The 144,179-nt window shown below is 35.4% G+C and overlaps 7 protein-coding genes across 8 annotated transcripts; 4 read left to right on the forward strand and 3 right to left on the reverse strand.

Moving 5' to 3' along the window:
- The first annotated feature begins 1,616 nt into the window (after positions 1-1,616).
- On the forward strand, positions 1,617-28,275 carry LOC137400672 (serine-rich adhesin for platelets-like). Its single transcript, XM_068087004.1, is given in 18 exon segments — positions 1,617-1,739; positions 3,049-3,092; positions 3,767-4,172; positions 5,783-5,930; positions 7,800-7,876; positions 8,518-8,756; positions 10,110-10,478; positions 12,234-12,361; positions 16,696-17,172; positions 18,971-19,235; positions 21,318-21,527; positions 22,463-22,600; positions 22,923-23,092; positions 23,695-23,754; positions 24,152-24,334; positions 24,942-25,101; positions 25,898-26,083; positions 28,173-28,275. Coding segments are annotated over 18 exon segments (3,486 nt in total).
- Positions 28,276-33,028: 4,753 nt separating this feature from the next.
- LOC137400674 (kelch-like protein 41) lies at positions 33,029-41,964 on the forward strand. The gene is made up of 5 exons (XM_068087005.1): positions 33,029-33,291; positions 35,123-35,223; positions 35,946-36,132; positions 36,957-37,078; positions 41,870-41,964. Exons 1-5 carry the CDS (start codon positions 33,029-33,031, stop codon positions 41,962-41,964), a joined length of 768 nt encoding a protein of 255 aa, XP_067943106.1.
- A 1,110-nt stretch (positions 41,965-43,074) lies between these two features.
- On the reverse strand, positions 43,075-94,916 carry LOC137400163 (U3 small nucleolar RNA-associated protein 25 homolog). The gene is made up of 19 exons (XM_068086478.1): positions 94,799-94,916; positions 91,897-91,948; positions 90,010-90,127; positions 87,888-88,019; positions 86,586-86,743; positions 83,498-83,624; positions 80,595-80,686; positions 78,859-79,083; positions 72,617-72,702; positions 72,440-72,511; positions 72,068-72,182; positions 71,160-71,238; positions 68,578-68,734; positions 56,630-56,726; positions 55,084-55,252; positions 53,634-53,782; positions 51,316-51,440; positions 51,047-51,145; positions 43,075-43,413 (listed from the first exon to the last, which is right to left on the reverse strand). Exons 1-19 carry the CDS (start codon positions 94,888-94,890, stop codon positions 43,179-43,181), a joined length of 2,379 nt encoding a protein of 792 aa, XP_067942579.1. The 5' UTR covers positions 94,891-94,916; the 3' UTR covers positions 43,075-43,178.
- Positions 43,656-50,907, forward strand: LOC137399607 (mucin-22-like). Its single transcript, XM_068085784.1, has 3 exons — positions 43,656-43,687; positions 46,202-48,657; positions 50,903-50,907. Exons 1-3 carry the CDS (start codon positions 43,656-43,658, stop codon positions 50,905-50,907), a joined length of 2,493 nt encoding a protein of 830 aa, XP_067941885.1.
- LOC137399608 (uncharacterized) lies at positions 61,140-65,441 on the forward strand. The gene is made up of 4 exons (XM_068085785.1): positions 61,140-61,297; positions 62,691-62,849; positions 64,315-64,439; positions 65,353-65,441. The coding sequence occupies exons 1-4, from the start codon at positions 61,140-61,142 to the stop codon at positions 65,439-65,441; spliced, it is 531 nt and encodes a 176-aa protein (XP_067941886.1).
- A 7,360-nt stretch (positions 94,917-102,276) lies between the features above and the next one.
- LOC137400165 (rhodopsin-like) lies at positions 102,277-108,156 on the reverse strand. Of its 2 annotated transcripts, XM_068086481.1 has the most exons (4): positions 108,051-108,156; positions 107,416-107,624; positions 105,591-105,797; positions 102,277-103,199 (listed from the first exon to the last, which is right to left on the reverse strand). In XM_068086481.1, exons 1-4 carry the CDS (start codon positions 108,136-108,138, stop codon positions 102,990-102,992), a joined length of 714 nt encoding a protein of 237 aa, XP_067942582.1. In that variant the 5' UTR covers positions 108,139-108,156; the 3' UTR covers positions 102,277-102,989. The 2 variants fall into 2 exon arrangements, with proteins under 2 accessions (XP_067942582.1, XP_067942581.1); XM_068086480.1 differs by having other exon boundaries at positions 107,416-108,147.
- A 33,254-nt stretch (positions 108,157-141,410) lies between these two features.
- Positions 141,411-142,986, reverse strand: LOC137400675 (growth hormone secretagogue receptor type 1-like). The gene is made up of 2 exons (XM_068087006.1): positions 142,417-142,986; positions 141,411-141,641 (listed from the first exon to the last, which is right to left on the reverse strand). Exons 1-2 carry the CDS (start codon positions 142,984-142,986, stop codon positions 141,411-141,413), a joined length of 801 nt encoding a protein of 266 aa, XP_067943107.1.
- Positions 142,987-144,179: the final 1,193 nt, after the last annotated feature.

A 144,179-nucleotide genomic window follows, 5' to 3' on the forward strand; every position in this document is an offset into this window, starting at 1 on the left:
CGTTCTGTTTAACAATAGAAGTACTTCAGCTCATTTAAGCTAACTTTCTGATGAAAAATATTAAAAAGAGGTCAACATAGTCTGAGCTCCACAATGCATCCTTGACACTTAAATACTACTACTCAACTATTGCACTTCTTTATAAACATATTAGAACTAACAGGTTTAATGATGAAAACAACCGTAAAGCTAAAGGAAGTCGAACTATGTAATGCTAATGATGAAAGATCAGTCAAATGCATTCAAAGATATCTAGTAGTAGTACTATAGTAGTAGTATAGAACATTGCCTGGCATTTTTGTTCTTTTTTCTAGTAATTTTCAGACAAATACAACAATCAGCTAATTATTAAATAATGATATAAATAAGCCATTTTTATCTCAGGTTGGCGAAGTTATTCTGAGGTTTTAAAAGGCCGCCAATTAGTGTCAGTCTACTAAGCTGTATGGCAAAGGTTCAAGTCTTATATTAGCCAGCATTTTAGTTGTTTCATTATGAAATGACAATTAGTGTCATTTTCATTTGCAAAAAACCATTCTCTACTCTAACGTCCCTGGAAGGTAGTGAGCTGAAGTATTATTTGGGCTAAAGTTTGCATGAGTGTCAAGGCAATCTCATGCAAAACTGGAAACAGATTGCTTTTATAGAAGTTGGGTTTTATAGGGCACATATCCCTGGACAAATACAGCCAAATACATATAGATGAATTTGGATAATTGAATGAGAATTTAGTTCAATTGAATCATTATGTTTTTAAACTTTTAGCGAGTGAATGGCATCATTTTGCATATACTATATACACAATTTGCAGAAAATATTTTCAAGTGATTTAAAATTATAGCAGAGTTAAATATGAACCACCCAATGATTGAGCGCTTTTCCTTAGTAATTACAAAATCTATGTATTTTGTGCTCTAGTAGCAGTAGATCTTGGACATCATTAATTTATTTTTGATAGTCCATACCTGCGTTTATAAAAAAGATAAACAGTAAAATTCTCTCATAGTTAACTTCTGAAAATACCAAAATTTTTCGATAAAAAATTAGGAATATGATTTTCGAGCTATGTAGTATATGCTTTATCATATTGTTGTAATGTCTGCCGAACCATAACCATATCAAGATTTTTGGGTTTAAAATACTTGATCAAGGTTTTTTGTATCAACTTTTGCTGAATTTGGCAGAAAGATTCCTGGCTATAACTTTGTACTTATGAAATGATTAAAAAAATTTTTTAGCATAGAAAGCACTTGGTGAATAATCAGCTCATGTTGAGTTGTCATTATAAATTCATCAATTCAACTAGAGACAATTACAGTCGCTTGCATATTTAATTTATATCATATATTTATATTTGTGATGATACAGAGTGACTATTGCAAGAATTTCTCAACATGCGTAACACGTTTTTACTGAAATTACATTTGCTTTTTTCATGATATAATGGAGGTGCTAGGAATCACTATGAGGTTTTAGCTTTTAATGCACTTGGAAAAAAGATATTTTGCTGTTTTTTAGCTCAGGCTGTCTTTTAAGAAGGTTTCTTTATTAATTAATTCTTGATTACATAGCAGTTTTATTTGCATAGAGTATGCAGTCACGATGAGACAAAAGACATGGAGAACTTAAACTGTACGAGAGCTAGTAATTGCTCTACTGGGTGTTTAAACATCATCTACTATGTTGACTGCTTGACTCTGACTATAACAAGCAACATAACAGGTCAATTGGAGAGCTATGTGAGTAATGTTATAGTTACTAGTTAATTCGCTGTGTTATTACATACATAATCTGCAAAGTTACATGATAAATAATTCTTATGGTTTTCAATTTTTTTCCAACTAACTGTTGAAGAGTTATATAAACTTTGTGTTGCCTTATAAGACTTTGTTCTGGAATATTTTACATTTGGTGTACTCTACTAAAAAAACTTAAAATAGTAATTTATAAAAATACTCAATAGAAAGTGCTTCATGCCCTATTTTTAAATTATATACTAACTCATAGCTAATACCACCTAATAGCTATACACTAACTCCTAACTACATACTACCTCATAACTATATACTACCTCATAACTATATACTACCTTATAATTAATTATATACTACCTCATAACTATATACTAACTTATGACTGTATGTTATCTCACTAGTAATTTCCTAGTTTTATTCTTATTAATCAAGGTCTGTACACATCTCTAATAATATAATAACTTTGCATTTGCACATATTAATACTTACAACAAATGCATGTAGTTTATTGATATACCTATTGCTAAACTGAGTCTCTAAGTTGCATACTATGAAGTTCCCAGTCAGAAACAGATGTTTTCACTGATAATTTTTTAAAACCATTTGTGATTATTTAACAACAAATAACTTATTGATATAAATATTAGATAACTGTTTATACTGTGTTGCATATAAGACGAATTAGAAAAACTATCAGTTGATATAGTGTTTCTAATTCATCTTGTTGTTTTTTTATTTGGCAGCCATAAAAACAACAATTATGATGCTAAAGCACTATTCAAAATTATAAGCAGAGCAACTCCAACAACATTTGCAATCATAGCATAGATATGTTGATGGAACTAGTTGCCTACCAGCAGACATTTCTGACAGGCCACAAGTTATTTCTTTTTCAAACTAAAACTTTCTCATGTTTTAATTAATACTAATAGCAGTATTTAATACATAATATGTAATAATGTGTAATTAACATCGCGGGTAATTAACATATCGTGTAACTAGCATAGTGTGTAATTAACATATCGTGTAACTAGCATAGTGTGTAATTAACACATTGAGTAATTAACATACATGTAGGGTGTAATTAACATATGGTGTACTTAGCATAGGAGGTTGTTAACATTGGGTATTATTATTAGCATAGAGTGTAATCAATATAGGGTGTTATTAACACGGGGTGTCGATAAAATCGGGTGTTATTAACACAGCTATTAGCTGCAACTCAAAATATTTGTACACTTTTTGTTATCCAATATAAATAAGCTTTCATAATAAGTTATTCGTATTTTTCTAGACACCGAGAGATGAGGAACCTAGAGCGACTGACGTCTGTGAAAGGTATTTTCACATATCTTAAATACTTAAATAACCTGGCTTGTTATTGAAGTATTTAAGTTGCTTCAATTGTCTGTTAAGCAACTAGTTGTCTTTTATTGCTAGTTGTCTTTTATTGCATTTGAAAAAGTTACTATAGCACTAAAAACTAATTCTACTTAGACCAAACACGCAGTGTTTATTAGTTTTAACATGTTCAGTATGTAATTTTCAGATTATTGTAAGACTAATCTTTTTTCATAGCAAAATTTTTAAGCAGATTTGATCAAAATAATCAACTTCTAAAAATATTTCTACCTGGCAAACAAAAGCATTGATTCATCAATCAATACTGAGCTATGCAATAAAGTAGAATAGCTCATGTTTTTACAGACCAACAGTTTCTGCTAAGTACTGGCATCGTTTTTATCAATAAAAAGATTACCATTACCTTGATTCAAAAAGTCATTACAAATATTTTATAAAAATTATTACAATAGAAAATTTGAAGTCTGTCATCTACATTTTTTGATTATAAAAAAGATTCTGTACAATAAGGTTCCACTCTCAGTCATTTTGCTTAGCCTTTTTTTAAAATCATAGAGAAGGTTGCAACGGAAGGTTCAACAAAAATCTAAAGAAAGACATTTCAATCTCTACTTCACATAAGTTTGATTAGTTGGGGTGTAATTTTGCAGTTCATGTGAACAATACAGCAATTATCAGCGAAGTGGTTGTCCTGAGACTACTACCTCAACATCAACCTCGACACCGACCTTGACTTCAACCAGTGCTTCAACCTCTGCTACCATCCCTTCGATACCAACTACTTCCGCTGCATCATCAGCAATAACAACGACTATGAAGTTATCGTCTTCAACAAGTCAGACAGAAAGTACAACGATTCCACCATCTTCAGCGACTTCAAACCCTTTGACATCTTCAACTCCAGGAGCGGTTTCAACGACAACAACATCAAGTACGACCTTGACTAGCACCACACCTACGTCAACCTCTACTACTACTTTGCCACCTGAGTACTTCAGTTGCAACTGTGCTGATGGAACTGTATACAGCGTTAGTGAGCAGAGCCGAGAATTGCAGGTAAACTCTGGGTGTAAACTCTCTGTTAGTCATCAATGTACTAACTATTTGTCTCCAATTTTAAGCAGGTTTTGTAGCAATATTATATACAATATTATATATATACATGAGAGAATGTTATGTACACATGAGAGAATGTTATGTACACATGAGAGAATGTTAAGACTACTGAACCAACCATAGTTATATCCTCCCTAACAATACAAAAAGTTTGCTTGTTGTTATCATTGTATTCGTATTAAATATAGTATGTTGTCTGAATAGCCTTATAAAAACATAAACAAACTTGTGAGTTATTTAGCAATTTTTGTACGTGTGATTGCGTCTCGCTCCCCCAAGCCACTTTACTTTCACCAAATGTCTTTTTACCGAAATAATGAGCTCTCAGTTTTGATTCCTACCTTCAACATTTAACAACAGGGATTCAAATGATGTACCTTTTGTATGTAGGCAGTTAATTTTTATAGATTAGTTTTACTCAATTTGTCTCATAGTACACCAACATTAATTTTGGGGTATTTTTTGCTTAAAGATCTCCTCTCTATTGCGCAATATTTATGGTGCAGTAACTTACCAGCTGTTTCACGTGTAAACAATCTTTCTTGTAAGTAATACTTTCAGATTCTAATTATTTTTTGTTTTGTTGGTGTCGAAAATTAATGACTCATTAAAATTAAAATTAATGTTCTGCTAGAATTGAAGAATAAAGTTGATAGCAGCATAGTGTTTCCAATTGGCTGAGGAAATTAAAAAAAGTTTTATTACACATTTATGAGAAGCTAGCCAAACGCTCGATGTTGCACGGGTATTAGAATGATTACCTAATTGATGTGAGTAGCTAGTGGAAAGCTAGATTTTTACTAAAATCTTTACTAAAACAATGACCTCAACTTGGGCCGGCTCAACAATCGTTCAGGAAACAATCAGCAAGCGCTTTAGGCACGTGTATCTTAACTAATGTAATGACTATTTGCTCATATGAATCCATTGTATTCCGTGTAGCTTAATTTAATGGTTAAGTTCGCTGCTTCTAGATCTGAAGGTCTCGAGATCAAAACCGGTGCCATGCAAATTTTTTAATTGCTAGGTTTTAATTGCTATAACTGGACACAATTTTTAACAAAAAGACAAACACTGATATATATATATATATATATATATATATATATATATATATATATAGATTGGTTGAGAGAATCGGACTGCACTAAACATAAGTTTCAATAGAAAGAAACTGGTTTCCCAAAATCTGTCAGCTTCAGTTTCAGCTAATAGTAAGCCCAGTGATGTCCAGGATTATTTTGATTCCAATCAGATAGACTTTAGGCTGGTGTTTAAGAAACTGAGTCTTGGAAACCAGATGAAGTTTTAAAACTAAATAATTTTGGTAACCTACAAAAGGCAAGAAGCGTGTGTATGTAAAGTTTGAATATAATCTTACAAAATATGTGAAAAAGAGCAGCGTTTTCACCTGCACACACAATCACAAAGTGGAATTTGTTATCAGTTCTAATATATATAAAGAAAATTGGAAAAATAATGAAGTGATTCCTCTCACTGTTGTAGCACCATAATTTTGATGGCTACTTTGGTATCAATTTTCTGTTTAGGAAGGAGTTAACTGTGTGAGCTCTTGTCCTATGTGGTCAGAATGGACAGAATACTGCTTCTGTGGTGCGCAGCCAGTCCTTGAGTTTGCGAGAACTTGCATAGAGGGTAGGAATGATGAAGGATACATACTGGAGCTGCCATCTATTTGTGAGTAAAAATTCTGAAATTTTGTCTGCCAACACATCGGTGTTGTTTCTGGCATTTATGTGGCCATTTTTCTTTGTTTTATTCTGAATGATTCACATTTTTTTCTTGTCATCACTCAATTATCTGAGACTTCAATAAAAGTGGAGGATGAATGTTTGAATGCTTTGCAAGTTTTTTATCCTGAAAGTTTGGTTGCAATTGGCAATATGGTTTTTAAAAGACATTTATAACCTGAACATTGTACGTAAGAGCCTTTCGCAGGTGGACATACCACGGCACTTATTTATTAATACTAGTTGAATGCCCGACGGTGCACGGGCAATAAAAAAAGTCTTTGCATAAAAAATTTATTTTTAATTGGCTAAGATTTTTTACCCAATGAACTTTGAGTACCAACGTTAGCTAGTCTCAATTTTTACTACAATAAGAGCCGTTTTTATCCCTCTGAAGCCAGCAATATGACAAAAGACTGTGCCATGATCTCTCACGTAATCATGATCTTCAAGCGTCCTAGCTGAAGCTTTTTTAACCAATCAGCATTAAAGATTGGCAGGTGTAATAAGTATGTGCACAGCTAACCTATAGTATGACAAGTAGGCAATGTGGTGTAGTGAATGGACATGCCTATCTGCAGAACCAGAGTTCTAAGTTTAATAGCAGTACGAAGTACTGCTATTGAACTTAGAACATTATTTGTTCATTCCTAAAACATCATCGCTATAACTGGGCATATGAATGATGGACAGACAGACATGTGAGATTTCAGAAAAAAATAATTGAATTTAGTTTGACAATGCTAGTAAATAGAAGCAGCTTTCTATACACCTGGCTCGCGGTTGGTTGGCATAATTTACTCATTAAAAATGGAGAATTTAACACATTAACACCCGCTCTAAAACATAACAAGTTATTCATCTATGTTGTGATCTATGTTGTGATCTATGTTGTGATCTATGTTGTGATCTATGTTGTGATCTATGTTGTGATCTATGTTGTGATCTATGTTGTGATCTATGTTGTACAGGTATGAATATAAGTAGGCTGCTCGGGCTAGAATTGTTGAAACACTTAAAACTGAGTAATAACCGCTATCAGTTTATTATATTCATCAATATTGCAGCCTAAGATACTACAGTAGTCCCTCACTCTTCGGGTGAATTGGAACCAGCCCCTCAATCTTCGTGGTTAATTTGGACTAGCCTCTCACTCTTCGAGGTTAATTGGGACCAGCCCCTCACTCTCCGTGATTAATTGGGACCAGCCCCTCACTCTCCGTGATTAATTGGGACCAGCCCCTCGCTTTCTGTGATTAATTGGGACCAGCCCCTTGCTCTCCGTGATTAATTGGGACCAGTCCCTCGCTTTCTGTGATTAATTGGGACCAGCCCCTCACTCTTCAGAGTTAATTGGGACCAGCCCCTCACTCTTCGGAGGTAATTGGGACCAGCCCCTCACTCTTCGGAGGTAATTGGGACCAGCCCCTCACTCTTTGTGGTTAATTGGGATCAGCCCCTTACCCTTCGAGGTTAATTAGGACCAGCCCCTCACTCTTCAGAGTTAATTGGGATCAGTCCCTTACCCTTCGAGGTTAATTGGGATCAGCCGCCCCCACTCTCTTAGGTTAATTGGCACCAGCCCTTCACTCTTCGTGGTTAATTGGGACTAGCCTCCCACTCTTCAGAGTTAATTGGCACCAGCCCTTCACTCTTCGTGATTAATTGGGACCAACCTCTCACTCTTCTGAGTTAATTGGCACTAACGCCTCCGCGAAAAATGAACATCAGCAAAATAGAAACTGATGAACTCTTATCTAATGATGTCATTTTTTCATTAATCGTAGGCCATTCCCTTTTTTTCTAAAATCATCAGGCAATTTATACAATCATGGACATTCAAGAGGCATGATGAAGAGTGTCACAAGCACTCTACACATGGACATTCATGAGGCATGATGAAGGGTGTCACAAGCACTCTACAACTTTAAACTTTACAGAATGGAACAAGAAAAAAGCGAACCGCGGCATTCGCTAACACAATGATGCTCGCGGAAAGATCGCACTGAACCAGAGTATAAGAGAGATTTATGTATTTAATGTATTCTAGTTTTTTTTATTGAGTTGTAGTTTGTTTTAAAATTGTAATGAATAATTTTTACTCCCCGAGATACTGAAGCCACAAAAGCTTAAGCGTGAAGTAGTGAGGAATTGCTGCAATTATCAATATTATCAATAGCGAATTGGTAAAAATATCTCAAGTTTTAAAAGATTTTTTAAAATATTTAGACTGGCACTGATTCAGATCCTTAGTTTCTATCAATAAATAAATCAATACCTAATGTCCAAATCAATAAATATATTGATACATAATGTCGATATCGATAAATAAATTGATACCTCATGTCCATATTGACAATTAAATCGATACATAATCTCCAAATCAATAAATATATTAATACATCATGTTCATATCGATAATTAAATTGATACGTAATGTCGATATCGATAGAAATTTGAGGGATTTTTAGTAGCGTTATTCTCTTTATGCCAATACATAGCAGTTCCTACAAAGACCAGTTTGCTCATAACAGAACACTACTGCAACATTAAACTTTTGTCATGTTGTTGCAGGTGATTTAGAGCTTGTGGAGAATGACGTGACAAATGTGACTTGTGATTGCCCACACAAGAAGTATGTGGATGAGTGTGACTGCAACTACGAGTACGGAAGACGTGGATATGAGTGTATTCATGGTCACCCAAATCCACTCGAAGGAGTGTGCTCTGAGAATGACATTCAGCCTTACCAATGCAAAGAACAATGCAGCAGGTATTATTAATCCAACTGTTCTGGCGGGGTTTAAACATGAACGCGCACAAAATTTTAGTATATTTTATCAGAAAGTATCGGTATTTTTTATCCTTTGCAATAGTTTTTGATGTTTGAGGTGATCTGACGGCCAGATTATTTTAAGATTGAAATCAATACATTTTTATCGTGGTTTAAATGCTTGGGGATAAATACGGGCCGAAATGACGTTACTAGTTGCTCATCCGCCTGTGTCTCATTATTGATGTCAACAATCGCATTCCAGTTGCAGCGTTGTGTGTCTCTATTCTGTCGGTCTTCTTGCAGCAAAAGTGTGATCATATCTAAACTTTTTAATGGCAATCAAGTTTTATCAATTTAATTTTGAAACACCTTAAAAAACAAATCATCTCAACAACAAAAATAGTCACATATGATAAAAAAAAAACTGATACTCTCTGATAAAATCTACTAAAATTTTGTGTGCGTTCATCTTTAGACATGAAATGGCGCAGATAAAACATACCGTTACGTGGTATAGTACAAATGGTATCAAATGTTTTAATCTTATTTAACATTAATAGCTTACTCCTAGCTGAAAAATTAAAACTATTGCACACCGGTGCCCTTCAGCTTTGGTGACAGTAGTGCCCATTTAGGCAGACTGACCATTAATAACCCATAATAAAAAACTGGACTTTTGATCAACAAAATTAATGCTGAAAACACGACATTACATCATTGCATCAACAGCAGGCTAAAGTTTATAACTTGCAATGCAGCATTCCATAACAATAAGAACAGGTTGATAAATTCCCTAAAAACCCATGCGCACTATCGCTCAAAGGTTCAATAGTGGTTTGCATCATGTAATATTGTCCTTTTTACTAACATAGCTACTGATCTGCTAGTTTGAGTGACAGAACCTCTGGTTGGTTCAGGGCGCCACCCCTAAACCATGCAGCCACCTTGCCATGTTTCATAATAACTGTGTATATAATTAATACACATCATGATCTCCCACTGTGCACTCGACTTTTTAAGTGCTAGCCTGTGTATTTTAAAATTTGTAACCAATAACTGGATGTATGACGACATACAAACACTTGATTTTATATATATATAAATAGATTAATATAAATAGTTCAATACCACATTAAATATCACTTCCTAGACTCACATTACAGTTGCCATTAATAAATATTTATTGTTCATATTTTATAAAATATTTATTATTAGTTTTTAAAATGTTAGGTAATCAAGAATTTAACAAGTCACAAGAAGAGCTACTAATTCTTGTTCATGGCAACCATGAAAAACAGATTATAATTTGAGTTCATGTACAATTTCATATCATTTTTTATCTACGTTTAGCTATGGAAGCTGGGCGGAGTGGAGTGAGTGTGGACCGTGTGGTATCGGTAACCTCGAAGGTGTCCACAGCAGAAGCAGAAACTGCAGTTTAGCCAAATCGGCAGCCGACATAGACTTCGGAGGCACCCAAGAGTGTAATGACACGCAACATGTTGAAGAGTCATGTGACTGCGGTTACAGCTGGTCTGAATGGGGGCTTTGTGATTGCAGAACTGGAGAAAGAGAGAGAAATAGGTGAGTACACTACGTTACTGACCTAACTTGTATATTGTTGAATTTGAAATATACCTACCTATGTTCAACTAGTTATAGTAGAGAAGGTCATGCGAGCGATGTGAAATCATTCTGCTTTACTGCATATTGGGATCTGTAAGTTTCAAAAAAGCTTATCAGAAGTTAAGTACCCATGTGAGAAACCACAATATTTTAATCCAGAGTTGTGCCCTCATGGAATACTAATAATAATTCGGTGTATGCGTGCGTGACTTATCGCGCAGGTCAATTACTAAAGATAATGCTTGCGTGCCTAAAATATGTTGCAAAGTGACTACTGTGTTATATCAAATCTCTGGTTGTTAAATATGTTACAAAATGGCTTCAAATATCGATGGTTAACTGTTAATGACTTGTTATCAAACATATTATAATATTTAAAATGCCCTGCTAAAGTGAATCTTTCATCACTGTCTTTGACGATTAGTTATGTAAATGGAGAATATGATGTGTATTATTAACCTCTTTACTAAAAAAGGTATTCACTAAATTTATTATCTACATATATGGATTAAAGATAAACGTAATTAAATTACTCAGATTTAAGTTCATAAGGTATTTTTATATTATATATATATATATATATATATATATATTGTCGATATATCTATATATATAATTCTCAAGATTTGTCTGTCTGTCGTTTGTCTGTCCAGTTATAGCGATAAAGTTTCAGCAACAAAAAATCGCTTTTGTAGTGGATTAGAACTTAAGACATTAAAACTCGCAAGTCAACAAGCAAGCGGGCATAATCACAGGGCAGAACAGTTCTTATCATTTCCATTGTTCTTATCATATCCTGTATATCCTTTTCGCAATTGCACACTCCAAATGTGCAATTACTTATTCATTAATCTATTATCAATTTATTAATTAATATTACCTTTTGTGTTTGTTTTTTGTTAATTTTTTAAAGCTAGTTTTTACCATTACTTGTTTTTTTATTTTGTAATTTTTAAATGTGCCATTTCAGTTTCAAATTACAATCATGTTTTTGGTTTACATAAATCTGTAAAAGCTAAATACATGTCATGGGCAATTGTATTACCTAGAGTTGAAATAGCCTCTACATTCTTTTCCCGTTCGGTCAGAGAAAGTACATGTATCAGACAAAGTACGTTTGATTTTTTTTGTGTTTGTCTCCTTTTTACCTTTGTACCAATATCAAGAGGTACCAGTATTGTTCATCAAAAGTTTGAATACAACGAGCTTCTGCTGCAACAGTAACCTTTTTATATACACACTTTTCTAAGTAATAATTATTATTCTTAACTCAACATATTTATTACTTTTATTTTGTTATACCAGTTTTAAATATTTTTATTTGTCAAATCATTTTTCATTGCAATCATTGTAGACAAGCAGACTATCTAACCATTACTTGCTAATTATTTCACATTTAAACGCCTTTACTGTTGTTTTACTTTTCTCCTAATTTATTTGAATTGCACAAAACACTTTTCTCATGGTATGAAGTTTAAAATTTAAAGTGGTAAATTTTGTATATGTTAAATAAAAATAAACTTTCTGTTGAAAGACCTATGTATCACTCGAGCAACACTGGGCACTCATCTAGTTAGTCCCTTATATATACAGTATATACATGTACACTGTATATATACTGTATACACACAGTATATATATTGTGTATATTGGTACATATAAGGTATACATACAGTATATATACAGTGTATACATACAATATATGTGCAGTATAAATACAGTATATATACAGTATATAATATGCAGTATATAGATGCAGTATATATACTGTATGTATATACTGTATATGCATAGTTTATACATATATGTATATGTATGTATAACTAACTAACCCTTAATTTTGCACAGATGCTGGGATAACTATCCTCTAGATGATACTACAGTCACCGTGGCGACTGCTGAAACGCCAACTACCTTTTTAGCCCAAGACCCTGAAACAGCAAATCCAACAAACTCGGCAGATGCCACGCCTCCAGGTGAGCAGGTTTATTGTATCACTGTCTGGTGACTATGAGTTGAGTTATCTACTGCAGTGGAGGAGGTAACATGTACATGTAAGTCTTGAATCAATGAGTTTTTGTTTGGTCTCTATAATGGTACTTTTCAGCGAAGGTTTTGCCTATATCTGAGAATATCTTACTATTCTGCTCAGAGAAATTTAAAAAAACAGTTCAAGCTGTCCCATGATATTGAGACTATTCCTTATACTCTTTACTCATTTTCAAATACTCTAAAAATAATTAGTAACTGAAACACTGCCTTTTCCACAATCCATCATATATAATTCAACCCTTTATTTGAGATATTTAAATGAACAACTCTGTGGAGCTATAATACCAAACTACACTCGTAATATGTGGCACTCTCAGATTCGCCATGTGTATCCGAGAAGGCTACTTGGGACAAATGTCAAAGAGACATTTATGGTAGAACGTGACACAGTAGAGAAGCATTTGTTTAGTTCTAAGTACAACCATAAATTTGGCGTTGTCTTTCTTACATAGCGTTTAGTAATATGTGACCATAGATATAGTAAACCCTAGATATGCGAATAATCAAAACAAGTGAGGCCTATAATTAGCATGACACAACGTCATGGTGATGTGTAAAGCGAATCAGCTGATCTACGAACTCCTATTGATTTAACACTAAAAACTGCTCAATTTTTCCATAGTTTGTGCATGTGAGACTGCATATTTTATTGATAACATATAAAACTGACTTTGAATGAGAAAGGCAAGAATCTTACACACATGGTAATGGATAATACCAATGATTTAGAAGGTTCTATATCATTGATAATACAAAGAGTGACCAAATAGAAATTAAACTAATAACAAACTAATGAATCAAATGAGATATAAAGCAGTTATCTGCGGATGGCATTCTTCAAATTCTTCATGACATCTGTCAAAAAGCCAGGCTGGCACTCTACTGTTTCAAACCATGATCGGATAGCGCATGAATTGGCAATGTAAAGTGTCCGCAGGTATTCATAAGCCTTGGGAGATTAATAGAACAATGTTATGGCAAACTCTTTTACCTTTTTGCTGTAAGTCTTTTTAGTCTTACTAGCTTTGTTTATGGTTTCATTTGACAATAATTCTCCTAGACATCCATCCATCGGTGTAAGCTCTATATTGTCAAGTTTATTGCCCTTTTTCAGTATTGTAATCAAATTATTTTGAATCCTATTCCTCTGCTCTAATCGACGGACTCTCTGCTGTAGAGTTTTGATTCTTCTTTTTAATATTGAGAAACATACGCGTGACAGCAGGTTGTTTAGGTCTACCACCATGTCAGCAGCTCGTAGTCAAGGCTGTAGGTGTGTCCTGATTGTCAGAAGCTGCAGGTTGCTCATCATCATGAACAGTAGTATCACCAAGTATAGTATTTTCAGGGTCAGGTATTTTGGTGCTGGCTGCTGTCTGAGATGTTCTTCCACATTTCGGCAGGCTTTTTCTTCTTATGGCTGGTGTCCGTCTTTTTACAGCTTTGGCTGAAGGTAGGTTGGATAAGCTGTAAATATTGTAGGTATTGCATCAGATTTTAGAATTGGTTTTCTTCCAATACCTGGTGGAACCTTGTAGCAGTCTTTCTGAAAATGTCCACTGCATAATACAGAGATTGATGTTGAAGTCTAATCCTGTCTTCGCACCGCTTTTACCCAAGCATTACGGGTTTTAGCTCGTTTCTTGTTTGGAAAGCGGTGAAACGCCAGATCTGGGCATTTCTCAGGATAGCTTGAACATCCATAGGCACAGCACCAGCTGCGGCTTGACTTTTTCTTAGTCTAAACATTAACAATACATACAGGTAGTAGAATGAATATCATTACCTTACTTGGAATGAGACAAAAAAGGCATTTGATAAATCATGCCATGCTAGATTACAACCCTATCAGCTGAGAGACAAGTTTGTAATATGTGTTGTTGTAATCAGTCTAGACACTCTTTCTTTTGATAGTCCCAAGCAATCATTCACTTCACTTTCAATTCAGAATAATCATAGAAAGGTATGTTCGTTGTTATGAGACCATGATAAAACAAGTAAGTTCAGTTGAGTTGGTAGTTAGTTTGTTTCGTGTTGTAACTTACAATGTGAACCAATGATATTGTACATGTGCAAGTACCAAGTATTTAAATTTTTTATTGTGAGTTCCCATACCTGGGGTGTTGTAGTCTCCTCTGATGACATTTCACCAAGATTTTGGTCTTATTGTAACGTTTATGACTTACAAACTAGTAGGACAAGCATGCTTTCACTACTAAACTCATTGCTCAGCTGAAGGCTCAGTTGCCGCGATGCACATCACCTCGACGTAACGTCATGAGAACAACAGCCAATTATAGGCCTCACTTTTGCTCCATTGGAATGATAGCTATTCGCCAATCTAGGGTTTACTAGATCTATGTATGTGACCAACACATAGATATATATACCTATGGACATAGATATATATACCTAGGTATATATATCTATGGACCAACACAGTAGTTACTCTAGTCTAGTGAACGAATAAAATGAAAATATTAAAGCTTCTACAAAGCACATTTTTATTAAACACAAAATTAATTATCGTAGCTTCAAACATAAAGCACTTATGAAGGCCTCAAGCTAGAGCTTTTAATGATTTATAACCACACATGTGCTATCTACTTTCAATGTATTATACTAGGCTTGGTTATAGTGTCTTATCATGTACGCCATATCAAAAAAAATGAACCCTTTTTTTAAAACTCTAAGTGGTAAAAAATTAAAACGTGGATGCTTCATGTGTTCTCCAATACTGTACTAGTTACATGTCCTCCAATCATTTCTCGCTTACTCACATGTCCTCCAATCATATACCACTTACTCCCATGTCATCCAATCATGTTCCGTTTACTCACATGTCCTCCAATCATGTATCACCTACTCGCCTGTCCTCCAATCATATACTACCTCCTCACATGTCCTCCGATCATGTATCGCTCACTCACATGTCATCCAATCATGTACCACTTACTCACATGTCCTCCAATCATGTACCACCTACTCACATGTCCTCCAATCATGTACCGCTTACTCACATGACCTCCAATCATGTACCAATTACTCACCTGTTCTCCCATGGTGTACCACCTACTCGCCTGTCCTCCAATCATGTACCACCTACTCACCTGTTTTCCAACCATGTACCACTTACTCGCTTGTCCTCCAATCATGTACCACTTACTCACATGTCCTCCGATCATGTATCGCTTACTCACATGTCATCCAATCATGTACCACTTACTCACATGTCCTCCAATCATGTACCACCTACTCACATGTCCTCCAATCATGTACCGCTTACTCACATGACCTCCAATCATGTACCACTTACTCACGTATCTCCAATCATGTATCACTTACTTGACTCTTCCCCAATCATGAACCACTTACTTGAGTGTTCTCCAATTGTGTACCAGCTTGTCAAATGTCCTCCAATCATGTATCAGTTGTAAAATAACTTCTTTCACTACAAACTGAAAATGGATTAATCTAAGAAGCTCATCAACGCATTTGGCTATCAGATAAAAGTCAACTAAAAAAACAATAGCAGATTATAAAATACCTATTCCCACCCAAAAGACCTTAGAGTTGTCTTTTCATGAACCAGCTTACCTTGGTCAGCAAACGTCTGTTCATGCATTCCTACGAGTCTTATTCTTACATAATCTCAGTTTTTACAGTCTTATCAACATATATAACAATCGGAACAAACTTTAAATATATAACTTGTGGTGAGATAAATGTATAACTTGTTATTGACATTAGTGATCATCATCAAAAAGATGTTCTTTGCTATATGCCAAAGCAAAACTGAAAAGACAGCAAGACTAAAAGCTATTAAGTTAGTTGAACAAAAGTGTTTTAAAAGTTAACATTATGATAATATTACAGATTCATAGGGAGGGTGAATTGTAGGTTGTAGTGACAGAAAGTTCATAAACTGAAACATACAATAGTGGATGTAATATGTTGGTGTCATGAACAGAAAACAATGTCTATCATGTGTGTGAAAGGATAAATACAAATATTCTGGGCATAGTTTATGCAGGATTTTGAAACCTTTATCACAAAAAAGAATCATTGTACAAAAGGTGAGGCAATTAACAGAATCAAATAAGATATCATTGAGCTTTTGAATGCATTGATTCATAGAGTACTATTAGTGTCATAATAATACTACACTACTAGGTCTATGCTACATAAGAAATATAAATATAATATGACTTTTCTTTTCATTTCAGCTTTGCGTTACCACGGTTATTTGTTGTTGTAGAGGAAAGCACGTCTGCTGCAACAGAACCTACTAAGTTGAGCAGTCAAGCCACTAGTAGCATCAATTCAGGAGATACATTATCTTCTACAAGCACAGAGCAGAGTGTTACTACTACTACTTCTAGTACAACCACCAGTACCATTACTAGTACAACCAGCGGTGCCATTACTAGTACACCCACCAGTGCCATTACTAGCACAGTCGCTGGTACACCTACTACCTCTCGCCGTACCTCTACATCTAACACAGAAAGTGTTGCAGCTACTATGGCTGCTGAAACTACTACCACAACTCAAGGTTCAGTCAGTACCTCAGCAGCTGGAAGCGGGTCGACAACCTCTGCAGCGCTTGAAACAAACAATGTTGATACATCAAGCCCTTCTACTGGTATAACAACTACCGAACTGGCTCTTGAGGAAGTGGTAACAACATCTACTACTCTTAAAATACCAACAACCACTCACCCTTCCCAAAACTGTGAGTATGCAGTAGTTTACTCTTTGCTCATCAAATAAAATTGTTTATATTGTGACTAAGGGGCCGTATGATAAATGACAATATAGTTAGGAACACTAGTGACCCTATAACTATGAACACTATCAACCCTATAACTATACACACTAGCGACTGTATACCTAGCTATAAACACTAGTGACCATACAGCAAGGAACACTAGCGACCCTATAGCTATACACAATAGCGACTGTAAAGCTATAGACACTAGTGACCAGACCTGCCAACCCAAGAGTGGGGCAATGCGTGAGATTTGGTTTTGGAGTAATTGATGTATCAATGATACCATATATAAAATTTTTGAAATTGGGGCAAAAATCTCACGCATTGCTCACGCATTTTCCTTTTTTCTTTGGGGTGATTGTGTGAATCTCACGCCCAATGCGTGAGAGTTGGCAGGTATGCTAGTGACCATACAGCAAGGAACACTAGCGACCCTATAGCTATACACACTAGCGACTGTATACCTAGCTATAAACACTAGTGACCATACAGCAAGGAACACTAGCGACCCTATAGCTATACACCATAGCGACTGTAAAGCTATAGACACTAGTGACCATATAGCAAGGAACAGTGACCACATAGTTATGAACACTAGCGACCTTATAGATATGGGCACGAGTGCAATGAGCAGTATTCCTTCTTAGAAATTCATAAAAGGTGTAAAAAATGAAATTGACACATAGATGGAATCAAATATGGAACTTTAAAAAGTATCAATAAAGCGAAAGAAAGTGACCATGCCAAGGATTGTTAGAATAGAATGAGTTATTCACTCGCATGCAAATTGCTGAACATTAACAAGTTTTTTACTGTTTGAAACCTCGTCACTTTTGCGATGTTTTTGGCAAAGTTTGGGTTCATATTTAATGATGGATTTTATTAACGAATTTTTTTTTCGTATCAATGAATTTTCATTTTTTTTAAGTGCATTTAAGAATTTATAACCATTTTCATTATTGCGCCTTTTTAATAATGTCTTCGTTTAAATGTTTTGGCAACTTACTCGACCGATAGAACTAAAAGAATTAACCATTTGAGGAAGTGCAAGGGTGGTTCGACGAGTAAAGATGGTTTCCTTTAGGTTGACATGCATAATATTTTGGAGTTATGTTCCTTTAGGAATTGTCTTAACATTGTAAACTTTTGTAACTACTTGGAGACTATTAGAATTTAAGCTATAGAAAAAAATATAGAAAAAAATTTTTAAATGGCTGCCCCTCTTGAAATTTGCTTACATGTTGCACAGAGAGCTGTAATAAGACTTTTGTTAAGTTATGGAGTCACACCAAGTGACATTTGAGAATAAAAAGTCAATATTGTGAAAGTTGTCTAAACCAAAACAAAAGATTTTAAATGGGCTAACAGTTTTGGAGATTAGTGAACAAGCATGTCAGGATGGAGGGGGGGGGATAAAAGTTAAGGAAATTGCTGAATAATTGAGCATCTCATTTGGAACAATACATCCCATTTTCATTAAAATCTTGGGTACTATAAAGTGTGCTGCAGGTGGGTACCTAGAATGATCAATGATGCCAACAAAACTGAGCAATTAAAAATGTTTAAGAAGAATTTGGACAGGGTTAAAAAAGACGGAGATTCTTTTTAAACAGACTCAGAACTTGTCATGAGACCAAGTGAAACCATAATGAGACCACATAATGATGGCATATTATGTGCCAGAGTCAAACCAGCAGTCGTTGAGGGGGAAACATTCATCATTCCTTAAATGTTGATTATTGCAAAACAATCTTTTTAGCCTGGTGCAAAGGGTTTGAGAGCTGCTCCTATGTCTGCCCCTACTATGCAGCTGAGTGGGGTGAGTGGGAACCTTGCAATTGTTTCAAGAACAGGCGATTCCGGGATTGCGTGTACCCAGAAAACCCTTCTGCTATAGAGTTTGTGATCAACAGTACTGAATGTATTGACCCCCTACCAAACTACACAGCATGTGCAATTCCTGGCTGCTATTCAGATTGGACAACATGGAGTAAATGCTCTTGCTCTATGACACGCAGTAACAGGTGCTACATGTTCATGTCATTATGAAATCATTAGGAGTTATCGAAGATAAAAGGTGGTGCAAGCTTTACCTTCTGTTTTATTGTTTTGGTTTTATTTCTCAATACTTCAGGCTGGCACGTATAAGGGTCTCTAGGATTGCTTTGAAGGATGTTTTCTACTACTACATTTTGAGTGATCTGAATATCTACATGTATATGTACATGTACAGTAGGCTCTCTCATAGATAGCTTTAAAAATACCACTTTCTCTTTTGCCGCACTCAGGCGAGAATCTGATGTATAGGAGTAACTCTGTTATATATACGAAGACAGCCTAGTGTGTTTGATGTGAGAGACCGTCATGTGTGCTGATAAAGCGTAGAACATAGGTAGCTGCTCAATTATTCAGAAAAACGTTAAGGAAGTGGATTGGTGCAGGAGTTCGAGTGTCGGTCTACCAAGCTGAATGTCATGAGTTGGGGTCCCATTATAATCACTCTCTCATCTTAGCCTGTTATCCTGACTTTGGACAAATGAATGGACAAATAGGTACCACTCTTAATATAGTGAATATATATTTTGATTTTAGACCTGTAGTTTTTTCTATGCAGTATAGACCTTGCTGACTAAAAAAAGTTTAAAACAATTATTTAAATTGATGTTGAAGGTGTGCGCTTAACTTAACGTAAAGCTACCATAATCATGGACCCTAAACCAAGTGAAAGTAATAAGAAAACGAGAAAAGTTGTCAATACAAACCAATAATAATATAATAATAATAATATAGTTACCGTACAGTCATTGAATTAGAAAGTTAAGTTTTTTACTTTTTAAAGGGCCAAAGGGGTGAGTTCGTAACCATCTTATAACCGATTAGGCTATTTACAGGTATTTTATGGTTGGTATAACGTAAAATTTCTATAGCATAAAATTTATGCTATAGGGATTTTCGAGAAATATTTTCGAGAACATACCTGTATGTTCTCGAAATGGATTACTTTCATTGTGAGAGTGTCTACTAAATATATGCGTATATGAATACATTTTGATGTAGGCCTATACATCTACATGTTTATGTGTATGCACATACACACATATACACACACATGAGTATATGTATATTTTCTGGCGGCTGCACATACCAATTTGAGCTTAGATGCGTTTCCGTCCACCTAGTCTATTGTTCACATCTCTGGCCTTTTGAAGCACTGGCCACGCCTACTCCCAGATTAATTAATATTTTGATATAAAATTAACATTTGAACTATACTTAGCATTTTCTGTTAGGCACTTAAAAATGCCTTGATCGAACTTTGAGAACTGGTAAACATCGAAGTAGCCTCTGCTTTGAGGGAATTACTTATGTTCTATCGTTTCATTTATTTGAGTTTAAACGATTTGGCTAGACTATCTATTGCCACTGTTCAAGTGGCCTACTCAAGAGTGAGCCAGATTAGGGCTAGTCATTAGGTGTGCCATGTGAAGGGAATTTTCTGGAAAATTCCTAAAGCAAGCCTCATGGTGGCGCACCGTGAAGTGGTCACAACAATTGTAGGCTTGACATTCATGGACGATTTTACATGAGAAAAAGATTTACGCAGACTGCTGCTTTTTAGTTTATAAGGCAGTGTTGTTAGCAGTTCCATTTTTTACCAGTTATAATCATAGTTGATCACTAGACCAATATGCCGATTGCTGAAAGAAATTTTTGCTATAAGAGCTATTTTCATCCATCGGTTGATCTGAAACCCTGATTCGAGTTTGGGGAAAAGAAGGTAGCATCGTACGGCAATCTAACCAGCAACTAGCGTGTTGGCTGCCCGGCATGCTACAACCTGAACCAATCGAGCTCCTTCGGAATAATTGAACAGATACTTATTACAAATGACGATGTCTCACCGCGCACCAGACTACTAGGGTACTAGCAGTAATAAATAATGATGTGACATTACCGCGATGGAACACAAGCTAAGATCTATCGTCTCACCATGTCCAACTTTTACAATTAAACTAACTCTGTCCTTCATATAACCTAGCTGAAAACTATTAACAACCATAACTAGATGGCTTGAAGAGTTGTTTCAGGTTCTACTTCTGGTACAGGACAAGAGAATGCCTGGAAGACAGTTGCTCTGGTAGTACCTTACAGTACGAGCCATGTGAGCTGGAGAACCTAGAATGCTGGCTGTCATGGAGTGATTGGAGCACTTGTGCGAGGGAAGATGGAGAGTGCGGAACGGGAGGTTCAAGTAGTAGGACTAGATATGCCGACTGCTCTAATACACCTCATCTCAGTCAAACTTGCTCTCAGAGGTTTGTCCACTCATTTGGTATAGACAACATTGTTCGAAATGTAAATTGGTCGACTTTTATAAACCTCCAACTTAGCATCTCAGTCCTAAACAGTCCTGCTTCTAATTCCAACATTTTTTATTATATCTTGAAATAGTCAACAATTTGAAAGTTCTTTTAGCTTCTTCATTCCTGTGTTAGTACAAATATATACTTTTTGGTTAACTACCAAAATTAGTTGGTAATATTATTTCCAAAGCAGTTTACCCGACAAAATAACAAAAATCATTGATTGTCATTTCTATCTTTAACAGTAAAATGTTTGCATTGAATTTAATTGGTCACAAAAAAATTATACAACATCTACAACAAAATGCGATGTGTTTTAAATTGGATATTTTGAAACTTTTCTTGGCTATATTATAACGTTTTAGCCTATTATAGTCTTTTACCAACTTTCAGTATATTGGCTCCCATCTCACATGGTATTAGGCAGTTTGACCTCAGTTTTTCTATACAAATGATTTGAGAACCGAAACGTTCAAACTCTGAGGTTGGGATATATTTGCGTGTGAAGCACTCAACTGCATTCACCTTAAGAATAATTAAAATGCAAGTGACCTTAATATACTTATTCTAACCTTGTGCCAAGAAGTTTGCAGTCAATTTGAAATGCATCCTGGTCTGTTGTTTGAAGTTTTTAATTTGAAATCAAAGCTAGTAAATGAATAACTACATTTGAAATTTTACAGCAATAGAATTATGATAAATATCTTCATAATAGACCTTTATCCTTGGCTTTTCGATGGTCGGACTCTTAGAGTGTCTTCAAAATAAGAGCCAACTCACATCCACACTTTCATAGTCTACAATTAAATAGCAACACACAGTTCCTTATAATTCATAAGTCTAATCTAAAATAACTGTGCTTCTAGCTAATTTTAATGAAATTTTAGATTTGAAACAGACACTAACAATGAGTGTGTAGTTTTTACCTGCACAAAATTTGGGCTATGGGGAGAATGGGAAGAGTGGCAGAAGGTAAAAAGGTGTGGCTCGTCAAACCAGACAAGAATCAGAAACTGTGAGTATAGGTGAGTACCACGACACTCCGTTGCTCCATCTGAATTACGTGTGTTTAAAACGTTGAGTAATACAGTTTGATGTCAACAAGAAACTAAATAAAATATTAGTAACACTTCTACTAATACTACGATGTTAACAGGAAACTAACTATTTGTAAAATACTTTTTTGCAAACCAAATCAATTTACTTACAAAGCAGACAACTATTTATAAAGATGGTAGACATGGGTTGACTAGCATATGTGCTCTAAAGTTGTATTTAAACACATGAAATAATGGCAAGAGTTTATGCTCTAAAGTGAAGTTGACTTTGTGGCATCTCACCTTACAGCTACAGGACTATAGAATCTTGGAGCAACTCTACGTGTGACGTAGACTGCTGGCAGTGCATTGTAGATGAGTCTGAGAAGAAATGCTTTGAGAATATATGTGAACAGAACTGCAAGCTCGCTGAGATTACCCAAGCTCCGGCAGAATTTAACCTCACCTTCAAGTGTAAAGGTATGAATTATCCCTCTGTCTAACAACATGATCAACTTGATCATGGTAAAACACTCAGATCAAGCCAAGGTGTGATTATGACGTCTATAGTTGTACAGACAAACACAATAGAAAGACATAATGCTGCAACTAGAACGCAACAGCTGATATCAACTATAGCAATGATAACAACTAGTCATGTTATTTTGGCACATATTTTCTTCTGAGAGCTTAAACCCCTGATCAAGTTTTATCAATTTTAATTTTGAAACATCCTGGCTGTCAGATCACCTCAAACATTAGAAACAATCACAAATGATAGAAAAATATGGATAGTTTCTGATAAAATCTGCTAAAGGTTTGTGCAAGTTCATCTTCAAGCCCCAAATCCTAAACACCAACAGAAATAAAAGTGATGCAATTAAGTAAAATTAGTTTGAACTGTTTTTAGCAGAAAGTTTTAAGAAATTTTATAAAAATACCACACTTCTGTTTCCCAGTGAGCCAAAAAGGGGGTGTGATATTAATAAACTTAAAACCTTTTGTCTATGCGAACCTATTAAACCAATGATTTGATAACCCGTTGTATACTACTTACTTTCATTGTTGTTTTCTGATCACAGATCCTGCAAGTGGTCAGTACATCGACAATATTGAGAAGGATAAGAGAATTGTGACGTGTGGTAAGCTGACATCTGGTAGATAACATATATTACTGTACTTATTCAACACACAGATGTTTCATTTAGAAAGAAATGTATGGTTTATTTCCTTTTATCATGTGACGTGTGGTAAGCTGACCTCTGGTAGATAACGTATATTAATGCACTTAATCAACACACAAATGTTTCATTTAGAAAGAAATGTATGGTTTATCTCCTTTTATCTTTGAAATCACATAAACAAAAGTAGCTAATGCTAGATTTGTTTAGATATAGCGTTAGCTATTTTGTGGTTTACATGGTTTAATGGTATAGAGGTTTTACGTTATTTAGTAGAGTACCATTAATATTATACCTGCTATGTACTGTATCTAATGTACAGTAGATTGTGATTGGCTGTCTGTATCTCGTTTAAAAGGAAGTGGAACGATCTGGTCAGAGTGGACTACTTGCGGAATTAGCTGCGGTTTTCAGTGGGGCAAACAATACCGCTCACAGGTGTGTAACCTTGATGAGAATGAGCTAATCTCTGAGACATGCAAAAACGTCTTGTATCTGCAAGTGCAGCCCAAGTGGTGCTTTGTTAAAGAGAAATGTCCAGGTAAGAGCTGACATGCTATAACATGCGCTTGTTATACCGTAGTAATTAAAATATGCATCAATTCAACTCTAGCGGAATGATCACAAAGAATTATGCTTTTGAAAGAGCAGAAAAGGCTCTGCGTTTAGCTAAAGCTGTTAAGGAGCGGATAAAATTACTTTAATAGAGTAATTTTCAGTAGTAATAGCACAGATTAGTGACATGCCTGAAGTGCTGCCATTTATTTATGTTGCTGACTTTCAACTGTACTAACTGAGTTTACTAACTGTAGTAATTGCTAGCTGTACTAACAATGACCTTCCTAAACTACTACCATAGAAAAAATGCATTACCTCATCTATTTTGTGAAAAAAATTGTCAGGCCGCAAACACTGGGATAAAAGAAATAGATCCAGCCTTATCCCCCGTGGGATAAGTATGCAGGATTATGGGCTAAGCATGCAGGATTATGGGGTACATGCAAGATTATAGGCTACTTTTGCAGCAGTATGCTAAAGATAAATAGAGCTTGGAAAAATTTCAACTTATTTTCATTCTTTTTTCCTTCTTGTATCTTATACTGGTTTTTAGCTGCTAGCAGTTTAGACTATTTGCATTTTTAATGCAGAGGAAGAGATCGTTGCTACGCTGATACCGGAGGAGCAGAAGGCCATGAACCTACCAGCGGTTGAGTCGGAAGAAGGGGTGTACATAACGAGTGGAATAGGATTTGTTGTCATTGGTGTACTCGTGCTTATCGTCGTACTTGATGTGCCATCACTCCTCTTGTAAGTAGGAAAAATCACTCGAAAAGTTTCATAATTAATGGAATATTAATTAATTAATTAATGGCTGTTCTTGACACACTGCATTCTCAGTATATATCGTAAAACCTCTATTTAAATGCTGCCTTTATTTGAAAGCCACCTCTAATAGAACATCATTATAAGAAAGAGGTTGAAAAATGCAGCACCACCTTTAATTGAACGCCACTGCTATTTGACTACTACTTTGACATTATTTGCTCTGTGCGAAGCCATAATAGAAAGGGATCAGTAAAAAAGTGTCCAAAAATAATAAATATAATGAATTAATACTAAAGTATTAATAGTAAATTACTAATAAAGGTAGTATTAAATTAAAAATGACTCGGCTACATTAGTAATACTTAATTCTCTGGCTGTTCCTGTAGTGATTGCCATGGTGATGGCGTACCTGAGATGATCGATCGTTACAATCACCAAAGCTAGTCTGATTCAAACTCATTAAGATCTTAACCATATCCTTTGTTTTCAGAATCGTCCATAAAATGTCGTTTACAATTTTACCTGAGAACTTTAAAGTATCTTGATGAATTATGAGAATACTCTTGAAGAACGCCATACGATGTAATAGTACCCATTGTTACGGTGTATTCAAGTTTAATTTTTAACTTTAAAGCTGTAGGCCTACAGTTCTTTTTTACAACTTTGAAAGCGATACTATCGCAATATTTAAAAACTGCACCCAGCTAATATTTTTAGTCGATGTAGTTCCTTGTTTAACTTTGACTGATACATAAAACATGTACAAAAAATGGTTCAGCAAAAATGCTGAGAGTCATGGCACCAATGCTGAGGCTCATGGCACCAATGCTGAGGGTCATGGCACCAATGCTGAGGCTCATGGCACCAATGCTGAGGCTCATGGCACCAATGCTGAGGCTCATGGCACCAATGCTGAGGCTCATGGCACCAATGTCAGTCTGCCTAAAGAAGATGCAGAATATAGGTGACTTTACTATTGGTTCGTCTGTTTTTTGTTCGAAATTTATCTTCCGAAAATTCTGATGAGCTTGCTGAAAATTATAGTGCTACTTTCTATTCAAATGTCACTCTTGATAAAATGCCACTATTGGAAAAGGATTGAAAAATACAAAGCCATGGCGTACAAATAGAGGCTTTACGGTACATGCCCCTTGTTTATAAACTCTGACACAGTTAGCATAAACATTTTGATTCTATACCCTGAAGTTTCCAGTAATATGGAGCAAGACTACAACGTGACCGGATGACCAACTTTAAGCCACCTTCACATGCATATTTATAATAACCTACAACAGCAAATGATGAACATTGGGCTAAAACCTTCTGGAATCAAAAGTTATAACAGTAATTTACATTAAATACTAGTAGTGACAACCTTCTACCTGGTGCTGACTTAAGAATTTTGCTGCCTTTTAATTATAAAAGTACTAGTTTTAAGTTTTTCTCATACCAAGCTCAAATTAGGTAGTTCATTGCCTTTCAGAGTGTAATTGACTGCACAAGTTTATTTGGCGGAGAGCAAATTTGGTTGGTTGGAGGCACTTGCCACAACCAGTGGTCTTTTTGGGAATTGCACCTCAAGCTGATGTATTTTACAGGTCTAGTGTTCTAAACCAATAGACTGCAGCTACAAATGGAAATAAATAAAATAAAATAGCATAGAATAGCAGAAATATTCAAGTACTCATATGTGAGAATGGGGAGATGCACTGTGTGCTCATTATATATATATATATCATAACTAAATAGTCACAGAATAATGTATTTATTAGTAATTGACAATAAAGCTTTCAAGTTCAATAAACTTGAATTCTTGAAAATGCTTAGTGTAGGTTTTACCGGTCTGCCTATCAATTTACCCTTTTTTTTATAAAAAAAAAGTAAAAAAATTTTTTCTAAAACTGTCTAGAAAGAAACCCTGTTGCACTATTTTGTTTTAGCTCATAATCCTCAAAGAGGAGCAAGGTTTTAATGTTAGCTATTTATTCAAACCAAAAATATTGTGCAACAGTAAATGGAATGCAATTGTACAAGTAAATGTAAAGACAAAATAATCAGCATTCAAAATAAATATGGAAATTTTCTCTTTGCCGTGTTTTGCTAAGCTACCAACTTGATTATTAGGAGTTCAAATATTTAAAGGTAGTTCTTTCAGCAAGGCTGCTTCTACTGCCAGTCATCTCAGGTGATTTCTACAGGGCATTTATGTTTAGAGTAATTATTACATTTTTTATGACTATTCTTATATAAAATGCAACTATATTTATTTTAATATTTCTAATTGACTAACACCTATTTCTAGTTTACCTAATGCTTTATGAATCAAGTAATTAGCCTTCCGTTTCAACTCTGCCAATGGTACCGGCCGCTACATCAATCTGTGTCATATTTGGTCTTTATTGAAGGCTTATGCCTAAAAACATTCTAATGGAAAGAAAATCATGCCAGTTACAGAAAATATATGTTGGGTAGATTTTATTAAAAATCATTGTTTGTATGACAGAATTCATTGCATTTATTTGTCATCGCTCTCAACACTATTCTAGCTGGCTATCCATATCCTGTACACTCATATTTTTGTCAGCTTTAGAGGTTTACTCATACAAATATTTAGGTCGTATAACTTTTCATTTTTTCTGATTAGAATATATGTCAGCCATTTTAAGTTTGCGTGTTGTTTGTATAAAACAAAAGGCTAAACAGAAAAGTTGATGAAAACCACTGTCTCATGCGTGAAATTGAAATATTGTATATGTCTATGAATGGGAATTCTTTTGAAGATGGAAGTGCAGATACTTTTCATAGCTAACATATAACATTGCTTATATATTGTTTATATTAGGTGAAAATGTTTTTATGCAAATTTCCTCTCCGTTATTTACACGCACTGACTAAACACTGCAAAATGTTCCTTACCGCATTTTCTGCTATCGCTTGTACAACATTAACAATTAAGTGTTAATTTTTGCTACAACTAAAATGCTAGTGAGTGAAAATTCACATCAGCTCTGGAAGTATGCTTATGGGTTTCAAGGCATGTATGAAATTTACAGGGAGCTGAATGTACGATTCATTGGCAACATAAAGTCAGCATGTGGTATGAACAAAGCAGAGGATGCTGCCGATATCACATTGGATGCCAGTGGCCCTGACTAGCTATATACTGTCCATGCAACATTCTTTTGTACTTATGTGACAGGTGGCAACAAGTGGCTTTGAAATACGCAGGTATAACTGCCTGCTCACTTGTAATTTCATATTTCATATCTCTAAAAACTTTTATGCCTTTAAACTGGTGTTGTTTTGTATTAGCTGTTTTGTATTAGCTGTTATTGTAATGTTTTTATATATTAAACAAGTAGTCCACATGCCTGTGGGCTGCCTTCTGACTGTACACTAATCTCTCTGTGTGTTGGTATTGTGCTATATAAAAATATGGTATTTGATATCTCACTATAGTTCCATATTGCAGCTATACTTTTTGAAGATGTAAAGAAAAAAGAGGATAAGTCTATCAACCCAGTGTGTGTATCAAGACAGTTGTCAGAGTAAAATTAGGAGTTACCCACTCAATATACATTAGTAAATTCGTACTATGAGCGATCGATAACTGGCAAATTAATCAGATTGGTGACTATTTCTCCATTACTTTGTCATGCTACTTTCTCACTAAAATCTCCCTGGCCTATTTCATCAAAGTTCTGTTAAACTCCTGTTTTGAATGGCTAAAGCAAATATCCCTATCACTTGAAATCACATACCCAGCAAACAGGAATATATACAAAACAAATAAGCAAGATTATACCTTTGCAGAAGAAGTGTATTAACTGAATTATAAATTAATTAAAGTTTTGGTGATGTTCGTGTAAATCTATAGGTTTGGTTTACCATTTGTACCACTTTTAGCATGTGTTCGTTGAACACTCTTTGAACTCACTGAATTTTTGAAGCACCCTATAGTAGGTATTTCAATAAACAAATAAATCTTTCCCAATCGAAACTACAAAATACAGGTTTAAACTAGTGATATGTTTTCATACCTTTGGTAAACTATAACTAAAATAATATTTTAATTATCTTTATAATATTATAATTATCTTATTTAATTTAGAAAAATGTAAGCAGAGCTGTAAACTAGCTAAAATGTATATATAACAAAGAATAATAAAATTTAGTCTGGTTGAGTTTGTCACCAAATTACAATTATTTGAAGTATTACAATTGGAAGTATCAGCGCATAACTTACCGCTAAAGAGGTTAGAATGCTTCTCTATCAGCCGATAGTAACAGAGGTGAAAACATCATAAAGGTCAACTACGGTCCTACAAGAGAAATCTCTCCTAATTACTTCTGTAAAGCATTCCTGGCTTGCAACTTCCTCACTCTATGTGAAAATACGCTCGTGCTTTCACACACAAAATAAAGAGGAGAGTAAAAATATTTTATTGGATAAGCAGACAAGTTTAACAACCTTGTTCAAAAACTTCTTATAATAATGACTTGAATAATTAAATTATTAAAACATATATTTTTTTTATAGCAACATTATTTTGGTGTAACCCTGATAACCTTCATAAGACAAGCTTGAAACACTCCTGAACCTGAACAATAAAAACCAACGGATACAACGTGAGAAACACCATGTATTTCAGAGCAAACAATTTTGTTTTATTATGAGTAGTTTTAGGATTCAACCATTTTTCTTGCCTACCCACTTTTTCAACTTCGGATAAAGGCTAATTTGCTTTATTAATTTATAAGCTGTTAAACAATTAAGTTTTGTAGGAATTATTTAAAGGGTGCAGTGAGCACTTACATATACACAATGTCATACTCAATCTCTACATTAGTTGACTTACTTAGTATATAATTTTAAACTTTCTTAATTAAACTTTTATTTTAAACAGAAAATTGCTAACACAACTATATTTACTCTAAAATGGAAATGGTATTTTGAAACTATTCTACATATTCAATTATTAGCTTGTTTGAGATTGCGTGGCAGGAAGACAGAAGATCCAGCTGATCAACTCATCCAATTAGCAAATTGAAACCATCATAAACAATGTTTCTTTATTGGGCTCAAACTAATAAATGTATGTTATCATTGCGCATTTGTGCTACTAGCAATTATGGCCTACATTTCAATTATACAGCAACAGGCCATTGACAAAAGCAGGTTTTAGAGGCTTCCATTTTAAGATCACCACAGTTCAGTGTTCATGTTGTCATGGTAATATGGTCAAGCGGACTAGAATAATTAACCATCGGTTGTATGCGAAGGACATACACAAGACATCACAATATATGAGAGTACAATATATAAGAGTGTACAATATATACACTCCTATCTTTTACACATATATGCATCTATTATGTATATACATTCATGCTTGTCATGTATTCTGAAATTGAAACCCACAAACTCTGACCAAAAAATTTGAATGAATAGAAACAGTCAATTGCTTAAATAGCTCAAAAACAGATAAGCTCTGCGGTATGGAGAAGCCAAATCATTTATATCACAAAGTTAAATAAAGCAGTCCTTCCTTTTATTGCAATGATGCATGGTAGGGAAGTCAACAGCACAGCACCAATATAATAAACAAATTTATCTCTTGAAGACAACTTTGTTACTAGCTATTGACAAAAAATTAATAGGGCTAAGCTGTTGAATTGATTAGGATATAGACCTGTTTCATAAAAGAAATCGAATGCTACAATTATGAAATTAGTAGTAGTTAAAATGAACCAACTAGTGTCCATTTGTAAGCTGCCTTTTACCTACAAAGAACATGCACGATATGATTGAATGTCATCTATTACAGACACACTTAGAGAAAACCAACAGCAAATTTTTATTTGTGATTGTTCTGCTACAATAAAGGATACTCTCAGACCTTATTACCGATCTGTTCTAGCTCCCTCAGGATTAGTGGGAATACATAAACATGGAATGCAATGCTTGTGTCTGGCTCATGCCACTATACCTAAAGCCTTCTTAATCAAATAGTTGTTTATTTAGACCGGAGCAATATTAGTATTTGAATTACCTCTGTAATAGAGTACAAAGGACGATATCTAATGGACCTTCAGTTCTTAAGCAAACACATCGTCATTGGTCAATAACATCAAGCACACTCGCTTACTCCGGTATCTTTGTTGATAAATTTACCACTCATCGATACCTGATTGCTGGAGTCCGTTAGCTGTGTAGTCATCGCAGTTCTTTTCAATTCACACTACAGCATTACAGCAAAGCCATAGCTGATGTAAAAGCTAGTATTTGCTCCATGTGGAATTTTTCTAAAATGGTCGATCATCACAACTCACAGATGTATGCAAATGCTTTACCCTGGGATCAAAAGGAAGAAAAACGACTGCTGAAGGAAGTGACAAAGGATGGGGTTCTCAAGACAGTCGTTACACCAGTTCATAAGGTATGCGATTGATGGTTGTCATTTTAGTTCAACTTCATAACGGAAAACTTTTATCTACACGTTAGAACAGTATTCACGCTAAATAATCCACAAAAATTGGTATATTTATTTTTAAAAGAGTTGTCGCCTCGCATCAGATGATAGCAAAGTACAATTTGCTTGCTGTTTATAGCATGGGATCCTTGCAAAATAGAGTCATCTACAACACAGTCTCAAAATAGCTGGCTGTTAGCATGATTAGAGGGCAGGAAAATAAATTTAGAAACTCTGTAAGTTTAAACTATCGTGCCATGAGCTGTATAACTGTTCCATCAAGTCTGTCATCCAATCTTTAGTCTAGTCAACAAAACCAGGTTTTTTTGCCCTCGGTGAGGCAAAAGATTCTGATCCCAGGTAGGGCTGACAAGCCATCTAAGGGTACACTAACAACAGCCATAACCTCGGAAGCTGTCGGCTGTAAATAGAGATAGTTAAGTAGCATAGTAGATATCCTATGATAAGTACATAGTAAATACCCTATGATACGTACAGAGTAGATACCCTATGATAAGTACATAGTAGATAACCTATGATAAGTACAAAGGAGTCGAGTAGACTGGTGTAACCATGAACCTTGGCACAACTTTCAAATAATTCATACATCTGATTTTTGTCTAGAGCCCTAAACAATAAACAATATCCTCTTTCTAACACCTAACCAGGTAACTTTCGCGTGTGTTACCAAACCTACTAACCCATGTCAGGTCCTACAACTATTCTACTTAGTTTCAGTAACACTCTGTTGACATTGATTCTTGTTTTTAAGACCTTATGGTTAGGATAAGGAACCTAACAGCTTGTGAGCATGCTTTCTTCTCATTACCTCCTGAAAGTGATTATCTCGCCGGCATAATTAAGTGTTCGAGTAATTGCGAAATAAACTTAGCCTACTTTGAAAAGATATATCTATGGCATTTCTCTTTATTCCATCATTACTTAGGCCTACTTGAATACACAAATGTATTTCCAGTAATAACTATTAGAGAAAGCTAATAACAATGGACTATAGAAACCAATAACCAGAAGTAAACTGCATATTCAGAACTTTTTTTATCATTCAGTAACTTTCAGTAACTATGGTTACCAACAGCAAAACTAGCAAGAAACTCAGTAGTTTTGGAGAGCTCCTTGTCATAAGTGAAATCAGTTGAAAGGACAGAAAAGCCATGAGATCACTGAAAGGTCAAGGCATCTGAAATTAGTTAGTGCCAGCCAGTACAGCCAATTGACAACCTTACAAGCAGCTATTAGTAGTATTCCAATCAAAATGCTTTATGATACCTAGTGCCAATAGTTAAACTTGACTAACCAGTACAACTGCCACAAGCTAACATCCTTCTTTTCATGTAACTACTACTACTAGCACTCAAACCACCATCTTACCAAGTAACTAATACCACAGGAGCTAACTAACCGGCTTTCAACTGTAGATGTATGCCAAAGTCGCAAAACTAGCATTGAACCAAAGCAAGAAAATGATGGTTATCGATAAAACAGCCACTGGACTTATTATCTTTTACGACCTGCTAGAGGACGATCACGGTGTAACTGTCGATCAGCCGAGTAGAGAAACACAGACATGCGACCTACTGTCATCGATCAGGGACTTTGCTGTGGCTTCTATAGACAATAAAGTATACGTTAGCGGAGGTTTAGATGTCATTGATGAGTCTCCAGTCAACGCCCTAATTGTGTAAGTTCTGAGGCTAATTAACTTACTAGCAGTTGAGAATAGCTCAAAGGAATTTCTTTCAATCTATATAATGAGATAAAATTAATTACACTGGTAGATCAATTTTCTGATACCTCTTGCCTTGAACGAAATATTGGAGTGGCTTTACAGGTGGCTTCTTATAGCTTAGGAGAACAATGTGAAACTGCAGTTTTAGCAAATCGCCAAATGCCAGAATAAAATTAGTAATCATGCGCTTCAATTCAACATTTTTATTTGAACCGAGGTGTTGGAAAAACAAGGATATCTGTTTTAGTTGTATAATTATAGAACAACTTGTTGGTAATATGATGAAATATTACAACTTGACGGCAATCTTATTTTGCAGTTGACCATGTTTTTTAATCAATTGAAATGGAATTTTGGTACACAAAGTTGATTGATTTCAATACTCACTTCCTATGTCAAAAATTTTACATGTTGGAGCATATATTCTTACTCTTACAAGAATACACTGTATTTTATTTAATTTCTTCTACTACTCAAAAAACCTAATCATAATTTAGAAAATTAAATGCAGTATTAAAACAAATATTTTATATAAAAACATTAGAACAAATAAAATCAAAAAATTAAATTATTTTTAAAGAGCTAAATTATTGAAGTAATGATAATCAACAATAAGATTTATAATATTATTCGACTGTGAAGGCACAAAAGAGTTTAAGCTTGACAATGTGTGAGTCTAAAAATAGAACTGGTGATAAAAATACTCCGTGTAAAACACTCTAACTTAGAATAGCTGGCATTCAGACTTATCGCTTGTATCTTTTCCTTATATTAGTTTATTCTTTTTATTTTTATTTAATTATTAAATAAATTAAATTATTAATTAAATTTTATTCTTTTTTTATTTTCATCTTTTTCGTATTAGTTCACATTTTAGTTTTGAATTTACCAGCTTCCTAACTTTCATCTATAAAATCGAACTATTTCAAGGAACTCAGAAAATAGCGTGTTGGAGATTATTTCAGATGAATAGTCAAATTTTAGCTCTGATATAGCAATACAATGCATAAGCTAGAAAATCATACATCGAGATAGCCATAAGTAAATTTTGGCTGTATTTACATAGCATATGAGCTTCAACCAAAATTTTACTGATGACGTTTATCGTCTTTCAACTTAATTTATTATTTTTATAACCAACCTGTATATAAGTAGTCATAACTTGTATATCACCCTCTGGACTACATGTATTTATTTTCCTTTGAGAAAAGACCTTTGTTGATTAGGTTCGTACATAAAAGAACAGAGGCACAATGTATTGTACTGCTATAAGGACCTGCTAGCTCATGACAAAGTGTCTGGACTTGCGAATAGAAAGAAAAAGCTGTTGAAATCTATTATTTGACTCGTATGATAGAAACACTCCCTCTGAACTTCAGAGGGTCGTGTATAATTTACTCCTATGAAAGCTGCATAACTATTAACTGATTCACTTTTGCTAAAGGTATAGAAAAGTTAATGTTACTATCTAAGGATCCATTATTGCTTTTCATTGCCATATATAGCAGCTTGTTGATCATTTAATATACAACCACGTCTTAAGGGTAGCTGTACATCTACACTTTACAGTAAAGATTAACTCGGTTCTATTTGAACTGCGCCAAATTCTTAAAAACGTGCAAAAGCTCATTTCACCTTTCGCAAAGCATAGTGGTTTGCTTTTTTCCAAAAATGAAAACATTTTTGTGAGTCAAGCGCTAGTTAAATGTCATCACTAATTTTATTATATCATGGCATATATACATAACTGTAAGGACAGAAGTGAAGAGCTTTTCTTGTACAGGTATGATGGATACACTGGAGAGTGGAGGCTGCTTTCTGGAATGAAGAAAAACAGATGTAACCATACAATGGTCAACTGGAAGGGTCGTCTCCTCGTCACAGGTACTGATATTTTTTGCCATCAATCCATCTTCTTTATTCCAATGTTCTTCAGGAAAGAAAGACATTAGACGTGCTATATAAACTTGGGCCACTCATAATGATAATACTTCATATTTTAACTGTGATTTTAATGTGTTCAAACCCTGTTACCATATGTTTACCTAATCCTTCCGCAAACTAGTATCCACCTATAATTGGCATCATCATAAAGAGCTAAAATAGAGAAGAATCTTTTGTAAAAAATCGTTGATCCGCTCTCAAAACCTGCTGTTTACTTCCTAAACAGAACTCACTGTTACACATTTATGTAACACAGTAGGGAAATAATAACGCTACCAAATATTTTAACAAAGTGATATAAATCTTTCCATTTCATGTTTTGAAGAATATGAAAAAGATAATGGCTGTGTTACATCAGATATGTCATGTTGTGTATATATGTAATTGCAGATGTTATATTTTTTATATAGTACATGGTATAGCTGTTGTAGCTTTTATAGCAATAACATGTACGCTATGGCTGTTGTATTTCTATAATGTGCATGTCATAGCCATTATATCTTTTATAATGTCTGTTATAGCTGTCATATCTGTTGTAACATATTTGCTACCACCATTTCATGTTATAATAGATATGCTATAGCTGTCAAAGACATTAGATAATCAATTTACAGGTTTAACTAAAGTTGTATGCTTTAATTACAATGCACTATTAATGCCAGGCGGAGAGATAAATGCTCACAAAAAATTGACTTCGACATGCGAAGTCTACTATCCAGAAACTGACAAATGGGTGCTGATAGATCCCTTACCCGAGCCAAGGTGCTGCCACGCTTGTGTAGTTCATGATGGTAATGTCTTTCTCTCAGGAGGCTTGTGCGCGTCTCAACACCCTCAAACTAGCATCTGGTGAGTGCCAATAGCTTAAGCTATGAACTAAAGCGATTCCTATTTATTTGTGTCGGACTTGTTGGAGCGGTTGTCCTCACTAACTTCCCCGTTCGTTATAATTTGTTAGCTTTTATGGTGTTATATCTGGTTCGGTGAATCAGTCTTTATATACTAACTTTTCTGGTCCACTGACAAAGCTATTCAGCCAATAAAGAAATGAAGAGAAAGGAAAATAAAGCCTTTAAGCAGAAGAGTTTCTACCAATAACATATTACCTTATTTCAAACTTGCTCATTTCTGCATTTGTATTACACGTTTCAAACCTCTGCTTAAACTATGCCCAGAACATTTGTAGTTATCCTTCCACACATATCACAAACATCATTTTCTATTACGTGACACCAACATTCAATTTATGAAACGAGCTTGAAGTTTTCTATTACTACAACCTACAATGTACTATCCCTACATCCCTACTCTTCCACAATACTATTAGATTACCAACTTCTAAACACTTTTGTTCAACTCACTCAATAGTTCCTGATTTCTATCTTCTCATTTTTATCTTGGCATGTAATGAAAAGCATCGTTTTGTTGATGACTACTACTACCAATAATAAGTTATATATTCATTCAATACTGGATCATAAACTACTTTTCATCACAAGAGAACAAATACAAAAACGCAAAGCTTGTTACGTTTTAATATCGTTATAATGTTCGTTGCTAGACAGCCCAATATCTTTAGGATTGCTACTGTCTTGCAGCTGTTACTGACCAAAACATTTACACAAAATTTCCACATTTGTGGTTAAACTAATTTTCATTTTATTCCTACCCAGGATCTATGAGCAAACAGCATCAAAATGGCTGTCACTAGATGAAGACTACCCTGTTGAGCTACCATATAGGTTAGCCAGACACAGCATGATATCCCATTATGATACAATATATATAATTGGAGGTATGTAGTCTTTGCTTTTACTTCTCACTAACATACGCTCATACAACATCTTCACATTCATAGTACAGCTCCACAATTGGTGCTCATCCTTCTCTTGATCTGTTTTGGAAAGACAAATCCGGAGAAAGATTATTTATTTGGGTAGATTTGGCAGCAAATTCAGTCCTTCAAATACAGGCTGAAACACATTGATTTTCTACTTTGCTATTTTGATACAAAATATCAATGAATACATTCACTTTTGAATTTTGTTTATGAGAATAACTGACAACTGTTGCCTATTACTGTATATGAGTACTACCACCCCAGACTATCTGCAACTGTTGCCTATTACTGTATATGAGTACTACCACCCCAGACTATCACCCTATTACTGTATATGAGTACTACCGCCCCAGACTATCACCCTATTACTGTATATGAGTACTACCACCCCAGACTATCACCCTATTACTGTATATGAGTACTACCGCCCCAGACTATCACCCTATTACTGTATATGAGTACTACCACCCCAGACTATCACCCTATTACTGTATATGAGTACTACCACCCCAGACTATCACCCTATTACTGTATATGAGTACTACCACCCCAGACTATCACCCTATTACTGTATATGAGTACTACCGCCCCAGACTATCACCCTATTACTGTATATGAGTACTACCACCCCAGACTATCACCCTATTACTGTATATGAGTACTACCACCCCAGACTATCACCCTATTACTGTATATGAGTACTACCGCCCCAGACTATCACCCTATTACTGTATATGAGTACTACCACCCCTGACTATCACCCTATTACTGTACATGAGTACTACCACCCCTGACTATCACCCTATTACTGTATATGAGTACTACCACCCCAGACTATCACCCTATTACTGTATATGAGTACTACCACCCCAGACTATCTGCAACTGTTCTATGTAACATTTAGTTATAATTGCTGAATTTGCTGCTAGTTGGTTGTTTCATCAATTTTAATCTTGTAACATCCTGGCAGTCAGACCGCCCCAAACATCAAAAACAATCGCAAATGATAAAAAAATACCGATACTTGCTGGCGACATCTACAAAAGCTTTATGTCTGTTCATTTTTTATGGGTACGCATGGACCAGTAATTTGAACTACGCTCAAGCATTGATTATAATTATGTAAGCCGACATGACCAGAGAGTATATAGATGAAATATAAACAGTGACTGCATTAAGCCTGGTTCCCATATACGTCACAAAGCACCGGCGACAGCACCGTAGGCTATTAGTGGTAAAATGGGAACCTACGTGCCGGGTACCGCCAAGGACCGCCGGTAGTTGCCGGCGGTATCGCAACAGTTTCGCGCTGCTCAAATTTCGCAAAAGACCGCAGGTAAAATCTTCCTGAAATGCACTGTACGGGTGAAGGTCACCATTATAGAAACGACGTGGCTAGAGAGCATTTTATTTGGTTACGCGATTATGTTTAGCGATGCAGCTTATATGTGAACATATGCCGCCGAGCCTAACGTCGCAAACGTTTTGCTGCGCAAGTTACCGCCGGAGTATCGCAATGGATATGGGAACCAGGCTTTAAACCCAACCACTGAGTTATCATTATGCCCTGCTATAATGAAGATTCAACCTACGCAATGGTTTCTACACATAAATATCTGCTCTAAGCTTAAACATTGAATAAGTAGCTACTGATATTATAGATTGAATACAGGTCAGTATTTCCTGTGCAATGTCAATACTGTCCTTGAGCTAGGTGAGAGTCTGTTAACAATCTCGAATGGAGTAGCTCATTACAGACTACAGCGATAAAAAATCGGCCAAACTCTTTTTGACACGTAAGTGCTTTTGTCGATGAGCTCTGAGAGCCCGACTCATAGCCATACGTTCCTGCAACCAATCAATGATGAACCATTGACTCAAGGAACCTTAATGAATAACAAATCTATGACCACCAAACTAACAAAATAGAGTTAGCCTTTGATCGGACGTTTCTGCAATTATCCTGTATATTCAGACTCTATTTGCTTCAAATGCCAAACATCATTTAACTTTCTGCCAACAATGTGAAGATATGCAAACTGTTGTCATAATAAAAGATTCGTTACAGGTCTTACTAAAACGGAAGGAGAGAAATCGAAAGCTGTGCGCAAAATAATCTCGTTCAAGCCACGAGTTAGTTATTTAGGTAAGTCCAGGCCAGTTTATCAACTCTAGCCCTATTGGCGTTACAGCATCTCTCCTCGAACACTATTATTTATGTAATATAAAACACAGGTTTGGTTTGTGGTTAAATCATGCAGAGTTTATAGTTTGCAGCTTGTAAAATTTAAAAATAACACCAAGTGTGGTGGTCGTTCGCCGGAGTCAGAGGCGAGAGGAATACTGATGCCGAGGCGATCGACGCCAGGACAGGGCCCGACGCAGGCATCTGTAGTGCTTTTGGCTGGCCGATGGTCAGCTGATAATTCGACCCTACAACCTAGGGGCTGAGCCTAACCAGCCTGATCTTAAGCATCCCATGTGAGCAGAGGAGAGCACCTGGAAGTCTCACACTGTGCAGTTACTTATATATGGTCATAGCATACAGTATTTAAGTGCACCCAAATATATATTTGCGAAATGACTCTCATTGCCTTGTACTCGAGTGGTTTGATTCTTTGGGAGCTAGCAGAGGAACTCGGTCAGTTCCCTTGGGCATGAAATGCAAATATTTTGTTCATACCTAGAGTTGAAGTATTAAGTAGTTACTGTGGCATCAAATTGCCCATCAGCGGAGCTATTCGATGTGCTGCCATGGCTCATAGGTTATGAACACTCTTTGGTGATTGTCTTTTCTAGATAAAAAATGAAAGACATAACCGCGGGTTAATCTGTGCATTTACAGAAAGATAAATGTAATATTATTCTATACAGCCAAACCTTGTAAAGTAAAGTTAACCCTTTCTAAGATTCGTTTCATACGTTGAAACTCTCGTATGTTGCAATAAATATTTCTGTAGGAGTATATCATACACCATTTAAGTTGTTCTATAGCTCAAAAATTAATAATAAATATTTCAGGTAATGGCACAGCATTAAAATAAATGCGTTATATAATTTTAAAACTCTGTAAAACTGAATGCAAAAAATTTAAACTAAATAAACTTATAATCAATACAAAGAGATACTTATTGTCATTTTGATTTACGATGACAGATGAATTGAATACCCCAGCAGTCCCTGGAAAATTACCTGCTAATAAACATGTAACTTCATGTATTTTAACATAGATGTGAGTGGCAATACTTAGATATGTACTTTTACATAGGCATAGGAGCACTGTGTGACAACATTGACAGAAACAAGTACGATAGAGTAACACCCTGGAGCCATAACCACAAGGCACTTCCAGAGCCATTGCGTGATGCTACTGTGCAAAAGCTAGGTATTGATAACTCTTTTCTTAGCTGCCAGGCAAGGCCAATGCCAGCATTATTCGCCGCTTGAAACAGTAGTACACACACCTACAATAATGATAGGGCATGTAATTGGATTTGATAACTTGCAATGGCATTTGATGCATGAAAATGCCGCTTTTTGTCATGGTAATTATCTTTCTCTTTTACCAGGAAATGACATAATCATACTAGGAGGAAGCAACGATGGCAACCATAATGAAAGTGTAGTTACTTACAGTATGGAATTTAACACTATACGGACAAGCAAACTTTTCTCAAAGTCCTTTCCAAGTATGTACATGTATCTACAGTCTTCTAACCCAGAAAACTAAACTTAAAGGTTGACTTGCAACAAAATTCACATTACAGTTATTTTGTATCATAAGATTCACCATGTCTTACTCTGTTGTGTTGTAGGTGCAAAATATATGGAAATGTGATTACAAGCTCTTAAAAGCTCAAAAACGAACAGTTAATCACAGCCATTCCGAAACCGCCGTAGTTTGGATTCGCTTTCTAAAACGGCTCAAATGGGACGTAGTTGTTACAGGATGGTTTCTGTTTACACTTTCATGCAACCTCATTCGTCGAAATATTTTCACAAATATACTTCACGCATTCAATAAAACCATGTCTATTGTTTTTATGCGTCTGTTTTATCGTCATTGTAATGCTGTCACTTTTAACACTGATATCTTATAACTTACCGTAAAAAATCGTTAAACTTTTTAACCTTACCTCGAAGGAGTATATATCATTGTCTGATAATCATGACGAGCCTGTTGGTCACCTGTGATAATCGAAAAGTGCTGCAAAAATTATTTGCGAAGTATTGGATCACGTTATCAGATTACGACTTGACGATTGAATAATGCCAAAATAAAACTGTAAAGTAGCGAGCATCTATATTTGATAAGGGGTCTTCGGTAAAACCCGAAGTGTTTGTCAGAAACTAGTGCTACGATAAGTTTTATATTGAGCCTTTTATTGGCCTTTCAATTCACGTGAGAACATACGTGACAAGATGATAATCAAACTGGAATGACCATCAGATAAATAAACAGATTCCAATCTACGGCGGCTTTTCGTTTTTGAGCTTTTACGAGCTGGTAATCACATTTCCACGTATTTGACACCTACAACACAACAGAGTAAGACATGGTGAATCTTTTGATACCAAATAACTGTAATGTGAATTTTGTTGCAAGTCACCTTGAATATTTCCCCATAACTCAACAATTATAATTGCCATCAATTTGGCAGCTAACATAATTATAGTAATGAAAAACAATAAAATGTAACACATGTTGTATGCTATTTGACTGATAACAAAGGACTGTCGTTACAGGAGGCCTGCTCATGAGCAGTGAAGGGGTGCTATTGGAAAAGACAAGTAGGAAGTCTCTAGAACAATTTGTGCCAAGAAACTGGCCTCTCTGGTAGGCCCAATTGACTTAAGCAAACCACTGAGTGACCAACGATTGATCCTTACTTTTAGGTGCAATCAATAGGAATTAAAACATGTATCGGCCTTCTCCAGGAGAACTGGTAGCAAAATTTGACAATAAATGCGTCGGACAGCAGTCTCAGAGAGCTGCCTTATTTTGTTGTATAGGGCAAGGAATGTTTTGACGAAATGCTTTTACAAATACTAGCTGCAGCACATGGAAAATGAATATCAATACATGCTGCCACGAGCTGAAGAGCATTACACTGGTTAACATTAAACTTGTTTGTACAACGTATTTGCTTATTAACAAAACATGTATGCCATGTTTAATCTGGGCTAAAGTGAGCCAACTATGCAAATATCAATTACTAACACTTGTTGTGCTATCTACCATGAAAAGGGTGTTTGTACAAATCAGAGATATAATACACTTACTTACATGACATATCTGGTATAATACATTCTTATTAACACAGAAAGGAGGCAGAGTACGCTGCCATGAAATCATGTAAAACAACTAAATACATACAAATGTCAAAGAATGATGTAAAAATGGGTTCTTTGACAAATAAGAGGGAAAACAACTAACAAGTTTTTTCTGTCTTTAACTATGAAAGCAAACCTGATGACTCTGATGACAGTGTCAAGGTCATCTATGACGCTAGTCAGATATTATCACATACAGCTGACCACAAATGAAATAAAATATAAATTCCTTCATAAATTTGCCAATCTCATGTAATGCCTTTGCATAATATTACACCAAATATTCAGCTCACTTACTCAGCTTAAGGCTGCATACACTGGCAATAGAATCAGATCAACTTGTGTAACATTCCCAAAGCGATTAATCACCTTCCATTTTCACGCGCATCACAACACCTTGTTTTAACATCCATTTTCACTGAAGGCATTATTACCAAGCTACATGTATTATCGAAGTTCCTTTCGTGATGCCAGACAAAGCTACACAGCACACCTTTAAGAAGGAAAGATACACCCATAAGCTTTGTTGGCACTGTTACCTAATCATCTAATTTTTCTCTTCAACCCCACATTTTGTGCTGATGACAATGTTAATTCACGTTACGATAAATGTATATATTTTTTCTACAAACAACTAAATATACAATCTTATTTTGTACATATACATAATTAAAAGGTAATGCAAAGACAACTTTGAAGAGAAGACAATTACAAGCAGCATTTAATCGTCACCGGTCACAAACATAAATACATTTTTCTTAGCGTTGACCATGTGTTTAGTCCGCTCAGTGCCGACACACACGGAAAGTTTATAGGCATCTTGATTTGAGAAAAGGACAGTACACGAGGCGTCTGCTTGACCACCTGTCTTATACATGTTGCACATGTCAGAGAAGAACTGAGGATATGTTGGTAGGGAGTAGAATATCAGGTGTCGAATTTTACGTAATTGCATCCTAAAATACACAAAGTAAATGTAGATAACGTGAAAAAACCACACAAATAATCGATTGCGCAAATCCGCAAAAGCATCCCCATGTAGCTAGTTATTGATTATTAAGTAACTTTCCAGGATGTTACCAGGCAATACTAAATGAAGCAATCACAATAAATAACAATAAATATTTTAACACCTCTAACTAGTGAGCTGCAAAATAAACTGTTTATATGTGATCACAATATATCTAGCAATATTATAATGCCTTGTCAGCAAATTAACAGGGCATTGCAGTATGTCTGTTTGCTAACAGAGCATTGTAGCCTGTGCGCTTAATAATAGGGCATTGTAGCTTATGTGCTTGCCAGCGGGGCATTGTAGCCTGCTTGCTTGATAACAGGACATGGTAGCCTGTGTTGATGGATAAAGACACTTGCTCATAGAAGCGATAAATGATGTATATGAGCAATGAAATTATCACCAATAAAGTAATAAAAATAACCCTACCCAGAAGAGGTGACAAAAGCAAAGTCGACGCATCTTTAAACACAATATAAGACATACAACTGTATTTTAATAAATGGTAGTTCCTTCATGGACCAATAAGATTTAGAATTGTTCAGCTAAAGAAGTGGCGAGACTTGATGATAAACATGAATTACTCTCATTACAGCCATATAGTCAACCGCCTAAAGACAATCTAATGCTATAGACAAGGCATTTTTAATATGTTATTCTCTTTTGTTTTAAAGGTTGACTTGCAACAAAATTCACATTAAAGTTATTTGGTATCAAAAGGTTCACCATGTCTTGCTCAGTTGTGTTGTAGGTGCCAAATATGTGGAAATGTGATTACAAGCTCTTAAAAGCTCAAAAACGAACAGTTAATCGCAGCCATCATGAAAAAGTCATAGTTTGGAATATCTTTATTTCGATGACGTACTCAAACATTGTGGTTACTGTTTTGACACGTGATGTTATCACGTGATGTTAAAGGCCAACAAAAGGCTCAATATAAAACGTTTCGTAGCACAAGTTTATGACAAACACTTCGGGTTCTACCGGAAAGCCCAGGTCAAATATAGATGCTCGCTACTTTACAGTTTCATTTCAGCTTGATCTAATCATCGCGTCTTAATCTGATCATGTGATCCATACTTCCTGCTAAATAGCGTGAACAATTTCTGCAGCATTTTTCGACTAGCACAGGTGACCAACCGGCTCCTTATGTTTATCAGAGGATGTTATGTACTCCTTCGAGCTAAGGTTAGCAAAATTAAACAAATTTTTACGGTGAGTTTTGAGATATCAGTGCTCAAAGTGACAGCATTACAATGATGATGAAATAGACACGTAAGGACAATAGACATGGTTTTATTGAATGCATGAAGTATATTTGGGAAAATATTTCGACGAATGAGGTTTCATGAAAGTGTAAACAGAAGCCATTGTGTTCAACTACGTCCCATTTGAGCCAATTTGGAAAGGGATTCTAATCTACGGCGTTTTCGTGATGGCTGCGATTAACTGTTCGTTTTTGAGTTTTTAAGAGCCCTGTAATCACATTTCCACATATTTTGCAACTACAACACAGCAGAGTAAGACATGGTGCATCTTTTGATACCAAATCACTGTAATGTGAAATTTTTTGCAAGTCAACCTTTAAAGATTTGCAGAACTGCAATTGATAAAACTTGGCATCAGTCCCAAAAGCAAATCCTACGGATATTATCGTGAGCATATTATTATCGTAGCTAATTTTATGGCATGAATTGCAAAAATAATACTATTGGGTGCAGCTGTCTATTAATATGAGCTTGAAAGACGAAAAGGGAAAAATTGTCTTAATCTTTGTTTTCATCCAGCCCGTTTCAATACTACACTGCTTCAGCGCATGTAGAAAACCACCATTTTTCAATGTTTCTCTACATACGCCTATTTGAACTATTGCTTGGGAAGCAGAAATTCTTAGTCAACAGTATTTTAATGCGTAATTTGTAAAAAAGGCAGACTAAGGAAACCTCATCTAAAATTGGTTGTTAACAAAATCAAAACCTAAAAAAGGTCTGTGAAATAGTCATGCAATACCTACTTTATTAGCTAACTGACAGCACACGTAACACATAATAAATTCAGCTGATAACATTAGAAGTCGAGATTATAATAATATTTTTGGGTAAGATTTATCGATTCATATTATCAGACAGAGCAAATTGTGACATTTTTAAAATATAAACTAAAGACATAAAATTTGCAATACATTTTAGGCTAGTATATATAAGAGTTATCCAATCACAATCATTATCCATTGAAGCATAGGATGCACTGACAAGGCGTAAACAAATAATTTTCATTTATTTATCATTTGTGAAAGAAAGCCATCAGCTGATGGCTCATTGGAGACGATCATACACTGAAGCCGATTAGTGTAATTATATGAGCATTCCCTGAAGAATTATTAAAAATTCACTTGTACAATATTCTGGTACTTTTGCAACATGCAACAAGTCCTGAACTAGCACTGTGACAACTAGTACTGTGACAACTAGTACTGTGACAATTATTACTGTGACAACTAGTACTGTGACAACTAGCACTGTGACAACTAGTACTGTGACAACTAATAGTGTGACAACTAGCACTGTGACAACTAGTAGTGTGACAACTATTACTGTGACAACTATTACTGTGACAACTAGCACTGTGACAACTATTACTGTGACAACTATTACTGTGACAACTAGTAGTGTGACAACTAGTACTGTGACAACTAGTACTGTGACAACTAGTACTGTGACAACTAATAGTGTGACAACTAGCACTGTGACAACTAGCACTGTGACAACTAGTACTGTGACAACTAATAGTGTGACAACTAGCACTGTGACAACTAGCACTGTGACAACTAGTACTGTGACAACTAATAGTGTGACAACTAGCACTGTGACAACTAGTAGTGTGACAACTAGTACTGTGACAACTAGTAGTGTGAAAACTAGTAGTGTGACAACTAGTACTGTGACAACTAGTAGTGTGACAACTAGTACTGTGACAACTAATAGTGTGACAACTAGCACTGTGACAACTAGTACTGTGACAACTAGTACTGTGACAACTAGTACTGTGACAACTAGCACTGTGACAACTAGTAGTGTGACAACTAATAGCGTGACAACTCGTAGTGTGACAACTAGCACTGTGACAACTAGCACTGTGACAACTAGTAGTGTGACAACTAATAGTGTGACAACTAGCACTGTGACAACTAGCACTGTGACAACTAGTACTGTGACAACTAATAGTGTGACAACTAGCACTGTGACAACTAGCACTGTGACAACTAGTACTGTGACAACTATTACTGTGACAACTATTACTGTGACAACTAGTACTGTGACAACTAGCACTGTGACAACTAGTAGTGTGACAACTAGTACTGTGACAACTAGTAGTGTGAAAACTAGTACTGTGACAACTAATAGTGTGACAACTAGCACTGTGACAACTAGCACTGTGACAACTATTACTGTGACAACTATTACTGTGACAACTAATAATGTGACAACTAGCACTGTGACAACTAGTAGTGTGACAACTATTACTGTGACAACTATTACTGTGACAACTAGTACTGTGACAACTAGCACTGTGACAACTAGTAGTGTGACAACTAGTACTGTGACAACTAGTAGTGTGACAACTAGTACTGTGACAACTAGTACTGTGACAACTAATAGTGTGACAACTAGCACTGTGACAACTAGCACTGTGACAACTAGTACTGTGACAACTAATAGTGTGACAACTAGCACTGTGACAACTAGTAGTGTGACAACTAGTACTGTGACAACTAATAGCGTGACAACTCGTAGTGTGACAACTAGCACTGTGACAACTAGCACTGTGACAACTAGTAGTGTGAAAACTAGTACTGTGACAACTAGTACTGTGACAACTATTACTGTGACAACTAGTACTGTGACAACTAGCACTGTGACAACTAGTACTGTGACAACTAATAATGTGACAACTAGCACTGTGACAACTAGTAGTGTGACAACTATTACTGTGACAACTATTACTGTGACAACTAGTACTGTGACAACTAGCACTGTGACAACTAGTAGTGTGACAACTAGTACTGTGACAACTAGTAGTGTGACAACTAGTACTGTGACAACTAGTAGTGTGAAAACTAGTACTGTGACAACTAGTACTGTGACAACTATTACTGTGACAACTAGTACTGTGACAACTAGCACTGTGACAACTAGTACTGTGACAACTAATAATGTGACAACTAGCACTGTGACAACTAGTAGTGTGACAACTATTACTGTGACAACTATTACTGTGACAACTAGTACTGTGACAACTAGCACTGTGACAACTAGTAGTGTGACAACTAGTACTGTGACAACTAGTAGTGTGACAACTAGTACTGTGACAACTAGTACTGTGACAACTAATAGTGTGACAACTAGCACTGTGACAACTAGCACTGTGACAACTAGTACTGTGACAACTAATAGTGTGACAACTAGCACTGTGACAACTAGTAGTGTGACAACTAGTACTGTGACAACTAATAGCGTGACAACTCGTAGTGTGACAACTAGCACTGTGACAACTAGCACTGTGACAACTAGTACTGTGACAACTAATAGTGTGACAACTAGCACTGTGACAACTAGCACTGTGACAACTAGTACTGTGACAACTAATAGTGTGACAACTAGCACTGTGACAACTAGCACTGGGACAACTAGTACTGTGACAACTATTACTGTGACAACTATTACTGCGACAACTAGTACTGTGACAACTAGTAGTGTGACAACTAGTACTGTGACAACTAGCACTGTGACAACTAGCACTGTGACAACTAGTACTGTGACAACTAATAGTGTGACAACTAGCACTGTGACAACTAGCACTGTGACAACTATTACTGTGACAACTATTACTGTGACAACTAGCACTGTGACAACTAGTAGCGTGACAACTAGTACTGTGACAACTAGTAGTGTGACAACTAGCACTGTGACAACTAGCACTGTGACAACTAGTACTGTGACAACTAATAGTGTGACAACTAGCACTGTGACAACTAGCACTGTGACAACTAGTACTGTGACAACTAATAGTGTGACAACTAGCACTGTGACAACTAGCACTGTGACAACTATTACTGTGACAACTATTACTGTGACAACTAGTACTGTGACAACTAGCACTGTGACAACTAGTAGTGTGACAACTAGTACTGTGACAACTAGTAGTGTGAAAACTAGTACTGTGACAACTAGTACTGTGACAACTATTACTGTGACAGCTAGTACTGTGACAACTAGCACTGTGACAACTAGTACTGTGACAACTAATAGTGTGACAACTAGCACTATGACAACTAGTAGTGTGACAACTATTACTGTGACAACTATTACTGTGACAACTAGCACTGTGACAACTAGTAGTGTGACAACTAGCACTGTGACAACTAGTAGTGTGAAAACTAGTACTGTGACAACTAGTACTGTGACAACTATTACTGTGACAACTAGTACTGTGACAACTAGCACTGTGACAACTAGTACTGTGACAACTAATAGTGTGACAACTAGCACTGTGACAACTAGCACTGTGACAACTAGTACTGTGACAACTATTACTGTGACAACTATTACTGTGACAACTAGTACTGTGACAACTAGCACTGTGACAACTAGTAGTGTGACAACTAGTACTGTGACAACTAGTAGTGTGAAAACTAGTACTGTGACAACTAGTACTGTGACAACTATTACTGTGACAACTAGTACTGTGACAACTAGCACTGTGACAACTAATAGTGTGACAACTAGCACTGTGACAACTAGCACTGTGACAACTAGTACTGTGACAACTATTACTGTGACAACTATTACTGTGACAACTAGTACTGTGACAACTAGCACTGTGACAACTAGTAGTGTGACAACTAGTACTGTGACAACTAGTAGTGTGAAAACTAGTACTGTGACAACTAGTACTGTGACAACTATTACTGTGACAACTAGTACTGTGACAACTAGCACTGTGACAACTAGTACTGTGACAACTAGCACTGTGACAACTAGTAGTGTGACAACTAGCACTGTGACAACTAGTACTGTGACAACTAGTACTGTGACAACTAGCACTGTGACAACTAGTAGTGTGACAACTAGTACTGTGACAACTAGTAGTGTGAAAACTAGTACTGTGACAACTAGTACTGTGACAACTATTACTGTGACAACTAGTACTGTGACAACTAGCACTGTGACAACTAGTACTGTGACAACTAATAGTGTGACAACTAGCACTGTGACAACTAGTAGTGTGACAACTATTACTGTGACAACTATTACTGTGACAACTAGTACTGTGACAACTAGCACTGTGACAACTAGTAGTGTGACAACTAGTACTGTGACAACTAGTAGTGTGACAACTAGTACTGTGACAACTAGTACTGTGACAACTAGTACTGTGACAACTAATAGTGTGACAACTAGCACTGTGACAACTAGCACTGTGACAACTAGTACTGTGACAACTAATAGTGTGACAACTAGCACTGTGACAACTAGTAGTGTGACAATTAGTACTGTGACAACTAGTAGTGTGACAACTAGTAGTGTGACAACTAGTAGTGTGACAACTAGTACTGTGACAATTAGTACTGTGACAACTAGTAGTGTGACAACTAGTAGTGTGACAACTAGTAGTGTGACAACTAGAAAAAAACTATTAAAATAGTGGCCAACAGATCCTAACTGCGCCACGCGGCACAGTGCCTAGTCTAATACCAGTTTGAAGACTTCTCGAGCATGACAGTGTGAAAGAAATTTTTGTAACTAATGAACGCTGTTAGAATGAATTGGTCAGTATGAATTGGTTACTAATGAACGCTGTTAGAATGAATTGGTCACTATGAATTGGTTACTAATGAACGCTGGTAGAATGAATTGGTCAGTATGAATTGGTTACTAATGAACGCTGTTAGAATGAATTGGTCACTATGAATTGGTAACTAATGAACGCTGTTAGAATGAATTGGTCACTATGAATTGGTTACTAATGAACGCTGTTAGAATGAATTGGTCACTATGAATTGGTAACTAATGAACGCTGTTAGAATGAATTGGTCACTATGAATTGGTAACTAATGAACGCTGTTAGAATGAATTGGTCAGTATGAATTGGTAACTAATGAACGCTGTTAGAATGAATTGGTCACTATGAATTGGTTACTAATGAATGCTGTTAGAATGAATTGGTCACTATGAATTGGTAACTAATGAACACTGTTAGAATGAATTGGACACTATGAATTGGTTACTAATGAACGCTGTTAGAATGAATTGGTCACTATGAATTGGTAACTAATGAACGCTGTTAGAATAAATAAGTCACTATGAATTGGTAATTAATGAACGGGTCACATCACATCGTTAAATCTCTGGTAAGTTATGCTGTCCTAGCCTAGATTTCTTTTCCCTATGATCACAACAAAACACCTTAATCATGAATGTGACTCGTCAATAAATACTGCAGTAGATACATTCAGCTGCCTTGTATTATCAAACCGGATTAAAGTCACAAAAATATACAGAGTACGGACTGACCTTCTGAAGAAGTGAACTCTCTCAGTATAAAGCATGAATTGGGTTTCCTTTGTAAAAAACTTTTTCTTGGCTCTTCGAATCGCCTTGTCGCTAGCATACCTAAAAACATGTACAGAATTTAACGTTATACTCAAACGACCAATTAGAAACTGTTCACAGTTTAGTTTAGCTCTTTGATGAGTTTTGAATTGTTCTGATGTCTACACAAGAACCAGAAACATAGTGGCTGTATAAATTAATTAACAGCAGAAGGTAAACAGAATACTCACTCACAAACCAGCGAAGTCTCGTGCTTATGTTTCGCTAGATAGTTCCTAATCCTAACATAGTCGTAGTAGGAAGGGATATATATTAGAGTACCCGCACGCTGTTTGTCTGTAAACTGTGGCAATACCTAAGGAGCAAAGATGGCCAATGCTTAATGAAAAAAACAAAAAGGCAGAAACTCTCCAATGTGCCAGATATACAACTCATTATTATATCCACATATAATGGCAGTTATTGCTGTAAGTCCAAACAAAGAGCAAACATTTTTTACATTTGATTTTGAGACTAGGAGACAGAGATCATGCTAAGAGGTCAAAGCAACATAAACCAAACACTACAAAAACAATTGAACCATTCTTTTGACAGACGCAAGCAGTAATACAGTATCAAATATTGTTGTTATGGCACCAGAGATTGGTTTTAAATAAAATTAACTTTTGGTATTGAAATGAATATAAAACCAAAGTTTAATTTTATTCTCTCACACTTGAATAAAGTACACCATTAATCCTAATAGTTCAAAGGTCAAGTCCCCAATAAAACCAAAATGTATTATCATGTTATTAGAACTACCTGATAAAAGTCTCCCTATGGTTATTAATCACTCTATAATTACTAAAATCACTCAATGGCTATAGTACGGCCTTCAAAGCATCTTTAAGACTAATGACAACAAAGTAGAGATGCTTAAGAATTATAGCTGGGTGCAGCTTCTACATGCTTCTTGGTAGCACTATAGAATGTATCGCTGCGTTTCCATGCTTCGAATTGGTTCGGAGTTGCCTTCACACCTAATTATAAAAATGGTAAAATCCAAACGCATTCGACGCCATTTCACGTCGCTAAATTTGTCTAAAGGCATTCACTGAGTACTTCAACACTACAGAAACGCTAACTGCTGATGGATTCGAATCAATACTCGGCTAAGCTCTTCCCAGTGGAGGTAAAAAACTTTAGCACTCAACCACACCGGTGTCTGCTACATAATCGTTCTACTGCTACTCACTGTTGTTTCTACTTGACTTTCTGGATGGTCGCTCATACGAGGATAATGAAATGCTTTTTTTGTTAGTGCGACTAATTGACAACACATGAATTGAAAAGTGACCTTGACCTGACAGTGAGTCTACTTTAACAAGTTTTGTTTAGAAGGATACATCAACAATCTAGGAAAGATCTATAGTGCAACTTCGAATCGTTGAAACAATAGGGTACGAAATCGTTGGCAATGGGCAACTGTAAACCCATTCAAAGCATGGCAGTACAGTAGATCATTCTATAGTGCTACTCAAACCTAGCCTACATACTCAGGTCACCTACTAGCAAAAATCTAAGTTACCACAAAACCCCTATTTTGAACTTTATTTGAACGCTACTTCTAATAGAACGCCACTATTGAAGGGTTGAAAAATAGAGCGCCACCTTTTAATTGAACGCCACCTCTATTTGTCTCCCACTTTTCCACTTTTAGATCTTTACGAACCCGAAATAGAGAGTGATCAGTAAAAAGTGTCCACAAAATGGTACTAATAATGAATCGGTTACATCAATAACAATTAATTCTTTCGTTGTTGCTGTAGTGGTTGCCATGGTGTTAGTGATGGTGTACCTGAGAAGTTCGATCATCACAATCTTCAGAACTACACTCTGATTGGAAGTCACCAACGTCTAAATCTGATCCTTTGTCTTCAAATTTGTTCATAATGTGGTTTACAATCTTTAAAGACTTCAAAGCTTTTTGATGAATGATGAGAATATTTTTTCAGGAACACCGTATGATGTAATAGCAGCCATTGTTATAGCGTATCGAAGTCCGTTTTTTAACTTCAAAGCTTTACAATTGTTTCTTTAAAACTTTAATAGCGAAACCAACAAAATAACGAATAGCTGTATCAGGCTAAACTACACAAAATAATTCCTTGTTTAACCCTGTCTGATACTTCAACGTATATGAAAAATGGTTTACCAAAAATGCCGAGGCCAATGACATCAATGTTGCTCCGCCCAAAAGAGAGTGCCAAACATGAAGGGGTTAATTTATCTTTTCAAAATTCTGATGAGCCAGTCAAAAAATACAGCGCACCATCTATTTAATCACTTCTAATAGAACGCCGCTATAAGGGAAGAATTGTAAAATACAGCGCCTTGGCATTCAAATAGACGTTTTATATTATTCCAGATTAAGATTACTGCTACCTCTTGGTAGACTGTATTACAAGTCATCTTATCAGCTAAGCATATTTGCTGATAAGAAAAGTATAATTAGCAATGTTGGAGTTATTAGCCCTATAGTAATGAGAGATGACAACCCCTTATTCACCTCTCTAGTGAAGTAATCAAATCTGTCATCTGGCAGAGATGAGTAGCTAACAGAGTGAAACCGTTGGAAGATGAGAGGCATAGCTGAGGTGATATGACATATTGAACCAGTAGAAGGTAGAGGCTGTAGTCGCACTTCTCCTGCATAATCTGTAACAAACAATAAATAAAATCTGTAAGCAATAAACAGTAAATAAAAAAATAAGCAGTTCATTTTTGATCAGCTACTCAGCGATCTTCAAATTTGGTAAAATTGATTGTGTATGACCTTTGAAATTACAGCCTTAGTTAAAATTGATCACGTATAAGAGGAAACTTAGGGAATTATTGGTCACTCAAATGTTTGATACATTTTTTTACAATTTGACTGATAACAGAAAATGAGTAAGAGAGATAACTAAGGATAAAATAATATACATGTATGTGTATACTGTATCACTATCACTACCTATGTACTATCTTTATCACCACCTCAACCTATGCAGAGTCTGTCCTCTGCATGGTAATGATTACACATCAATACAGCCATTTTTAATGTGAAGGAAAAATGCCAATAAAACCTGATTTCATTCATTCACACTCTATTTAGTTCCCGACATATTGTTTAGTTTTTCACTTTGATGTTTTACGTAGTTTATAAAATCAATTTGTTTTAACGCTATATGTAAATAAATATTTATCATTAGATTTCTGAAATGTGGAATGAATTAAACAAAACTACAATAAATGACACTTTGACATACGAAAAGAATATTGGAATGGATTAACATCATATGTAGAGGTTTGACTGTAATGTACAGATTTTGTACAAAAGTTATTTCCAAATAAATTTATGACTTTTTTATTAACTTTTTTTAATGAAATTTTTGAACTTCAACGACAAACCTTCCAGTTATTTTCAAATGATGTAATCTACGGTCAAGGTTTGACAACTCTCAACCCTCAATAGCCCTTAAATAAAAGAACTATATATTCTAAATCGATAGCCTTAGCTAGTTATACAGTGCAACCTCAGGATACGATTTTAATCCGTTCCAGTGTTGGCATCAAATGGTGAAAAAATCGTATGGAGAGGTATAGAAACCATAGTAAATATATAATACAAACATCCCCTGGTGAAAGTTCTCAGTCAATTAGAAGTGCCCTTGGTATTTTGGCGGTATCTCAAGAGCTAATAATCTTATCGACTTGAAACTTCGGAACTATGCAGAAAACATATAGACCTACCGCACAACGCGACCAAAATGTTGTAATCTTACGCAAACCGGAAGTATGGAAAAACAATGCGGAACTATGAAGCCGAGTTACCCCGGGTGTTTGGGGCCTAGGCTTCAAGTGTTAAAATGTAGCACTTTGGGCAGACCCTGTGTCAAAAGATACACATCTGCTGATTAGCCTGAGTACCATGCTGCTGCCAAGTACGTATGAGATGTAGTCGATATGACACTCACTTGAACAATGCTTAGCAAAGATGGCTGCTAGGTGAGGGTCATAAACGCTACTCTGCACGATGGTCTGCCGGTAATGTTTGGCGTGTCCATTCAGGGTCCACATTCTGATGCGCGAGAAATCTGTGTCATGACTTCCTTTCGGTTGCACATGCAGCAAACTGAGCAGATGCTGCCGAAAGAATAAAACTGAGCACCAAACGCTAACACGTTCAGAGTTCATTTGCCATCACATTCGCTTCAGTTGGAAAACATATTATAACAGTGTATTTCCAGTATGTGAGTAGGGCCACTGAGTCCTCAAGGTGAATAAGTCTATGGAGTCAGAGAAGACAGTTCTAGTGACTGCAAATATAACTGTATAATGAAGTAATATGGGTTTAGTGGTGCAGTTTAACACAAAGGAGTTGCACCCGCATGGGTAGACAATTACTATTATACGAAAGATTCCGATATGCACTACTGAGCGTGACATATGAAAAGAGATGTTGCTGCTTCGCTTCAACCGTGTGTTCATCAATGGTGAGAATGATGTGATAAAGAGAAGCGGCACATTCCTTTGCTCTCTAGATTATAAACCAGTTTTGTTTATTCTTTCATGCTATCCGTGCACTCTCAATCACGACTGAAAATAGTTTGTTATGATTGTTCGAAAAAAATACAATGTTGTTACTTAAAGATGAGTTTGCACAAAGTTTTTAGTAAAATGTATTAAAAAGCACTGGTATTTTACCATCATTTGCGATTGTTTTTTATATTGGAGGTGATCTGACTGCTGGGATGTTTCAAAATTGAAATGGTCAAAGAAAAAATTTGTCTCCAACAATGAGGCCAGTAGTCGTGTTTCCTGTTTGTTCTTCTTGTTATGACATCGACTATGATGTTCAAGTTGCAGTGTTACACGTCTTTATTGACATATATTTATCTTGGATTTGTTCATGATCGCTAAAATGAAACTTCGAATATAGCTTCAGATACATTTTCACAGATGTTTCAAATAATCTAAAGATACATGTAGGTCAGGCTAGTTAGAAATCGTCCGACTTTTTCCTTCTAAATGCTGTGTAAACTTATAAGTATCCCATGCCGATGAGACCGTATATTCATCACTTATTAACAACATGCATGACTACTGACACAATTTTGGGAGAAGTCTGGTCACATCTTTTTTCTTATGAGAATTTTAACTGTGATCAAGTAAGTTTTCTCGATTTCAATCATCAAACATTCTGGTAGTCAGATCACCTCAAACATCCAGAACAATCACTAATGATAGAAAAATACTAATACTTTCTGATAAAATCTACTAAAGCTTTGTGCCAGTTGATCTTTAAATGTGATAGAAAACAGGCTAAGGCTTGCCTCTACGAACCTCTACAAACTTTGTTATAGAAAGTACAGCTCTGTGCTATTCACACAGCTAGCTAGTTTGTTAGTGACTCATGCCGTTTACCATACCTTAATGGCGGAGTCAAAGACATTCAAACTGGTACATACCCTGGTGTTCCATGTACTATCATGTGTAATAAATATCTAATAACTGACTCACCAAAACATGATCCCAATTTTGCATGAGAAATACATCTGCCTGATCCATAATCAGCACCTCAATTGATGACATGAAATCATAGTCCTGCTTCTCGTCGCTGCGGCAGAACAGGTTATAGGGTATACAAACAGTAACTTTTTTATCAAAGACTTGGAGCCTCAAATCGATAACACGAAACAATTAACATGAGCTACCTTCAACAACAGTAAGCAAAATTTATGATCATTCATAAAAGTTATTCTAAATAATAAAATGATTGTTACCTTGACAACGACCAGAGTAGTTTTTTAATTTAGCTCCAGTCTTTACTTATTATTAAAAACATTTCACCTAAACATCTCACCAAACATGTGTAGTGCCTAGTAGCGACAGAAAGTTGCCAGCAATTTCTATTCATATGCTTTCTGACATAATAATAACAGAGAGAAGCTCGAATCGATGCAATAATCATAAGCTTTAATTTTCCCAGCCAAACTGACGGCACACCATTAAAACTGAATGTAGACAAGAACAGCGACATTCAAAAATCATCCAGTTATATGGAAGGATATCTACAACGTATTGAGAGCCAGTGAACACATCTAATGAGACGGACACGCTTGTTGTCTTCAAAAACATCAACTTCAGATCGCATTCAATATACTACTCATTTTCTAAACAGCTGCTAAATAGACCTAGAATTGATCTGTTTATAGTCAGAAGAAAATGAGACGACTCCCATTTGTAGTGCTACAGTTACTAGAGTCACTAGAGAAAAGCCTACTATAGCCTACATGTTTATTTATTTGGGTGCCATGTTCAAACCAAATATGTGTTTGCATATGAGCCAAAATTGGTGAAACAAGTGATTATTTTGGAGTAACTTACACTATGTACATGGCACACAGCGAACAGAACTTCTAGTAAGTCACATATTTAGTTTGAATCGAGGGCTTTCTTTTTGATCTACAGTACTGCATTAGCGCGTGTAAATAACTTTTCGCATGCCATCAGACCAAATGAAGTGGGAAATCCAAAGGACAGCGGTTAGAAAATGGATGATGCTGATAGACATAAAGCAAGAAACAGCCGAAAAACGTGGTCTCCATGCGTCATTGATCTTGCAAAACAGTATGACTGAAGTACTTCTACAATTGGTACCATCCTGAAACAAACTATCTCGTTTATCTCCAAATACATAGATAGGGCTAGGAACTATAAGAATATAGAATGATATTTGGTTGTCTCTATGAATGACTGGGAGAACTATAGAATCTAATTCCAGCAAAATAATTCAGTTTGTAAAAAAGATTCGCAAGTGTGGTGAAAGCAGCCGAGCCACCACTGAGGACAGCTTGGCACAAAAAACTCCGCGAGTGTGCTGCTGGCTGGATGTCACCAAACCGAGCAAAGAAAGGGGAGGAGCCTAACACGTGAAGATCCGTATATGAAAGCAAACAGATTCGTACAGGCAGAGTAGCTGTGCTCCTGTTTTATACTTATGTTTGTGCCATAATATTATTTTTATACAAATATATCTCACATTAAGTTACGGTAACTTGTTATCACGAATGCACATACGTAGTTGGTGGCAATAAGTAAAGTGGCTAGATTCAAACTGGGCCTAGTCGCAGACTGGTCAGAATCTAGGCTCCTTTGCACGAGTATTCAAACAATGCACACTAAAAAACCTACAAAACTTATTTGAGAAGGCAAACTTGCAGGTTCAATTGTCATTGCTCTAGCCAGACATACAACATACACAACAACAGATCTATGATCGGTTCTCAGCGTATCACAAAGATTTCAGAGCATCACCCTAAAATTACTGATTGAATTCATATAATAGGCAAATGATAAACTGAAAAACTACCTACAGTTTCATGGTAAGAATTAAACATTACGCCTTTCCAGATAAAGGTATAATAATTCCAAATAACATTCCAGCTGAGTGATAAGAAATAAAGCACTATTGAACTATCATTATACCAGACAGAAAACAAATAGCGCCAACTGATCTTCGTCTCTGATACTAATATGACTTGTCATGTGAAACGACAGATGTCAGATCATGCCAGCACCTGCTAGAGTTGGCGAGCACAAGTTACCACAGGTATATCAAACTTTTGTCTCTTTTAATAAAAACTGGGAAAAGCAAATTTAAGGGGTTTACGTTCTAATTTTTGAAAGCTATTGTATTTTAGACGTACAACTAGTTGATAAAGTGTATTTATACCTATGTATTTTAGGTACAAGTTGTCGACTTAGGTCATATAGCAATCGGCTAGGATTATGAAAAAATGGCAAAATGGATATAATATTTTCAGAAAGCTCGGATAGTGACGGGGATAAGTGAGATTTTCGCTAAGGCTGGAAGCTTTAATGTAAAAGAAATATATATATTAGATCATTTTTTTAAACGTTTTCAAGTCATTGCTTAGCTGTTGACAACAAATAAGCTTCCTGAAAGCTCTTGAAACACGAAGAATTATTGCACAGCTCAAATAGAAGTTGAGTTTTAAGAGGGGAAATGGAGATATTACGAAGCAGATTTTCAGTAGTTACTACTAGTAGTGCAAAGATGGAGGTCATTGCCGTTTTCGAGTCATTTTTCACTCTATCGACAGGGTGGAAAACTGCTTGTCGACATCTGCTTGTCGACAGATAGTCGACAAGCAAACAGCCAACGAGTAAAGACCATAATTATTTTCTTGAACAATGGAAATGTACCGAACAACATAAATCACTTGCTACAGACGTGATGATTTAATTCATCTTTCAACTTGTAAAAAATCATTTTATTAGTGAGGTTCTTGCCTAAAAACTCATATTAAGCATTTATCATTGAGCTCACTAAAACTGGACTTGTTGGCACGCATCATAAAGTTGCTTACCGCAACACTACAGTGCGCCCTAGGGTCACCATGAAGAACAAGCTGATTTTTCACCCTATCCATACAAAATATTTTTCGCATTTCGAAAACAACAAAAATTTCTCTCGAAATTCAAATTGGGCTGTTTTCTGAGCTTTTGATTGATAGCTAATTGAGCTTTTAAGAGCTTGTAATCAAATTTCCACATATTTTGCACCTACTACACAGCAGAGTAAGACATGGTGAATCTTTTGATACCAAATAACTGTAATGCGAATATTTTTGCAAGTCAACCTTTAACAATGAATGAAAGAGATACGATGCTCGATCTCGGTCAGTTCAGCGTTATTAGTCACTGTGAAAACAAAACCAGAAACAGATAAGCGATAAAATAAATAGAAGAGATACGATGCTTGATCTTTGTCAATTCGGCGTTATTCGTTATTAGTTATTGTGAAAACGAAACCGGAAACAGATAGATGATGAAAGTTTAGCAAAGAAACAGTTCAAGTTCAGTAAAATACTGTTAAAACCTCTATTTGAACACCATAGCGCTCTATTTTTCAACCCTTCCTCTATAGTGGCAGTCAATTAGAGGCGGCGGTCAAATAGAGAGTTAATTGTTAGTAAACGATTCACTATTAGTACAATTTTGTGGACACTTTTCTACTGATAACTTGATAATATGGGTTCGTAAAGATCAAAGATTGTCTAAGTGGCGGTCAAATGAAGGTGCTGTTCAAATAAAGGGTGGCACTCAACTTTTCAATTCTCCCATAGTGGCGGTTAAATTGAAGTGGCGTTCAAATAGAGGTGATGTTCAATTAGAGGTTTTACAGTAGTTAGAAATAAATACTAAAACTTAGCTTTAAGTATGTGTTTAGTAAGCTAAATTTATTTAAGTTCAATTCAACATAAATTTTATATGTTTGCCTAGAAAGTAAGAGCTCCTACGGTACGTACTAGACATACTACATTGTAACGTTAAATTTGATTGCAGATCATAACTACTAAATACACTAAAGTTACTGCAGGTAACTATAGTTTTGAGGTTAACATATTATTTTGTTACTAACTTTTAATATGCATAGTATGTATATAAAATTTTAATGATTCTTACCAGGGAGTGTTTGCGTTATACCCCTATATACGAAATTTTTGTCTTACGATGCCAACACTGGAACAAATTAAAATCATACGGTGATGGTCCACTGTACTTCATTTGTGTTTTTGAGACTTTGTGAGTAATGAATTTCTAATATTACTAGCAAGTAGCACCAGGGTTAGGTGTTGACACTGGTACTAGGTGTTGGTAGTGGTACTAAGTGTTACTACTGGGTCAGGGTTTTGGTACTGAGATTAGATGTTGGTACTCAGAGTAGGTATTGGTAGTGGTTCAGGTAATGTCACTGGTACCAGGTACTGAGATTAGGCATCGTAACTGAAACTGGATTTGTTAATGGGACCAGGTGTTGGTACTGAGACTAGGTGTTGGTACTCAGAGTAGGTATTGGTAGTGGTTCAGGTAATGTTACTGGTAATAGGTACTGAGACAAGGCATTGTAGCTGAAACTGGATATTGTTACAGGGACCAGGTGTTGATACTGCGAAAGACTGGCACACTCATAACAACACTATTTGTAAGTTAAATAGGAAAAATGAAAGGTCTCCTAGCACTGATAGTTGTGGTCGTGGCTGCTGGCATCTGCTTAGCCAATGACCGAGAGCTAGAAAGCTTCATAGAACGACACCAACATTTGATTCCAGCGGAAACAAAGGCTAGACTATTCAGAGAGAAAAGAACTGGCAGCAATAAGTAAATATATTATTCTATTCTTTGTGTAATCAAGGTTATTTATGACTTACAAACTTTTATACACATTTACTTACATTAATTACAAAACCTTGGCAGCCTAAATCTTTGCAATTCAAATTCGTTGGATCAACTCAAACCGCTTCATTCATTCAATTTTGGGCTAACGCGTATCTTCCAGTGCAATTAAAACAATTTGATTTAATTCAAATATCTGGCTCAGCTCTAATCATACGATTATCATCTGACTGTTTAGGCCTAAAAAGATCATTACAGTAAATAATGATTGAGAGAACATCAACAACAAGAAACACCATCATTCTGTTGAAGTATTCCCATCATAATACCCCAACTGGCTGCAGTGATGCAACACAGAAATAAAGCAATATATATAATTGGATCCCAACAGAAAATTCTCAGTACCTGCGACTCTCATTTCCCTACATAAACTTTAACTCCACATTTGATACTTTGGAATAATCTATTATGATTCTCTGCACCCATTTCAAAAGTGCACTAAAACATCTTTTGATGTTATCTGCTTTAATAATCACAACGTTATATACGAGTGAAGAGTTAAGCCTGATTCTCATGAAAATGAAGCACAAAGGTATCATTTGTAAGTCACATAAATGTTACCACATAGAGAGAGGACCAGAACTACATAGACGAGCATTCTAGAAACTTACAGGTCAAAATCAAAGATCAATACAGTAATTGTGTATTCATGATAAAGTAGATTTGGCATATCAAAGATAATCCTAAGTCGTTGAGAAACCGCGTGTAGATTTAATTCAAATGCAGGCTATTTGAATATGGTTTTTAAACTGGGTTGCTATATGCAAAACGCAAAGATGTTAGTATAGAAATAGTATTGTTCGACCACATAGTTAGAAAAAGTCAGGTAAAAAAATATTATAAATTTATAAAATACGCACGCCAGTTGACATTTCGTTGTTTGATTGGGTAAAAATATGATGTGACACACACTCAACAATGCAGCGTTTCTGAGCATGCACATGGTAAAAAATGCAAATAAATACGTTTTGGCAATACACACAACTCAAACTTCAAAAGTATCCGACCAATGCAGTTTCTAAACAAACCTAGCAAGTTTTGAGTATTAAAACTATAACAATGGTCAGGATAAGCCGACTCATGAAAACTTGGAAAAGTTTAAATATACCTCATCAGCCACCTGTCAGCCACCTGTCACAAAGTGCTATGTATCAGCCACCTGTCACAAAGTACTATGTTAGCGTATGGCAACTGTAAAACAAAGGTCGGGACAGCTTTTTAAAAAGTAACTAGAGAGAAGTTGTACAACTATGGCATGCCAACGCTAGTAGATGTATGACTCTTAACTAGCAGTAACTCTCAACTGGGACTGTTACAGGCACTGGTGCTGCAAGGAGGATGTGAACAGGCCAGTGAGTGTGCAGCGAACCAGGATCGTGCAGGCATATCGAGAAGGCTACTACAAGGTTCAGACAGGCACTACATCCTGTGGTACATTTGGTTGGAGCAAATGCCCAATCTACGGCACTAAGACTCAGTGAGTGCTAGGAGATACTGCTGGGCCTGTGAGATGTACCTTTTTAAATGGCATAGGGCAGATTCAAATTTTGGCCAAGACTTCAACTGTTTGGCACTATAACTTGTACTTGTGTTCAACTCGACAAACTTTTGAAAAAATTTAATGATAATACAACAAAAATTGTGGTTTTTGGTGAAATTAAATTTAGTTTAGTTTAAATTAAGTTTAATTTAGACTTAGAACTAAAACTTTAACTAATTTACACATAAATTAGTTAAAGTTTCGAGTCCTTGACAATACATAGAACAACTCTTAGATAATGTACATGCCACGATAAGCACACCATGTCTTATTGGTTCAGTACAGTACAAAGAAAAAGTGATGATCAGAGGACATTTTAAGGTAAATGATCAATTTGTTCCCCAAGAGAAATAATAAAATGGGTTCCTTACTAATAAGGTTGCCCTGATTTTTGTAGAATATCCGTTTTTTGGGTAAATTAATTGCATGCCACTATAGTCTCTCGACTGGGAGTCGAAATTACTATCGATTAGTTAGACGCGATGCAGTCATTATAATAAGGTCAAGTATCTTACTTAGGTAACTGGTTGACCCATTTATCGTGGTTCGTACTAAGGCAGCGTTGAATTGTTTCCAAATGGTTAAAAAAAAACTTTCGAATGTAGCATATAGTAATATTATCATTGTTCTATGTGTAATTGTCTGATCATAAGTATGTTAACATGCTGCAGCATGGCCTTAAACCTCTTACCGGCAGAATATATATTATAATAAAACACAAAGAGTACTTCTTAGATGTTATTCAATTTACTGCAAGTTTATTTCAAACAAATATAGACCTGCTCTCATCATCTGACGACGGCAAACACAGGTTGAAACAGATTTGTAGTGATTAACTAACAGTCAAGCGCTCTATATATTTTATATTATACTATAATTCACTCGTCACATAGTGTATTGAGTGCTTTTTCTTTGCTATTGCCTACGAAACTAGTGTTTTTAGTCACAAAAAATTCATGTGTATATATAACTTTATGGAACCCAATGGTACTTCATTAAACTATTAGAATATAGTTTGCTGTTGTAGTAGGAGTGAATATGCAGATAGCATCAAAGAGTTAGGACTCAATTTCCGTAACTATTTACTTTTGTAAATTTGTAGATTATTTTCAAAAACTGCGCGTTGTAGACGTATTTAGTATGGTATAAAGTTATCTTTGCAGTAGCTATGATAAGAATGGTGTCAGAGCCATCGCTAAGTTCTCCCTGATTGAGGTACAATCAGTTAATGTAGGATGGAGTTTTCGCAAGCTTGGTCAGTTTGAACCCTATAAACTTGTTACTATGGTTGTCTTGAGCTTTGAAATACACCATCAAATCTTTGGTGCTGCAATGATTGGATATGTACCTTGCCAGGTTACCTCCACCAATAAAAAGCTTATTTGTTATTTAAACCTTGCAGCACTGTGTCCTATACCTATGTGACCCAGTTTGACCTTGACCTAGACAAAGATTGCAAAAGTCATCAGCTCACTTGCTGCCATGGATTTGTCCATCTAAATGAAAATGGAGGAAACAACTGTTTTGGTAAGCAAACCCACTATAGCAATGCGTAGACAACCCTCAACTTGATTAGTACAACAAACGCAGCTTCCCCATCTCTTTCTAATCACTGGGGCATGCTTACACAGTCGAGTTCTGGTCACACATCAAAGGTTCACCATCAGAGTCACACATCAACTATCAATCAGGATGTTGACCAGAATTTCAAATCTAGGAGTGTTCAACAGTTGAGAGAGAGAGAGAGAGAGAGAGAGAGAGAGAGAGAGAGAGAGAGAGAGAGAGAGAAGGGTGAGAGGAAAGGGAAAGAGAGAACGAGAGAGTGGGGGCAGGGAGAGAGTGTGCGGGCAGGGAGAGAGAAGAGGGTGAGGGCAGGGAGAGAGAGAGAGTGGGAGAGAACGAAAGAGCGGGGGAAGGGAGGAGAGAAAGTGGGGGCAGGGAGAGAGAGAGAGTAGGGGCAGGGAGAGAGAGTAGGGGTGAGGAGAGAGTGGTAGTGGAGAAAAGAGAGGGAGAAACTTATGGGAAGAGAGAGAGAGAGAGGAGAATATCAAACAAATGCTACCATCTACCAGCTTGCATTTGAAATCGCAATAAAATCGTGATTTGCTGCTTGACAACTTTTAGCCTAATCAACAAAATGACTGAAAACTTGTTTAAGATTTTTTTTAATCTGCTTTTTCCTAATGTATAATTAAAAAATATAAATAATTTGATAACTTAGCACATGAAAAGAAGAGTTTACAGCACCAAGTTGAGAAAAATAACATCAAGTTAGACACTAAATTGTTACTAACTTTTATCTACATGTGTATGATTTGCCAGTGTATATCAAACCTTTCAACCATGATCCAGTATTCTATATATTTCAAACAGAAAAGTGGAACCCATAGCAAAAAGCAATAATTATGGATCCAATTATAAGAATGATTAATAATTGCAGCCCTTGCTGACCTAGATGACGAACAGAAGAAGCTCTTTGAGAGATTGCAGGGATTTGATGGACTGCTCGGAGGAAAGGGACGCAAATAGTAATATAAAACTTGAGTTGAATTGAGAGAAATGTGAATAAACTATGAATCAAATAAGACTCGAGGTGATTGTATTACAATAGACACCACATAGTATAATAAGGGCGTGAGACTAAACCTGCACCCATTACAGTAGACACCACATAGTATAATAAGGGCGTGAGACTAAACCTGCACCCATTACAGTAGACACCACATAGTATATATAATAAGGGCATGAGACTAAACCTGCACCCATTACAGTAGACACCACATAGTATATATAATAAGGGCGTGAGACTAAACCTGCACCCAGCAACTGAGTAAAAGGAGACATGAGATGAGAATGCATACAGTAATAACATCTTCGTGTTTGAATTATAGACTGCCCTCCCTTTGACCATCCCTTCTCACAATGGGACATTGAAATGCCGTCGACTATGCAGTTTAAAAAGTATACAATACTTTGTATATCCATATAGCAAAAAGATATATATATATAGCAAAAATTTAAAATTCCTCCCAGCCGGGATTTATGCCCAAACCGATTATAGATTTGCCTTCCTTGCCTTTTGTATGATAGGCTGTTGAAAGACTAATAGTTACACATTTTAAACGCTGAGTTCACAAGACTTCATAGATGCACATATTGTGAGAACTTCACCAACTGGGTTGCTTCCCCATTAATGGTGTAAAAAAAATGTGAAACTTTAAATGTGCAGTTTTTTAACATTTAAACAAGTTGATAAAAACAAAACTTAATTAAAATGAAACATGATTGAACTTGAGCTATTGCAATAGAAACATATTATTGCCCATATATATAAGCAACGGTCATAGAGTAGACTGAAATTCCTTAGCAATATCTACCTGAAAGACAAAAGGGGCAAACACACTAGGTGATTTTATCACATGCGTCATGAGGCGTTTGCCTGAACACACTTGAGCGATTCACTAGCAAACAATAACGTGGGCACACTCACAAACTGCCAATAAAATTCCGTATCATTAGTTTCTTCGGAGTTGTTAACAAATTCAAGTCAAAATTGTGCCTTATAGGCAACGACGTAAACTACTTCCGCCTTTATTATCAGGCCTATTTCACTTTCATGGATTGTTCACTATAAGAAGATATAATACAAAAAACGATTCTTGCATTCTTAACAGCAATATTTTACCATTTTCATCTATAGGTTACTTTACAGTAGTTTTTATATTTAATATAATAAATATTTAACATTCTCAAGATGGTCAACCAGCGCAACGATTGACTCCCAAATGCTGGTTTTCAATTGGGGTTCTTTGTAATTTTTGTGTGTTGTGTCGTACAGGACTGGGTGTGCTCTCATTAAATATATGAAACATTTAGTGTTAGTTTGATGATGTTTTAATCGTAACAAAATAGCAAAATGTTGTTGGTGTACTGTAATGTTGTAATCGATACAAAAAAATTACCAGACATAGAAGTGCATTCTGGAAAAACTATCCTATCGAAATGCGTCTCGCACGTGATATAGTTGTGATAGACAATGTCTAGCGTTATCACTCTGCATGAGCTCGCTGATTGAGTTCTAACGCAGATTAGCGTGATATCATACTAAATATCGCCTAGTGTGTTTGTACCTTAAGAATATTGACAAGGCATCCATAATTACATTGATAATAAAATTTGCTTTCGTAAGGAATATTAGGTTATTTAAAAAAAAGTTATTCAAAGGTTTGAGCTACTGAAAACTGATTCAATATTAGCAAGTGCCCAATGTGTTAAATCCTTTAGTCGAGTAGATAACATGATAATGACAAGTCTTCAATATCATCATTTACCAGCGCTACTGCTCACATGCAAGCATGCTGAGCAATTATAACTTGTTTCATAAGAAAACTCTCTTGCAGTAGTCAACCCTGCCATGATTTTTGTAAACACAGACTTTGCTGTAGTCACACCTTCTTTGACTACATAATGAATTCAGACTCATGAGTAACAACCAACATGGGAATTAGCTCAAGCCATAAACTTGTTCCAATTGAAAAATGCTTGATGACCATGAAATATGACCTATGACCTTAAAAGAGGACGTATGAACTCAAACAGAGAAGTGTGTCTTTGTTTGTTTGACGAACAGAGGATAAATAGTACATAGGGGTACCTTGTCATTAGTGACACTGCAGAGCGCTATATCTTAAAACAGTCCGACCGGATTCTGGTTGGCAATAATAAACAGCAACATTATTCTTTAAAACAGCTGACAAAATAGACTTTTGATTATCAGCTATGCCTGGGCACACCGGCCACTGGGCACACCGGCCACGCCGAGAACCGGGCACACCGGCAACTGGGCACACCGGCAACCGGGCACACCGGCCACTAGGCACACTGGGCACATTGGCAACTGGGCACACTGGCAACTGGGCACACTGGCAACCGGTCACACCGGCCACTGGGCAAGCCGATTACCGAACACACCTACTGGGCACGCCTGCTCTTGGGCATGGGGAGATTACTCCAATATTCATCCGAAGAATTTATATTTGGTTGTACAAAAATTAAAGTACGTTTACACCAGGTTGATGTTTTAGAGTTGTGTTTCCGTCAAGAAAATCGGAATTGGAATGACTTCTATTCAGTTTACGATTTGAAATATAAGTTTTTGCAAAGAATTTACACCAAAACAACTCCTCTGATGTTAAAAAATGTGCCACAATTTTTAGCCAATGAAATACAACACCGATGTCCGTTTAATTATGATTGCTCATCAGCATTAGAGTGAAAGAGTCAATCTGTAGCTACATGCCATGTACATGTAATAATTATATTAGCTAATAATTACTAATTAGTATTTATTTAAATCTTCCTGGTGTAAACACACCTGATGCTAGTAGTGCTATTTTTAACTGATTCTTTGGGAGAACAGGATATATCTCCATTGTATTTCCGGCGCTATTGTGAGATATGATTGGTCAAATCCATGTTGTATTCCGTCAATGATGGCCGCCATAATCGGACAAACATAGGATGCCCATTTTATCGATCTTGCATCATTTTTACAACCAATTTTCGTTTTACACCAAACTGACTCAGTCGACATGGAAACAACTCCGATTAATCGGCCGGGTGTAAATGCACCACAAGAGCCAATATTGCTGAGAAACTGTCTCACCCTTCAGCGCCGAGAATCATCCTGAGACCAAGAGGAGAGCAGATCAGCACGTCAGCTTTGTAGAAGTTAGCGTAAAGCTTCATGCCTGATTTGCTCAACTGAACTCCTAATCGAAAACAGTCATCTGTGTTCCCATCAAACATCCGTACATAGTCCTCTAGAAGAGAGAAGTATGAGATATATAGAGATTCCACAACATGCAATAGATACTCAAACTTGGATGACTGTAAACCATTAGAGTTACAATTTACCTGTTAGCAATATCTAGCAAACCAGAACCTAATATTATAAAGTTATAAGATCAAGAATCACTGACAATCAGTGAATGCTCACAGCAAGGTAAAAATTACAAATCTATATACATAAATGTAAGTTTGCGTGTTTTTGTCTGTTGTATGTCCAGCTTATAGGGATTGGTTGAAATTAGAGATGCCCCGATTCTAAATTCACCAGCCGATTCAGACACCGATCCGATATACCGATTCTTATTGAAAAATAATCTAAGTCAGATATTTTGTGTTGCATAGACAGTTGTTCATTTTATTATGCAAACATAAAAATAATGCAAAGCAAATATAAATATTAATGTATTTATTTGTTTGTATTTATGGAGAAAAAAATATATACATATTCACATACTGACATACCAATTATGTAGTAATAAAACAGTCCATGTTTCTTGTAATTTGTAAGTAAAGGTGATTACTGTTAGTGGTACAGTTCTCTCTGTTATAACCAAGTCTCTCTTCTATTGCTGGATGAACTTTTGCGCCTGTACAAGTTTAGAGCAAATCAATGTTTCTTTTAATTACCGTTAGTGATTCAATTCTCTCAGTAAAAAGTCTCTTTCTTCTATCACTATCAATGTAGCCAGTCATACTGAAGGGGGACTTGCCACAGATGGAGGACAGGCTAAATACCGATAAGCCACTGGGATTACCGCTTTTTGTACGATACAAACGATATATTGTATCGTCAGGACCAAAAGAGTAATATATAATTTTATGCATCGACTGTTTAAATTACTTTTGTAATGCTAGTAAATAGAAACATTTCACTGCGATATTGTCTCCCATCTTTGTTATCTTGTTCGTGATTGGCTGCAATAAATCCTATCGCTGTAATTGGGAAATACCACACTTTGTGAATACGTCCTGACTAAAGCAAAAAGGTTCCTCAGCTGTGTTGATCTGGCTATAGACATGAAATAAATTGTGTGGCAGGCCCGGAATTCATTAGGTAAAAGTAAGGAGCTTGCAGCTGATGATTTTTTATTAGTGTAGCAGGCTAAAATACGGTTTTCTGCTAAATAGGTTATCTGTAAAAAGTATCAAAATTTTCAGATTTTTCAAGAGAAGATCGGCCGATACCAATTCAGATACTAAACACCCATATTGGCACCGATACCAAAATCGGGGCAACTCTAGTTGAAATACAAGTGCTTGCAGCATTTGAACTACTAGAAACAAACTGTTGTAAGCACTCATGAACGACTATAAAAAAATTCATGTCCAGACTTGCCAAAGACAACGTTTGCAGTCCGATGCGCTGCGAACAATCATGATGAGTAATGATTATATACACAATTATTCCAAGCTATGGCAAGGTGGCTGCATGGTTTAGTGGTAGTGAGCTTGGCATAACATCCGTTCATCCAATGTACGGATTTGATTCCTAGGAGATGGAATCGTTTTTTTCTAAATGCACAGACAGAAGGACGGACACAGCTCTTATTATAGTAAAGAGTTGAACTAGCTGAGGTTATTCAAATTTATTAGATAAAGAAACTTAGCCAATGGCAACTACGTTACCAGCCTAAACAAATATGTAGCATAACTAAAAATGTTTTTCAAGTTTGTTTCAGCTATACCTCGAGCTTTCAAATAAATGAATTATGCATTGACTGGACACACAGAAATGAACAAACACCTTCATTTAAGAGTTAGAATGGTAAATACTGTGTACGTTGATTAAAAATAAATTTTCTGTGCAAAAACTTTTTTATTCCCTGAGGAACGCCAGGCATTAATCTAGTGTTGTTATGTAAGGTTTTGTAGTAAATACCTTGACAAAATTTTCAGATAACTCTATAGAATGCAACACACATGTGCAGTTTCTTGGAAAACCAAGATAACCTGGAAAGAATGAATGAAGCGGTTTTCATAATTGAATCCGATATATGCACAGTTAAAAATAATGATTTTGCTGAAAAATGCCCACAGAAATAGTTTTTTATTAGAAACCGATGAAGAATTATTGCTGGATGCTGGATAGAACTAATAGAGTTCTATGAGCCCAACTCCTCTCTAGTTATACACTTTAATACACTTGCTTGGTCTATGATAAATTTAACAGTAAAGGTCCCACTGCAAACAGCTGCATACTTTACTATAGCAAGCTGATTTTATAAAGTTTTACCGTATATAGACATTAGAGATGATACATTCATGCACTTTATCAGGAAGTAAATGGTGATGTAGCGCATGAGGAGATATGATGGCATAAACCAGAATGGTTATGATAGAGCCACTAGCCATGGGTGTAGCTTTAAACAAAATGTCTAAGGACAATTAACAACTCACCTGGCTTCTTAGGGTCAATTGAAGCATCTTCAAGAGGGGAAAACTCTTCTGTAAACCGTTTCTTGTTCGTTACAAAACTCTGTAATACAGACACTTATGTGAACCAAATGGGTTTAGACGTAAGCATGAAGTCATTATTTCTGGTGAGGGCATTACATATGTTTGCGTAAGTCACATAATAGATACTATATAACCTAATACTTAGGATACACGGTCAAACAACTACATACCAAGTTAATTACAGTCAAACCTCTACATACCAAGTTACTTACTGTCAAACCTCTACATACCAGGTTAATTACACTCAAACCTCTACATACCAAGTTAATTACAGTCAAACCTCTACATACCAAGTTAATTACAGTCAAACCTCTACATACTAAGTTAATTACACTCAAACCTCTACATACCAAGTTAATTACAGTCAAACCTCTACATACCAAGTTCATTACAGTCAAATCTCTACATACTAAGTTAATTTGTTTTGAGTTTGCTGTGCATGCTAAAACAGTTGTACAGCAGATGATACTAGTGATCAACTCTGAGAACGTCTATGTTATAGGGAGGGACTTTACGTTATCCGAAGGGTGAAATACACGTAAATTGCCTAATCCATTATAAAACCTTCCCAAACTCACTCCTTTGGCACTTCAAAAAGGAAAAAAACTAAATTTAGCTATTTAAATTAATGACTGTGTAGTAACTGTAGTATTACTTTTTTTATCACCTACACTTGGTATACCCATAACTTAATTTTACATTAAGTTAAGGGGAATTACTTTTTAGCTTCTTTCTTAGAGTGTTTGCGTGAAGTGAGGAGTGACGTCAACTGAAACACAACAAGCACACACTTCTGGAGGTCTAAAGCTATCCTTATCATCCCAATTACCTGTAAACCCAACACTTACCTTCTTTTTAGTCATCAGCAGGGATTCAAATATGTTTAGTATTCTCCTGGCTGACTCCTTGAAAGGAGCCAAAATAAGTACCTTTGGTCTAGTCAGACCCTGGTCTCTATACTCTCTGTAACATAACAGAGAGAGTCTGTTCATTATGCAACAGATCTCACTCACAGAGTAGTGCAACATGTTATTACACGAGGAAGACCAACTTCAACCAATAGGCAGACATTGTGGATTAAATTCAACAGTATTTGAGTAAGTACAGGATGAAAGGTCCAATCTGGATAAGGGTAGAGCTATGCTCAACTAGCCTGAGAGACGTGTAGCCTACAGCAAACACCAGGCAATAAAACAAAGTTGTGTGAGTATCAGACTTACACATCTACATCGGTCTTCTTTCGTTCCGCTGACCACTTTTCCTCACTGTTCAAGGTCACCCTTAGACGAGTCCTACAAGCAGTACAGTCACTTATTAGACTACCTCACTGGTCTCCACTGAGCACTCGAACATCAACATATTTTAATTCAGAGACAGACTGTAACTGTAGGACCAACTTGAGTATGTGATTGAGAGCGTGCAAACAGTAGACCAGCCTGTAGTCCTCCATGTTCTCAAATGTTTGACGAGGATTATACAAGTCCTACAAGTAAACAGTCATTAGGAGGCTAGACATCGAGGAGATTATTATGAAAGATCTCTTATGGCCATCAAACAAACAATAAAAACAATCTATACTATAAATCTACCAATTGTAGAATAGAATAAGTATAGATGAACAACTGCTTATCAAATGCAGAATGCATACACTAGTATAATACATACGTGAGCTAGCCGAATACCTGGCGTTGCACATGTAATAAACTAATTACCCAATGAATTTGAGTAACTTATCTGGTAAGCTAGTAGTCTAAAGCCGTGATCACACGATGGCCAAACCGACTTAATTTTCGTTCGGTGGTTTTTTTGGTTCGGCTAAGCCACATGTCACACAGCATCCGAAGTCACTTCATTTCCTAGATACCATACGCATGGAGACAGGACCCTGTTTCATTGTTAATTTTTATGTATTTAAGCTAAATATTTGTATTGAAAACAAAAAGCTTTGAGCAACAATTATTGATTATAATTACGCAGCAGATTTATCAGAAGATCGTTCAGCGGCTCAAAACAAATCACTCGATACAAAGATTTCGCCAACCCTTCCCATCAACAAAATTATATTTTTTGTTAACATATGAATGTTTTTTATGCTGAGTACATAACAAACAAAAACAGTCTTTATCATAGTACTGTGGTTTTACATGAATAAATCAGTCAACAATTCTTCATCAAGATGAGTATGATGCATTACTTCTACATATCTACTTCTATTCTACACAAAAGAAAACCACACTCCTCTTAAATTATGCAACACTTAAGTCAAGTGCAACATCTTACATTTATGCAACACAATTGCAAGCTACATCGTGCCTGAGTAAAACCCGGCAAAACTCATTTATGAAATATCATCATATGGCAATGGATGATGTCTTTTAATTATTTTACTTATTTACCAACGAATGCCATATAGTTTTGTACTCTCATTTCATTCAAAATGAAGGAGAAAATATTGTAAATGACGCCATCTTTTTAATGTAGTCCGGGTGAGCATTGTCGTAAATTGCTTCATGTTGTTTAATTCACGAAATCAAAAGATCATCCCATTTCTTTTTTAACTTTGCTCACACGCGTAAGGGCAAATGTGACACATGCTTGGTAGAATTTTAACCAGCCAATAAGAGCAGGGGTTCGACCTCGAAATTCAGAGCAGGACGGAATGGTTTGTTTCGGCCAGAAATGTCTTCAGCCGAACAGTTTACTACTGACACCAACATTGTTTTGCATCGTTTAGTTCATTTTGGCTCTTGTGTGACCACACCTTTAATCTTTACTAAAACAATAGCTACATTTGAAGCCAGCTTAATGATAGTTTTATCATCAAGCTGGCTTCAAGCAGTTTTGGACTAAACAATCAAACTCTGGGTTCTGACTTTTGGATTAAACAATCAAAAATGTTATGCTGCTCCTTTGAGCTGAGCAACATCAACCCCTTTGGATGCAGTAAATCTGTTATAACATACCTCCAACTTGTCATATCTTAATAAAAATGTATTGAGAAGCCAAGAAATATCTGAGATCTATGACAAGTTTATGATTTTGACCTTTTAAGAGAGTTCACTGACGCTTTTCAGGGTTCAGGCACAATTCCTGGTACTTTTAAAATCAATCTGAAGGAAAATATGGAACCTAAGTGTTTATTTACACCCAGACCGATTATGGCTAGTCTTAAGGATCAAGCTAAAAGAAAATTAGACGAAATGTTAGCTAGTAGTATTATTGAACTAGTTGACCAACCTACTAAACGGTGTTCCGGACTTACCATCACATCGAAACCTGGTGGTAAGATTAGGATGTGTGTACTTGACAAATGTTAAAGGTTGACTTGCAACAAAATTCACATTACAGTTATTTGGTACCAAAAGATTCACCATGTCTTACTCTGTTGTGTTGTGGGTGCCAAATGCGTGGAAATGTGATTACAAGCCCTTAAAAGCTCAAAAATGAAAAGCCGCCGTAGATTGGAATCTGTTTATTTATCTGACGTATCCATTAGAGTTTGGTTGTCGTCTCGTCACGTGATGTTCTCACGTGTATTGAAAGGCCAATAAAAAGCTCACTATAAAACGTATCGTAGCACTAGTTTATGACAAACACTTCGGGTTTTACCGAAGTCCCCGTATCAAATATAGATGCTCGCTACTTTACAGTTTTGTTTCGACATTATTCAATCGTCAAATCGTATTCTGATCAAGTGACCCAATACTTCGCAAATAATCTTTGCAGCACTTTTCGATTATCACAGGTGACCAACAGGCTCGTCATGATTATCAGACAATGATATGTACTCCTTCGAGCTGAGGTTAAAAAGTTTAACGATTTTTTACGGTAAGTTATAAGATATCGGTGCTAAAAGTGACAGCATTACAATGACGATAAAACAGACGCGTAAGAACAATAGACATGGTTTTATTGAATACGTGAAGTATATTTGTGAAAATATTTCGACGAATGAGGTTGCATGAAAATGTAAACAGAAACCATCCTGTAACAACTACGTCCCATTTAAGCCATTTTGGAAAGCGAATCCAAACTACGGCAGTCTCTTGTGGCTGCGATTAACTGTTCGTTTTTGAGCTTTTAAGAGCTTGTAATCACATTTCCATATACTTTGCACCTATAACACAACAGAGTAAGACATGGTGAATCTTATGATAATAAATAACTGTAATGTGAATTTTGTTGCAAGTCAACCTTTAACAAAAGCGTAAAAAGGGAAATATATCCTTTACCTAGAATTTCTGAGATGCTAAGTAATTTATTTGAAGGCAGTATATTTTCGAAAGTGGATGCTAATTCTGGATTCTGGCAAGTAGATTTACACCCTGAGAGTAAATTGTTGGTAACTTTTGTTACCATTTCAAGTAGATTTTGTTTAAATAAGATGCCATTTGAAATTTCCTCAGCACCTGAGTATTTTCAAAAGACTGGAAAAAATACTACAGGGATTAAAAGGGTTGGTATGATTAATGGATTATGTACTAGTTAGTATACAGTAAAACAGTTAATGAACTTTGGTTACATTTAAGAAAAGTCTTGGAGAGAAAAAAAGAGCTGATATGACTTTGAAAAAGGAAAAATATTAATTTGGTTGTAGTTAAGTAAAAATTTTGGGTCATAGTGTCCAGTGTTGGTGTTAGACAAAGTGAACCAGACAAAATACAGGCAATGTTAGATATCTTACCTCCCAGCAATAAAGTAGAAGCAAGACGGTTCACAGGAATGGTCAATTATTTGAGTAAATTCAGTGAACTTATTTCAGAGTATTGCACTCCAAAATATGCTGTAACGGGGTCAAAGTCTGAATAGTATTGGGGTGTGAAACAACATGGCTTTGAGAATATTAAAAAGATTATTGACAAGTTCCCATATTATGTGCTTTTGATATTAATAAGAAACATAGAGTTTCAGCTGGTGCTAGTGAGATTGCTATTGGTGCTGTTTTGTTGCAGTTAAATTGCGACAATCATTGGCAACCTGTGAAATATGCTTCTAGGACTATGAAATATGCTGAAGTTAGGTACACTCAAATTGAGAAAATGGCTGTGGCCATAACTTGAGTGTGCGAGAAACTTTATTATTACATTGTGAGTAGATAATTTGAAATTGAAACGGACCACAAACCGTTGGTTTCAATTTTGAGTGAAAAGAACATAGGTACTTTGCCGATTAGGATTCAGAAATTTAGGCAACACAATCAATTACACTACGCATCCAGCTGACCATATTGTAGAATAATTGTGTACATCATACTTATTACACCTGCCAATCTTCAATGCTGATTGGTTAAAATAGTTTCAGCTAGCACGCTTGAAAATCATGATTGCGTGAGAGATCATGACACAATCCTTTTTCCTAACACAAGCTTCAGAGGGATGGACACAGCTCTTATTATAGTAAGAATTTAAACCAACTCAAGTTCCTCAAATTCATTGGGAAAAGAAACTTGGCCAATTAAAAACAAAATTTCTATGCAAAAAATTTTTCTATTACCCGTGCAAAGCCGGACATTTATCTAGGTAACTAATATAAATAGGTAGCAGCTCATGGATGCTGGCTTGCAACACTGACTTGTTTTTCAAGGTCTGACCCAGCAATGGCTTTATCCTTCACTTCATCTCGCTAACCTATCTCGCTAACCTTCGCTTAATCTCAGCTAAGTCCTAGTATTATGGATAATTAAGAAAAACTGAGTAACTCCTAGTTGTCTACGCATGATGTGCTGGGCAATGCTAGCATCTTATACAGATGAATATGATACTACAGCAAAGGCATGAAATCTCGTCACAGTAATTCCCTTTTGATTTGTTCTTGAGAACAAAATTCAAAAGCTTGCATTTTTGCTTTAACTGAACTGCAAAAGGCATTTGAAATAAATGAGAAATGTTTATTATAATCATGGGATTGACAGTCCATAAAACTCTGACAAGATGAACAGGTGTAACATAACCATGTTATTAATATAGTATGTTCGCACTAAATATCTAATACCAATACAAGTATATAATATACTGTACTTGTATGCATTCTAGATAAAGTATGGCAGTTCTTAGGGAGTGAAAGAATGGTTTTTTCAATGGCGTGGGCAGATAAATACCGCTGAACAATTTCTGCTCACTAATACAAAAATGTTTGCTTACACACTATGCAGTTGTTGTTAGAGGAAGTGGTGACCATGCTAATTAATTAATCATCAGCCAACTATCTTAATTTCTAAACATGAAATCACACCTTTGTTACTCGTACACAACCCAGAAGCTTATAAGATGGCGACTTTGATAATTATGAGCAACCTTAAACAAAGTGGGAGAGGCATGGGGATGTGAAACAATTGTTCGTCCCTACTTCTAAAGAAATGCAAACAAAAATGTGAACATGATGGCACTTGTAAGGTGAAGGTTATTGCTCTGACTGGTAAAAAGGAAATACACCAGCTGAATGTGTCTTCAGAATTTCTAGCGAGACAGAGCAAGACCTGTTATTGTGATAAAGGAATCCTAGGGATCACGATTCTATATGTCAATATTATGTAGTTACACTGTATGTATGAATAAAACATAATTTTTGCCAAACATGTAGATAGCAGAGTTTTTTTGATGTTGTTGTGTAGTGGAGTTTATATCACTTAAATTTAACATAAAACAGTCATTTATAAAGTCGCCTAGGTCTACATTGTTCAGTATTTACAGTCAAACATGGATAACTCGCCCACGGATAGCTCGAACACATGGTTAATTCGAACGGTTTCTTTAGTCCGTTCCCATGTAATGATAAATTGCTATAGATAACTCGAACTCAACACTGTTAACTCGAACTGTTTTTTGCCCAACGGCTACCAAGACGGTTGTTATCGCTTTAGAAAATCACTTTATTCCAAGCCATAGAGGAAAACCTCAACTTTTCGTAATTTATAAGCGTCGTTATTACCACCATCGGCAAAATATTTTTGTCAACGACTTTTCTAAAGGTTTGGTGAAATTTAATTTATACCAAACATCCGCTTAGCGATCGCCCTTCGAAAGCGAGGTAAAGTGAGGTAATCTTTGCATAAACTTCAAGAAAATCTGGCAAAATTGATCGTGGGTAAAACGCTCAAAAGAAAAAGATGTCTTTTCTTTTGAGCATTTCAACAACGATCAAGTTTTGCCAATGTCAATCTAAAAAATGTCCTGGCAATAACATCACCTCAAACAACGAACCAATCTCAAGTGATAGAAAAATCTCTATACTTTTTGATAAAAACGTTTTAAACTTTACATTAGAAGCATTTAATTTGAAACAAGCCGTTTGTGCTTTTGATTTATATTATAGTTTGTATATGTACATGTATCTACTAATAAATAAGTAAATACATGGACTTGTGACAGTGCTCTGATAACTTGGACGCTCTGATAATTCGAACACTTTTGCTCGGTCCCGTGAAGTTCGAGTTATCCATGTTTGACTGTATGTAATTCCCACATGAACAGGAAACTGGAATCGACTGCGACTATTCCTCAATCAGATGTTCATGTTTACATAATAAAATACAAAGAAATAAAGATATATCAAATATATCATAGACATTTACTAATAGAGAGCAATTATCAAACAGTATAAAGTATTTACTACCAAAGGGGACCATCATCTATCCACCAACCTTATACTGGTTTATAATGCAGAACAACTGTCTCTGCTCTGGAGTAAGACTAGGTTCCCGATCTGCATCCTTTGATCTGTTGCAGTGTAACCTAAGAGTTTTGCCAACCAAGTTGAACAGCCTTGACCTTACCCCTAAAGATGGCAAGCTTGTGGTCTCAGTAGGTAGCCTCAGCTCTCCAGCGGATGATGAATGAGAGTAGGTAACGTGACCCAACTGTTCGACCTGAGTAACAAATAAATGAGGTGACCAGAGATATAGTAAACCGATAAAGATAGTATAACCATAGATAAAGTAAAGGGTTTATTATATCTATGGAGATGACCAACAGGGGCTAATTTTAAGAACCTTGCAGACAACTTTCTGCAAATACTCAGCAGCAACACATGACATCTGAGATGCTAGGAAAATGCCTGTGATAATCTGCTAACTACCCTCTGTAATAAAGAGAGAGGTTCTGACTGTTTCCTCATGACATCACCAATGACACATATGGCTTTACGCATTCCATTCACGCGTTTCTTAGGTAAAACTAATAGTAAAAACTTCTTTTACTGGTGACTAATCCCCGGCAGTTTAGTGCGCCTTGAGAGATAGTCAAGCATGCCGATAAAGTGCAGAGAATAAGTATGTGTACGGTTACTCAAGAGGTAGCAAATTAGTGCAGATGTTAGAGTGTCGGGCTACCAAACTGAAGGCCTTGAGTTCAAGCCTCGTATCATGCAGTCCTTTATTCCAATCTCTTACAATGGCTTCAGACAGAGGGACACGACTCTAATCATAGTAAAGATTCCTTGGTTAATTATGGTTTTACATACAATTTAAATTATGAATTTTGATTTTTTACAGTTTAATATTGCACATTTCAATGTTATATGTGATTGTTTGAAGTATTTTGTTTTGGTTCTTGGATAAATCAAACAGAATACAATGCATCCTTATTATGATGCCTTGTATATCTGTTTGGTATTCTCATATTTATTCCAACATACAAAGATTTCGACATCAAAAACAAATATCAGAACAGGGTAACTTCATATGCCAAGGCTTGACTGCATTTGAAGTCTCGGAGCATTCACTCATTGCAAATCACTCAAATCTGCTCATTGCAAATCTACATAATATTCCTGCATATATTATTCAAACGAATGATCTTTCCAAATCTTTGCGTCTTCTTACTCTGCCTATGCTAAATGTTTATTTTCCTTCAATTCAATGTTTCAAGATTTTTCATGGTTTGTGTCCTCGTTTTCTATATGACAGTTACAGGTTCTCACCTTATTTCAACTTACGTGATATGAACAAATTGCATACAATCACTAACAATCATTTTGAAAAGATCATTGCCAGCTGCTTTAACAATCTTCCACCTAATATCCGTTCTCGTAGCAGAGAAAGGCATTTTAAACACTATTTGTTAAACTATTTATTCAATTTTAATGGCTAACTGTTGCTTTTTTCCTTTTTTTTGTTTTACTATTGTTGTATGGCCTAATTTGAAAAACATTTCTAGTTGTGAAATGAAATTATTGCCAATAAAGTACTATATACGTATATATTCACGAAACATTCTCTGAGGCCGCAAATTCTCAGGCAGCAAATTACAAAACTCTTCAAACTGTCAATCAGAGAGCACTTGGATAAAATTTCGTCTGTAAATAAAAAATAAATATTTGGCTGAAATAAAAATAGTCAGATTGGAAGCAGAGTGAGAGGAACTACTATTATTTACTCACTTGTATTTTGTCAGTCTTCCAGAGCTTTCTGTCTAATACAAGGCTGATGGCACTCTCCTCCATATCTTTTTCAAAGTGTTCTGTGAATGGATCTGGAGGGAAACCATACATTCTAGTAATAAATATTCCAACACTTTAAGTAGAAATGACTTAATCCATGAGCATCTAAGTATGTACCATATTATAATTTAAATGAAATTACTGCCAGCCCCTTCAACAACGCTCCTGCTAATATCCATTCTCTTAACAGAGAAATAATTTCAAACGAAAGGTCAGAGCATTTATTTGATTTTATTGACTAACTGGTGCCCTTTTTAAGATTGTTTTATGGCATAACTTGGAAAACATTTCTGTTTGAAAGGAAATTATTACCAATGTAATAAAAAAATAGAGCAATCTGTGTCATTATCAACAAAAATAATATAAGCTATAGTTAAAAGGGTAGCGTATTTGAATAGCGCGAGTAGAGGTTGAGAATGAGATCTTCCTCTATGATGAGATATTAACCATTAAAGGTTGACTTGTAACAAAATTCACATTACAGTTATTTGGTATCATAAGATTCACCATGTCTTACTCTGTTGTGTTATAGGTGCAAAATATGTGGGGAATGTGATTACAAGCTCTTAAAAGCTCAAAAACGAACAGTTAATCGCAGCCACACGAGACCGCCGTAGTTTGGATTCTCTTTCCAAAACGGCTCAAATGGGATGTAGTTGTTACAGGATGGTTTTTTGTTTACATTTTCATGCAACCTCATTCGTCGAAATATTTTCACAGATATACTTCACGCATCCGATAAAACCATGTCTATTGTTTTTAATGCTGTCACTTTTAGCACTGATATCTTATAACTTACCGTAAAAATTCGTTTAATTTGTTAACCTTAGCTCGAAGTAATACATATCATTGTCTGATAATCATGATGAGCCTGTTGGTCACCTGTGATAATCGAAAAATGCTGCAAAAATTATTTGCGAAGTATTGGGTCATATGATCAGATTACGACTTGACGATTAGATCAAGCCGAAACCAAACTGTAAAGTTGCGAGCATCTATATTTGATACGGGGTCTTCGGTAAACCCGAAGTGTTTGTCATAAACTAGTACAGTCATACTTCGACTTACGAGCTTAATGCGTTCCGAGACTGAGCTCGTATGTCAATTTACTCGCATGTTGGTGCAATTAATTTATATATAGAACAATTAAATATATATTGATTGGTTTCCATACTCTCATAAATGCAAATAAAACACTCAAAACAAGATATTGTAAATCAAAGAACATGTTGGTTATTGTCCTAACTTACCACAAGTTTTTAAAAAGCAACAAATAAAAAAAATGCAAGAAAATGTGATTAATTAAAATGTAAAATTAAATACATACAATAGCAGCTAACGCTTGTATTTGCCAGAGAGGGAGATATCCTAGGGAGTTATAGAGAGTTATCCTTCATTACAACAGTTGTCTTTGATAAATTTGGATTTTATCAAAATCTTAAAAGACAAACTTAGAAGCAAACCTGAAAGCAAACTTTCATTTTTAACTTGACGTAATTAAAATTTCTTCGGCGTTCATAGTTTTAAGTTTCTCGCTAGTTAGCTAATTTTTCCTTTGTTTCGCTTTCACGACTAGCGGGCCGTTTTAAGATAAACCTATCTAAGGACGTTTGCCTTTGTCGTCCATTCAACATGTTGCGATTAAGATGAAAACAAGTGTCATCACAAACGGTTAATGTACGACCACTAGCCAATTTGTCCGAATGCTTATAGTTTTGATAGATAGCACCGGCCTTTTCACATAGCGTCGTTCAGTTACGCTGTCACCGGCCAATTGTTGATCTTTTATCCAATGCCTGAGCAGTCTCTCCATCAGCGGTCGTGAAGATCGCTGCGCCATTTAGAAACTATGGTTAGTCCTTTTGCGAACTAAATAAATGCCCTGAATATACCGCTAAACCTTCTGTTTAATAATTCTGGATGTATTTCTGTTATATTGCTGGGCTAGCTCAATCACGCATACACATTTCGCATATTTTTTCAATAATTTTCCGTTTAATAATTGTTATCATTTGCTTTTTTTTTGCATCTCATCTTTCATTTTACTGGCAAACTTTCGGTCTACGCACAGTCCTTTTAATTCACATAATTCTGCACTGAATATCGCGCACAAAAAACACGGTACAAAAGTATAACCTGAGCAGTTGAAAAATACAGAGTGATGCTCATAAAACACCTCCGGCATACTTGGCAACTTACTCACGTGCTCGTATCTCAAACATGGCTCGTATGTTAGTGCTAAAACTTGCTTAAAAGCTGGCTCATATCTCAAGTTTCTCGTACGTTGGAGCACTCGTAAGTTGAAGTATTACTGTACTACGATAAGTTTTATATTGAGCTTTTTATTGGCCTTTCAATTCACGTGAGAACATCACGTGACAAGACAATAACCAAACTGTCATGACTATGTCAGAGCAATAAACAGATTCCAATCTACGGCGGCTTTTCGTTTTTGAGCTTTTAAGAGCTTGTTATCACATTTCCACATATTTGGCACCTACAACACAACAGAGTAAGAAATGGTGAATCTTTTGATAACAAATAACTGTGATGTGAATTTTGTTGCAAGTCAACCATGACAGTCAACCATGGCAGACAACTCCATGGTTGACTGTCAACTCCATGGTTGACTGTCAACTCATGGTTGACTACTATGCTCAAATGCTTGGCATTATTATGAACAAGTTAGAAGAAATATTTAGACATCAATTGCAAGACTAGAGAAGTAGTATGATGCCATAGATAATAGAAGCAGCACTGGCAGCAGAAGCAGCATTCTATTCAAATGAATCCATAACTGATCTTGTGATAGACAAATGTTTCAATTGCAATGGCCTACATACCGTCTGCTTTTATTGTTTCTTTGACTAGAGATTTAGGTTTGCTGTTCTTCTTATCGCTGTCAGCAAGGTAATCAGGGTCAACCGCGTCATCAAGTGCTTTTTTTCGTTTTTTAGTCGGAACATCTTTCTATACAACATATTGGTAACTCGGTGTAAATAGTTGGGATGGTCTCTTCCTATTCAAAGAGTTGTCAGTAGATAGCACGTTAAATAAACTGACACAGATACCTTTTTGGCCGCCATTGAGATGACAGCAAATAATGCAAAAGAAGACCATTTAGGAAGGACAGCGGTTGTCAAGTAAATTGGTATCTGTGAACTTCTCAAAAACAGTAACAGCAATGAAACTACACCTTGCTACAAGTGGAGACAATCAAGAATTATCGAAACGTATAACATTCACGCCAGTTATACAGTATAACTTATATTTTGTAATATGTTTGACTAAACCTGCACGATTTGTCTCCCCATGCCAATTTGGTTGTAGACCTCAACTCCAATCGAACACCGTTTATAACCGACGCGCATGATGACTCACCACGGTGTCAAACAATGTCACAATTGCTTGCGATTAACCTGACGCGGAGGCCACCTGAACATCCTCATTTCATGAACCTTAACTTCAGATTTTTGTAATGATATATAGCTTTCGAGAATGGATGTGATATCTACATAAATGTAAAGCAAAGATTAAAAAAAAACTTTCAAGAGAAAATAGTGTCAATTTCCATGGAAGATTTTGTGTATCCGGTGCAAGCATGCAAGCACAATTTTTATGATATGGAAATGGAAACCGCACCAAAAAATCACGCCTCAAACTCGCACCGGTTAACCGGAGTTTCCGGTTTTGTCTGATGTCAGAAAATAAAATATTTGACTCGATTTAATAGAAACTAACCGCAACAACTGGATCAAATTGAAACATTGTGCAGGTCTATGTTTGACTAGTATCACACAAATAACCTGGGATAAGTCAATAGTCAGAGCCCTACATTAGAAGTGGATACACAACAGCAAAATTCACAAGTACGTTAAATGACTAGCCAATATACAACAGGTAAGTTGAAACTACTAAAATGGTGCCCTTTTTTACAATGACAATCAAACATAAAATTCACAATTTGCAACCTTGAGAGGAGAAGCCGACTCCAAATAGCTTGTATATTGCCTAAAAAAGGAATCCGCATCACTAGGGTTAGGAGATTATTTTAGTGTATATCTGTGAAGGAGTTGGTGAATAGATGTAACCCGTATGGAAACTAATTTCTACTACATAGGGACAGAGGATATCAAAAAAATACAATATGTAAACAGAGAATACATCAGAAGCAGGATTGACTCAAGGCATCCTCCAGTCATAATTTTAGGAACAACTTCTGACAGGCCAAGTTGAATATGAGCAGGGTTAGAAGGGGATTGTCAGTCTATAGTCATCATCTAGAGAAAGCATCGAATGGTAATCAAGCTTCATTGCTACAGACCCCTCTATCAGCAAATATATGTCTCAGTATACGAAATTTCTTAAAACATTTCACAAGTGTAGAAAAATATAAAAAAGACCGTATCCATTAAATATAACATTAAAACAATTAAAATCATTCAAAATAAATTAGGTAAAATTTAATTTAGTGTGAGACAAAGTAGGCTATGAGCCCACAGTTCTATCACTTACTCTACTTTTGGATTTACGCATGGATGAGCTGACACAACTCTTAACATGGCTATAAAACAAGGTAACAAGAACCATTTAACTGATTATCACTTTATTAATTTAGTTTTTCCATCTAATTCCATCAATGTTTAGTTTTTTCATAGTTTTTTTTATAATGAGCTCGATTTGTAATTACTTGAAATATTTGTTATTGGTTTTTAAGCTATGAAATATTTGCTTTAACGTATGACAGGTTTAGTATGCAAAGCAAATATTGAAAAGCATTGGCTGTATTTTCTAAAATGTCAGATAGCAGTATGAACAATTTCGCAAGGTCTGGTGAATTGAACTGAAATGTTTTCTTATAAGAATATTTACTTGAACGCCTGATGGTTTTAATATTCAAAATAGACTTTGGGAGAATGTAAACTGCATTATCTAAATGCTGAACAGCAGTATCGACTATTAGGTCTGTTGAGTAGCTCATTGCCCACACAGACAAATACTAATACTTGTAACTGCACCTACTTAACTTACTTCCTCTGTTAAACTTAATAAGTTTAGATTGCTTAAATTTGTTCTCTCTGCTGTTATACAGTGCACCACCGGGTCTGCACCACCGGGTCTGCACCACCGGGTCACCATACGGCTAGTGGAACGACGTAGAGTACTGGTGGTCTTTCGCCCTCGCCATGCGACATTTTTTCGCCATAGAAAATCAACAATAATATCTCTCGAAATTCAAATTTGGTAGTCAGTGTGCTGAATACATCAGAATAATGAAGATGCTGATATGCTACTCGCCGAAATTCCTCCCACAACGTATGATAGGGATACAATGCTCTCTCCGAGCTCAGCATTCTTCATGTTTCGTAAATGCTTGATATTGCGTGAGTGAAACAATATTAGTGAAAAGTAAACTAAAGTGAAAGTTTATTGTGTATTTTAGCATTTAATATAATATTTACTATGAACATTACTGTATTACACCTATAAAATTATATATATAATTTTAATTTGTTAGCCATGTGTCCTAAGATTAATAACGATGTCAAAGGAAGAAGAAAATGATTATCATTGCAATGAAGCTAGAGTTACTAGGTTAACTATAAGTTAACTATAGTTACTAAGGTTAATATACTATTTTGCTACTAATTTTTAATAAGTACAGTTCGCAAATAAAATTTTCATGTTTTTTACCAAGGAGTGTTTGAATTAGATAATTACTATGAATTTCTATACACCTCTATACAACATTTTGGCCTTACGATGACAACACTGAAAGAAATTAATGTAGTATGGTGGAGCTTCACTGTAGATCACATGATGTAATGTTCATCTCAATGGCTTCTAATATCTCTTTTGGTCATGCATAGGCTAATAGCAGTCAGAACGGCATATCTATACCGTGTTAACGATATCACTTCAACTACCTACCAAAGGCACAGTGTCTCTCTCCGCTTCTTCCAAACTTGACTCGGCAAGACTCAGCTCATCTGCACTCCCAGACTCCTCAGCAGAGTCGTCCAATGATTCCTCTTCTCCACTCAAATCTGCTGTGCGCTTTCGCCTTGCTAAACCTGACTCAGTGTCATCTGCATATGCAATAATAAAGTGGTTAGCTACTATATTTGAGTAACTACGACAGATATTCAGCAGCATACATATTATGTTATTATATAACTCTTATATTACACACAATTAAAATAGAAAAAGGATCTCTCATCCAATTTACATAACACAAATTCGATTCTGCTTCAAGGCGGCATTGAAGACTGACATACAATTTAAACAACCTTCCATCCCCTGAATAGTCCAAAAGGATTCAGCGCTGTAGGCTTAGAGGAACGTTAGTCACAGGTTACTGTGACCATAACATTTTTATTAGTTTTTTGCATTTCTAACTGCCTAGATAGACAAAGAAAAGCATGATAAAAAGGGAAGAGTGCATAAAGTAGAAATTACGGAGAAAAGGCTGGAAAAAGGTGTAAGCAGATTGAAGGGAGATGAAAAAGAGGTTGAAAGTGGGGAAAGGGTGAAGGCGGAGTTGGTAGCTAAAGAGAAAAAAATATTGAAAAAAAGGACTAGAAATGTACAGAAGAGAAATGGAGAAGACAGAAGATAGAAGAGAAGTATTAGAATAGGGGCAGGAAAATAAAAGGCAAAAGTAGGTACAGCAGAAGAGCAGGGAAAGAAAACGATGAAAGGAGAGAAAAGGACTGGCAAAAAGAGAGGGAGAGAGAGAGAGAAGAGGTGGAAGAAAAGGAAAAGGGAGAGAAAAAGCACAAAGAAGGTGAAAGAAAAGAGGGAGAAAGTATAAGGAGAGAGAGAAGGGGGAAGGAAAAAAGGGTAGAAAGGAAAGAGGGGAGGAAATAAGAGAAAGGACGGGGTAAAGTAAGATGGTGTTAGAAAAAGAAGAGGGGCAAAGAACAAAAGAAGGGAGAGCGGTGAGAAAAGGGGAGGGAAGGGAGGGAGGAGTAAATAAAGGAGAACTCTGCACAGCAGCAATTGAGGGACATCAAGGCAGAGCTCAACTGCAGCCTAGTAAATCCCTACTTACATATGTAGCCTACATACGTACATCCATACGCGCATTATGCACACATATCTCATACGCACATTATGCGTATGACTTTTTAAAAGGGAAAGTTGCAACAAAAACTGAATGATAAAACCTTTACAACGAAGTTGTCTTATCTCATCAAAGAACAACAACAACTGGTCTCATTTATGTCATACCTTTGCTTTCTCCCTTTTCACTCTCTTCTATATACTCGCTGTCATCCTCCATGTTGCTGTCATCATTCATGTCGCTATCACTCTCTGCATCGCTGCTATTCTCACCATTGCCTGATTCTTCATCATCCTCCTCTAGAATACACAAGAAAACACATGCGGTGTTAGTTCTGACGATAGACCTATTAACTATACTAAGTATATTAACTATTAACTATATTAAGTATAGTTAATAGGTCTACGGTTCTGACTAACACATGCCATTCATTTAAATAATCAATTGTTACCAGAATTTGGTTTCTCACACAGTTGTAAGTTGCAAAAAATCCATGAAAATGCTAAATTTTAAAAACTTTCAAAGCGCTGTCATTAGACACAACTATATGCTACTAAAGATATCTTCAAGGCAAGACTTTTTAGAGTAGAGTTTAGCTTACATTTAAATGCTAGGATTTAGGAAAGTCATCGTTGATCTACAGTTTGATTTTTAACAGTTAATTAGCTGGTATGAATGTACACTAACATTTTTTCCCAAAGTCTTCACAAATCCTCCAAATATTCAGTTATTAATCATTAGTTTGAAGTAACAAACTTTTAAAACATATCAGCATGCGAGGTTCTTTCTAGAGGAACTATTAATTGATGTAACAATTTTGTGAAAATATGGGTTAATCATTCCTGTACCATCATTGTGAGTTATGTCTAGTCGCTATTGTAGTATTTAGTAAAAAGTTACGAAAAATTATCACTGAACAGGCTTCATTTTTTCAATTCAATGCATAACAGAGCATCTGTAAAAAAATTGGAATTACCATGTTTTTACTGACCTAAAAACACAGAAACATGTTCTCATATCAGTTCATATGAAGCATTACAGAGATCATGGCAAACAATGAATGGTCAGCATATGCTGAGTGTAATTGCGAACAAATAACAGGCCGATGAGAAGACAATTTAAAGTGAGTTTCAGTTTAAGTGAAAAGATGAAGCAAAATTATTACTTTTGTTATCATCTCCTATTAAATCACAAATCTACATACATTGATTCAATGCTTAACAGATGAAACATATGATCCCATTGGCAAGACAAAACTGGAGATTCGTGGATATCTCTCGTGCCAGAAAAAATTGCTTATGATGACACAAACACTCAGATCCTACAGATGCTGTCTTTGAGAGCGTATTACAGCCATACTTCTACATGCGAACTTAATGCGTTCAAGGACCAAGCTTGTATGTCAATTCTTTCAAATCTCAAATCAATTTTTCCTATATAAAATAACTAAATACAAATTAATCCGTTCCCCAACCTCTGAAAAGAACCACCTCAAAACAGGATATTATAATGAAAAAACAGTTTTAAGCGTTTTAATTCACTACATGCACTTACAAAGTAACAAATAGGTTACCCATCTAGTAATTACGATCTGCAATAAAATGTAACATTAATATACATGTACAGTACTGAATGAAGTTCTTCCTTCAAAACAATCGGTAGTGACTAACAGCAGTTTGAGATAGACTTGTTGGCAACACGTATGCTACTTTTTTGTGACACTATATAGCGAGAACTTTAGATTTAACTTAAATGAACTTAGCTTACTTGAGCACACACTTGAGATGAGTTTTACTCTTACACTAAACTTAATGCTAATTTAATCTTCATGTTAATTTTTTATTATATTCTTTCAGCTTGACTCTTTTTGCCTTGCATTTAGACTTGCTCCCACCTTCCACCTTCACTTTTAGCCAGCCTTTTAAATCCTTTTTGATCCGACACGAAAGATCGAGCGATGCTGTACTCTTAAACAGACTCTTGCATACTCTGCCACCTAGCAGCAGCATTGCGAATTGTCTTGCATCTCAAATTTGTTTCGCATCTGAAGGCAAAAAACTTGATCGAAATTTTGCTCGTATCTTAAATTTCCCAACTTGTCATATGTCGAGGTATGACTGTACATAAGCATGCAAAATTTGGGACGCTTAGCTATATAATTCAAAAGACTTTTGTGCTGTATCATAAATAGATCCCATTTTGAGTACTGCAGCATTGCTGTCTACAGAAACAGGCTATAGTGTTATACAAGTAATATAACGATCTGAGTATGAAGCAGACTTGACTCACCGATGCTAGATGAAACGCTGTCGGATGATGCAAGGTCAGCATCAGCAGCTCTGAGCTCACTCATAAGTTTTTTGACAGCATCCTCTTCTTCCTCTGAACTCTCAGAGCTTGATGACTCCTGTTAACATGAAACCATAGGTCACACTCCTTTTGAGATGACAAATGATGGGTGCAGGTAATTAGACCTTACTGAAGAATACTGTCATAAAATACCTGCTAACAAAGAATAATCTTTCATTGTATGGACAAAATGCTTATTGAATAAGCTCACAGTTCAGGTAAAACTTGACTATGAGTGTTAAGAAGGATCTTTGTACTCAAACGATGAACAAGCTTGAATCTATGGTCTGAACGATTGAATTTACCAATTGAAGCAGAAAAATATGCGGAAAAGAGAAAAAATAATCTTTTTTCAAGTGGGTTGATCCCTTTTTCATGCATGTATGTACCTATAAAATTATTTTTTCTACTCAGCAAACCATAGTTCAATTTGACTATGAAAGCTACATAATGGAAGAGTAAAGACAGGGGAAGGTACTGTAGATAAAGACAGAGTTTGTCAAATTAAATGGCTAACATAATGTTCAAATGGATTCAGAACAGAAAGGTAATAATTCCAACAAACATTCCCCAAGTATTATCCGATTTTTAGTAAAAACAGATGAATTCACATTAAGGATCCGTCAAGATAACAACATTTTATGCTATTAAAATAATAAATTAGATTGGTTATGGTTATTATATATAAAAATATATATATTACATAAATAATACGTAATATATATATACAATATTATGTTCAGTATGAGTATTACATACTCATACTGATAATCATAGTTTATTTGTGCGTAACATCACTATTACGCACAAATAAACATTTCGATCTGCTCCAAGCATACAAAAGAAATTAAAAAGTCTTGAATTCTTACAAAACTTTCGGAAGCCACACATTTCCAGAAATTTTCAAAGCACTTCTTTAAAACTAAAACTAGCAGTAGCCTCCAAATGTGAGGAGAAAATGATGTGGAGCAAAAAAAACATCTAAATGTGATTAAAACTAAAATATGTACATTATTAAAAGCCCTTGGCAAGATATCTCTGGCATTCTTGGCAAGATATCTCTGGCATTCTTGGCAAGATATCTCTGGCATTCTTGGCAAGATATCTCTGGCATTCTTGGCAAGATATCTCTGGCATTCTTGGCAAGATATCTCTGGCATTCTTGGCAAGATATCTCTGGCATTCTTGGCAAGATATCTCTGGCATTTTTGGCAAGATATCTCTGGCATTCTTGGCAAGATATCTCTGGCATTCTTGGCAAGATATCTCTGGCATTCTTGGCAAGATATCTCTGGCATTCTTGGCAAGATATCTCTGGCATTCTTGGCAAGATATCTCTGGCATTCTTGACAAGATATCTCTGGCATTCTTGGCAAGATATCTCTGGCATTCTTGGCAAGATATCTCTGGCATTCTTGGCAAGATATCTCTGGCATTCTTGGCAAGATATCTCTGGCATTCTTGGCAAGATATTTCTGGCATTCTTGGCAAGATATCTCTGGCATTCTTGGCAAGATATCTCTGGCATTCTTGGCAAGATATCTCTGGCATTCTTGGCAAGATATCTCTGGCATTCTTGGCAAGATATCTCTGGCATTGGTTTAATTAACTTTCTTTTTTATTGCAGAAGTCTCAAAGAAATACATAATGATAAGGCTATCTCTACCACATTCAAATCTTGGATGAACCTAAATGGTGTGAAAAAGGCATCTTCCAGTTCTTGGTTGCATTTGAAGATAGATGAACCTTACCTGATATGGGCGCTAACCAAGATAAACAAACCATCACTACAGACTGGTGGATGTAAACTGACATTAGTGTTCCTACCTGAGCTTCCTCATTTTCAACACCCTCATAGACACGTTTCGCAGTTTTCCCTCTACAATGGTCAGTTTTAAAAGTGTCATATAAAATTACAGTAACAACTAATAGGTAGTTTGTTTAGCATATGAAGTCCATTAGGCAAACGGCATGAAGTTGTTTTGTCATGCTATAACACAAACTAAAAATTACCAACACAACACTAAAAATTATGGCTGTGGCTGTTTCCTGCTGATTCAGCTCCAGCTAAAATGTATAGCGAACTTTTACCAAGTATCAGTCATAGACACTTTGGGAATATGACCATCTAAAACGCATTCATTCGACGTCCTAAACTCTTAATTAGACTGGGTATTCCAAAACGATTACGAGACATTTTAAAGTACAGTGCACCCTCAGGATACGATTACCCTGATATACGATTTTTTCACCTTATGAAGTTGAACATGATGAGGTTTTCACCTCATTATACGACTTTTATTTCACCATACGAATTCAAGAAAATTTTCGCCCAAGTTCAAATTTGGCAGTCGATGTGCTTATTGCATACGACGAAATAACAAAGACGTCAAAATGCGGTTCGCCGAAAACATTTTCACAACGTTTAGAAGAGACACGATGAACGACTTCTCTCAGGTCAGCATTCCACATGGGAAATTTTGTGAAAAGTACATAAGCGAGAGCAAATATTTATTTTTAGCATTATACTCCCTTTTACTATAAACTTTTATTCAGCATACGTATATAAATACCAGTATCTATATTTAATTCGTTAGCTATGGAATCGGAGACCGATACAAACGTTACAAGAGAAAGGAAAAATGATTTCCTCTTCAACAAAGTTGGTGGTCATAAATAAATAGGAAGAAGGCGCGGTTATTGTTAATATTGCCAAAGAACATGGTCGCAACCAATCAACAATTGCAAAATTTATTATTTAACAAGAACTCTATTAAAGCAAGCACAAGGAGCTTACGACTGACGACTTGAAGGAGTTGAAAGCCATGCAGAAGATCAGGATACAAGAGGAGCGACCATTTAGTAGTGGCGAGGAAGTAGAAGAGGCAGAAAAACCTACATCGGCAGAAAAACTTCAAGTGTTTCAAGTGTGGACTGGTACATGAAAACAATACTGTACAATACATGTATAATGTATATATATTATATATATACACTAACTTTAGCAAACTATTAAAACATGATAGAGGAGCACTACCCCCACAATTATTTTTTATTTTAGGGTTTGGTATGTATACTTCATATGTGAAGCATTATTTATAAAATTTTGACGATTTTTATCAGGGGATGTTTGCATTGTATAATTACAATGGTTTCTATACCCCTACATACGAATTTTTCACCATACAATGTCAACCCTGGAACGGATCAACATCGTATCCTGAGGGTGCACTGTATTACTTATCACTTTAAAACCAATCAACTATTTGTACCACAGGTATCCTTTAGTGGGATATTGCCGAAGCCGAGGCCGGGCCGTAGTCTACACACCCAAAACAACAACAAAGGTCCATGTAGTTATGAGCAAAAACAAAAGTATCCACCCAAATATCTCACCAATCCGATGAGCAGCACACACAAAAACTAAACCAATCGACAGAGCCACTCATCATGTCAAAATATTCCAAGTTTCAAGTCATGTCTTGCACAACTCACCTTAGGGTTTATCAAAACTTGTCCAAAAGTCCCTATTAATTTGAGACTGTCCAATTGCTGTTTTAGAAATGGTCGCCGCTAGCCTAGCCTAACGTCCTAATTCAACATCTCAGTAACTATCGGGGCATTGCTGAGTGCTCCCGAACTTTTTTAATCCTTCTTTTAGGCTAGGCTAGTGGCGACCATTTCTAAAACAGCAATTGGACAGTCTCAAATTAATAGGGACTTTTGGACAAGTTTTGATAAACCATAAGGTGAGTTGTGCAAGACATGACTTGAAACTTGGAATATTTTGACATGATGGGTGGCTCTGTCGATTGGTTTAGTTTTTGTGTGTGCTGCTCATCAGATTGGTGAGATATTTGGGTGGATACTTTTGTTTTTGCTCATAACTACGTGGACCTTTGTTGTTGTTTTGGGTGTGTAGACTACGGCCCGGCCTCGGCAATATCCCGCTAAAGGATACCTGTGATTTGTACAGTATCTGAGTCTATGAGACTGATATCCATCAGTGCTGTCGACCAAGCTGGTGATAGATAGGCCTAACAATGTGTGTGAAATTTAAGCAATTTCATCACATCTAAAGCAATGAGGTAACCCAGTAGCCATCATTCTCTTTGCCAGTCTCATTGCTAATTTATAAACCCAGTTTACCTAGATTTGAAAAAGGAGCCCAAACGGTTCATGGTCATAATAAACCAACTTGGGTTTACTATGACCATTAGGCTAACTGCTTGAGTTATCACTAGCTCAATTCTATCCATCTTATTGCAAAAATAGCCTCTTAGTAATAAATAATCGAAAATATCTCAAGCAGGTTATATTATTTCACGGTTTTTCAAACAAAGCGCATGCTTTTAATTACTGAAATGGCTAGAAATGTCTACTGTAGTCCTGGCAAGCAATATTTGCCACGGTACATCTACTCCATGTGAGAAAATGAAGTTGGTGGCTGTAAATTTAGTTAAGAACAAATAAAGCAAACAAAGCTCGTCGGTTTGTGATCAGACCTGCCAACCCAAGTGTGGGGCAATGCGTGAGATTTGGTTTTGGGGCAATTGATGTATCAATGATAGTATATATAAAACTGTGGAAATTGGGGCAAAAATCTCACGCATTTTCATTTTTTCTTTGGGGTGATTGCGTGAGTCTCACGCCCAATGCGTGAGAGTTGGCAGGTATGTTTGTGATCGACAAGTGCAAAGTATTGATGAAACTCTAATTTTTGGCTAACCTGCCAGACACCGAGGGTATTGATTCATCGAACAGCGCCATGGACTGGTTTTCTTCGTCTGCTCTTGAGATTTTAGGGCGTCCTTTTGACATTTGAATTCGAGCTCGTCTCCCCCGCTTTGATTTGTGCCCCATTTCTAGGATGATTACTACAGTATTTTAGAGAAAACAGGTAACTTTATTTACAAGCTGCTCCGTTCACGCTGTAATTGCTGTAGAATTGCGGTAACCTACTGATTCATCCTTTATCGGTTAATATTTTAAGCACTGTATACGCGCGGTGAGCCTCGGACTACTGCTAACGACATCGATATATGACATTAACAAAATTATATTATTTACCTCTATCATTAAACGCTCTGCTGCAACAACTCCTAAGAGTAGCCGCCAATTTCATTACGTGTATTCACGTAATTTCTATGAACGCAGAGAGGTGTTGTCTATTCGCAACATCAACGCACACGTATGACCAACTAGTAACGCCTTCTTATTAGTTATTTTGCCAATGTTGACATAATTCACCATCATCTGCATGTATCATCACCATGCCACAATGCACATCAACCAACGTCAAGTCGTCAATACACATTTGAAGTATTTATTCTTTCAGCCTGCCCTCCATGCTCTCTTCTGACAAGCTTTCATGATTCGAAACACCTACCGTTGATATTATGTGCTAGTTTTATTATGTAATTAATACTAGCTTTATGCAAGCATTGCTATATAAGTCAGCTACTGTTCACTGTAAGGACAGTCTACCATGTGATGGTTCACTGGTAATACGAAACACAAACACCAATAAAGAAGAGAGGAGTTGAAGTGAGGAGTTGAAGACTTCATGGTGTTATATGATTATATCCGATTTCGATAGATTTCAACTAACGGTTTGTCCTTAGCCAATAGAATGACGCCATCGGGACAATGTCATGTATGATAGCCAAGTTCTCTTTTGATAGGGTAGTCTACCGATACTCCTCCCTCTTTGATCGTAAGCAGTGAGTGATCTTGTCTACCCCTTCCAGTGCTCAGAGAGTTCAGACATTCTACGGATGCTCTTTGTCTCTTGGCTCTTCTCCATACCTGCCAACTCTCATGCATTGGGCGTGAGACTCACGCAATCACCCCAAAGAAAAAATGGAAATGCGTGAAAAATGCGTGAGATTTTTGCCCCAATTTCCACAATTTTATATATACTATCATTGATACATCAATTGCCTTAAAACCAAATCTCAAGCATTGCCCCACTCTTGGGTTGGCAGGCCTGCTCTTCTCTCTCTTCGATGCCTGGTGAATAGACATGAGATCCTGCTGCTTACTGCATCAAAAACAAAAATCCACGCTTGTCGTGTTGGGTTGCGTACATCTAGGAAGGGGTGACCAACTCACCGTGCGCGCTCGCTACAAAACAGGTATTCTAAATTCCTGTATACTGTAATTTTTCTTGATGTTCCGTTTTGATGTTCATGATTTCTGCAGCTGAGGGTCTAAAAAAATAGTCAAGCGGCCTCAACCTTCACCTACTGAACAGAGTGTCATGAACATCAGGGAATATGTCACAGCACTACACAAGGTGACTAGAGAATGCCAACTTGATGCCTTGTATGATGATTACATGCTTCAAGTTTTGCTGTTGGGTATCAATGATGATCAACTCAGAAGAAAATAATTTCATGATGCTGGAGGTGATTGTAGTTTAGTTTGGAACAAGCAATCAAGAGATGCAGAATTGCTGAAAAATCCAAGAATGACATGACAGTAATATAGTCAGACTAGCTGTGCCTTCCGGTGTTGCCCAGGTATTAAAAATCATCTTATAAACAATGAGAAATGATAAGAGTTGCCTACCACTTGCTATTAGCCTGGCACATTGCCAATGGAAAATAGTATTAAAAATCAACTTATAAACAATGAGAAGTAATGAGAGTTGCCTGTCACTTGCTATTAGCCTGGCACATTGCCAATGGAAAATTCTAGTAAGCTAATTAATAAGGGGTAGGCTTCTAATGATGGTACACTATGACGTTGCATCAGCGTTGTCCAGCTACAGCTTTTCTAATAATAGCTATGGCTGGAGGGATACACATGCACACATACTTTGAGAAATATGTACTCTTATATAGATGAGTCGGTTCAGGCTGTGCATCTTGTTAAGAAACATACAAGGCAGTCATTAGCAGGTGTTACGAAACAACCGTAAAGTTGACTGATTGAAAAGTCAGGATGGGTTTTTTGTGCAAACATGATATGTTACAGCCAATCGAAATGTCCACTGTTTGAACAACATATCCTAAAATATCCTAGCGATAGCCAAAAGTTCTCAGATTATGTCGATCTTGGCAACCCAAAGCTAGATGATAATTGCTCCAAGCTTTGATGGTCCTACAATGAAAAATCTAGTTGACTGCACTGTACAAGTAGAAGGAAAGTGCCTATATTTTTATATCTTACATACATAATATATTTTCACCTACTTTCCCTAAATGCTTCTTTGGAGACTGGGAGGATTTCGTTCAAAGAAGAATAGATTAATCTAGTGAGTAGCAGCAGTCTGGAGCATTTTGAGTGGCTGTAAAAACATGTTCACTGGTACTGGATGCCTGCCAAGGCAATACCATACTGAGCTGGGTGAAACGTGGTACCTCACCAGTGTCATAATCGCAAAACTCCCCAGTCTATTGTCACAGACATAAAAGAGAAGCTTGATTCATACACTGATGAAGGTATTCTCACTCCCGTTAATTATTCAACAGGCTGAATCAGCAACAGTGCGTCAGTCTGTAAATCAGATAGAACCTTGAGTGTATGCTTCGACCCCTTTAATTTAAACAAGGTCATACAGCATAATCACTTCCCAATTACCCACCTTGAATGATGTACTCAGTAAGCTGGATGGGGCTAGAGTATTCTCTTTTTATGAAATCAAGGATGGGTTCCTTCAACTCTCATTAAGCAATTTCTCAAGTGATCTGACCATGCTCTGGATACTATTTTGCAAATACAAATGGTTGGAAATGCTTTAAGCTGTCTTCAAATTTAAAAGATTGCCAAAGAAGGTGATCCGCTGCCTTAGGAGAACTCAAAGATCTACCTACATAAGATGAAGCCAAATAGGATCACAATGGAAATCTTGAAAGATTGCTAACAAGAGCAAGAAGAGTGAACCTCAAACTGAACAAGGATGAAAGCGAATTTCACCTTGATGGGATATCATACGCTGATCACATTGCTAATCCTGATTGGGGCAAACTCGATTCCAAAAAAATCAGTGCTACCAAAGATGTGGAGGCACCCATCAACTATGATAGAGCAAAAAGCTTTCTTGGTCACGTTAATCATTTGCCTAAGTTCATTCCTAACTGCTCAGCAGAACGCGAACCTCTTAGGTAAATAGAGTGAACAACTCATACTTGGCGTGTGCAGAGAACCAAGCCAGGGATTTTACCCAGATAAGCACCTTATTATTGAATCCTTACATTTGAAGTACTTCTGGGTCAACGAACATGTTGTCATTCAAATGAATGCAAGTACCAATGGACTTGAGGCAGTGCTCTTACAAGGTGGTCAGCTAGTCTATAATGGACCAAGGCGTTTATCTGAAAGAGATCAGAACTATGCTCCCATTGAACTTGAGCTGCTAGCTATAGCTCATGGAAACTGAAGTTTGACCAGTATGTATTTGGGAGTCCTGATGTGACAGCTCACACTGACCATAATTCGTTAGAATAATTCTTTGCAAAACTCTTGAACAAAGCACTGACAAGACTACATACAATCAATGTTTTTGACTCTTCACCGATATCCCACAAAGGCAATCTATAAAATAGGTGGCGTCAAGCAAGTCTCAGCTAATATGCTTTCAAGAAGCCTAGTTGACGAAGCAGATGTTGCAGCTGTTACTACTGAACAAATTTTCACTGTTAATTAGTTTTGAAACTTCATGTCAGACCTGACCATAAAAAATTTCAAAAGAGATCTTCTAGTACTCGACTCAACATATTAAATGATCAAACAACACCAAAGATTTTTGCAAACCTCCGCAAACTTTTGTTGATGATCCCGTCATGCTGGCCAACCAAGCTAACAGAAGTTCCAGAACCATTAGAACAATACTTCACACATATAGATAAACTTGCCTTGCTTAATAAAGTCATCTACAGAGGTTAAAGGCTAGTAATACCTGATAATTCTAGAATAATGATATTGGGCAAACTTTACAGCAGACATCAAAGGACAGCTGCTACTGTGACCGGGGCTTGAGCTACAGTATATTGGCCACAGATGGCCAAGGACACCAAGCAAACAACTGATCAGTGTGTCATGTGTGGGCTTGACTCCCCTAGTTAGCCTGCTGAGGCTGTCCACAGTTTATACCAAATTATTTGTGGAATACGATTGAGATAGATATTATGACCTACACAAGCAAGAAATACCTGATGCTAGTGGCCCACTTTTCAGGCTTCTTTCAAAGTGAACTGGTCAACAACCAACAGTTCGCCACAGACATTAAGCTTTGCAAGAAGACTATCACTATATACGGCATACCACATCAACTATATTCAGACAACGGTTGACAGATTCAATCAAGAATAAGGAGTCATGCACTTCACATCTTTACCTAGACACCAGCAATCTAATGAGAAGGCTGTAGCAGCGGTTTAGATGATGAAGCATATAATACAGATTCAAAGACTAATATCTGGCTCTCCTGGAGCATTAGAACACCTCTACTAAAGTCATGACTAGTTTCCCCATTCAGAGAATGCTTCCTGCTCAATCTTGTCAATGGGAAGCAGTTTCAGAGAGGGTGATCTTTTAGATGAAAAAGTAAAAACAAAGAAGCTGCCCGACCAATATCATAAAATGCCTGCCAGAGATCTACAGCTTCTCAACATTTGATGTCTGGTTCTGGTAATGGACATTGAATCAAAGAAGACTAGAAAGCAGCGAGGAAAGGTCATTGAACAGCTTTCCAATCGGTCATACCTAATTGCCAACAATGAGACAGACCAGACAGTGAGATGTCTTTGGGTACATCTGAGACCCTTACATAAAACTGATGTAAACCATGGAGCTCATAATCAGTGTACTACAGCTGTGAATCTACCAAACTCAGGTGTCAAGCCAACCACCAATGATAAAAGCTGATCTCCTTGATCATGCCTTAACCAATTGACCTGTTTGCTGTGGCATTCTAGTAACACCTTCAGCTGATGTACTTCTCAGATCTGTCTAGGCATATTGTCCTCAAGCCAAAAGTCTGGCCAAGTTCAAGGAGTTTGTCTTGTACAAGTAGTACAAATTGTGCTATAAATTGATATGGCTCAGGACTTGTGTTCATGGCAATGCAATTATGTGGCTAACTATATCAGTACAGGTGATTTTACCTTCTTACCCTTTATATGTGAATTCTGCGTACTTATTTTAGTGCTCACAATCTGATCATTTCAACGATGGTGCTAGTTACTGTGTAATATAAATATCTTTGTTCAATCTTGTATTCAATACTTTGTTATAGCTTTGACACGAAGGATATGAGCTTTCAAGTTATATGAAAAAAATGTTGATAATATAAGCTAGCTTTATTATGTAATTCTACTGATGGTTCTAACTTTATTATGTAATCACTACTGATGGTGTTAGATTTATTATGTAATAACTACCGATGATGTTAGCTTTATTATGTAATAACTACTGATTATGTTAGCTTTATTATGTAATCCCAACTGAGGGTGTTAGCTTTATTATGTAATATTCACTGATAGCGTTAGCTTTATTATGTAGTCACTACTGATGGTGTTAGCTTTATTATGTAATCGCTTCTGATGGTGTTAGCTTTATTATGTAATCTCTTCAGATGATGCTAGCTTTATTATGCAATCTCTACTGATAGCGTTAGTTTTATTATGTAATAACTACCAATGATGTTAGCTTTATTATGTAATCCCTACTGGTGGTGTTAGCTTTATTATGTAATCTCTACTGATAGCGTTAGCTTTATTATGAAATAACTACCAATGATGTTAGCTTTATGATGTAATCCCTACTGATGGCGCTAGCTTTATTATGTAATCATTATTAGGGCTGTATATAAGTCAGCTGCGGCATACTGTAAGTTCAGTTTACAACACAGTGGTTTAACAGTTGTACCGGGTTGTACAAAATGCAACCACCAAAGAACATAAGCATCTACTCTTTTTGATCTTTAGCTTCTAATCTTTTAACATCGACCTTTCATGAGCTCAGTAAAATAATTGTAGATATTGAGTGTGCAATTTATCAAACCTTAATTTTACAGCCCTCTTTTTACATTGATGTTATCTTTTTAATAGAAGTTGTCCATAGAAACTACTTAAGACACGGGTCCGGCAGTTGTGTGGCTCACTTCAATTTTTGTCGTAAGCGATGCAGGCCAAGAATAATACATGTACATTAGTTTGTAGTGCAATTTATTCTTGTTTCATACAGGCTGTGAGATTTGACATTTTCTAAGGTGGAAGATAACTCCAGAGATATGGTTTAGCATGAGTTTAGCAAGCAAGTAGTAGGGTGATTTATACATATTGTGCAGGTAAATGATGCTTTCTGTCAGCTGGAGAAACAGTAGGTAACTGCATTTTCTTTATGAAACTCTCTTTCAGCCACTACTCTTATAGTGCCAACCCAACATCATATTTTTGTTTTGCAAAGAAAGTTATTGGTTTCCTTAGCAACTTACTAGCCTCAGTGCTGATCTACTGGAAAGATAAAAGGCAGTCTATACTATCCTACAATAACTATCTTTTGCTATAATCATGATGCTGTAAGCAATAATGGTTCATGTCTAGCAAAATAATCTCTCCTCGACCAATGGCAGGACAATAAATGCCAAATATTTTCTGCTTGAGTAAAATACAAAATTGGTTGTGAACAAGTTTAAGGATTAACAAGGTATGGGTGAATATGGGAAAGATGGATATCGGTATAGGCTGTGCCTCAGGCTACCTCCACAGACTATTATCAAAAATAGTTTTCAATTTAAAAACCTTTGTGGTGTTCTACGTCTTAACTAATGCTAGTGTACATCATCGAATTGGGAACCATTGCTAGAATTATCTTCTCTTGCCTTTCTACTAATGAATGGGTGCACAAACCCCAGTGTGTCATAAATCCATAGTATTATTAATTTCTACAAGTTTTTTGTATAAAAGCTGAGTTTTTGTATAAAATCTAGTAAATGTCAGATTCTTTATAATTTTTATCTGCTTTGTTTATTGCATTTTATTATTTCATTTTAAGAAACAAACATTTGAGAAGAAGTCAAACAAGCGGTTCGTGTTTTTTTAACCATTGTGCAAAATTATTTGTGATCATCGGGCTACATTTTGTGGCCAGTGTTTACAAGAAATGCATGCTTCATGACATATAATTTTACTACCTTGTCGTACATTTGTTATGAATCGAAGGTTCTATGAGTAATTTTGTAGTAGGGCATCATCACACTGGTGTCTAGATTCTTTATTTTTCTCCAAGCTGTTCAAACGAATCACTATGTACATATTCATGATATATTGTCATTGTTCTTATTGTTTATTTATAAACTACAATAATGCAATGTTGTAATTCATGCTACATCATTAACAGAGATTGCCAATTTTATTAAGTCACAGATATTACAGAGGCAGTTAAATCATAAAACCCTGTTACAACGTTAATACTGGTTCTATCATTAAAGTACACGTATATTGACGTGTATGGAGATTATGGCATACTGATCCATTCACAGAATTATTTTTTAAATAGTCGTCAATTATATGAATCACTCAGCAAAGTTTCACAACAAAGGAAAAGGAAATTAACAAATTGGCACAGTTTAAAGGTTAAAATACTGTATACTTTGATTGGCTCCTTGTTTACTAAAGATAGACCGACCCCTTTAAAAGTAGTATAAAGCAGTTTTAATAAGGTATAAAATTTGAATATATACACCCTATACACTCCAGTAACTGTGGATTAAAAATTATGATATAAATATGGTAAAACAGTGGCATTTTGGTGAACCAACTGTTTAGACTTTAAGCTGTAGCAATTAATTTGAACTGACATCAAATCAGAAATAGTGATATGGTCACGTTACAAAATTATTGTCTTGCAATAGATTTTGACGGTTCATTTATTTACTCTGGAGCATAAATGCATATGAACTCAAGTTCAGACTACCTAACTGACTGTTTCTCTTCTATAATAGCCACAGTAGCTTGAGTGCTAGCAGTCTGCTGAGAGGACTTCCTTGTTGAGTTCTGTTTTGCTGATGAACTCTGACTTGCGCTGTGGTTACAGTTTTCAGCTAATTTTGCTGTCACAGATGTAGCCTTTGGTCGGTGTTTACAACACGGAAGTCTGTTGAAGAGAAGCTTCATATCCATCTGTATAACACATAAGTTTGTGAGACATCAGCTCTAGTAGCCCACTAGGCTATAACGATCACTTCTAAAAAGATCGTTATAGCCTATTGTGTGTTATAATGTTAAATTTATCACGTTAACTTTATGGTTGTCTATGAAAGAAATGCTAAATATTTACATCAAACTCTAATGTTGGCATCTGATTGATGCTACTAAACTAAATAACATAATTTTTGTCGCTTGATTGTTTACTGATTATCTTGTAGTAATTCTTAGTTTAGGAGTTGTGTGCTCATCGCCAGTAAAACTGAAATGTGACATTACAAGAAATCTACAGCCTGCCAGTAAAATATCTAGTGATACCACATTACACTTGCAAATGCCGCTTTACCATTTGTACCATTGCATAAATGCTTTGATTTATCAAATTAATCAGATGTTTTATGGTTTTCGACTCCTACTCAGCTTGTGTTGAGTTGTTGTTTTTGCTGGCAATCTACATGTCTTGATAATATATATCAATATTAATAGTATATATTGTATATATTATATATAATATATATAATATATATTAAATATAATATATTTTATATATATTATATCTTTTATATAAAATATATAACACTATATTGTTTATATATTTTTATTATTTATATTTTTTATTATTTGTATCATATTTATTAAATTTTTTCCAAATCATACCATGCAGAATCATTAACAAAGCAAAGAAGGTCACCATTGGCCAGTAAAATCAAATAAATTGTTTGACATTTAACGTTTAAAATACCTTTCCCTGCTAAAAGAACGGATATTAGGTGGAAGATTTTTAAAGCAGCTACCAATGATATTTTCAAAATAATTTTTAGATGTTATATGCAATTTGTTTATACCAGGTAAGATAAAATGTGTTGAAAACCTGCAAATGTCATGTAAAAAATGAAAACACACACCGTGAAAGATTTTGAAAGCTTCAAGTGATGTAAAATTAAAATTTAGTATAGGTAAGATGATGTAAAGATGTATAAAGATCATTTGTTGGAAGAAGACCTGCTGGAATTTTTACAATTAGTCAAAATGCTTTTTTTGCCACAAAAATAAATCGTTTGTGACATATCTTGAAGCTAGATTATAATGAATGCGTATACCATAAAAAACATGGCAGAAAATAAACTGATAATAAAATGTTCTGGCAGATTTTGAGTTAACGCATGGTCTGCAAAAATGGAGCAGAATCAATGACTTAGTGACCTTATGACAAATACATGCAGTGCCAGCATGATTATTTCAAAAGAGTTGATCTGTCAAAACTCGAAACAAATAATAAAACAGTGACCAAGAATACGGGCCGTTCCTCTTTTGTGATACAATCACAAGGTGACATCAAAATACATCAAAAATTGAAAAACAAATCGAGTGGATAAAAACAATACTCAACACACATGGCATCAGACCAAACTACAACTCGTAAGCAGTTAGTCAATACTGTGAACCTACTGAGTATTTTAGAATTATTAGTTTCATGAGAAGATAATTCTAGTTTGTATTAGAAATTTTGTAGTTTTACTTGAAATACAATTTGGAAAAAGTTAGCTAGTATGACATACATATTTAATCTACAATGACCTATTTAAATGAAATTTCACAAATCATAATATTTTTCAACATATATAGTATGAAATGGTTATGCTAACAAGAGCAGTTGTTCTATGCTGGTTAAACCCTGACACCAGCTGTCTATATCAATGCAAAAAAATGTTATGACAATAATTAAACTACAATTGTTTTTGTTACTATTGTTGGAGTTTGTATAATAATCTGCCTGGTAGAGTCTATGCTAGATGATTATCCAAGGAAATATTTATTTATTTGGGTAAAGAATTCACTGTTGTATAAAACAGAACATGCAGTAAACAAATTTTTGAAGCAAAACGCCGATCATGGAAGACTGATGCCTTGCATTCAATATTATCTTTTGGAGATTACGCAGTTTAAATGCAGCTTTGTTCAAATTAATTTTAATCATCATATAATTTTTTATAATCAATAATATACCTAATAATAAATACCTCGTGAAACTAATAATTCTAAAATACTTAGTAGGTAGGCCTATATAATATACCTACTGAGTATTTTAGAATTATTAGTTTCATGAGAAGATAATTCTAGTTTGTATTAGAAATTTTTGTAGTTTTATTTGAAATACAATTTGGAAAAAGTTAACTAGTATGACATATTTAACCTACAATCTTATAGGTCTTATAGATTATAATAAGTTATATGATCCCACAACCAAACAATCACTTCGCTCATGTTTGGTTGTGGGATCATATAATGTTTTATAATCGATTAGCCCAACAAACTGGTTATGATTAATTGCGGCATGTATTAATTGTTTTATATAGAGGTACTCACTCGAAAATAGTTGTTGAAAGTGAGGTAGACAAGTGGAGTAGAGAAAGCATTTGTACATGTCAGACCAGCAAGAACTACTTCTACTACAAATTCTTCTTCCGTGAACTCGGGAGGCTTGTTTTGATACTGTACCACTGTGTAGTACATTGTGTTCGGGAGCCAGGTGGCTAGTGTAAGAAATGCATCCACCATCAGCATCAATTGCAGCTGAAATAAGAAATTATAAACTGGTAGTATTTACTATAATAAAAACCTTGTCCGTCTGTTCATCCATTTGTTCAAAGCACGCTTAGATGTTTGGAAAAATATTGCTTTCAGCAGAATTCCAACTCACAACTTTCAGCCTTGTTAAAAGTTAAAATTAGAAAATGTATCAAGGAATTCAATCTGTAGGTAGAGTGATACTCTACCTACAGACCGACCTCTTTGACACATTTCTGAATGATTCTACGGTTACGTATTGGGCCTGACAATCACTCACGGCACACCAGACTGCTAGAGTACTAGCATATCAGGATAGGAACGCTTTTGATACATAGCAAGGATTTCGTACGTGCAAGATTGTAGGCTCTAATACTGTCCTATAAACACTACTGTTACAACCTCGTATGTATTTTTAGTTAATTTATATAAACCCATACTATGTAATAATTTTATTCAAACTTTAAGTGTAATGATAATAATGGCACTATTGTTGATTATAATAACGATGATAATAAGAATGATGGTAATAATGATAATAGTCATGATAAAACTAGCGAGAGTAGTTTAGTATAATATTGTGATAATAATAATCTCCAATAATAAAAAGTTGTAATATCTAAAGTATTAATAATAATGATAACCATAGATGAAAATGAACTGAACACTAAAAAGTTCTCAGCAAGTAGAAAATGACTAGTTTAGAAGCTCAGTCTCATTTGAGTTTACATTTAACTTCGTTGAAAACCTAAGAGTTTGAAATCTATGCCAGAGATAATCCAGGGGAGTTGTCTTTCCACCTGGTTCTACACCTGAGTAAACTCAGCTTTATGATCAAAAAGAGACAACGATAGAAAACTTCTTTTCTTCAGTAACAAGAGCTTCACAACAAAACTATTTATTTTTTATCATAAAACATATAAACACTATCAGACTCAGTGTACTGCAATCATTATGTTTCTTCAGTTACCTCTGAAACATCACATCTTTGAAATAATGTGAAACAAACATGTGTTTAACTTGATTTCTTTTTTCATTGAATTCCACAAGCTTGGAGCTTCAAAATGATACTCAGTTCAATAGGAGTTGTGCTACCCTATGTACTTTCATTGTTGATGTAAAATTGTTAATACAGTCTAGGATTAGTTGACCTGCTCTAATATACAAGAATTAAGCTTGAAATTGTTTTAAATTTTAGGTATGTAGCTTCAAATCTTACTAATACTAATTGCATATTGTTAGACATATACGAGGATCAGGAAATTTAGGTGGGACATTTCCAAATCCTGTTTAGCAGAATATCTAGTTACTACCAAGAGTGAAATGTTGTTTAAGACTTTGTACATATAAGCAGAGTTCTAGGTGAGCATTGCAAATAATTGAATGAAAAAATAAAAGGTAAACTCAGATTAAAATAGCAAAAACAAATGCATAAAAATATTATTTCAACGAATGAGGGATGCAAGCAAAAAGTAATATGCTTTTCAACCTGCCATTTTACACGCTGGGCAACTTTATTGACCTTTTTGTCTATTGATAGGGTGCTTCAGCTTTGAATTAACTGACCTACATGTACATTTTTGCTGAAGAAATTGTACCAAACACTTTTTAGATAGGCACCAACCTTCGCAGTCGCCTCCTGTTGTTTCTTACTGTTCTGGGTTGATGCGTGGACTAGGTGGCTCTTTCTTCGGACACACAGTTTTACAAACACAACAGAGTAGGAGATGACGATGATGAAAGCGGGTATTGCATAACGAAGTGTTACTAGCAGTTCATATGTATTAACTGGTATATTAATTCCGATGTCACAAAATCTGTTGCCATACTCGTCTGTAAAAACGGCACTACTACTGACTACCACCAGCTCAGGAACAGTGGCACACAACCACACTAGTCCTACTACTATAAATTTGTGTTTGGTTCGATAATTGACAGCTTTAAATGGAAAAAGAATGATTACAGCTCTTTCTAAGCTGATAGCAGCATTACAAAGCGGGCTTGCATGGACTGCTGACAAGCTGATAAATGACTGAAGCGTGCACCATGCAGTGTCCCCTACGAATGGAAGGTTTAATCGGTCCTTCATAACTACTGTCGGATAAAAGGCAGCCATCACACAATCAGCTATCGCCAAGTTGATCAATTGTATTTTCACTTCTTTGTTGGTATATTTTCCGAGTAGGATGGCTAATATTGTCAGAATGTTCAAGGTTCCACCAACGATAGAGACAATTATAAAATATGATTTCACTATACCGTCATGCCAAGGTTGAAAATAAAATTCATTTTTGTAGTAGTAGTAGTAGTCCTCTGTGATGTTTGGTAAAAGTGCCGATGCGTTCATCTTTCTCTGCAGCTGATGATCTTCCAAAATAAAACAAACTAATGATGTTTATGGAATCCTTACACCACATTTTATGGCTTTTAGAAAGAAATGTTGTATTGCCTCAACTGCCTAATGTGAGAACTGTTTTAAGAGGTTTTATAGGCTTTAATTGATCCAATCAGAAAGTGAGTGGTTCCTGATAGCATGAAGAAAATTTGATCTTCACAAGTGCTCTCAGAGTACCTTGAACATAACTGCAACTGAGTAGAAAAGAGTGAAAAAATTCTATAAGTGCCTTTAACTTGCTCACGCTGGTGGCAAGAACCTACACAGGGCTATCAGGAATGATAATCAACAGTGCCATTGTCTCCTTGGGCACCTATATTTATGGAATGTATCAAATCAAGATCTAACGGCTGACAATAGCTTACATTTAGCATCATATTGTGTCAGCGAAGGCCATGTCTAAAAATAAAGTTCTTTTACAAGGTATAAAGATTCTGAGTAATAGAAGTGACAGTTGGATGGAATAAAAGGCCTTGCAAGAAAATTTAAAAACATTTTGCGTGTTTTTTAATATACAGTTGCTGGTCTTATGAAGAGTCTTGTCTGGTCAGCTATTACCCGCCTTCTTCAAGCTAAGAGTTGTCTGCTTTTATCTAGAAACAAATACAATCTATTTCTTTGTTAATAACTTAACAAACAATATGCTATTACTTTTAGCTAGCCACGGCAACAATAAATCAGTTAAGTTGGGAGTGTGAAAGAACTCTGATGCACAGAAATGATAAATTAAAAAAAAACTGAGAAAATAAACAAATAGAATAAGTAAAATATGTAACATCTACTCTAATGTCCTCTACAGAACCATAACATATGTTTACATGCTAGTGCACACTCAAAAGCTGGATAGAAAAGAAATAGTTAAAGTTTTATGTAGTGGTTAAAACCTTACATTTATTATTAAGAAGCTAATAAGAAGCAGATAAAGAGAAAATATGAAGAAACAGAGTGTAAATAGTCTATATACAATACAGGAGACTATGATCTAGTAAAATATTATCAATAGAGGCTCGAAGGAGGAGTTCGTTTAATGACGGAATCACTTAATTCAAGGTCATCAAAACTCAACCCCTCATTAAACGAAGACAAGTTGTATAACTTACAGCAATAATCTTACTGGTATATCCAACTGTTTAAGGCTTAGCTGCGAGTTTAGAGGTCAATTTGCTTGTTGACAAATCCTATTCGTGAGCTAAATAGCACATGCCAACGCATAGCCTTTAACATATGCATGTTGGTAACTGCTCGGATGAAGTAAGGCAGCTAAGCTGTTCTGTTACATTATAAGTAAAACAGTATCGGCGTGCATATAAGTGTCAAGTGTATTGCTGCTGGTCTGCCACTCTGCTATGGCAAACTTTGATGAGCCCAATTTCAACATTTGTTTAAAACATTTAAACTCAAAGGCTATCTGTAGAATTACAGATAGCTGTAATTATAGTTTTATAGTTTACTGTATAATTGCAGTAAGGAGTAATGTTTGCACACATGATGCGCTACTAGAAACATTATCAAAATCTATACTTTCCTCAAATAGCAGTGTACTAATTCTAATTGTACATCGCCACCAGCTCAATAAAATGAACAAGGTCAATCTGTCGTTGGAATATAACTAAATTTATTTACATGTAATGTCTCAGCAAAATATCAAGTAACCTGATTGAATAACTTCTAAAATAAGATTGATTCTTTTTGCAGATCTCTGCCTGCTTATACACAAAATTGCTAGGAAATTCTTGAAAGGACGTCGGCATTCCACATTGGTTACTCATGACTGATCATGAGAAATACATGATGAGTCATGCAGTGATCATGCAAAGAGTATAATCTAATAAACCATGCTGTAGTCACACCATACCATGTATACCAACACAAAGTGCTAGTCAACACAATAAATTTATAATAAACAATAATAAAGATGAATAATAATGAAACCACATACACGTGCACATCTATATGTACTAGACATGTAAAGCTAAGCTCAGAATTTGTGACATACATATTCAAAATAAGTTAACTTTTAGATTTACATTTAAATAACTTAGATACATTTTACCATCAACCATCTGGCTAAGTGAGCCAGGGTAAAACTTGAAATGTATTGATACGGTCAATGAGTAAATATTTCATACTTTTATTCTAGAACATATTATATTAGATCATCTTTTTTAAAGATATTATGAAATGCTTTAATAGAAGACTTTAAATATTTGTGCTTGTACGTAGATGTTTGGCTATAGTCGGAAATCCGTGAGCAGAGTAGCTGAAGCCTGTTTTGCAATTTTAGCTATGAAAATGTGGTACATCAATCTTTTTATCTGCTATCATGTAAACCACAGCTTCTCTACCTGGTACTGACTCATACCACAACTTATCTAGCCATCACCTGTTTCATAGCTCTTATGAGTTCACCTGTTCATTGTATGCTCAAACAAACTAGTAATACGTGCTAGCAACAAAACTCTGGCAATGCTTTAAAAAATATTACAATTATAACGAACTAACAAATATAACTATAACAAACTGTTGAGAGAAAAATGCTTCATTAGGTCAGCTTGAATTGTTTTCTGATCCTTGACAAACTAGGTCAGGCTCAGTCGAATTCTTTTGACACCATAAAAGAATTTATGAACTTTAAAAGGTTTAATACGAATAATGATTAATATAGTGAAGTATTCTCTTCAAGTTTAGCATAGAATGATTATAGTAAAAACATAGGATGCTATCTATAATATAAATGTGTAAATTAAACATAGGAGAAAGTGCAATAGCCATAATCGTGTAAAACATTTTAGAATATGTTATCAGATTAAAATTATGCAAATGATCAAAACATGGTTGCAATTATTTATGCCACCATATCTCCTTGAGAACCACTAATCCAATAGCCAAAACGTGTTTTAATGAAAACATTAACAGAAGTTAAAGGTTAGATGATCAAAGCAGGAAATATGAATACACGAATACAACATGTATTATATGTAAAGTATATCAAGAAGTATGGTTATATATATAACACACAGCTGTAGAATTTGAAACATACTTAAAAGAACTATATATAAAAAATAGATAGGCAAACACCAACTTTTAAATCTCTCTTGTCAGTATTAATTGGAAAGAGCATGAACACAAACTACATGAAAATGTCACAAAATCAACTAGAATAATAATAGGTAGGCAAATTGCCTATTTTTGTATTGTTTGAAGTTGCTGTTATTTGCAACATTTTAAATCCTTTTGTGATAGCAATTATTGTACACAGCGTATGCCAGGTTTGTGTAGTAATTGTTTTATCTATGTTTAAAGTTTTACTATAGCTAATTAAAAAAGTTCATCAATTTTTGGTTTTCTCGCATTACTACTTGTGTCTAATGAAATAGCAAGCATGCACCGATTCATGATTTTGCGATTTAAAAAAACTAATCAACACTAACTATTATAACTAAATATTAATAAATAACTCAACATAAAGTCTTAAACGTTTCAAGTACCTCTTGATAATGAAACGGAAGACAGGCCATTGAAAGCCTTAAGTAATTATTAGTGTCTTTGCTAGGCACTTTTTATGTTTTTAACATATTATTCAAACAAAAATGGTAAATGTATTAAAATCTTTCTTATAATACCCACAATAGCGCTTTGTCACAAGTCTCATATACTTATGAATATGATAAAAAAAGACTCCAGTCATTTTAATTAATATTGCTGCACCAAGTGAAATGAAACTAGGTCAAGTACACTTTTAGGAAACTAGGTGAAGTAAACTACTAGGAAACTAGGTCAAGTAAACTAGGCCAGTCAATAATCCTTGAGATGAATTCCTAATGTATGTTTATTTTTAAGATCATATCTCTGTTGTCACAAATTTTTGATACATTTATCACGTAAAATGTCCAATTATCTGTATGGTTCACTAGGTTGTCAGCAACAGTAAACTACTTAAAACATCACAGTGCCTTGTTGAATTAAATTTGCATTTTAGTCTCAAGATTTCCTATATATCTCATGCTCTGGCAATAGAGCTCTTGCATCCCAGTAAATTTTAACCAAAATCAATTAAAAATAGCAAATAGTTGTGGCTGTCCTAATTCGACACATTCATGCCGCAACATCTCAACATACTGTCATATAAATTACAATCTATCGAGGCACACCTAGCAAATCACTGAGAATATCTTTCATTCTCACTGGCTCTGTAATACTTCCACTGCATTCACTTCATAAGCCATACTGAACATAACAGAGTGTGGGAGTCTGCATGTAACTCTAAGCGTGGGAGAGAATAGATGAGTGGTAAATTTGTAATGTCTGAGCCACAACTCACAAATCAGGTGCAGCGAGGTCACTAAGACTAGAGAAACTCTCGTAGTTAATAATGACTAAAATAGGTTCATTGGCAATCAGAATACAGACTAAAAAAATTAATTATTAATCAAAGATGTCTTAATTGTCTTCTCCTGATACGAATATGCTAAAATGGCTGCAAGCTCTATAAAATATTATAAAAATTATTCGAGTAATCTTTTTTAAGGTTAATCTGAGACAAATATATAATGTCAACAAAGATTAGGCATACTACAACAACGTCAAAACTGTCTTATTTGTTGATTAGCATTTAATAACATTGTCATATTCCTACATTTTCAAATACAATAATAATAATTTATTTGTTTACAAGTTGAGGTTATTGGGTAGATTTATTGCTGGCCTCAAGACCTACTAGACTGTTGATTAATTATTTGGCAATGATGATTTTAGAACTTGAGTTCCCAACCACCTTTCAGCGAGTTGACAAGCTCATAATACCGAGCACATGGACTTGAAGAGAACTCACAACTACTACAGTTGTTATGGCAAATCAAACTGAACCTACCATCAGTCTCCTGAGGCAATCGTAGAGATATGTCAGTCAAACCATTTCCGACCACATCAATCAAGCCACTGCAGGCATTTTGGAAACCTGGTACAACTTCGACTTAGACATTCATCGAATGTCGTTCTATATGAGATATCTTAATGCTCAAACTATTACCTCTTACAGTCTGCAACCTGCCTATAACTTTTATCTAAGTATCAACAGCTTGAGTTCTTTTTCTCTTCTCCACAACTTTTTGCTTAATAATTATTGCATTTTAATAATAATTTTTTGTGAAAAAAACTATATAAACAGCATTTGAATAAAATGGTAGTAGTAAGAGAGGCTTGAAGGTTGTTTGCATATCTTAAGTTATAAGTTGTCCTTTTTTGGCCATGATGAAGTCGATTAGCTGAAGATCAGGGTTCTGAGACTAGCTTAAGAAAATCTGAAGTTTTTATGAGATCAAGCTATACATTCTTTGAGTTATTTTTATGTTAAACACATGCTTGATGTAGCGGATCACCCTTCTGGAGCTACTTGTTACGTAGCTCAGGTGTAATCCGATTTATAGCTGAAAGTGGAGCGTAAAAGACAAGAGGTTTCTAATAACAGAATATTGACTGCGTTTTGCATATAAACTAAAAATTATTTTTATATCCCCAAGCAACAAGGCAAAACAATGTTATAGAGTTGCATATATTTCTACATTTAATTTCACTTTTAGTTTTTAGCTGCTATTTTCACTACACTAACTTCACTTCAAAGTGAATCATATTTTTTTCTTTATCAAAAAGTTTATATGTATTTGTTTGAAAGCAGATGAATTCTCGAAGTTGAAAACAATAATAACACGAAACAAATTCTAGCTGCGGAGAACAAATGAATCGGGTCTAAAATTGTCACCCATTATAAAGCTTTTAACAACATGAACTTAATAAAATTCATGTTATTAAGCTTATAAAACAAACCTATTCTTTAGCTTGTATGACTAAGTGGCTGTGCTCATTTTCATAAATCTCTGGTTCTCTGGGTGACACTTTTAGTTTAGTAGTAATCTATAAAAGATGTGTGGGAAATAGACCTTTTTGTTTTTAAACATAAGTAATAGTTATTGATGTAACCGAGTCATTATTAGTACCATTTTGAAAACACTTTTCTAGTGATCACGCTTTATTATGGCCTCGTAAAGATCAATGAATGTCAAAGTGGCAGTCAAATAGAGTTGGTATTCAATTAAAGTGTGCCACTCTATTTTTCTTCTCTTCTTCTATAGTGACATTCTATTAGAGGTGATGTTCAAATAGAAGGTGGCCCTGTACTTTTTTAACCCTGTTTATGTAGTAGCATTTTATTAGAGGTGACATTCAAATCGAGAGGCGCGTGCAAATAAAGTTTTTATAGTATTTCGTTTTTGAAAACTGTTGGCTTCATATCTTAAGCCTCTTATTCATGTCACAGATACATAACACCAAAGGTAGGCGATACTAAATCAATTGTTTTCTGTTGTTGAGGGACTTATGTTGCATATATTTTCTTGCAGTTCAAGTTTTTTGTTTATTAAACTCAGTATCGCTCTAATATGTTTTTTAGTTTTTGTTTTTTATGTTTTTTAGGCCCAACAGCTAAAAAGGAAGTGCATTGTACATGTATAACAAAGACAAAACACAAACTGCAAATTAGAAGTTCCCCTGTTATATAATCATACATAGGCCTAACCAGTTGGCATTTAAACAAAATTACTCTTACATAATGTGACAAATACTAACACAAAGTCTACCATGCTCTATAACACAGTTTATAGCTTAAATAGTTAATGCAAGAAGCGTTTCAGACTTTAAATTTCTTTTAGATAAAACATAAATATTCAACCATGTTTCGAATCTTTGTCGAGTACTTCTACTTTAAAGTAAAGCTTGATCTGGAAATAAAATATATAACTAAAGTACATAACTGGTAGAAACCATCTAGAACTGGCTAGCAGACAATAATAATAACTCAAACTTTCTCCTGAACTATATCTAATATTGCCTGGCATAATTATCTTTTACATGGAAATGAAAATTTTAGAGTCAAGTAGAGACCATCAATTTATTACTGTCAGCAGATGGGCAATAAACAAACCTGCGGTGCCATAATGAGGCAATAAAAATTAAAGGTATGACATAGTGTTTTTATCAGGAATAATATTTACTTTCCACCTGTTCAATGTTTCATCATGTTGATATGCAGTGTCATGCTTCAGTTCCATCTTTATAGCTTTAGTTCTTTTACTGATTGCTGCAGTTCTCTTAGTTATAGCTTCAGCTTTTTGATTCTTTACTGTCAATCAATCTAGCAAGAGTTTTATGTTTTGCTAAAAAATACCAACAAAACAACAAATATATAAAAACAAATTTAGCTCCTCAGCATTAAGGGCATTTAGAAGCTGGTCATAATTGTCCATATCAGGGTAGCACAACCCTAAAGGGTGAATTTTGAAAGCGGTCTAATTTTTCTTAATCACTTGTCGATACAAAATGATATCAAGTTGGAGCAGCGGAAAACAAAATAAACAATAAACGTTTCTAGTAAAACAGTGATAGTCATTTTGTTTTAAACCTTTCTTTTTGAGCTGAAGTAGAGCATGAGTTGATGTACTGTGTTTTGAGATAATAGCTTTGACATGGCTTGAGAACCGTAAATGATTCTCTATTTGTATTCCCAGAAACTTGACACTGTCAGTATTTCTATGTTCACATTGTTTATGGTGATAAAAAGGCTGCATATGGTTATCTTGAGAGTAAAATTGATAGTCTGTAATTTGTCAGATTTAAAGACAAGAAGTTCTGTTTACACTAAAATTATGCATAATCTACTGCATGCTGTCTTGGGTTTTGACAATTAAATGATATTGCTGATTTAGTATTGATTGGCCCAGTGACTGACACTTCACATCGTTTTACAGTGTCGTATATGGTACTGTCATTAGCATACTTTATATGTTTTACACTTGGCTTGAGGTCATGCACAAAGGACCCAAAATGATTCCTTGGGAGACTCAGATACTGCAGTGTTCGTATGATGAAGTAGAACCTCAATTTATAGCTTTGTGATTAATTTGCCTGCGATCTAAAACTACCCAAAGGTTCAGAGTAGATTTATTTGTGATCAGAGGTTTGCTTGGTAATTCCTCAGTTATGTTAGAGTAATACAAAAACTCAAAACCATTGCTATTTAAACCAAAAAAATCTTTAACCTCCTTGGCTCATAGGCCTCCAGGTTCATGTAACCTCAGGCTAAAAAAATGTAGTTTCATGAACTTTTTGTTTGTTTGTTTTATTTACGTCTAATATTATCATATTATCCTCTGAAAACAAGAAAAAAGTATGACGACAACGAGGGCTCATTACACATAGCATGACTAGTCAAAGTGTGAACCCGATATTTTGCTAAGCAATATGGGAGATCTACCTTAGTTAATGCAAGCTAAGAAAGCAAGGATTTACTTACGTTAAAAAAGTGTCTAAAAAAATCACAATCGCATCTGACAAACTCAAGTTTGAATTTTTGCATTATGGAATAACTATAATATAGTAAACTAAAAATATTATCTACTAGAATTTATTTATTTTGATTTTAGATCGTGTTTAACAATTTTTCAAGTTCCGCAGCTGCTAAGAATGAAAGAAGAGAGAATATCTGATTATTTTTTGTTATCACACACTACCACACACACGCACGCACACATACACACACGAACGCATACCACCACACACATGCACACCACCACACACATGCACACGCACCGCACACACACCGCACACACACCGCACACACACCGCACACACACCGCGCGCACACGCACACACACACACGCGCACACACGCACGCACACACACCGCATACACACCGCACACACACCGCACACACACCGCACACACACCGCACACACACACCGTGCACACACACACACGCCGCGTACACGCCGTGTACACACGCACTACATGCACACATGCACACATGCACACATACACGGCGCACACACCGCTCACACACCGCGCACACACACACGCACGCACACACACACACCACACACACACGCCACACACACACGCCACATATACACCGCGCACACGCGCACAACATGCATAATAACAAAGTAGGATTTATAAATATAGATTATCAAAGTATAGGAATATTCTTGAACAGACTTTCTATTGTTTTTATATGACAATTAAAGCTATTGGTGTGAGGATGTTGTAAAACAAGTTGCTTTTCTGCATGTGGTTTGATGGAAATGAGTCAGATAGGTAGTTGAAGTAAAGTATTAGCTTTTCAGTTCAAAGCCAGTAGGTCAATGTGGGGTCAATGTAGGGTGTATTTGCTTACTGGCGATTCCTTCCAATAATTTATATTAAGCCTTTTGCCCTATATATCTGGAAATTGACTGTTCATTTATCAAGTGTAATAGACCATGTATCACATATCATTTACCAGGTATCATGCATCACTTATCACTATTTAGTATGCTTCGTGTATCGCTATGTATCACACATAAATTATCTTGTGTCACGTATGAGCTATATATCATAAGATGTAGCGTGTGTCGTATATTTTGTGTTGTGTTATTTGTACTGAGAATTGCATCAGGTAACGTGTTTATCATTTGCCCTCTATCATGTACCCTCTATTTTGTATGCTCCATCACGTGGCAAGTATGGTGATCACATGTTTTGCAGGAATTATGTTCTTTCTTCTACAAATAGCAAACCACACACTTATTAGGTGAATTTTTTATGTTAGTATGTATGATGCACTATATACGCTATTATATACACTATACGCTTCTTACCAAACACTTGAAATATACATCAACCCATTAATACCATAACAATAACTAGGGTTTAGATGCAAAAGAATTGCACTTGTCACTGCAATGCAGTACACAGTAATTTTGCAGTATATTACAACTTTAGAGTTTGCAGTCGATATTTGCTGCTCCCGCAACTACCCTCCTTGCGCATTACCTGAAACCCGGCAGTTCATGCACACTACAAATGTACATTCTTCAAAACTCAGAACTGCAAGTGTACTTTAACTATGCATTAGTGTGAATTTGATACTTTGGATCAACTGACACTGCTGAAGTTCTAAGCAGCTGTATTGCATTGTACAAAATGGTCGGATGATATGTTTAGTGAGCATTTGAACTTGCACTCTAACTCTCATATCATTTCAGAATAAGGAGTCTGGCGTTATCACTACTCTGATGAAATTTGTGCCTTTATATTTTGCTTTGGTTAAAATTATATATTAAAACCATTATTAATCAATTTGTTTGCTCACTTATACGCAAAGTTGAGCAGCATTCACATCTTGCAATTGTGTTGCGGTTGCATCAAAGTCAACTCAATACTTGACTCTGTGATGAGTTCTCAGGCAAATTTGCTGCGCATGTTTGTACAGCGTAATACAAATGTTGCTACTGTATCTAGCACTACGACATGCTTACTGGCAATACTCCCACTGCATCTACTTATGCACCCTGTGCAGTAGGTGTTACCACCACTGAACCAATATAGCTTACTGAGGATTAGAGAATAGTTGTACTGCATGTATACTGTATACTGCACAGTATTAAAATTATGCAATGCAATTACACTGCATACTGCATGGCCATGGCATGCTTACTACTGCAGTGCTAATGCAACTACAGAGACTTCAGACAATAATTCACTGCACCTGTCACCAGTGAGTACTTATCAATGTACAGTGATGATTTGTTTTATAATGGCCACAGCCCGGAAAGTAACATAAAAGCTTGGTGTATGGTTAGATGTTCTACAATAATTCCTATGGTTATCTATTTTACTGCAATGGTAGTAAAAACATATTAGTATTTATTACTTTAATAATATATTTTAATAAAAAAAGTATGGAAGACAGTATCTTGTATTAAGACATTTAAAAAGAAAGCTATATTTCTTCTAGAGAGTCCAAAAGTTGTGATGTATTTTCTTTGTGTATGACTATGTTTAACATTTTAGGTACTTCTAGGAACAGGGTTATTAGCAGCTGTTTCTAATGTTTTTTTTTATCGTGCTGCAAAGAGTTTTGCACGTTTACATGTCAGAGTCAATGGAATTGAAGAATAGCAACATACAAACCCTGTTTGCATCTATGATCTACAAAAACGTGATTCTCACATAACTTGCAACTATGCAGTGCCACAAATAATGATTTCCAAATACTTGAGAACACACTGCAATCTATATCCTACATGATATATCATGTAGCATGCATTATATATTTAGTATCAATGTATAATTTGTATATTTTATATCCCATATCATGCATCAAGCCCAGGGTTGATACTCTGAAAGAAACATCCACCTGGCTAGGTCCAGATTTGGATATTGTACCTCCAATCACCTAGTTGGTCAATTTGAAATACACCCCCTAAACACTGAGAGTTTCCTAGGAGCCGCCCAGGTTCCACGCCCCGCTAAACATCCAATATGATTCATAACTATAAAAATAATTTCCACTAGGCCTATAATAGCATATGTATCCACACAGTGCAAAGAAAGCTATGAGAAACATGAGCCCTTTCACTGGCTTGGCTGTAGAAAACTCCTCTAAAGTAGCAAATTCACTAGCAGTACCCCATGGTCTGAAAAGCCCCTTAAAATGTGATTTTGGTTCGAGCCTAATGGGCCTTTTGGGGGGAGTATCAACTCTGGGGTATCAAGTATCCTGTCTCAAATATCATATACCATATTTCATATACCATATCTCATATACCATATATCATATACCATATCTCACATATCAAGTATGATGTCTCGTGTATCAAGTACTTTGTCTCATGTGTCTAGTACCTTGTCTCATATCTCTTGTATCAAATTTCTTAAACCACATACTACTTCTCATATCTCATGTACTATATTTATATATAAATATATATAAAAAAATGTTTCCTCACCCCGGTTAACCTGTATGGGTGATAATTTCTGCTCTAACTCGGGTCTCCTACCAGAGACCTGGGAGTTTGAGCATTCGCTTCAAGATCTTAGCTGTTCCCAATAGCGCACTTTTCTGCAATTCACCTGAGTTAATTGCTGTCGGTATTTGGGCAAGCCACATTTTATGCGCCAGTGTTATTGCGCCCAGTGCCCCAATGACTACTGGGATTACCGTTGTTCTTACATTTCAACATTTTCCAATCTCTTCTCTAAGAGGGAGATATTTCTCTACCTTCTCTTTTTCTTTGCTGGCTATATTGTAGTCATTGGGTACTGCTATATCTATTATAGTAGCCCTCTTGCTCTCCTTGTCCGCCACCACTATATCTGGTTGGTTTGCTAAGACATGCTTATCAGTCCGGATGTAGAAGTCCCAGAGAATCTTAGCGCGGTCATTTTCATTGACCTCACAAGTAGCTTCCCACCAGTGTTGTGGTCTATTAAGGCCATACTCATCACATAGACTTCTATACACAACACCTGCAACATGATTATGCCGCTCAGTGTATGCGTTTCCTGCTAGCTGCTTGCATTCACTGATGATGTGTTGGATGGTCTCAGGTGCATCTTGGCACAGTCTGCATCTAGGATCGTCTCTAGTGTGATAGATTTTATATTTATAGATATATATATATATATACATGTATATATAGATATATGTATATACATATATCACATACCATATACCATTTCTACTGTAAAAAAGTAGCAGAAATGATAAAGTTCCTTGAACAGAGAAGGACTTGAACCTTTGTTGAAGACTCCTTGCAAGAGGGAGGCCTCTAAAAAAGGTAACGCGAAGTATTTCCAGTTCTCCACAATACTATATCAAGTGATATCAACTATCTCAAGTGATTAGAATTATTATTAATTGATTTTTGTAGAAGCTTGATCGTATACACCTATTTGTGTTTATGCTGCTGTCCATGTACAATACTTCACAATACTTCTAGCCAGAGTAGTTAAGGCCGTTTTATTGTTTAGCTAGACATAAGTGGAATGAACAAAAAACTCATTTTATACCGAGTATATCAACTATACTTATGGTGGTATACTGAGTATATCGGCTACACTTATGGTGATGTACTGAGTATATCAGCTATACTTATGGTGATGCACTGAGTATATCAGCTATACTTATGGTGATGTACTGAGTATGTCAGCTATACTTATGGTGGTATACTGAGTATACCAGCTATGCTTATGGTAGTCTACTGAGTATACCAGCTATACTTATGGTGGAGAAACTTTTTGTTTTTCAGTTTTGATGGTGTGTTGAAGTAACAACTCGTGTTTAGCAGTTGCAGTATAGTTTAGTTTATGGCTAGTCTAGTTGTTGTCTATGTGATCAGATTCTACAAATCAACTAATCAGGTAGTGATGCTTTCAGGTCGCTAAACAGGACATAAACCTGGCAGGCTGGAAGGACTTTTTGATGAGTCAGTGATAACTATCAAATTCATAAAAATTTTTGTAATTTATTACACATATAGAGTTATGCCTCCCTTTTATGTTTATGGTATGAGTTTTAAAGTGGTTTCATCCTACCACCTGTATGTCAAAAAGCGGTGTCGTAGCAGAAACAAATACCACAATTACAGAAAAGTCACACTATTTAATATATATATTCAGATTTTGTTGACTAATATTAATGCTCTTTTTTCCACAGCCCATCAACACAGATCAGCGCAACAAGCAGATGTATAATAGATATCTAGTAACATGTAGTTTGCTTGTGTCTTTGTTAAAGGCCTCTTTAGTTTACCTAATATTTATTACTTACTATATTTATTATACTTTTAAAGTTATAATTTTTACTTTTATCAACCAATCAGGTTTTTTTTATAATATATACATAGCTCTTTTTCAGTTTGGCTCACTATGTGTGTGCTATACGATCAGGCTGCTCACTATGGCGGGGCTATACCATCAGACTGCTCACTATGTGTGTGCTATACCATCATACTTCTCACTATGTGTGTGCTATACCATCAGACCGCTTACTATGTGTGTGCTATACCATCATACTTCTCACTATGTGTGTGCTATACCATCAGACCGCTTACTATGTGTGTGCTATACCATCAGACTGCTCACTATGGGTGGGCTATACCATCAGCCTGCTCACTATGGGTGGGCTATACCATCAGACTGCTCACTATGGGTGGGCTATACCATCAGCCTGTGCCCAGTTAATGACTTTTATAATATAGATTCTATATAAAATCCCTTTTGCCAGTTTTTAGCTGATTAGAACACTTATTTGCAGTTTAGCTAAAAAAAGTTAAGCCATGAAGTAAAAGGTAGTTGATATTAAAATCTGATATTTTATTAACAGGTTGATTGATTGTAACGAGCCATCCGCCACACCATTTTTTGTCATAAATGTTATTTAATATAGTAATGCAATGCTGAAGAAATGTTGTAGATGCATGAAATGAAACATACTGCGCAAGTTTTAGATGACCAAATTCATCTACAAGCAAGCTCGGTCCATTTCAGTGGTTGAGTCATTATTTATGTGACATCAACTTTATTATCTTTGTACTAACTAATTTAAATTGTCTGTTAAATGATAGGCAACAGATTATCAAACGGTTTTTGCTAAAATGTTTAGACTTTAAAGTAATTTTGAATATAACATTTAATATATTTAGTTTTTATTGCAAATATGTCAATTAGATAAATGAATGCTTTTATATATTATGGTTTTGATGTTTTGGGTGGAAATATAAAACAATTTGCTATCTAATTTTTGTCTGTTGTAATAAAGAGGCTCAAACTAGTCTAATTATGCTAGTGTGAGCTGTATCAGTGCTAAAATAAACTGTTTGCTTTTAAAATAATCTAGGACTAAACTGGGCACATTCAGAATTGTATCACTGCAGAGGTACTAAATTTAACAAAAGGTTTTTAAACCCTTTGTTTGAAAAGTTAAAACTTTCTAAAATATCCAAACCAATTTTGTAGCTAACCACCAAGTACTAGATATATGTACCCTGTACTCTGATATATATATACTACATAATCTGTACTCTTTATACCCTATATGGGAGAGCACAAAGTCTACTTTTGGTCCCCTAAATGAGAGATTACAAGATACATGTACTGTAAGTGCCCTAAATGAGAGATTGCAAGGTGTATGTACTGTAAGTGCCCTAAATGAGAGATTACAAGGTATATGTACTGTAAGTGCCCTAAATGAGAGATTACAAGGTTTATGTACTGTAAGTGCCCTAAATGGGAAATTACAAGGTATATGTACTGTAAGTGCTTTAAATGGGAGAGTACTAGAGACTCTATATTTCCTAAGTGAGAGAGTACAAAGTATATGTGCTCTAGATTCCTTAAATGGAAGGGTAAAATGTGTGAGAGCTGGTATGGGGGTATTCAATAATTAGAAATAATTATTATAAGTGCAAGAAATATGTACAAGTATAACAAATTGCATTCATATTGACGGTAATAAACTGAACCAAAGATTTACTAGAGTAAAATGTGCTTTATCATGTATATCTTGCAGTCAATTTATTAATAATTTGTATTTTTGTTTCCACAAACAAAATTGACAAACATATCTGCTAACAACTGTGTATTTGCCTGACACGTTGAGCGTATCTAAACATAAAAGGAATGTACATTTATCTGCACTGTATCTCACCCTTCAATATCAAAGATATCTCATGCATGTGCTAGAATAACTAGATGGTGTTTAACTTTGCAAACACAGTCTTCTTCAACGCATATTGGTATAACCTTTTATTGGCACCGGTAATCATCAACAACAATTTTTTTACATGCAATAAGAGAAAAAAAATGAAAAGACAGAAATTAGGAATTCTTGAGTGAGTTGAACAAACGTCTTTTAAAATTTGATAATCTATTAGTATTGCATAAGAGTCAAGATAGTGAATTGAAGGTTGTAGTAACAAAACATTCATAAACTGGGTATACAGTATACGTTGGTGTCACAAAACAGAAAACAATGCTTGTCATATATGTGGAAAGAGAAATACAAATATTCTGGGCATAGGTTACGCAGGATTTTGAAACCTGTAACATAGACAAAAAAACGAGCAATTTGGGATAAGGCAAAAGGTTCAAAGATTTTGTGATGATTTCAAAAGATTTTAAAGATTTTTAAAGGATCAAATACTAGTAATTTTAACAGCTTCAAGTATTGCTGCATTTCCTGGCAGTTTGTAAAAGACTTTTCTGCTTTGTTCAAAAGCTAGCTTAACCTTAATCAGGTAGAAGGACATGTAGGTACTGTAGACAAGGATCAGATTTTAATCCTTATTAGTTAGAGGGAGGTTGAAAAGCACCCAACTATGGTTGTTCTTGTGTATTGTCTGAAGCTTTTAATTAGAAGGTGAGAAAGAACAGTAATCAGCTCACACCTGCAATTACCAGATTCTACAATAGACCGGTAATTGCAAGTGTACCGTCAGGAAACCTACAATTACCATTCTAGGTTTCAAGATGGCCATATCATGAAACCTATGATGATTTGAAATATTTGATCAGCTTTAATCAACATCAATGCACTGTGGGTCCCAACATTGCAATTGGTTGTCTTGGTCTTTCAGCAGCCTATTTTTGATTCAGCAGAAGGAAACATGGGAGAATATCTACTTTATTAATGACCTAGCTGTGATGCAAAATTCAATTCAATTCAATTCGCTGTTCAATCATTGGTCTAAAACTCCAACAAGTCAGTTTAGAATAAATAGCTGGTGTTTTCCGTTTACCATCATTCAACGTCCAATCAGAACGAATCACGCTTTTTATTTGCCTGTGTTAACTACTCATCGCCATTCATATTTGAGATTGGCTTCAGCCCAAGTTATATAACCATTTATACTTGCCAAATAAGATAACTTCCATAAGAGGCTATCTAAACATGCTTCATAAAATATTGCTAGTCATTGACATTAATAACACCTCTTCCTTAATCAGCTACTTTCTCTGTGGATTTTGTTTGAATATGTGTAACGAGTTCAAACACAGTTTGAATCCATACATCTGCCTGTCAATACGTTTTAAGCTAGCTCTTACCTCAATTTCATTTGGTTAGAAGCATAACTGTCAATTAGGCATGAGCTATCCAGAGTTATGTTCTACATACTGATGTTTCTACAAGTAGCAGTGATTAGAAGAGAATAAATGGCAAAGTAATAAAAACTTGCTGCCATGACAACAAGTTCTCTATTAAATAAATCAGGCACTTGCTATGAATAAGTGTAAACCAATCAGGAAAACTGCATTTATTCTCTAAAACCTTGTCAAGGAAAAGTGATTTAGTGTAATCAGCTGTACCATAACCTCAAAATCACTATTTTGAACAGATTGTTTGCAAGATGGTTTTGTGCGTGGGTGTCTAAATTAAATTTGTTTTTACCATTCCGTGTATTACTTTTAACTTTATGCACCTTACCACTTTTATTTATAAGTCATATATTATGTTGAGTCACATCATGTTACTGATCTGACTATATGTAACGTTGCCAAGTGGAGTATTAAATGCGCTAGTACCCTGGCAGTCTGGTGTTCCATGGGAGATTGTAAGGGTAATAACTGTGTGTACAATTATTCCAAAATGGCATAGATGTCAGCTTGTCTATCTGCAAAGCTGAGGTTTGTGAGTTCTGTATGACACAACATTTTTACGAAACTTTGATTGTTGCAGCGAATAGATGGCTGTACAGACAAAGCTCTTATTATAACTATGTTTACAAATATTCCACAGTAAGGTAAGATGGCCATGCCGAGCATATTTGACTGCCGAGCTGATGGTAATGAGTTTGAATCTGTATCATTCAATCTTTTCCCCATCTTTCAACTATGGCTTCATACAGACAGACTAACACGATTCTTGTTATGGTGCATTTACACCCGAAAGATTAAAGTTCTTCCGACAAGGTCTGACAACAGACAAATTCTGTTTAGTACCAAACAAAAAATGGCTGTAAAATAGCTTTGTCCCAGACGCTGACACAAGATCAGTAAAATGCTGTATGCTATATTTGTCTGTATTTGACAGAGTACAACATCAAATTGGCCAATTATATCTCATATTGGTTACAGCGTCAGAAATACTAACAATCAATGTTGTTTCATAAGCTGAAACTGTGACTCATTTTGCATAGTTGGAGTTGGAGTTAGTTTGATGTAGTTTTTGCAAAAACATAATTCAAATCATAAACAGACTAGAAGACATTCTAACTAAAACTCTCTCAGTGGAAACACAACTCCAACAAATTTTTCTGGTGCAACCATGCCTTTATAGCAAAGATTTTAGAAAACAAACAATCAAACATGTCAATTATAGAATGCCTATAATTGTACACCAGTTTATATGTTACAGTAGATAAGTATGGAAAAAGTAGGTTTCATTGAGATATATTATGTGTGTAATACTTAACTCATTTTCTATTGGTTCATAAATTGTAACTAGTTGTATGTTTATTATAAAGTTCCATGGGTTTGGTTTCAGTATATATCTTACAGTAGAACAGAAATTACAATAAAATTCACTTACATACATTAGATAAATGTATTAAATATCTGCAGGTTTCTCAAAAATTAGCATGTCCATTGCTTGCAAATGATAGACAAGCCTTACATAAATGAATAAGTATTTGTTAAAAATTATTAGCTTATTTGTTAAAACTTGACATTTTTATTGGAAATTTTTAACATTTCTATAGGCTTGTAAACTACTTTTAAAAATTACCAATGTACATGTATATAACATACAACATCTTATACACTACCAACATATGTAACATACAACATCTTGTATACTACCAATATATGTAACATACAACATATTATATACCACCAATGTAAAAAAAACTAATGCTGGGAACAAAGGGCTGAGTAGCTTTGTCCATGCCTAACCAAGAATTCAGAATCAATTCATAAAGCAACAGAAGTGTTCGAACATTTCATTCAATCTTGAAACATACAATAAAGGTAGAATGTCACACACCAACAGTATGATCTGTTATTAGCTGTTTTTAGAACGTGTTAGAATTATATATTACAATTGGTGCAACAACATCAGCCAGTAATAAAATTTTTGTATATTTTGTAAGGTGTTAAAATAGTTGTAATGAGTGTTTAATATAAAAAATATTTATAAATATCAGTGAATCAATATTTGTTTTAATCATCTGATCTATAAATCATTAATCAAACAGTTATTGGTTAAAAGTCAATAATTTAATTAAAATTTACACATAGTCGATATCTTCAAAGGAAAGTTGTTTTAAAAAAAAAGTGTTCTAGTATAAAATTAAACATATTTTAAATATCAATAGCTTTACCTGATTAGAGTTGAACTTACACAAAGTTTTAGTAGATTTTATCAAAAATTATCAATATTTTGCTATCAGTTGCGATTGTTTTTCATGTTTGAGGTGATCCGATTGCCAGGATGTTTCAAGATTAAAATTGGTAAAACTTGATCTCGACTTAAGTTCTCAAATCAAGCGAAAGTGCGAGTATAACTCTTATTATAGTCGCGAGGAGACTGACAGAAGAGATGCATGTAATGCTGCAATATAAGCTCAGTAGATGGTATCAATATCGCAACAATAATAATTAAAGACATCATTTCGCAGTGTCTTGGCAAAGCTTTTGAACTGCGATCTAGCTTAGTTGATTTTAATGATGAAACATCCTGGCAATTAAATCACATCAAACATCAAAACAGTTGCAAACAATAAAAAAATACTGACACTTTCTGATAAAATCTACTAAAATCTTGTGCAAGCTGACTTTTAACAAACTGAAAGATTTTTTAAAAGTATTTAGCTGTTTGCTAACTGTTCAGTATTTAGCATTAAGTATTTAGTATTTAAAAGTATTTAGCTGTTTGTTCAGAGCAACCAGTCTTTTACAATAGATTCAATGTTATCAGAGTAATCAGTTAGTGCTTACAACAGCGAATGTACTTGTCAATATTAAGCTGATTCTAAGTTTTGTTCAAAGTACTAGTTCTTGGATTCTCCATGAAGTCAAGCAATATCTGGTGCATGTACTTCTGCAGGTACAGATGTGAGCTGGTTGGCTTTACAGTAGAGAACTCTATTGAAAAGCAGTTTAACATCCATCTAGAGAATAATACCGCAACACTGAGAGATATTGTCATGGCTCGGCAGGTGAATAACAGTGACAGTTATACTAATACATATAGGTAGTGTAAATCTTTAAGTGCTATACAAGAAAGCACAAAATTAGTCAATCAAAGTCTGCAAACATGAACATGTAAGTAACAGTGTAAATCTATGCATATAAATCTCAGGGTTTGTCGTCAGTCGCTTGTCTGTCTGGCTATAGTGATAAAGTTTTAGCAACGAAAAATCACCTTACTGGATTTGGAACATTCAAAACGCAAGTCTATTAACAAGCGTGGGTAACTACAAGACAAGGCTAAAACGTTCTTATCACACTCATCGCTCTTACCATATACTCTATATCCTTTTGACAAATGCACAAGCTCAATGTGCACTTTTTATTACTAAATAATACCTTTTGTGTTTAGTATTTTCTTGAAATTTTTTTAAAAGACAACTTTTTACCATTACCTATTTTTCCTAATTTGTAATTTTGTAATGTGTCGTTTCAATTTCAAATGTGCTGTTACACTCCTATTTCCGGTTTTTTCTAAGGTATTATCGCTAAACCTGTGATGGCTAAATACCTTTTACGTGGACAATTGTGTTATCTCGAGTAGGAATTGCCTCTGCATGTTCTCTCAGTTTGGTCAGACAATGTACCAGACAAAGACAGTCCGATATTTCATTTTTACGTTTGTACCAGTATCAAGAACCACTACTTTTGTATTTGAAGTTTAGATAGATATCTTCTGCTGTAACTGTAACCTTATTCTACACGCTAATTGTTATTATTCATTCAATATATTCAAGATTTTTATTTTGTTTCCTCAGTTTCTATTAATTTAATCATTACCAAATTATTTTCTAAGTAATTGTAGCAAAACAGACTTAATTTATTCATTACATGCTAATTATTTCATATTTACATTTAAACACCTTTACAGTTGCTTTATTTGGTCTCTGAATTCATTTTAACTGCGCAAAGCACTTTTTCATGATATGAAGTTTAAAAGTTAGAATGGTAACTGGTGTTATATAATAAATAAAAATAAATTTTTGGTGCAAAGACTTTTTTTATTACCCGGGCAATGCCAGGCATTCACCTAGTTTTATATAATATAGGTAGTGCAAATCTGTAAATGATATAGAAAGAAGCACGAAATTAGTCAATCAAAGTGTGTAACCATATAAGGAGATGTATCATTCTGTCTGTAAAGTGTGCATGACTTCACCAGTATTTATTATGCAAGCAATTTCCTAGTTCTTTATGTAATGCTCAGTTCAAAGTGTTGTAGAGGTTTCTTATTGTGGACACTCCAGCTACTTTATGTACAATGGTGAGCAAAGTTCCACCTTTTCTCATCCTCCCAATTTTAAATAATATATACTACCAAGACAGTGACAGACAGCGTGAAAGTAGATAAATACAGTAAAGGAAATATGGACTATTTATATAAACATTGTAAAGTTATCTGTAAGCAATTGAGAAATATATACTGCTCTCTCTCTCTCTATGCAATCCCTCTCTTTAGAGTAAGATGTCTGCTTGCTTTATTGATGTGTTTGGTGTGTTTTAAGATGGCTACGTAGTCCGATCATTGCTCTGCATTGACGATTGCAATGTGGACATTGGTAGTCATTGCAAGCAGAAAGCTGTGCGTGGATTTAAGTGGTTCTTCTGATGCACTGCAGAGATCCACTAACTTGGCTAGTCATACTCTGATCCAATGGCAAGAAGACCTAGACAATTGGGAGTATGACAAGTTGCAGTACGCGGCCGTTGATCTGCAAGAGATTCTTTCGCCCTTTCCAACTGGTGTTTTTGCTGTCGGGATAGTACATGCCCGAATGTTGGGTGGATGTTGTTTTTGGTTCCCTCCAAACCCTCCTTTCAAAGAAAGGAAGGGGTTGCCGGTTTAGTCGCCGGCGACCCGACCCATGGCACAGGTAGTACTGGGTTACATGGTTACCAGTAGCAGGCTAGCACCTGACCTGCACAGAAAGCTTTTTAAATCGGGCATTGAAATTTATAATTAACTGTGACAGATTAACTTTCAACTTTTGAGTTCTATGGCTCCAATATGATTAGTTCTAGTGTATGGTTCTAATATGATTAGTTCTATGGATCTAATACAATCAGTTCAATTGTTCTAATATGATTAGTTCTATGGTTCTAATGCAATCAGTTCAATTGTTCTAATATGATTAGTTCTATGGTTCTAATACAATCAGTTCAATTGTTCTAATATGATTAGTTCTATGGTTCTAATACAATCAGTTCAATTGTTCTAATATGATTAGTTTAATGGTTCTACTTTGATTAGTTTTATAGTTCTAATTTGGTTAGTTCTATGATTCTACTGATTAGTTCTGTGATATAACAGATTCCATGAGTTTAACTCACACGAAAGGGTTTGTTGAATATCATGTACACAATGGGAGTAGAGAAAGCATTGGTACAAACCAATGCATTGAGGCAGCCTTCCAACACAAAATCTTTGCTAGAGACTTCAAAAATGCCAGAGGGAGTGTTGTTTTTCTTCACAGCTGTCACACTGGTATGTATCGCATGGGGAAGCCAGGTGACAAGAGTTAAGAAGGCATCCACTGCAAGCATTACTTGTAACTACAAATTAATTACATCGTTATAGAAAATTTAGCAGCTAGAGTTTTTTTATTCTTTATACCTATTATTTTTTCTTTTTTATTTGGTTCGAACGATATGTGGTCAATCACTTTTAAAAAGTTTAAACAATGAGATGCAAGTACAAGATACAAGATACAAGCAAGTGATCATACGATTTGTCGTATGAATTGTTGATTTTTTATGACCCCAAAATGGTGAAAAGCCGACTTGAAATGGCAGGTGATAGATAAATAAAGCAAAAAATCTGAGTTTGCAGAAAAAGCATTTGGAGTCATGGCTGTATGACTCAGTAAATATATTATGCCTGTTTTGAAATAGTTGATGGCTCATTGACGATGATTTATGTCATCACATGAGAATGAATTACGCAAGGGGAATAAATGAATCACATTCATTGTAGAGTCAGTTATATCCAAAACATAATTTTTTTCATGAAAAGTTTTTAAACAATATTCCATTATTTTTGTGCAGAAAACAACCAGGTAAAAAGCAATAGTCTAAAAAGAATATTTTAACAATGCTCAGTTCGCCAATAACCAAGTCTAAAATAAAGCAATTAAATATATTGTATCTTAAAAAGGAAGATAATGAATTTAGGTTTTAAAAGTTATTCTAAATATGGTTTTCGATTTTTTGTTTATAAAACTAAACATAATCAGGATTGTTTAAATGGATTTACAAAATCATAGCTTACAGATTATAATTTATTCCTTGCTAGAATAAATGTTAGCCACTTACGAAAAGATTTCACTTACTTTTGAAATACTCTGGTTATTTTGGTTTGATGAACTGCTTGCAATCAAGCTTTTCTTTCGCACGCATAATTTGATAAAAATAAGTGAGTACGAAACGGCAATGATGATCGAAGGCAGCACATACCTCGTTGTTGATATCCACTCATACACTTGCAAAGGCAGAGCTTTACCCATTACGCAAAACCTGTTTCCAGAGGTATCCTCTACCAACCTTCCAGCGTTCACAATCACTACCTGAGGCACCGCTGCACAAATCCAAATCATTCCAACTACGGCATACTTGTGTTGTTTTCGATAGAGTTTGGCCCTGAATGGGTAAAAAATAATAATAACTCTTTCGAGGCTAATGGCAGCAGCGGAGAGAGGGCTAGCATGCACAGCAGATACAGCGATAAATGATTGTGCTTTACACCAAGCCTCAGTTCCTTCAAACAAGATATTCAGATGATCTTCTAAGATTAGAATTGGATAAAAGGCTGCCATCAACAAATTTGCGACAGCCATATTCACTAGCTGTATCCTAGTCCCTTTTTTCATATTCTCTCCAAGCTTGAGGACTACGATCGTCATCAAGTTTATGATCGTCCCAAACACTGTTGCAAGTATAAAATAAGTTTTAAGGCTATAGATATCTGTTGTAGTGTTAAAAAAGCCCAGTCTGGGTGTTGAGAATTCGGTCTTTCCACCAGCATTTCTGCTCCAAGTTGTAAAGTTTTCTGTATGTTGTACTGATTCAGTCGTCTCGTTACGTTGTCTCTGGTTCCACCATTGTAAAAGCTGTAAATCCATCCCTTATCACTTCAGAAGCACAACACCAAAATGAAGTTGCTCAGTCATACAATGTTATTTTCTTTCTAAGCTTTTTTGCTATATTTATTAGGTATTTTTCCTTATCGTGCAGCTCAATTGATTTGCTTCAGTAATAATCATCTTGACAAAGCTTACATAAGTTTAAAGTTCCTAAGCATTTGCATCAACATTCAAGTTTGATAAAATCTGTCAAGAATTCGCGCCATCATTAAATGTTGACTTGCAACAAAAATCACATTACAGCTATTTGGTATCAAAAGGTTTACCATCTCTTACTCTGCTGTGTTTGTAGGTGCAAATAATGGGAAAATGTGATTACAAGCTCTTAAAAGCTCAACAATGAGCAGTTAATCACAGCCATCATGAAAACGGCCGTAGGATAGAATCCCTCTCCAAAACAGCTCAAATGGGATGTAGTTGAACACGATGGGCTTCTGTTTACGCTTTCATGCAACCTCATTCAACGGAATATTTTCACAAATATATTTCATGCATTCAAACCATGTCTATTGTCTTTACCTGTCTATTACATAATCATTGTAAAGCTGTCATTTTGAGCACTGGTATCTTAAAACCCACTGTAAAAATTTGTTTAATTATTTAACCTTAGCTCGAAGGAGTGCATATCATCCTCTGATTAACATGATGACCCTGTTGGTCACCTGTGATAGTCAAAAAATGATGCAGAAATTATTTGCTTTGTTTAGCAGGAAGTATGGGTCACATGATCAGATTACGACTTGACGATTAGATCAAGCCAAAACAAAACTGTAAACAAGCGAGCATCTATATTTGATACGGGCTCTTTGGTAAAACCCGAAGTGTTTGTCATAAACTGGTGCTACGATAAGTTTTATATTGAGCTTTCTATTGGTCTTTCAATTCACGGGAGAACATCACATATCAAAACAATAACCATGTCGAATTGAGTATGTCATCAAAATAAAGGGATTCCAACCTACGGCTGTTTTTGTGATGGCTGCGAGTAATGTTCTTTTTGAGCTTTTAAAAGCTTGTAATCATATTTCCACATATTTTGCACCTTGACAAGGAAGAGTAAGACATGGTGAACCTTTTGATACCAAATACCTGTAATGTGAAGTTTGTTGTAAGACAACCTTTAAGGTCTATTAACAGTTCAAACAATTTTTCTGATCTATTAATAGTGCAGATAATTTTCCGATCTATTAATAGTGCAAATAATTTTTCCGATCTATTTATGTGCAGATAAATTTCCAATCTATTAATAGTGCAGATAATTTTTACGATCTATTAATAGTGCAGATAATTTTCCGATCTATTAATAGTGCAGATAATTTTTCCGATCTATTAATAGTGCAGATAATTTTCCGTTCTATTAATAGTGCAGATGATTTTTCCGATCTATTAATAGTGCAGATAATTTTTACGATCTATTAATAGTGCAGATACTTTTTCGATCTATTAATAGTGCAGATAATTTTTACGATCTATTAATAGTGCAGATAATTTTTAGGATTTATTAATAGTGCAGATAATTTTTACGATCTATTAATAGTGCAGATAATTTTTACGATCTATTAATAGTGCAGATAATTGTTACGATCTATTAATAGTGCAGACAATTTTCCAATTTATTAATAGTGCTGATAATTTTTACGATCTATTAATAGTGCAGATAATTTTTTACGGTCTATTAATAGTGCAGTATTCCCTCATTCTTCATGGTTAATTGGAACAGGCCCATGCTCCAGCGAAAAGTGAAAACCCATGAAATAGAAACTAATAAACTAGCCATAGCATTTCTACGATTGTAAACATTTTCGTGTCTTCTTTACATTCATTAAATGGCTTCAAGAGTTGAGGGCATTTAAAACTTATGATGAAGGTTGACACAGCCACTTTGCCTTTTTATGCTTCACAAATGTAACAGAAAAACTGAACCATAATGATTGCTATCACAGTGATGCTCCCAAAGGGAACTCACTGGGCCAGGGTGTGAGAGAGATATACATAATGTACATGTTTTAGATATATTAATTATCTTGCTTATTTTTATTTTTTATTAATTTCTAATTTTTTAATGAATATTTTTTCTCCTGAAGTATTGAAATCTCAAAATTTAAATCGCGAAGTTGTGAGGAACTACTGTACATGTTACTAAAAGTGTGTCTGCAGTCTGTTAAGAGCACACGTCCCCTTATAGTCTGTTCAGAGTACATTTCACCTTAAGGTCTGTTAAAAGTGTGTTAAGAGTACATTTCACCTAAAAGTCTGTCAAAAATAGGTGAAGAGTATATGTCACTTTAAAGTCTGTCAAGAATATTTTAAAAATATATGTCACTTTATAGTCTGTCAAAAGTGTGTTACGAGTACATGACACCTTAAAGTCTGTTAAGAGCACAGACCTATTAACTATACTAATAGTTAACAGGTACAGTAAAGTTAGTAATAGGTCTATGTATAGTTAATAGGTCTATGGTTAAGAGTGTGTTAAGAGTACACCCTACCTTATAGTCTCTCAAAAATGTGTTAAGAGTACATGTCACCTTATAGTCTGTTAAAAAAGTGTGTTAAGAGAATAGGTCACCTTAAAGTCTATTAGGACATGCTTGCATAACGTCTTTAACACCTGTCTCAATACAATATCTCACATTGATTTCTGATTTTGCTCTCAAGATGCCTTTTATATTACTTTCATTAATTTCTCTTTTGGCTTCAAGTTTTTTCCTCTATTAATACACTAATATAATCGATATACATTTACAGGCATCTGTATTTTGATATGTGAGAGTATAGATCCAAAAGCTTGTCTGCATGTACCAATAGGTCTGCACTACTATTTCTAAAATTTACTGTGATAGTTAAAGAATTGCGTGTAGGCTAAAAAGGTTTATCATTTAGTCATCAAATATTCAGATAATATAATTTAATTAAACTATTTTTATCAAATGAGCGATGAAGCAATGTTTCTTCAAAGTTAGCAAGTAGCTATGCTGCCAAATCGTGGATCCAAATTAAACCATGACACAGTTGGGTGAACATATAAGCATTACAGTATGGGTATGTATATGTTAGAGTCAATGACAGTATGGGTGTGTAGGTGTTAGAGTCAATTAGTTATGAAACTGCTATGCAACCATTGTCCAATAGTTTTAAGGGCATGGCAAGGCACGTGCATGGTTAATAATCCATATAATATGTATAGATTTCTTAATGTATTTCCTCAAGTTATTAGGGAAATGCTTACTAAAGCTACAGTCCCTATGCATGTAGTATGTTACAATCAACTACTGAATGACTGTAGGCTAACGACTGTCAATATTGAAAGATGCAAACTGAGAGACACCGTTTTGAAAAGTTGACTTGCAACAAAATTTACATGACAGTTATTTGGTATCAAAAGGTTACCTACTGCTTATCAGTCTATCTACCTAATACTTATCAGATTATCTACCTACTACTTATCAGCCTATCTACCTACTACTTATCAGTCTATCTACCAACTACTTATTAGTCCATCTACCTACTCCTTATTAGACTGTCTTACCTACTAATTATCAATCTATCTATTTCTGTAAAACAGCATATGCATTTAGAATTTTAATTTGGCAAAATCAAGCAATTGTTACTTGAAACCTTGTTCTATTTTCAGAAGATTTGAGGGTAGGAATGTCATTTTATGTTTTCTCTATTTTCCTAACAATCTGATAGTTTTTTGTAAATATATTCATCTGTATCAAGCTTCAAAGTTTTTTATTTAATTCCAACCAAACCACATACAGACTATGTACACAGAGTGTCAATGCGCAGTTCTTTTCTGCCAACCTTTTTTTTGAATATCTGGTTTTTGCATCACTTTTTCCGCTTCAATCATGAAGGAGAAAACTTTTAAAACTGCGCTACTTGTCTAATCATTTTGTAAAAGAAAACTTACACGGGCTATGCTCTGAGAATAGTAAAAGTACATAATGTATAAACATACAGCACATGTAGTTGAATAAGATATTCAGTGTGCAACATTCTGGTGTGCTATTTAAGTTGCTAGCAGATTAACTTTTATTGATAGGCTACACTATCAACAATCTTAAGGCTTCAGGTGTATGTCCTGACATATTTGAAGAGACCCGCTATCAGCTGCTTTTGACTTACACTGTTATTATTGTATTGGTTTAAAAATAACCCATAGATTAATCTAATAAGAACAGCTTTGCCAGTCAGCAACCAATCAGCCGAGTGGTAACCTCAAAACCTAAAACACCAATGAAGATTTCAGGCTATATTTTAATGCTGGCTTGCCATGGCATCTGCATAGTCGTTGTCAACAAAGTTTTATGGTTTTGTTCCGGCTCTTCAATCAGTACAAAAACTAACATTGCTCTTTTAGCTATAATTTTGGAGTTAGCTATTGGTCTCCAAACACCACAAGCAAAAAACTCATGCTTAGAGTACCTCTGTATCACCATTGGTCTCCTAACACCACAAACAAAAACCTCATGCTTAGAGTACCTCTGTGTCACCATTGGTCTCCAAACACCACAAGCATAAACATCATGCTTAGACTACCTCTGCATCACCATTGGTCTCTTAACACTGCAAACAAAAACCTCATGCTTAGACTACCTCTGCATCACCAATGGTCTCCAAACACCACAAGCATAAACATCATGCTTAGACTACCTCTGCATCACCATTGGTCTCTTAACACTACAAACAAAAACCTCATGCTTAGACTACCTCTGCATTGCCATTGGTTTCCTAACATCACAAACAAATACCTCATGCTTAGACTACCTCTGCATTGCCATTGGTTTCCAAACATCACAAGCAAAAACCTCATGTTTAGACTACTTCTGTATCGCCATTAGTCTCCCAACACCACAAGTAAAAACCTCATGTTTAGACTACCTCTGCATTGCCATTGGTCTCTTAACACTACAAGCAAAAATCTCATGCTTAGACTACCTCTGCATCGCCATTGGTCTCCTAACATCACAAACAAATACCTCATGCTTGGACTACCTCTGCATTGCCATTGGTTTCCAAACATCACAAGCAAAAACCTCATGTTTAGACTACTTCTGTATCGCCATTAGTCTCCCAACACCACAAGTAAAAACCTCATGTTTAGACTACCTCTGCATTGCCATTGGTCTCTTAACACTACAAGCAAAAATCTCATGCTTAGACTACCTCTGCATCGCCATTGGTCTCCTAACAGCAAAAACCTCATGTTTAGACTACCTCTGCATTGCCATTGGTCTCTTAACACTACAAGCAAAAACCTCATTTTTAGGCTACTTCTGCATAGAGAGTTTAATTTGAGCTTATTCACAAAATTGACACTATTTGACTGTTTCCAACAAATCGTGTTTACAGACCTTCGATTTTGTTTGGTCTAGCACAGGTTGTTATGTGCACAACTCCAGAACATGTTTTAAAAGTTGGAGAGGATATTACGCACTTGAAACCTAACTTTCAGTCTTTGTATTGCACAACAGATCAACATCTTGCATAATAACAAATAGTTCTTTAAAATCAAAAAACTAAAGTGAAAGTATCTTGTAAATTGGAACATAAAAATATATCAACTCTGTACAAAAGTATAGATAACTTTATAAAAAGTACTTGTGTATATCATACTAACAGCACGTAGAAAAATGTGTGTTGTGATTGCTAATCTCTCTTATATAAGATTTGCCCAAATTTAGAGGTTTGCATCATAGAAAGGTACTCAAGCAACAATATAAAAAAATATATACAATAATACATATAATAATATATAAAATATGTATAATATATATACAATAAGTCTTCTGTGCCAAGATATATCATGGTTTATGATTTGTCACATTAAACATCTCACATATGTGCTAAGGTATCTGTTATTACTGCATCACACACACTTTGATGAAATATGTACAAATTTTATCAAAGTTAGTAGATTAAGGCAATTACAGTACAGTTTGATTTTTAAAAACTAGCGAAATGGCGCTATTAGAGGTTTGTTCTACTGAATATGTCACTTAAGATATGAGCTTATATTTTAGATTGAATTGTGTCTTTGCTGCCAACAGATCCTTGGCTGGATTCTTGCAATGCTTGGGAAGACTGAGCCGACGAAGCTAGACTTATTTTCTCTTTACAACATGAACCTTTTTGAAAAAGTAATCTAATCATGATCTATGCAAAAAATCAGCGGCAATGAGTATTTATAATATAGTGAAAGTATCAATCGAAACCAATGAATCAATAAAGTAATAAAAACAATGTTTCGTTTAATCATCTGATCTATAAATCATTAATCAAACAATTATTGGTTAAAAGTCAATAATTTAATCAACGTTTACACATAGTCAATATCTTCAAAGGAAAGTTGTTTTTAAAAAAAAGTGTTCTAGTATAAAATTAAACATATTTTAAATATCAATAGCTTTACCTGATTAGAGTTGAACTTACATAAAATTTTAGTCGATTTTATCAGAAAATGTCGATATTTTGCTATCAGTTGCGATTGTTTTTGATGTTTGAGGTGATCTGATGGCCAGGATGTTTTAAGATTAAAATTGGTAAAACTTGATCTCGATTTAAGTGCTCAAATCAAGCGAAAGTGCGATTATAACTCATATAGGCGCAAGGAGACCGACAGAAGAGATGCACGCATATCGCAACAATAATAACTAGTGACATCATTTCGCCCGTTTTTTAGAGCATTTGAACTGCGATTATTTTCGTCGAGTCTAATCATAAAATATATCTGCAATCAAATCACATCAAACATCAAAAACAATTGCAGATGATAGAAAAATACCACCATTTTTTGATAAAATCTACTAAAATTCTGTGCCAGTTCATTTTTAACAAACTTAAACATCTTTTTAAATATTTAGCTGTTTGTTCAGAGCAACCAAAGTCTTTCACAATAGATTCAATGTTATCAGGGTAATCAGTTAGTGTTTACAACAGCAAATGTACTTGTCAATATTAAGTTGATTCTAAGTTTTGTTAAAAGCACTAGTTCTTGGATTCTCCATACAGTCAAGCAATATCGGGTGCATGTATTTTTGCAGGTACGGATGTGGGCTGGTTGGCTTTACAGAAGAGAACTCTATTGAAAAGCAGTTTAACATCCATCTAAAGAATGGCAGAGCAACACTGAGAGATATTGTCACGGCTCGGCAGGTGGATAACAGTGACAGTTATACTAATACATATAGGTAGTGTAAATCTTTAAGTGCTATACAAGAAAGCACAAAATTAGTCAATCAAAGTTTGCAAACATAGACATGTAAGTAACAGTGTAAATCTATGCATATAAATCTCAGAGTTTGTCGTCTGTCGCTTGTCTGTCTGGCTATAGTGATAAAGTTTTAGCAACTGAAAATCACCTTCTTACTGGATTTGGAACATTCAAAGCGCAAGTCTATTAACAAGCGTGGGTAACTACAAGACAAGGCTAAACCGTTCTTATCACACTCATCGCTCTTACCATACACTCTACATCCTTTTGACAACTTCCCTAAAAGTGCACTTTTTATCATTTATTAATAACTTTTGTGTTTAGTATTTCATTGAAATTTTTTTTAAAGTCAACTTTTTTAGCATTACCTATTTTTCCAAATTTGTAATTTTCAAATGAGCCATTTCAATTTCAAATGTGCTGTTACACTCCTATTGCCGACTTTTCTTAAGGCTACATCGCTAAATCTGTAATGGCTAAATACCTTTCACGTGGACAGTTGTGTTATCTCAAGTAGGAATTGCCTCTGCATGTTCTCTCCGTTTGGTCAGACAATGTACCAGACAAAGACAGTCAGATATCTCACTTTTACGTTTGTACCAGTATCAAGAACCAGTATTTTCGTATTCGAAGTTTTAATAGGTATCTTCTGCTGTAACTGTAACCTTATTCTACACACTAATTGTTATTATTCATTCAATATATTCAAGATTTTTATTTCGTTTACTCAGCTTCTATTAATTGTATCGTTACCAAATTATTTTTTAAGTATTTGTAGCAAAACAGATTTGATTTAGCCATCACATGCTAATTATTTCATATTTACATTTAAACACCTTTACAGTTGCTTTATTTTGCCTCTGAATTCATTTTAACTGCGCAAAGCACTTTTTCATGATATGAAGTTTGAAAGTTAGAATGGTAGCTGGTGTTATATAGTAAATAAAAATAAATTTTTGGTGCAAAGACTTTTTTTATTACCCTGGCAACGCCAGGCATTCACCTAGTTATATATAATATAGGTATAGTGTAGATCTGTAAATGATATAGAAAGAAGCACAAAATTAGTCAATCAAAGTGTGTAACCATATAAGGAGATGTATCATTCTGTCTGTAAAATGTGCATGACTTCACCAGTATTTATTATGCAAGCAATTTCCTAGTTCTTTATGTAATGCTCAGTTCAATGTGTTGTAGATGTTTTTTATTTTGTACACTCCAGCTACTTTATGTACAACGCTAAGCAAAGTTCCACCTTTTCACATCTTCCCAACTTTAAATTTTATATACTACTAAAACAGTGACAGACAGTGTGAAAGTAGATAAATACGGTAAAAGAAATACGGACTATTTATATAAACATTGTAAAGTTATCTGTAACATGCGACAAGTAACTTTGTACACTTTAATCTAAGCAATTGAGAAATATATACTTCACAGAAAGCTTCTTAAATTGTGCATTGAAATTTATAAATAACTGTGAGTGATTAACTTTCAACTTTTGAGTTCTATGGCTCCAATATGATGAGTTCTATGGCTCTAATACAATTAGTTCGATGGTTCTAATACGATTAGTTCAATGGTTCTAATACAATAGTTCTATGGTTCTAATGCAATCAGTTCAATTGTTCTAATACGATTAGTTCTATGGTTCTAATACAATTAGTTCTCTGGTTCTAATTCGATTAGTTCTATGGTACTAATACAATTAGTTTAATAGTTCTAATTTGATTAGGTCTATAGTTCTAATTAGGTTAGTTCTATGATTCTATTATGATTAGTTCTGTGATATAACAGATACCATGAGTTTAACTCACACGAAAGTGCTTGTTGAATATCATGTACACAATGGGAGTAGAGAAAGCATTGGTACAAACCAATGCACTGAGGCAGCCTTCCAACACAAAATCTTTGCTAGAGAGTTCAACAATGCCAGAGGGAGTGTTGTCCTTCTTTGCAGCTGTCACACTGGTATGTATCGCATGGGGAAGCCAGGTGACAAGAGTTAAGAAGGTATCCACTGCAAGCATTACTTGTAACTACAAATTAATTACATCATTATAGAAAATTTAGCAGTTAAAGTTTCTTTTATTCTTTATTTCTATTATTCTTTTTTTATTTGGCTTGAAAGATATGTGGTCGATTACTTTTAGAAAGTTTGAACAATGGCATTTAGTGTTTACCAGCACTCAACAAGCAAGTGATCATATGGTTTGTCGTATGAATTGTTGATTTTTTATGACCCCAAAATGGTGAAAAGCCGACTTGAAATGGCAGGTGATAGATAAATAAAGCAAAAAATCTGAGTTTGCAAAAAAGCATTTGGAGTCATGGCTGTATGACTCAGCAGATGTTTTATGCCTGTTTTGAAATAGTTGATGGCTCATTGACGATGATTTATTTCATCACATGAGAATGATAAATTACGCAAAGGGAATAAGTGAATCACAATCATTGTAGAGTCAGTTATATCCAGAACATAATTTTTTTCATGCAAAGATTTTAAACAATGTTCCATTATTTTGTGCAGAAAACAACCAGGTAAAAAGCAATAGTCTAAAAATAACATTTTAACAATGCTCAGTTCGCCAATAACCAAGTCTAAAATAAAGCAATTAAATATATTGCATCTTAAAAAGGAAGATAATGAATTTAGGTTTTAAAAGTTATTCTAAATGTGGTTTTCTATTTTTTGTTTATAAAATTAAACATAATCAGGCTTGTTTAAATGGATTTACAAAATCGTAGCTTACAGATTATAATTAATTCCTTGCTAGAATAAATGTTAGCCACTTACGAAAAGATTTCACTTACCTTTGAAATACTCTGGTTATTTTGGTTTGATGAACTGCTTGCAATCAAGCTTTTCTTTCGCTCGCATAATTTGATAAAAATAAGTGAGTACGAAACGGCAATGATGATCGAAGGCAGCACATACCTCGTTGTTAATATCCACTCATACACTTGCAAAGGCAGAGCTTTACCCATTACGCAAAACCTGTTTCCAGCGGTATCCTCTACCAACCTTCCAGCATTCACAATCACTACCTGAGGCACCGCTGCACAAATCCAAATCATTCCAACTACGGCGTACTTGTGTTGTTTTCGATAGAGTTTGGCCCTGAATGGGTAAAAAATAATAATAACTCTTTCGAGGCTAATGGCAGCAGCGGAGAGCGGGCTGGCATGCACAGCAGATACAGCGATAAACGATTCCACTTTACACCAAGCCTCAGTGCCTTCAAATGGGATATTTAGACGATCTTCTAAGATTAGAATTGGATAAAAGGCTGCCATCAACAAATTTGCGACAGCCATATTCACTAGCTGTATTCTAGTTCCTTTCTTCATATTCTCTCCAAGCTTGAGGACTACGATCGTCATCAAGTTTATGATCGTCCCAAACACTGTTGCAAGTATAAAATAAGTTTTAAGGCTATAGATATCTGTTGCAGTATTAAAAAAGCCAAGCCTGGGTGTTGAGAATTCGGTCTCTCCGCCAGCACTTCTGCTCCAAGTTGTAAAGTTTTCTGTATGTCGTACTGATTCAGTCATCTCGTTACGTTGTCTCTGGTTCCACCATTGTGAAAGCTGTAAATCCATATCTTATCACTTCAGAATCACAACACCAAAATGAAGTTGCTCACTCATACAGTGTTATTTCCTTTCCAAGCTTTTCTGCTATATTTATTAGGTATTTTTCCTTATCGTGCAGCTCAATTGATTTGCTTCAATAATAATCATCTTGACAAAGCTTATATAAGTTTAAAGGCTTCTAAGTGTTTACATCAACATGCAAATTTGGTAAAAGGTCAATAAGGTCTAATAGCAGTTCAAACAATTTTTCCGATCTATTAATAAAGCAGATAATTTTCTGATCTATTAATAGTGCAGATAATTTTACGATCTATTAATAGTGAAAATAATTTTACGATCTATTAATAGTGAATATAATTTTCCAATCTATTAATAGTGCGGATAATTTTACAATCTATTAATAGTGCAGATAATTTTACGATCTTTTAATAGTGCAGATAATTTTCACAAACTATTAATAGAGCAGATAACGTTACAATCTATTAATAGTGCAGATAATTTTCCGATCTATTAATAATGCAGATAATTTTATGATCTATTAATAGTGCAGATAGTTTTCCGATCTATTAATAGTGCAGATAATACTAGGATTTATTAATAGTGCAGATCATTTTTAGCTCCTGTTTCGAATACAGTTTTCCCTCATTCTTCATGGTTAATTGGTACAGGCCTTTCCAGCAAAAAGTAAAAACTCATGAAATAGAAACCAATAAACTCGAATCAAATAAACTGACCATTTTATTTCTACAATTGTAAGCATTTTCGTGTTTTCCTTCGGTTCATTGGTTGATTTTGAGGGTTGAGAGCATTCAAGAATTGTGATGAAGGTTGACACCACCAATTTTCTTTTTTATACTTGACAATTTTAACAGGTAAACTGAGCTGCGGCACCTGCTATCACAAGTAATATGAAATATGCCTTTCATCAACGATACATAGCCACCAGTGGGGGCTGTGTATCATTGCTTTCATATTGCTTT

This window comes from Watersipora subatra, chromosome 7 (genome assembly GCF_963576615.1).
Source record: "Watersipora subatra chromosome 7, tzWatSuba1.1, whole genome shotgun sequence".
Taxonomy (NCBI): Eukaryota; Metazoa; Bryozoa; class Gymnolaemata; order Cheilostomatida; family Watersiporidae; genus Watersipora; species Watersipora subatra.

Excerpts from the sequence above, each read along its gene's own strand:
- LOC137400674 (XM_068087005.1), top strand. The coding sequence starts at position 33,029 with ATGTATGCCAAAGTCGCAAAACTAGCATTGAACCAAAGCAAGAAAATG. Across the intron at positions 36,133-36,956 it reads CACCCTCAAACTAGCATCTG|GATCTATGAGCAAACAGCAT; the intron begins GTGAGTGCCAAT and ends ATTCCTACCCAG. Across the intron at positions 37,079-41,869 it reads TACAATATATATAATTGGAG|GAGGCCTGCTCATGAGCAGT; the intron begins GTATGTAGTCTT and ends CTGTCGTTACAG.
- LOC137399607 (XM_068085784.1), top strand. The coding sequence starts at position 43,656 with ATGCCTTGTCAGCAAATTAACAGGGCATTGCA. Across the intron at positions 43,688-46,201 it reads CAAATTAACAGGGCATTGCA|TGTGACAACTAGCACTGTGA; the intron begins GTATGTCTGTTT and ends GACAACTAATAG.
- LOC137399608 (XM_068085785.1), top strand. The coding sequence starts at position 61,140 with ATGAAAGGTCTCCTAGCACTGATAGTTGTGGTCGTGGCTGCTGGCATC. Across the intron at positions 61,298-62,690 it reads AAAAGAACTGGCAGCAATAA|GCACTGGTGCTGCAAGGAGG; the intron begins GTAAATATATTA and ends GGACTGTTACAG. Across the intron at positions 64,440-65,352 it reads TGGAGGAAACAACTGTTTTG|CCCTTGCTGACCTAGATGAC; the intron begins GTAAGCAAACCC and ends TAATAATTGCAG.
- LOC137400163 (XM_068086478.1), bottom strand. The coding sequence starts at position 94,890 with ATGTCAAAAGGACGCCCTAAAATCTCAAGAGCAGACGAAGAAAACCAG. Across the intron at positions 90,128-91,896 it reads TTGAAAATGAGGAAGCTCAG|GAGTCATCAAGCTCTGAGAG; the intron begins GTAGGAACACTA and ends TCATGTTAACAG. Across the intron at positions 43,414-51,046 it reads AGAGTTCACTTCTTCAGAAG|GATGCAATTACGTAAAATTC; the intron begins GTCAGTCCGTAC and ends TGTGTATTTTAG.
- LOC137400165 (XM_068086480.1), bottom strand. The coding sequence starts at position 108,138 with ATGAACGCATCGGCACTTTTACCAAACATCACAGAGGACTACTACTAC. Across the intron at positions 105,798-107,415 it reads AACAGGAGGCGACTGCGAAG|CTGCAATTGATGCTGATGGT; the intron begins GTTGGTGCCTAT and ends TTCTTATTTCAG. Across the intron at positions 103,200-105,590 it reads CTTTCAACAACTATTTTCGA|ATGGATATGAAGCTTCTCTT; the intron begins GTGAGTACCTCT and ends TGTGTTATACAG.
- LOC137400675 (XM_068087006.1), bottom strand. The coding sequence starts at position 142,986 with ATGACGATCGTAGTCCTCAAGCTTGGAGAGAATATGAAGAAAGGAACT. Across the intron at positions 141,642-142,416 it reads ATAACCAGAGTATTTCAAAG|TTACAAGTAATGCTTGCAGT; the intron begins GTAAGTGAAATC and ends ATTAATTTGTAG.